Source organism: Giraffa tippelskirchi, chromosome 12 (assembly GCF_054371585.1).
Source record: "Giraffa tippelskirchi isolate mGirTip1 chromosome 12, T2T-mGirTip1v1.2.pri, whole genome shotgun sequence".
Taxonomy (NCBI): Eukaryota; Metazoa; Chordata; class Mammalia; order Artiodactyla; family Giraffidae; genus Giraffa; species Giraffa tippelskirchi.
The window spans coordinates 148,356,814-148,498,442 of record NC_137286.1 but is presented as its reverse complement, the minus strand read 5'-3'; the positions used below and the strand labels follow the sequence as shown (position 1 = coordinate 148,498,442).

Here is a 141,629-nt window from a genome sequence, read left to right as displayed (position 1 = left end):
ATGGGGTGAAGGTTGTTGGGGAGCTGGATGTTCACACAGCTTCAGTGTCTCATCCCACAGATTTCTTACCATTTTCAGAAAGAGCCATGAGGTTTACACTGGGCAAGCCTGGTAGTCATCTCAGCCGAATGATGAGAGCTAGCCAATGCAATGAGACAGGAGGGACACAGATCACCTGTGCGGCCCTCCTGCTGAAACGGTCGACCTGAACTGAATCCCGAGGAATCCAGCACACAGTCCAGGCCGTGGACGCTGCACGAGACAGCTTGGCTGGACCCTCTGGTGTCCACGTCATGAGGGGAGGGAAAAGCGGCTCGAGACCAAAGGAAGAAGAGATATGCTCGAACAGCCATGACATGTGATCCTTGAGATTCCTGGATTGAACGGGTGCGTGAAAGGCATTTGGGGGCCGACTGGGCAGATTGAAGTACAGAGTGTTTCTGATGTGCGGGGGCCAGAACAGCACTGGCTAGTCAGGCAGCCTCGTTCCTGGGAAGTTCACGCTGAAACACCCCCGGGTGAGCCAGGATGGTGAGAGAGGGGCAGAGGGCACAGGAGATCACGGGCATCAGTGATGCAGACGGGGCGCTGGGAGGAGGGGGGCAGAGGCTACGTGTGGGGAAGCCTGAGTCTCCCGTGTGCAGGGGACAAAGTGGGCGCTCCAGCCACAGGGCACTGCCGCTTCCGCGCTGGGTGTCAGCACCAATGCCTTAACCCCTCTGGGTCTGTTTTTTCACCAGTCAACAGATAGTACCTGCCTCCTTGGGTTATTGAGAAAATTAGGAGTTAAAAGGCAAAAAGCGCCCTTCCAAGAGCTCCTGGTCCATAGTAAGTGCAGGCGAAACAGCTCCTCAAGGAGACTGTTTAGAAACAGTCAGGAAAGCCCCCCAGTCGGCGCTGAAACAGTGAGCTGTGGCCTCCCCGAGGAGAGGGTCTGGGGGTGGGCAGGACGCTGATGCCCTTCCGAGGCACATAGAATCACGTGCGTGTTACACGTGGCTCTGCGTGAATCTGATGGAGGGTCGTCACTGAGAAGGGAGCAGAGCGGGACTCAAGGTCACCTGAACGGCACGTGGCTAGAGACGCGCTCTGATACACACCTCTGCACGCTTGTCTCCCTCCTGGAAAAGGAAAAGGCAGAGGAGCCCAGCAGCCAGAAGCTGGTCCAAATGGTTCTTACGGAAAAAAAAAAACAACCTACTGCCCAAGAACGCTTACATAAAACTCCCGAGGGTCAATGGGAAACAGCAACAATGCGTGTTCCGTCGTGTGACCCGCCGCGGGCCCTCGCAGGACGCCCACTTAGCGGGACGGCCCGCCCTCTGTGGGCGCAGCACACGGGCTTTGGGGATCCAGGGCCCCTCTGCCCGCAGGGCCGTCTTTCCCTGTAGCTCCAGGCTCCCTCCAGGCCCGCCAGGAGCAGGGCACCCGCCTTCATCTCAACCTGCGCCCAGGACCGGGAACCGGCAATCGGTCACTCCCAAGAACCACTAAGGTACACGCTGCAACCACAGACCCAAATAAACATACTTTCTCAAATTTGCAAACACATATCAGAGTGTGAGAACTCCTTCTCCTCTCCACACGTAGTCCTGTTCTGAGTTTCCTGAAATTGCAAGCCTGAAAACACGCAGGCACGGGGAACGCGTTCTTCCCATCGCTGACTTCGCTAGGTTTACTCGGAAAACATTAATAGCGAATGACCTTTCTCTGAAGGGTATTTTAAGGAGACAAAGCAATTTTCCATAATATGGTTACCATAGTGATTGGCCCTTGAAAAGGCCGGGGGAGAAATGATGTACGTCTGCAATCAACAGTCACTGCGGCAACAAATGGTTCGATAGAGCAACACGGGGGATTAATTTGAACCAGAAGAGATAAGCAGGGTTTTTAAGTCACCAGAGAAAAAGCAGCAGCCGTGCGGAGAGGCAGAAGGGAGACCTTGGCAACGGGCAGGCCCTCTGCTCAGGCAGAGAGGAGGCCCCGGGTGGGTCCCCTGACCTCCTGGGGGCTCAGGTGGCCCATGGGGGATGGAGGGGGGACCCTGCGGCAGCCTCCTCCTAGGGGCTGGGGAGGAGCCCCCTGCCCCCCCCAACAGCCGCGTGTGACCGCAGCTGGACACTCAAGTTGAAGCATAAAGGAGGAACCACTAAAGGAACCCAGGGTCCTGGGAGAGACGGCCGATCCCGGGTCTGGACCTGGACACTGTACTGTGTCGGGACCAGGAAGGTTCTCACGGAGCCATGGACACAGGCCAGGGGTGAGAGCGGCCTGCAGGGCTGCTTCTGGCTGGACAGGGAATGTACATATCAAAGTAAACGATGGTGGAAACAGAGCTGTTGTTCAGTCACCAGGCATGCTCAACTCTCTGCGACCCCACGGACTGCAGCACACCAGGCTTCCCTGTCCTTCGCCATCTCCCGGAGTTTGCTCAGACTCACGTCTACCGAGTCAGTGATGCCATCCAACCATCTCATCCTGTGCCTCCCCCTTCTCCTCCCGCCTTCAATCTTTCTGAGATTCAAGGTGTTTTCCAGTGAGTCAGCTCTTCACATCAGGTGTCCAAAGTATTGGAGCTTCAGCTTCAGCATCAGTCCTAGTGAATATTCAGGACTGATTTCCTTTAGGATGGACTGGGTGGATCTCCTTGCAGTCCAAGGGACTCTGTAGAGTCTTCTGCAACACCACAGTTCAACAGCATCAGTTCTTCGGCGCTCAGCCTTCTTTATGGTCCGGCTCTCACATCCGTACGTGACCACTGGAGAAACCACAGCTCTAACTATGGACTGTACGGTAACAGGGCACAGCCCTCTAAACAACTGCACCGTGAGTTCACGTGGGTAAGAGGGAATGAATGGATACGTAAATGGGACGTTTACTGAGGACACTCACCTAGATTCACAGCACTCATATACAAAACACTAAGGAGGAGAAGATACGAACGTAAAGCGGGCACGCCTGGGAGGCATCATCCTAAGTGGTTAATAACAGACAGCAGTCACAGGGCTGTTCACAGGTGACTCCTGGGGGAATGGTGTGATGAGACCCGGCCCCGCTCCACGGGGCTGCTCACAGGTGACTCCTGGGGGGGATAGTGTGATGAGACCCAGCCCCGCTCCACGGGGCTGCTCACAGGTGACTCCTGAGGGGCAGTGATGAGACCCGGCCCCGCTCCACGGGGCTGCTCACAGGTGACTCCTGGGGGGCAGTGATGAGACCCGGCCCCGCTCCACGGGGCTGCTCACAGGTGACTCCTGGGGGGCAGTGATGAGACCCGGCCCCGCTCCACGGGGCTGCTCACAGGTGACTCCTGGGGGGCAGTGATGAGACCCAGCCCTGCTCCACGGGGCTGCTCACAGGTGACTCCTGGGGGGGATGGCGTGATGAGACCCGGCCCCACTCCACAGGGCTGCTCACAGGTGACTCCTGAGGGGCAGTGATGAGACCCGGCCCCGCTCCACGGGGCTGCTCACAGGTGACTCCTGGGGGGCAGTGATGAGACCCGGCCCCGCTCCACGGGGCTGCTCACAGGTGACTCCTGGGGGGGATGGCGTGATGAGACCCGGCCCCGCTCCACGGGGCTGCTCACAGGTGACTCCTGGGGGGCAGTGATGAGACCCGGCCCCGCTCCATGGGGCTGCTCACAGGTGACTCCTGGGGGGCAGTGATGAGACCCGGCCCCGCTCCACGGGGCTGCTCACAGGTGACTCCTGGGGGGCAGTGGTGAAACCCGGCCCCGCTCCACGGGGCTGCTCACAGGTGACTCCTGGGGGGGATGGCGTGATGAGACCCGGCCCCGCTCCACGGGGCTGCTCACAGGTGACTCCTGGGGGGCAGTGATGAGACCCGGCCCCGCTCCATGGGGCTGCTCACAGGTGACTCCTGGGGGGCAGTGATGAGACCCAGCCCCGCTCCACGGGGCTGCTCACAGGTGACTCCTGGGGGGCAGTGATGAGACCCGGCCCTGCTCCACGGGGCTGCTCACAGGTGACTCCTGAGGGGAAGTGATGAGACCCGGCCCCGCTCCACGGGGCTGCTCACAGGTGACTCCTGGGGGGCAGTGATGAGACCCGGCCCCGCTCCACGGGGCTGCTCACAGGTGACTCCTGGGGGGGATGGCGTGATGAGACCCGGCCCCGCTCCACGGGGCTGCTCACAGGTGACTCCTGGGGGGCAGTGGTGAAACCCGGCCCCGCTCCACGGGGCTGCTCACAGGTGACTCCTGGGGGGGATGGCGTGATGAGACCCGGCCCCGCTCCACGGGGCTGCTCACAGGTGACTCCTGGGGGGGATGGCGTGATGAGACCCGGCCCCGCTCCACGGGGCTGCTCACAGGTGACTCCTGGGGGGCAGTGATGAGACCCGGCCCCGCTCCACGGGGCTGCTCACAGGTGACTCCTGGGGGGCAGTGATGAGACCCGGCCCCGCTCCACGGGGCTGCTCACAGGTGACTCCTGGGGGGCAGTGATGAGACCCGGCCCCGCTCCACGGGGCTGCTCACAGGTGACTCCTGAGGGGAAGTGATGAGACCCGGCCCCGCTCCACGGGGCTGCTCACAGGTGACTCCTGAGGGGAAGTGATGAGACCCGGCCCCGCTCCACGGGGCTGCTCACAGGTGACTCCTGGGGGGCAGTGATGAGACCTGGCCCCGCTCCACGGGGCTGCTCACAGGTGACTCCTGGGGGGATGGTGTGAAGAGATCCGGCCCCGCTCCACGCAGCCTGAATGTGGTCGTGAGGACTCACCAGGCACACGGAGGCGGCACACTTAGCAGCTGGCTGCCATCTTTGAGAGAGCCTCTCTCGTGGTCCCTGGGGAAGTCCGAGGAGGCTCCAGGCTGAAGGAACCTCACGGCTCGGGGGGAGACGAGCCGAGCCGGATCCTCCTGCCTCTGCCCGTCCATGCCTGGCTCGCCTGGTCCCGGGCGGGCAAGGCCAGCTCTGCTCCTGAACGCACGCCCTGCCTCGACCTGGCTGGCGCCGACACAGGGGCCTGCGTCTCTAATGGGCTCCCTGGCAGAGCACACGGGGTACCCAGGGTCTGAGACGGCGAATCTGCAGTGGCCCCGTCTCCTCACAGGTTCTCTGACGGCCCTGAGGCCAGGAGTCCAGCACAAGCCTCATCAAGCCAAAGCACGGGCATCTCGGGGCTGCTCCCGGGGCACCAGGAGACCTGGGTTTGATCCTTGGGTCGGGAAGATCCCCTGGAGGAGGAAATGGCAACCCACTGTAGTATTCTTTCTTGGAGAATCCCATGGACAGAGAGGCCTAGGGAGCTACAGTCCATGGGGCTGCAAAGAGTCAGACACAACCAAGTGGCTAACACCTTCACGTTCACACTTTCACCACGTGGACGGGGCACAAAGCCTTCTGCACTCAGAGTGACCTTTATCCTAAGTGTGCGCGTGTGTGCTAAGTCGCTTCAGTTATGCCTGACTCTGTGACCCCATGGACTGTAGCCCACCAGGCTCCTGTCCATGAGATTCTCTAGGCAAGAATCCTGGAGTGGGTTGCCATGCCCTCCTCCAGGGCATCTTCCCAACCCAGGGATCGAACCCGCATCTCTTGTGTCTCCTGCATCGGGAGGCAGGTTCTTTACCTCAAGCAACAGACCCCCCACTTAATTCCTAAAACCATGCTATGTAGACGAGAGATGAGAATTCGTTTTTAAAACCCACTTGCTTGCAACCTGGAAATAAGCACAAGAAAAGCCAGACAAAATCATCACGGGAGGGAAGAGAGAGTTTTGAGCCAAAGAGAACACTCTCACTTGAGTTCTCTTCTTTCTGGAGAACCAACAGCAGCCTCTGTGTGGATCGGATCCAGAAAGCTGCCACGTGCCGGCGGGTGGCATGGCCACGCCCGTGTGCCCGCAGAGAAGACGGCACAGGCTGAGTGCGTCGGGCACTGGAGCCAAATTAGGACTTATCAGCACGTTCATTATCCAAAAATAAACCAGCTTTTCTTTTCTTCATCAAAAGATCAGATTATAGAGTACGCCGCCTTACTTGCAGAATAAAGTGTTTTTATTCTTAGACAAGTGAGGACAATGAGAACAGTTACATAACCTGTCAGCGCGTGTTTGGGCCAGTGATGGAAGCGGATTGTTCCCTGTGATGAGGGTTATCTGGTTTCCCCGCTGCAGAGGGGCAGTCCCGAGATCAGGATGCAAAACAGGGCGCGTCTCTTGCCAGCCTTCTAGACCCGTGGCTCTCTGCAGGATGGCTGCTTCCCCTCAGACACCCCGAGTCCACGGCTGGTATCCCCTCCGGCCAATCCGCAGCCAAGGCCCCGCATTCTGTGTGTTCAGAGCGGGCCTGGGCACACCCCCCACCCCGGGGCGGGCATCGTCCTGACCCCAGCGGGGAGCAGAGCTGAACCCACCTCCCACCTAGGGAGGTCGCTGCGGTGAGGAAGGGGTGGCACACCGCACGACCGGAGGGACCAGCCGTCTCCTCCAGCACCGGCCACCAGCCCGGGGTCCCCGGAGCAGCCGCGCTCCAGGCCGGCTGGCTGCACACTCGGGGGGCTTCACGACCACCCTCGTGGTCCACAATCTGCTAGAACAAGTCACAGAGCTCAGGGAAGCACGGTTCCCACGATCACAGGTTCATGAAAACAAACGGACGCATCTCTTCCTTTCTAGCCAAGGAAGGCACATGTGATGGGGTGGGAGCATCCACAGGCGGCGCTGCCCCGTCCTCAGGACACGTCACCTCCCGCCATGTCGATGGGGTCCCCGCCCAGGGTGCTTGGTTCAGACTCAACCTCCGAGTGTGTGCGGAGGCTTCACCACACAGGCGTGACTGAGTCACCGCCCGATCTCCAGCCCTCTGTCCTCCCAGAGGTCAGGCTGGTCTCTCTGCTGTGGCCAGTTCCCCACCCAACCCCAGGCTGAGTCCATCAGGCCTGAGACCAGGGGCGGACCGTCTCAGCTCAACTCCAAAGCAGGAGAAAGACAAAGTCTCGGTTCAAAGGCAGTCAGGGCGGGCATGAGGAATTCCCTCGACGGAAGGGTCAGCCTGTTCCTTCTTCCTTCTGTTCAGGACGGATTGCAGAGGCCCACCCAGGGAAAAAATCTGCCCACCATGCGGGAGACCCGGGTTCCACCCCTGAATCGGGAAGATCCCCTGGAGAAGCAAATGGCACCCACTCCAGTGTTCTGGCCTGGAGAATCCCACGGACAGAGGAGCAGTCTGCGGGGTTGCAAAGAGTCGGACACGACTGAGAGACACTCTCACCCTCACTGGGGGGGGCTGTGCTCCCCTCGGTCCGGCCCCCGCCCAGCAACCTCACTCAGAAACACCCAGAGTATTATGACTGCGTTCGGACACCCAGCGGCCCCTCAAGTTGACACGTAAAATGGGCCAGGCCTGACCTCCCCGCGGGTCTGTGTGACCACCGGTCCCGAGCCTGCAGCCCACCTGGCTGGGGGTGAGTCGGCAGCGCGGGCTGCCTAGTCCAGGCTGGAACAAGCCGAGCGTCGAGAACGCACGCTCCCGGGGCACGGCCTCAACTCAGGGGCTGCTCCCTCCTGAGGCAAAAACACAAGCTTCGGGGACCCAACACGGAGCACAAGGATTTCAAAACACCTTTATTTTCTCTCATCGAGGGGTCAGTCCACAACACATTTCGGCGCCGTCCCTGGCCGCCGCGCCACGGGCAGCGTCTCCCTCCGGTTGTCACTCAGCCTCCGCCTCGCGCCTCAGTCCTCAGTGTCCTCATCCTCTGTCACTAACAGACTCACTGGATCCACATAAGACAGAGAGAGGGGGTTTGAGTGGGACTCTCGGCCACCCCAGGGGAGCCCCTCCAGGGCCTGTGGACGCGGCTGCAGGGATGCGATTCACTCAGAAGCGCGCTTGGCGGCTGGGTCTCTGCCCCCCTGGCATCTCTCCGCTGAGTCCTGGGGCCGGAGCCGCTGCAGCCCCCGGGGAGCACCCGCGGGAAGCGGGCGCCAGGCCTACAGGCTCCCCGGGGCCGCATCCGGTCCCAAAGGACAGCCGGGCAGGCTGCTCTCTGCCCCTTGGGACGATGAGAGCCCTAGGCTGACTCCCACCGACCACGGCCTGGGACAGCTGGTCACTGTGGCCGTGTCTCCTTGAACCTGCGGGGGGCTCCGGCCAAAGCCGCCCGCCTGCGAGGCCAAGGGGATTCCTGGGCACCAGCGCGGCGGGATGCGTCCCGGGCAGCGGGTGCTGCAGGAGGCGGCAACCCTCTGACTCGCCAGCTTCCAGTCAGCGCCCGAGGGAGCTCAGCCCGCCACCTGCCCGGCCCGCTGTGGATGGAAGCTGTGCCGCAGGCAAAGCCCACCTCGCAAGCCCAGCCTCTGGGTCACAGAAGGCAGATCATGCTTCTGTCGAGACCAGCAGGCGAGCAGCACGCGTGGGGGCCGGGGCGGAGGCCGAGGGTCTTCAGCAGAGAAACTCTCGGCAGCAGTACAGCCGGCCGCCCCGCCGCCTTACCGTCCTCCGCACCGCTCTCTGGGGACTGCGGCGCCTCTGGGCTCGGGGCCTGCAAGCCCGCCCGCAAGCCGCTGGGGGGCTCCGGCTCCACCTGGACGCTGGGCTTGGCCGACAGAGGCGCCTCCGTGGGGACCTCCTTTTCTCTCCTGCTCTCCTGGATGACTCTACGGGCAGAGCGAGAAGGATGGGAACCCCAGCGGCCGCCCAGCCTTCCGCCGGGACACACCCGCAGCATCACAGGGGTCGCGACCCTGCCCACGGGTTTGAAGGAGAAACGCTCAGCTCTGTTTCCACATGTGCTCCAGACTCACTGGGCGCGTGGCACCCAGGCTCCCACGGGCACTCCAGGGAGGGGGCCGGGTGTGCATGGCCAGGCCACAGAGGCGCCAGCCGGCTCCACTCAGAGGAGGAACACGCTTTTTCCTCGCTGTCGGACAGAGTGGTTCAACCAGCCTCACCGGCTTCCGTTCGAGGGAAAAGAGCCAGGGCCCCGAGTGCAGGCTGCAGTCCTGACCACTCACACATGCCCGGACTCGGGCCTGAGCACACGCCTGCCACACGACCGCCGCAGGCCGAGGGACGAGCCACAGGATGGGGCCTGGCAGCCTGCAGACCGGTGCCCACTGGCCGTGAGGCTAAGACGCGAGGAGCCAGGCTGGCGCAGGCAGGCGTCCTTCCGAGCAGCTGGCATCAGCCCCGAGGGTGCTGGGCAGGAAAGCGCGCACCCTGGCTGGCTCATGCCCACACCGCAGCAAGGCTGGGAGCTGCCTGCCCACAGCACCCTGCTCCTGTCCCCTCAGGCCCGCAGGTGAGGTCAGAGAAAGAAGGCGCTGACCTGTAAATGATGGTGATGACGAAGGCCCCGGCGATGATCACGATCAAGGCAGAAAACAAGTGGATGTAAGCTGGAAAACAGTTCCCGGACGTCACTGCGAGCCAGCGTCTCCCCAAAGCCACCTGCCCCCCAGCATCGGCCACGCCCCCCGCCTGCCTGCCCTCCACACCCACCCACTCACCCAGCTCAGCCCTGGGCTCCGGCCTCTGCACCTTCCTCCCCCAGAAACACATCCAGGGATCCGAGGGGGCCCTCGCGGGGGCCCCCAAGGACCGTCCCGAGGACAGTGATGGGGAGGGCCATCCATCTGTCTGGATGTCTGTCCAGACATTCTGTCCATCTGTCCTCCAGAATCAGCAGTACCCAGCCTCCTGGGACCTGGGCCGCCCCCTGCCCCAGCCTCCCTGGAAATGGTCCCTCAATACGCAGGTCAGTTGCCCCAAGACATTAGAAGGCGCTTTCAGGTGACAAATTCCACAGGTCTGACTACAAATTTCATGGACCGAGCGCTCCTTTACCCCTGAGGGGCGGGAGCTGCCCCCAACGGCTCCCACCTTCTCCAGACTAGCCCCCAAAGGAAGACCCGGCGCCTTTCAAGGTGACTCAGGGCAACCACGCCCCCCATTTCCCTGTGCGGGAGCATCCCTCATGGGTGTGAACTCTCAGCCCCTCTCCACTCCCGGGAAGGAGAGTGACGGGGGAGCTGGGCAACCCCCAGGCCTTCAGGGGGCTGGTCTTCCACCCCGGGGGCCCCGCCTGTGAGCAGGTCCAGGGGGCCAGCCTTCCCTAAGGACGGACGCCGGGCCTCCGTCCGCCAGCCGGCTCGGGACTCGGGCAGCTGAAGGGCAGGACCCACGTCCGCAGGCCCAGGAGCTCCGCGAGGAGGCACTCAGACCATCTTCCCCTGGTTCTGTCCCCGCGTTCTCCTCGTGAGGCTCAGGCCAGGATTTTAAGCAGTGAGGCGGGCAGGCGGGCCTGCACGGTGCCCCACGCGAGGAACTCGAGCCCTGGCCCCGGCTGGCCCATCCGTGTGCTCAGCTGGGCTCCTCGCCAGGCATCTTTCCCCCTTTCTCCAAGCAAGGGGGTGGCCGGCTGGCTAATGCCAACCCGACTTGTGACGTGACCTCTTCAGTCCCCTCGCTTCCTCCTCCCTCTGAGCTGTCTGCCCTGACCCAATAACAGCATCGTCAGACCTCGCTGGTGATTCCCGGGGCCGCAGCGGGCAGGCGGCACCACACAGCCTGAGCCAGAGATGGACGGTCTCAGTCTGGAGGCCAAGATGCAGGCAGGGCGGCACTCTGGGTGCAGGGCCACCCTCCCTGCTTCTTCCTGCCGCTCCCAGAGGCCCGCACGCCCGCTCCGTCATCCCGGGGCCACCAGCCTCCCGTCCGCCTCCACGGGGCCTTCCCCGCGTCTGTCTCGGCCGCTCCTCCTTCAAGGACACCAGTCACGCTGGAACAAGGGCCTGCCCTCTCTGGGATGGCCTCAGCGTGACACGCCACGTGCACACACAGCCCCGCTCACGGGCTCCAGAGGCTGGGGCTCCAGCGTCTCCCTCTGCGGACGCAGCTCCACCAGAGCGGGAGGGAAGGATGGGTGGGGACCAAGCTGCCTGCCAGCGTGTGGGGACGGTCCTAGGGGACCTGCGCTCGCTCAGCCACAGGGTCCCAGATGTGGGGCTCAAGTCAGGAAACGGAAGAGGGTGAAGCCACACAGCTCGGTGAGCAGAGGCTGAATCCGGCAGGCACTCACGAGCAAGGCCACAGGCAGAGGGCCGGATGGGGGCCTCGGGGGCAGCCGCCGCCCCTTGAACGTGACCGGCTGGGAGCTTCTCGCTGGAGGCGCCTCCTGGCAGTTGGCTTCTTGCTGTCCTCGATGCCTTGGCCGTGGAGAGGTGTTCACCTGGGCTCACCTCCTCGCCTCCAGGACTGTGACAACCCACCTCCAGTGTTTCTCGCCCCCTGGTATGAATGCAGTGGTGTAGACGCTCCCGCGGTGACATCTGAACCGGGCACTGCAGGGGGACGCGACCTCCAAGGTCAGGGTCACTGTGGCTATGGCCCGGCTCATGCTCCGGCCGCTGGCCCCGGGGAAGTACAGCATCTCACAGCATCTCACAGCTGTGAGCCGACACGGAGCAGGCTTCTATGAGCATCCAGTGCTGACCCGCAGCAAAGTGAGAGCCTCGAAGCAGCTCATCCAGCCTCGGGCTGGCCTCAGACGACCGCCGCCTCCCGAAATCTTGACTGTGGTCTCAAAAGCCACCTGAGCCCAAACCACCCAGCCAAGCCTCTGAGTTGCTGCTTAAAGCCATTAAGCTTGGGTAATTTATCACCTAGTGATAGATAACTAATATTGGGCAGTTCCTAGACCTTGGCGCAGTCAATGTGCTTTAAACAATGTGGAATGAATGGAACTGAAACCAAGTCTAAGAGTGAATTAGGAGCTTCTAAGTGACAAGAGGAAGCCCCTGGTGGCTCAGACAGCACAGAATCCGCCTGCAGCGCAGGAGACCCAGGTTCAATCCCTGGATCAGAAAGATCCCCTAGAGAAGGAAATGGCAACACACTCCAGTGTTCATGCCTGGGAAATCCCATGGACAGAGGAGCCTGGTGGGCTACAGTGCATGGGGTCACAAAAGAGTCAGACACGACTTAGTGACTGAACCACCATCACCAAGGGAGGAGAAGGCAGCCCACACATTCTTGCATTCCAAGGAGCAGCTATTCCTTAGTGTGATTTGCATCCCATTTCACGGAGGAAATTCAGAATCTATTTGTGTCCTGGTTTATGAAAGAAATTCAGAACCTAAATGTAAGTGGATCCCCGTTAGAGAGACACAGATTTAGTCCGTGATTTAGTTTTTAATTGTTGGTTGTATCTTCTGTATCTTTACGTGTGCACTCTCCTTTCTTGAGGTTGAGCTCCTGAAGGCAGAGACTGAATCTCAGTGACTCTCTCTGCACAATCTCTAGCCAGCATCTATTAGCGGCAAGCAATATGTACGATTTGTCATATAACACGTATTATGATTGATCACTCAGAAACAGCAGCAATTGAAAGAATATCTTGGCAAAGCCTCCCCCAGATAGTTAAACAAAAGTTTTGAAATTGTCTCAGCAAGTCCCTCGAAGAAATTGAAGTCAAACACTTAGGGGAAAAAATGACAGGTTAAATAGTGTACCCTGAACTCAAGACTGAAGAATGAAGGCAAGTCATTCTCTTTGAATTCCCAGTTCTTTCTCGAAGATCTAATGCTAATTTCCCAAGTTCACGTTCTTAATAATACAGATGATGCCAGAACACGAAGTGCACTTCAAACCAGCCAATTTAAGAAGCTGGTGAAAGGTTTTCATAACATGGAATTATGTGCACAAAGAACTCATAATATGCTGTCACGGAATACTACAACTTCCAGCACAAAGGTTTGCATGCCGTCTCGAATGAGAAAGATGTCGGAGGAACGAAAACCACTTGGGGACACAGTGAGAGCCCAGTGCAGGGCTCACCGCCCAGACTCTGTCCCAGATGGGCCACGCTCGCACACGCGAGAGAGGTTGGAAGAAAAGGCCCAGCCCACACGACTCATGTATTATAACTGAAAGGATGGAAAGAGGCTCAATCCTCGCCTCCGTGCAAAAACTGACATACCCACTTGTAGAACAATGAGCCCTTTTCAAGAACAGAAAATTCCTGGGTTTGTGTTCTTTTCTAGGTTCCTTAGGGACACTAATAATTTAGGAGCTAAAAAGAATAAGGCTTATTTTTCAAATAAGTGATAGGCATAAGGTGATGGTACTAATTTACATGATGTCTGAAATACTAACATTTACAAATGGCCAGCTCCCACCATGAAACTCTGATGAGAAGATGCTCAGGGATGGAACAGATGAAAGAAGAAAAAGCATCAGCCTGAGTTTCTGTTCGCTCACTGGCTGCATTCTTCCTTGAATGATCCATGCCACTGCTTTATGCTGTTAGGGCTCCATGTCATTAGGATGTGAGCAAACAGGGATAATTCATGGCCAAAACTATGACCTGATGCTGGGAAAGATTGAAGGCGGGAGGAGAAGGGGACGACAGAGGATGAGATGGTTGGATGGCATCACCGACTCAACGGACATGGGTTTGAGCAAGCTCTGGGAGTTGGTGAAGGACAGGGAGGCCTGGCGTGGTGCGGTCTATGGAGTCCCAAAGAGTCGGACACGACTGAGTGACTGAACAGCAGCAGCAGTGACCTGTCCTGTGACTTCACCTGGGAATTTAACGTCTTTTGCATCTTTATATATAGAAGATTGAAGAGCAAACCCACTACCCTTTGGATGTTAAAGTTTCCTGCTTTTAGAAGCTTCCCACAGAACATGTCTCAGAAAAACTAAGCTGCATATATGCTTAGGACACCCAAGTCCTCTAGGAAGAAAAACTCCATGATGGAGATGAAGTGAGCTAGACGGCTGCTCTCCAGATAGTGAGATGTGTCCAACCACTAAAACAGCAAAACAACCACTAAAGGATGAAAAGTGCAAAAAGCAGCAAATTACGGTCGGCTGGAAACAATCAGAGGTGATTATTGAAATCACAACGGCTAAAGTGGCCGAGAGCAGCTTGGGGCAAACAACAGGCTGATAAGAAAGCTTCGAGGGAAAGCCTGGGGAGTGATCCGTCTCCAGGGAGACCTGGAGAGCTGTGACGTAGCCCTTGGAAGGCAGGGAGCAAAGGCGGTCTCAGGCTCATGCTGCTGGCTGATGTTCAGGTTCCGTGCAAGCAGGAAGCAGAGACTAAGGCAGAGCTGGGCCCACCTGGCTGACACTGGGTCCCAGCCCACACACAGGGCCCTTGGCGGAGACTAGGAGATGATTATTTCCAAGCATCTACGGAGGTGTCTGTCCAGACACTAGCTGACTGCTAGGCTGACCAAGCAGAGCCTTCAGTGAGCACATACTGCAAAGAAGACAGACACTACAGAATCCACTCAGAAAAGTCACTGGTGAACAATAAGCCAGCCACAGTGAGAGGTTTAGGAGGCAGGAGAACCTGGTTCCCAGAGTTGCCACATTGTATAATTTAAATGGCTGGCTTTCAACAACAAAAAAAGATATGATGCATGCAAAGTAACAAGAAAATATGGCCATGTATATGATACGAAAAAGACCATCAATAGAAATGGTCCCTCAGGAAGCCCAGATGTTAGACTTACTAGGCAGAGACTTTATTTTAAACAGGTTCAGAGAACTAAAGGAAGCCATATCTGAAGAACAGAGTATGAGAACAACATCTCACCAATAAAAAGATAGAAATTATTTAATTAAAAAAAGAACCAAATAGAAGTTCTGAAGTTGAAAGTATAATCCTGGAAACAAAAGTCTCACCGAGGAGCAAACTGGTCGATTTGAGCCACAAAAGAAAACAATCGGCAAACCCAGCGGTGAGCCCGAGCGCGCAGTCTGAGCATCAGAGGGGCAGAGTCAGGAGAAATGAGCAGAACCGCAGGGATCTGCGGGGCACCACTGCTGCGCTGCAGTCGCCCAGTCGCGTCCGACTCTGCGACCCCATGGACCGCAGCACGCCAGGCCTCCCTATCCATCACCAACTCCCGGCATTTACTCAAACTCGTGTCCATCGAGTCAGTGATGCCATCCAACCATCTCATCCTCTGTCGTCCCCTTCTCCTCCTGCCTTCAATCTTTCCCAGCATCAGGGTCTTTTCAAATGGAGTGTCCCAAATATACAGCCTCTTTTTGGCCTCTTTTTAAGCCAAACTGACTCTTCTTTTGCGCTAAATACCAAATCTTCACCCCACAGGAAGGCACTGCTCCCCGTTTGGCTGAACCCAGATCTCGTCGATGCTTTAGCTTCTGTTTTGCCCAGAACATCACTTTCTTGAAGGCACTAGAGTGACGTTTTGAGTGGGATCGCCTGCCCCCCGGGGCAGTGTGTCTGATTTCCTGGCTCCAGGAACGAGAAAGCAGGTCTTGGGGGAGGGAGGTTGAGCCCCGCTGGGACCACAGAGGAGACCTGGCCGGCCGCAGTGCGCCCCCACCCAGGGGCAAGGGTGGGGTGGGGGCAGGGACAGGGGGCCCGGGACACATTTTCCAAAGCGTCTGAGCTGTTGAGTGTCCACGGCCAGCGCCAGGGGCTCTTTCCTGCTTCCGGTGAGGCCTCCTGCAGACTGCCCCGTTCCTGAGACCGTGTGCCCCTCCCCAAAGTCCTCAAGCCCTCACCCCTGCTTCTAAAAGGGAGGCATACGGGCCAGGAAATGCATCTACCACCAAGGAGAGCTTGAGGGCTTGGAGACACTAATCCCGACGAGCCCAGAGGTGGAAAATCCAGGAAGCACCGTTGCAGCGTCGCTTGTGGGCCAGGGGTCCAGGCTCACCTCCTCCTCCCCAGCCCCCACCCCACTTCAGGCAGCCCCTCGAGCCCTGCTTCCCGGGGCGCCCCCATGCTGCCTGACCCGGGGGGTGCGGCCACTTCCTGGCTTGGGGCCCCACCCTCCCGGGCGTCCCTGCCAGTCCTACCCCGACCCCGAGGTTCGGCTCCGGGCTCAGCACGGGGAGCAGAGCTCAGCGCCGGTCGACGTCATATTCTGACCCCTGACGGCGGCTGCCCTGGGCCCTCATGGCCGCGGCCCCCGCTGCATCAGGCGTGTCCCTGCGCATGGTGCAAGAGGCCCCAGCCCGAGCTGGCTCTTTCTGTGGACCCAGCGGCTCCAGCTCAGCCTTCTATGCCCCCAGGATGAAGGGAGCTCAAAGAAGCCTCTCCAATAGCACATCAGGCCCACCGGGCAGTGAACGTTCCCCGGTGGCTGAAGGCCCACAGCCAGCCCCTCAAAGCCCTCTTTTCCAGGCCGCCCCGAGCAGGGCCACGTGGCAGGGGACGTGGAAGGAAGCCTGTCCAGCAAGGGGGACCCGGGTGAGGGGGCAGGCCGTCCCAGGCCCACGGGGCTCTGCCGGCCAAGCCGGCCTGGCCGCATACTCACTGGGCACGGCCTTCTCGTAGCAGATGCCTTTATAGAAGCAGCAGCCGAGCTCCTTGCAGCGATCCCTGCTGACGTTGTAGTCGCATATGTCGTACAGCGGGATGTCGCACACTGCAAAGCAGACACATGGAGGGCACCACCCCGCGGCTGCAGCCCCCGCGGACTCGGAGGAGGGCGGGGCAGGGACGCGCGGTGCGTTTTCTTACGGTCTTCACTTCGCGTCACACAAACCTCACTCTGAGAGTCCGATCTGGAAAGAATGCGATTTCTGAACAAATCAACATCAAGTTAATTACACAGGATAACGCAGGGTCCTCCAATGACTAAGGAAGTAACGCATCTCAGCAAGAGCTCACCAGACTCTGCACTCCACAGACAGACCGGGAAACGAAGGTCTGACACCGTGGGCGCCCGGGAGCTCGGGCAGGAAGTGTTAGCAAGTCAGGTTTAAGCACAGGGTGTGTAAAAACGATGATGCTGTGGGTCATTTCAGAATTTAGAAGTCCGCTGAGAAGGACAGAGCTCAGGGCCCAGGTCAGCGTGGGCTGTATGGATGGGCAGGACCCTCAAGGGCCGCGGCCGCCCCGCTGGTACCCTGCCCACCCTCCCCCGGTCTGGCTCCTGCAGGTGGGAGGCCTGCATCCTGGTTCCCAGAGGTGAAACCCGGGCTTAGAACGAGTCCAGAACACGTGTGCCACGGATGTGAGAGCCATTCACGTCCTGCATGCCTGCATCAGGGGTCCCCAGACAGATGGGGAGGGTGCGGGTGGGGGCAGGCTCCCCAGACAGATGGGAGGGGGCAGGCTCCCCAGACAGACCGGTGCGGGGAGGGCAGGCTCCCCAGAAAGATGGGGGGATCAGGCTCCCCTGGACAGACCCAGGGGAGGGGCAGGCTCCCCAGAAAGATGGGGGATCAGGCTCCCCAGACAGACCTTGGGAGGCTGGGAAGGCTCCCCAGACAGACCCAGTGGGTGGGCAGGCTCCCCAGACAGATGGGGGGTCAGGCTCCCCCGGACAGCCCAGGTGCAGGAGGGTATCAGGGTACCCGGGTCCCAGGCAGAGAGCCTTCCTGTGGGGGGAAGCCCCCTTGGGACATCCCTGGGAAACCACGTGTAGACCATCTTAGGGGTCTCCTTTATGTCCTCTCCAGGGCGGTGAAGCGAGGGCGCGGGGACGGGCCCGGGCCCACCTGCGCTGCGGCGCCCGCTCCGACCGGCCTTCCTTCCTTGGGAGCCTCTCCGACCCCACCTCGGCCCGCGGCCCCGCCCTCCCGGCGCAGAGTCCGGGTCCCGGGTGGTCCCTGGTCACGCTGGGGCGAGTCCTCCGAGGGGCCCCTGGACTGGTCATCGATGGAGAGGGGGGGCGGTGCGAGAGGGGTTGCCAACGCCCGGCCCTCAGGGCCCCAGGCCATCCGCGGGGCCCCGTCGTCGGGGACGCGCAGCCCCCGCCCACCCCGGGCCCGGCCGCCCGCCGCCCCTGGAGTCTGGCCGGTCACCTGCAAATTTCTTCAGGAGGTGCGAGGGGGACTTCTTGATCTCGGGCGCATATCTCATCGTAGCAGCTGAAGGAGGGCCGAGGGGTCATGGGAACCTGGGGAGAGAGCGGGTCAGTGCGGGGCCTCGGCGTGGCCGGCGCGGGCGCGGGGGCGGCCGGCGGGGGCGCAGCCCCACCTGGCAGGCATGTCCCGGCCGAGCCCCGGCCACGCGCCTCACGACACGCTCCACGTGCACAGCAGCGCTCGGACCAAGCGAGGGACTGGCCGGCGCCCCACCGCCCCCGGCTCCCGGCCAGGCCCGGGCCCGCCCGCCGGCTGTGACGTCACACAGGCCCCATGACGTCACACAGAGGCCGCGCGGGGCGGGAGCGGCCTGCGGACCCCGCCCCGAGCCCCTGCCAGGGCGACGCTCGCCCCGCTGCCCAGCCAGTCTCGTCTGCAGAACCGGGTCCCGCAAGGCTGAGGCCCCGAGGCCCTGGGGTGAGGCAGGCTTGGTGAACCTGAGAGCCCTGGAGGACCCGGCGTGGCTTGTGGACGGCAGGCAGCTCAGTTCAGTTGCTTAGTTGTGTCCGGCTCTGCGACCCCATGGACTGCAGCACGCCAGGCCTCCCTGTCCATCACCATCTCCCGGAGTCCACCCAAACCCATGTCCCTGGAGTCGGTGATGCCATCCAACCATCTCATCCTCTGTCGTCCCCTTCTCCCCCTGCCCCCAATCCTTCCCAGCATTAGGGTCTTTTCCAATGAGTCAGCTCTTCGCATCAGGTGGCCAAAGTATTGGAGTTTCAGCTTCAGCATCAGTCCTTCCAATGAACACCCAGGACTGATCTCCTTTAGGATGGACTGGTTGGATCTCCTCGCAGTCCAAGGACGGCAGGCGAGGAGAGGCCAGAGAGCAAGTGGGAGCACGCTAGCGGGTCACGGCGGGGGCCTCGGCCTTCACACTGCGTGAAGTCAGGGGAAGAACAGGGTCTGTGTGGAGCAGAGTGAGCTCTCTCTTCACAGCGTCGTCCTGAGGGACTGTCGGGAGGCGAGAGTCAGCCTGGGATAGCACGATCACCAGAGGGAAAATGAAAGGAGGGCTGTGACCGAACGCGTTTCGTGTTGTTTTAATTATAGTCAGTAGCTGGCAACCTGACTGGACTTGGCAGGAGGGAAACCAGGCTGGAGGGGTGGACACTGGGCTCTGAGTGGACAGGAAGGCCAGCACAGGTGCCGTCCGGCCGGGGCTGCGGTCCCCGCGAGGCTGCAGGGCGGGCCCTGGATGGAGCGGCCTCTGTGCGTGGGGAGAGGGGGGGCTGAGGGGGAGAGGGGGTGTCAGTGTCCAGGGGAGGAGGGGACGGTCGGAGGGGACAGAGTAGCTCCCGCCCCGCAGGGGAGGAGAGGAGGGAGCAGGAAGGCAGGCCGCGGGTGGACGGGGGGCCCACGCTGGGAGCTGTGGCCCGCGGGGAGCAGGTGCCGAGTCCAAGGAAGCTGAGGTCACTGGAAGTCATGGCCGGATGTGATGACTAGCAGGGAGCCCTGGGGAGGGGAGCAGGCAGACGGGTCGTCCAGGGCCGCTCGGGGCCTCGGGGGCGGGGCCGCCTTGACCTGTGCCTGGCGGAGCCCCAGGCTCGCCGGGCGCCCCCGCTCCTGCGAGATGAAGCGGCTTTGCTCCCCCGACCCCCCAACCACATGACCCAGCCTCTCTCATCCCGGTTTCCTCACCTGAAACCAAGGTGATGACACACACCCGGGCACGTGACTGTCCCATGCTGGGTGCCCAGTAACGAGCCCACGTCCAGGGACTCGGAGGGTCAGGCTGGGCGTCCGGCAGCGCCTGGGGCTGCACTGCCATCCACTGTGTGTAGCTCAGCCGTCTGGAGTGTACGGTCCAGGGTCCACAGCATAGCCATCAGCCCAGGAAGACCCCCGGCACCGTGAGCAGACACCCCCACCCCTCCCAGAGGGATCTCTAAGCCACCCCAAGTCCGAATTCGCCTCTGGACACGTCCTGTCCATGGAATCTCACAACACGTGGACTTCAGGCCAGGTGTCTCCCACCTGCCGCATTCAGGATGCATCCGGGGGGCATGGGTGCCAGACCTCCCCCCTTCATGGCTCCAGGACAGCCGTCCACATGGCAGACGTTCTGTCTGTCCGCTGATGGACATCTGGGCTGTCCCACTTCTTTGGCCGCTACATGTAACACCGCTGTGGATGTCCACATACGGTTCTGTGTACACGTGGGTTCCCACCTCCCTCAGACACAGCCTGGCCACGGCCTCCCTGGGTCAGGCAGTGGCTCCCGGCTCAGCTTCAGAGGAGCGGCCAGACTGTCCGCAGAGTGGCCGCCCCAGTTCACATTGCCACCAGGAGTGTTGGCAGCCAGGTCCCCTCCTGGGAACTGACTCCACACCACCGTGCAGCGGCTTCGGGTTCATCGATGGACCAGCTTCCCGGGAAGCAGTGGGGAAGGGGACATGCGGCCGTGCGAGGGCTGGGTCAGCACAGGGAAGCCAGGGAGGTGAGGGCGCTCAGGACAGACCCCCCAGGGCAGGGCCAAAGTGTCGGCTCAGGCGGGTGGGGCGGGGGGCCCAGGTCACAGCAGTGCTGGCAGGACCCAAAAAGAGCAGATGGTCTATCTCCCCCTCTGCCCGGGGACCCCAGGACAGTGGGACCCTCTCCCCTACCAGGCAGCTACAACCAGCCAGCCAAGCATGCTGTCTGGGGAGACCCTGGGGGCCCCCCAGGGTGGTGGCCGATGCCTGGGCCCCCCAGGGTCTGCTGCCCCCTTTTCTGACTGGCCAGGCCCGGCCTGCAGGGGACCACAGGGAGCTCACGGGGGCCTGGGCCGGCATCTCCTGTTATTAGCCGAGCCCTTTCCCTTGTGACATGATTTTAGCTGAGAAGATAACGCTGTCTGTCCTGGGCCGAGAGGTCTTCCCGTGGCAACCGTGGGAGCCGCCCTGGCTTCTCTCAAACAGAACACCTTCCTCTGAGACCCTCCCATGACCCCCTCCATGGTCAGTACCAGGGAGGGGAAGGCGGTTAGCTGAGAACCTGCAGCCACACGCAGGTGGCATCTGGGAGGGCAGGTGCCCCAGGCCAACAGGGGGACGGGCCAGTGCTGGAGCTGAGTCCACATCCCCCCGGGACAGGTTGAATGGTATCTCCCGGAAAGCCCGTTCCAGTCCTGACGCTGAGTACCCGTAGATGTGCCCTGATTGAAGCCAGGCCTTTGCAGACACCATCGGTTTGAGGTCTAACCCAGGGTGACAGGTGTCCCTCCAGGGAGAGGAGACAGCCAGGGGAGGAGGGCGCGAGGCGGACAGACGGACACGCGCCAGCAGAGGCTGAGCCCGAGACCCTGGAACCTGCCACCATGGGGGCTGGAAGGGGACCCCCACCAGGGCCTCCAGAGGGACAGGCCGCCGACACGTGGGCTCCAGCCTTCGGGCCTCAGGACCCTGAGATGAGGCTCTGCCGGCAAAACCCACCCAGCTCACCGCCCCTGCTACAGTGGCCTCAGGAAACCAGCGCCCTGTCACCCGTTTTGCTGGACAGTAACCAGGGAAGGGAGCCTCAAACCCTGACAGACTCTAACCCGGCTCTTACGGGAGAAAACAAACCCAAGGGCAGTGGGTTAGACGTGGGGGGCCTGGGTCCCACTGTGCACGCCCCCTTCCCAGCCCAGGACAGCAGCCAGGCACAGCTGACTGCAGGGACCCCCAGCGTCCACTCCTGCAGAGGCGCCAACGCAGGGGTGTCCCAACTTCACCCCCTTCCACTTCGGTGCCAACCATGTTTGTTCACAAGTAAAATCGATTTATACTGCATCTATGAGAGAAACTAAAACGGGGTGACTGCAGCCCAGGAGACCAGTGCCCAGCAGTGTGAGAGGAAAAGGCGTCTCAGTCGTCCCTGGAGGTCCAGCAGCCAAGACTCCAAGCTCCCAAAACGCAGGGGGATGGGTTCAATCCCTGGTCAGGGAACTAAGTGCCCACACATAGTATGCGTGGCCAAATAAAAGAAAAATTAAAAAATTGAGCCAGAGGCATGTGGGCATCACCCGCACTCGAGGAAGCCTTTGGAAGGGCAGAGGTGCCGCCACGCGTCTCCCTGAGGTCTGACCCAGAGACAGCGACAGTGGTGCCCGGTCGTCTGACCGCGCCGTCAGCTCTGGCCTCTGGGGGCGGGCGGAAGCTCTGGGGGGAGAGGGGCGGACGTCCTGGGAACTCTGCCCCCTCACCTGGCCTGGCTTCTCCCCAGACACCTGCCTCCTCCAGCTGGATGGAGCGGAGGGAAGGGCGTGGCCACTTCCTCCTGCCATGTGACGCTGAAGGGCCCGCGGAACGCAGGGAAAGGCGTCTGCCCTCCACCAAGCCCCACACGGGCCGACCTGGACCTCCTGGGGTAAGAGCCTTCGGCCCCCAGCCGGCGGTCTCTCCTTCCTGTCTCCTTCCCCCAGACTTGTTCTCCTTTTTCATGCGTGCTAAATCGCTTCAGTCATGTCCGACTCTCTGTGACCCCATGGACCGTAGCCCGCCAGGCTCCTCTGTCCACGGGATTCTCCAGGCGAGAATACTGGGGTGGGTTGCCATTTCCTTCTCTAGGGGATCTTCCCGACCCGCGGATGGAACCCGCATCTCTTACATCGGCAGGCGGGTTTTTTACCCAGGGCCACCTGGGAAGCCCTTCTCCCAGACTTTGTTCTCTAACTTATCTTCAAATATTCCCCAACTCTAGATTTTAAAGATAAATGTGATATTTTCCGGCATCAAAAATTCTCACCAGAATTTTAAAATACAAAAAAAAAAAAAATTCAGAAGAAAGGGTAAAGGTAACACATGCAAAAAAAAATCCAGACGATAAAGTGACATGTTTGTAACATAAGAAAAATAGTCAGTTTAATAATTACAACAACAGAGCGTGAGTAGTCAAGACCAGGACACGGGGGGGGCATTCGTGGAGCACCCCACGGCTGCGAACGGGGGCCCTGCACGTCCCACAGAAACACGGGCGTGGGCACCAGGGGCCCGTGAGGAGTTCTCAGCGCCGGCTCAACCTGCTGCAGAGCATGCCTCCCGGCCGCAGACGGCTCCGGCACGTCCCCTCCTGCCCAGGCGAGGACATGGCTCTGTCTCCTCGTCCGTGGAAGGTGGGGCAGAGGTGACTCCAGCAGGCAGACGGCCCCTTCCTGACATCCCTGGGACCCCGCGGTCCCGCGGAGACATGGGGCAGTCCACTGTCAACAGGGCAGGTTTGTAGGAAGAACCGCTCAGATGCATCGTCTCTGCTCCCTAGAAAGCTCAGTAAAACCCTGGGACCCGGGAAGGATGCGTCACACAAGCATGTCAACGGCCACCCCTCGGGAGGGGCGGCGAGAACGCAAGTGCCCCCGCGATGCTCAAGTCAACAGTTAAGGCAGGTTCTGCGGGTGCCCCGTCGGGGTGTGGGCGGCACCGCCTGCCACCAAGTGCTGGAGAGTCAGGTGGTGACGTGGTTCCTGAGTTAGAATTTGCTGGAGACAGCAAACTTCAGTACACTCGATTGGATTGTTTCCCACCGCGAGGTCTCACGCATCACCAAAGGGCCTACTGTGAAAACAGGGCTCACCAAACACGCCAGGGCCATCTTTCCCAGCCCTTCCACTAACGAGCAAAATAAAACGCTAAGCACAAGAAGTTGGCAGTTCTCCAAGGTCAGGTGTCGGCAAGGCCGTGAGGCCCTGGACACATCGCCGGAGCAGGGGCGCCTGAGGGCGGGGCCGCAGGCGGGACCCAGGGCGCCCAGAAGCTGCTCCAGCTCAGGGGCGTCCGCACCAATGCAGAGAGGCGCACGGCTCAGAGTTGCGTCTGATGCCATGCGGGTGTTTCTGAGACGCCCCTGATCCAGGGGGTGGGGTTTGGGCTTTTAAGGACACGACACTTGTCCTCTACAAGTTCATCTCACTTTACAAACGACCTCTTCAGAAGAGTGGGGCAGAGGAGCAGGTCCCGTGAGCCAGCTGGACCCCGGGCAGGGCTCCAGGCCCGAGGACAGGCCCCCTACTCCAGGCCCTGGCCATCTGGACTCGGTGTGGGGTGGGGTGAGGTGGGGTGGCAGAGGGAGCCCTGTCTCCACCCCGACTCCTTGGGGAATCTCAGGCGTCTTCTATTGCTTTATTCTTGCAGAAACAGTGCAGTCACTGCCTCCTCAGCGAGCATGGAAGGCCTGCCCGCGCGCCCAACGGGACAGCAAGTTTTGGGGTCAGAGCGGCCTCAAGCAGAGAGCCCACCTGCACCCAGCAGCGTGTCCTCACAGGCTGCAGCGACGTGCAATAAATAACACACTTTATTTACAGGCTTCCGTGAGCTTCCTCCTTCCGGGAGGACGGGACAGTGCACCTGGCCAAGTTACCAGACCAGCCCCAGCCAGACACCCTCCGCCACACACGTGCTCACACGAGGCGGGCGTGCGCACACCTGTCACGGGGCCTGGTGGCAACAGACGTGGTTCCTCGGGTCTGGGGCTGAGGCCCAGAGCCCCGGGTTCAGCCCGAGTGCTGCACATGGCACCTGCGATCCTGCTCGACCAGGAGCCTGGGGGGGGAGATGGGGCCTCTGCAGGTCTAAGCAGGTGAGCTGCAGGCAGACACCGCGGGAGGCGTTTCTGAAACGCCGCAGCAGAGCAGGCACCCCAGAAACATCTGTGCGTCTCCAGCCTCGGGTCCCCATGAGCGGTGAGTGCAAGGAGACTACGCCCCAGCGGTCAGCCCAGACAGAACCACCGCGTGCGTTCAGAACAGGGCATTTACAGGGAACGTACACGCAACATTTACACGTGTTCACTCGGAGCCCGCGAGTCCAGACGCCGTCACTGCGCTTATTGCGAAACGAGGTCCTGGGCGTGGAGGGGGACGCGGTCTGGGCTCAGCCCGGAGCTCACGGCTGCCCGGCTGCAGTCTCCACGCACAGCCCCTCCGGCAGCCTGAGCGTCAGGGGCGGGGATCGCGGGGTTCCGGCTCAGTCTCGGAGCCGGTCTTGACGGAGCACCAGGACGCCCCTCAGAGGTTCGTCTCATCCCAAGCAGGGTCGTTCATGTTCTTGAGAACCTTCCTCACCAGCTTCTCCAGGTCTTTGCGGGCTCTCTGCTCCTCCTCCAGAGACTTCTTCATCTTCTTGTTGTCCTGCGGGTGAAGCGGATCGCGGGGGGTTAACCGCCATTGGTACCAAAGGGGACCCCTCCCCAAGGAGACTTGGGGCCTTGCTGAAGGAGCCCGCCCTGCACTGCGGCCAGGGGCGTAGATGACGGGACCCCCGAGGGTCTCACAGACACAGGGTGGCTCCTGGAGCCGGGACAACCCACAGATGAGCAGGCCTGGTGCTCCTCTTACGACTGTGAACCAGAGAATCTACAAAACACGGCGTGAGAGGGCGCCGAGAGGAACAAGGCGGGGCTCAAGTCCCTCCTGCTCTCGCACGCCAGCAACAGTCTCCACAGCACTCTCTAAGAAGGGGGCACAGAGATGCAGTGAGTCGGGGGCCCTGTCACTCCCCACCGCGGTCCACGCCAGGAAGGCCCCTGGGCGGGCAGAGACGCAGTGAGTCAGGGGCCCCGTCACTCCCCACTGCACTCGATGCCAGCGCGGCCCCTGGACGGGCAGAGCGCAGGCAGCCGGCCGGGGGCAGCTCTGGGTGCATGGCGGGGCCCCTGCCGTCCGTCCAGCCCAGGCCAGGCCGGCTGTGAGCTGCGTCCCAAACACGGAAGCCAATGACACAAACGATGTAGCACACACAAGTCTGCTCGGCGAGGCAGCCCAGTCTAACTGGCTTTTTGATGGTCTTCTCAAGAACCAGGACCTTGCGCTACACCGGAGTGACAGGGAACAGTCCCTGTTGGCACCTAACAAGATGTCTGACCAGATGCAACTTCAGGTGTTTTCACAACCATTCCGGGAGAATCTGAGATGGCTGATGACGTCTAGACAGGGCACTGGAAAGAACGCTTAAACAAGTCGCCTTAACAACTCACTTCCTGTCTCTCACGTTCACAGACCCACTGCTGATCTGCTGCTGAGACCCAGACCCCGAGAGGAGGCTCCTGTTCCTGCCTTGTGGTGCTCATGGACAGCTGGCTTCAGGTCTAACACCGTGGTTTCCTCGTTGGCCCCGTTAAAACGTTACAGACAGATGACAACTCACCTGTCGTAACTCCTGGACTTCATCTTTTAGCGCGTACACGGTGTCGACGAGACTCCTAGACAGAGGAGGGGGCACCCTGAACGAGGATCACGAGCACCCCACGTCCCCCGCATCTGCTGCCCGCCCTGCCGGCCCCGCATGCCTGAGCCCACGCTCCGGGAAAGCCCGACTCCACGCACAGGGTGTGGACCTCAGCCAGGAAGCCCTCCCCGCCACAGGCCCTCTAAACACTGAGACGCAGCTTACTTTTCTTCTATCACTGTCTGACCGTTACTTTTAGTCTCTTCAACTATAATTTTCTCTTCTTCCGGAAGCAAAACTTGTGGAGCAGATTCTTTGCGTGAACCTGTCATCATTTAAAAAAAAAAAAAAAAGAAACCCACAGGTAAATACCACGGCAGAACTAAAAGGACTCGACTATACAACACTACTTAGTTATTAATATTAAATTCCAAGTGTTAATACCAGTATGTTAAGAAATACATTCTCTAGATAAAAGGGGGATGGATAACCTTTATCAACTTCCTCTCCCTCTGTATACTGAAGCCAAGCCTTCTTCAAGCCCATAGCATGACAGGGCAAACACAACATTAGCCTTTTTTTTTTTGCAATTTATTGAGCTTCAGTTTCTGAATCTGGATTATGAATCTTTTAAAAATCTTCAACACAGAGTAAGTTGAAGATTCTGACCATATTGACTTGGGTATTTTGGAGGAAATAATCACACTTCTGGGGGATATTCAAATCAACCAAATTTTGTGCCATTTTATTCCAGGAATTTTAGGAAGACCCATCAGATCATGTAGAAGACATATTCCAGTATTTATCAAGTCAGTGAACTGATCCTTAAAACATTTAACTCCAGAGCAACAGCTAAAAGTGTTACAGCACATGGTTAAGAAAAAGTTTATTACTGATCCTCTTATGAAAATTGTATTTACATTCCCTGGAATATAAACATTTTTCCAAAAGGAGGAACACTGTTTACAATATTAGAGGAATTTTATGTCATTTAACCAAGACCCAGCACAAAAGCTTACCCAGGACAGTGGCCAGAGAAACCGTTACTGCAAAACAGGGTCTTCAGAAATTAACGAGAATCAAATCTCATTTGAGGGTGCAAGGAAGAAAATCACCTTTTTAAACAGTTACACAGCACTAATGTGTATCATTCCTAGTTCTGAAAACTGACATCAGATGCACATCTGAGGAAGGACATGACCCGCCGCAGACCCCCCTGCTAGTGGTTACTGTGATAAACGCAGCGTTTTCTCCAACACAATCCACCTGGCTGTTTGGTGCACACGCTTTAACCACAGAGACGGTGCTTCGGCTCGCCCGACCTCGTTTTCTCTGCTTTACCCTCGGTTTGCCTTCCCAAAGGTCCGTCACACTGGACGAGGGCCCTGAGCATCCTCACGTGGCGGGAGCATTCGGTACAACACACGCTTTCAGGACAGGACTTAACGGTTCCACCAGCATCTCCCCACACGCTCACCCTCCTCTGAACACAACAGGGCCGGTGGCGGCTGTCGATGCTGCCGACACGGGGCTCCCACGACGCTCCTGATGTGGGGACCGAGCACCCCCTTCACTCCCAGGGCAGCTGGCGACAGGGAGGAGGGTCTGGTTCACCGGGCCGGGTCCCCCTGCTGGCCGCCGTGCGGGCGCCTGAAGCCTTGCTTCAGCCCTCTCCCGCAGATGGGGAGGCAGAGCTACACGCGGCGTACAGAGTGGCAGCGTCTGGACAGACAGTTTCCTACAGCAGCCAAGGCGTGGCACCTCCGTGTCCTAGGACGCCGGTGTTATAGCCACGGGGACTGCTCGGAGCCCTGCCGCAGCCGGAAGGAGCTGTGCCGGAGCACGTCTGTACTTGAACCTGTCAGCTGCTGTTTCACAGACGACCCTCCACTCGTGACTTCGGCTCACACCAAGACGGGGGTCCTGGGGTGACAGCTCCAAGGCTGGGGGGGAGGGGGCGGGCAGCACCCAGCTCGCACCCCGCCCAGCACAGCGACCGACCTGCAGGCTTTTCAGACAGAAGGCGATGTCCTTCAGGCCCTAGGCCCGGGGAGGGACACATCCTCAAAGGCTTCGTCCTGCCGACGCTGATGACCAGCTCCAGGTGCCTTGTGTGGGGCTGCAGCCACACTGTCTTCCGGGCGTTTCTCAGCAAACACTTCTGGGATATCTGGGCCATGTGGGGAAGTGCCGCTCAGGGAGGAAACGCACACGGGAAACACGACTGGGAGGCACTGGGGCCACCGGGTTAAGAATCTGAAGGTCCAGGAAGCGCCCGTGCTTCCAACACCAATGCCAGCATTGGCCATATTCCTACTGGGAGGAGGGAGCACGTGCTATTCCCCTGAAAACACACAGGCGTTCCTAAGGACTCTGCTGTGTGGACCACACGTCAGGGAGCGAAGGGCTCCGCTTGGTTTCCCTGTAAAGAGAAGCAGGTGGGTGACTTGGGACCGTGGTGCCCCCAGGGTCCCCACTGTTACCTGCTCGACCCTGGAAGCTGTGTGCCACGGTCGGGCCAAGGGCCACCGGGGTGGGCCGGTCACGGGCAGCCTGTAACACGACGCTTCTTCACCCCAACTAATGAGCTAATGAGACCACAGGTTGAACGTGTTTTTTCATGTAAGTGCTTTAGGAAGATTAAATTCTATGTTTATTTCTCCTCAATTATTTTTGCATCTTCTAACCACCCAGGCATCGGAGAAGGCAATGGCAACCAACTCCAGTACTCTTGCCTGGAAAATCCCATGGACAGAGGAGCCTGGTAGGCTGCGGTCCATGGGGTCGCAAAGAGTGGGACATGACTAAAGTGACTTAGCAGCAGCAGCTTCCTAGGCAACCTATTTATATTATGCGTTTGCAGCAACGAATTCTTCAAATAATACACAAAACAGAATCGCAGTGGGCGGGGGTGGTGGTGTCCACTCCGAGGAGCAGGGGCTGGGGCTGTGGGTCTTGGTAAACTCAGGCCTGACACTTGAGGCTTGGAGCCTCAAGTCCATCAGCCGTAAAAAGAGAAAAGACCAACCGCCTCTGCAGAGCTGTTATGGGGGTTAACTCAGAGGTCACTTTGGTAGGTATCTTCTGCCAGATGAATTCGTAATTATACACTCCACGATGTGAGGTGACTGTGCGACCCGATCCAAGAGCTGCATGTGCAAGAAGGACATCATTCTTATTTCAGCAAACACACTGAAAGCTCACAAGAGCAGAAGGCTACATGATGGACAGGAAGTGTCAACTGCTGGATTCCCGAAACGTGCCGACATAAAAAATGCCCCTGAGTATGTGCTGGTGAGCCAGAAGACTTATAAGCGAAGATGATTCATCGGCCTGCACAGAACTCCACAGGCTGCCTAGTTTCAACGTACTTTTGTGAAACAACTGAAAAAAAAACTGCAAGTCTTTCAGCAAAACAACAAAGGAATATTCTCCAGCTAGGTTTATAAGTAAGTCGGCTATTTCTACAAGAACAAAGTTCTAGAAAATAGGTAGATTTAACAAGCTCTCTCCAAGATCAGTTTAGTATTTTTAAAGGCATCACAGCAAATCTTTGACTTAGTTAGGCTGGAAAAAGAATTCAATAGCAGAAGCTCCGTAGACCGCTGTCCCTTTGAAATCCTCCACTGAGAGGGGCTGAGACACACGTGCGCGTGTTCACGAAGGCACCAGCTCGCAGAGGGTCTGTGTCTCCCCAACTCTGTGCTCAACACAAAGCTCTAGAGACCACGGGGATTCTGCGGCACGTCATTTTGGAAAACGCTGAAAGCTGCAGCCACTTCCTGGAGGTTCACAGTGCTTAAAATTTCCAGCAAAAACACCCATTTAACCTGAATTCAGCATTCCCTAAATCTGAGTGCTGAACACTTTCTCCATCATCAAGAGGAACACTTTGCAGCTTTCCGGCTGACGTTCTGAGGAGTGTGAGCCAGCATGTGACCCTGCGTGTGTCCGAACACACACACAAGCACTGCGTGGCTGTGCTGCGGCTCAATACAGACAGCGGTCCTTCCTCGGTGCGACTCCAGCCCACGCCGGCCGAGAAGCACTGCCGCCAGCAGGGGTCGCTCTGCGCCCTCAGCTGGAGATGGAGCAGGTGCTGGGGACCTGTGAACTCACTGGGACGTGTGACCTGGAAGCTGGAGACCCACTGAGAAGGCTGTCCCCTAAGTCTGTCACAGGGCCCCAGGGAGCCGTGGACCTCAGTGTGAGAACACGGATAGGTGCGGCCTCGCCCCCTCGTGGACAGAGGGCTTGCCTGGCCAGCAAAGGAGAGGGCCTCGACCCAGGGCGCTGTCACAGTTGGCAGGCCACCCCCTGGCGGCACCCCCGTGGCCTGCAGCTCCCAAACCCAGGAGATGCGCGGTGTGTGTGGGCCCGGGGTGGGGGTCGGCCTGCCTGGAGACCCTGAAGACCGTGAAGGGTCTTTCAGAAGGGAACGTCCGCTTATCTGGCCAGCGGTGGAGGACCTTTACAGTACAATTCACATGACTTCTTATCACTCACAAAAATGGAAGTAACTTTCAGCATGAAACAAAATGTTAACATTAAAAAAAATCTACTTAGTGAGATCTCTCCATTAGGCCACTCTGTTATTTATGGCTGAGATTCCAATTCATTTTTCTTAGGGAAAAACAAAACCAAACCACGAGGACCCTCTTCAGAGACGGACGTACACCTGGTCATCGTCGGCACCCTGTCCTGGCCCCACACCTCCATAGGCACTTCTTTTCCTTCCATTCTGCCTTTTCTAGTCAGCTAGACATGCACTCTACAAATAAAAACTAAACCCTGAGACCTTAGGCTACGGAAAAAAACACTGAAGGGTGGGCTTTTTTCCATTTATGCACATCCCTGACTCCACCAAAAGAGAGGAAAGAGAATTCTTCTTTCTGAAGCAAACCTCCCAGTGAGCAAAAACTTGAATTAGAGGGAAACAGGTGAAACAAACATGTGCAGAGTCGTCTTGCATCATCTAGAACATATTTAACCTAAGAAAGTGCAGGCTGGGCCATCGAGGCAGGTACAGGGTGCTCCACTGCCCCGCCGCCCTGCGGAAGATGCTAGTTCCAAGGAGCCACATCAGAGAAAACTGCAAATTCTGCTCCCCCGACCCCAACCCCCCCATGTAACAAATATTAAAAGCCAGAGGCTAGCAAATGCAAAATTTATTTCAACTGTACATAACAGATGTCTTTTTTTGAATATAAAACAAACACTTCGTTGCCATATGCAGCCACAAACAGGAATATGCATACTGTACAGTACAATGCAACATTCAGGTACACATCCAACTGAGTCCAGAACGGCAGGCGCCCACGGAAAATGGCTTTCCTGTTCACAGATTAAAAGCACAATACGCACTTTTTTCAAGGTCTTCACCACTATATACACATCCCTGTGTTTTGGCAGTTTTATGCAAAACACATAATATAGCTTATAGACTTGTGGCAAGTATCAATTCAATGGGAACACCATTTGAGCCGTTGGCAAAGGGCCTGGTAATGGCTTAAGCCTACCGTCTAGCTCAGAGTCTTCCCCCTTTCATTATAATACTAACTGTACACAGAGATATTACAGAATGGCATAAACACAGGTCCTATCTCAGCACGACTGAAGTTCCGCCAAAGTGGAAACACTGGCCATGGTGCTCCTTCACCTCGGCCCCAGGAGAATGGCTGTTAAGCCAGTGGTACGAATACTTCCAACTAGGTCACAAGGGCAAATGGTGCCAGACTTCAGAACAAACCCAGACAGACAGACAGCCAGGTGGTCATTCTGTAGTGATCTTAGTTAGAATCAACAGAAGATCATTGTCAAAATGGCTTTAATTGGCACAAAGAGGAATTACGGGAAAATGGGAAAACTTTGGTGTTTGGAATATCAGTGTCAGGACAACCCAGATGACATCTGGCGTTCAAGAGAAACGCAGGTGCACCCAGCACATGGCCCGAAAACCCACGTGCACCAAGGCCTGGTCCGACAGAGAGAAGACCCTCCATGGTGAGCATCGGAAAAGCTGTCACGTCACCTGATGTGACATGAAGTAAAACAGACGCTTCTGAGTTCACTGCATGACATGAAGCATATGAGCCTCGCAGTGACCGTATTTCTCCCATAACTCCATTTGCTACTTGGCTGAATGTATATAAACCCCTCTCTCCCACGGGTGAACACTGGGCTCTGACTAATTCTAAAAGACTGCTCCTCAACTTTCTTACTTACACTAACTGATACAAAAATATGAACTCTCTAGGTGGCATAGGCAGCTCAATAGACGCTCGGGGACAGATGGACATGTGCGACCCCTGGTTTTCCTAATGAGCCCCTGCCTGAGGCGCTGGCCTTCCAGCACAGCTCCTGCTGGGACCCTGGAGGGCCACGGGGACCGGCGCCGTGCACAGCGGGACCAGCTCCCCGGGCACGGGGCGCCAAGACACCGGCACACGACCGCCCTGTGCAAACAGGGTCAGAACCCGGCACGGCTGGTGCTGGAGGGTGCGGGGCGCTGAGGGCACAGCCGAGCCACCCTCAGGGAGGGAAAACGCCACCCCCAATTGTTATGGCATCTTGCTTTCAGAGGCTGGCTTCAGGGCGTCCCCAACGCACAGCTGAGTGTGAGGGGGCGGCGCCCCGCCCAGTGTGGACCGGGTGTGGACCGGTGCTACGGGTGCGTGCCGTGGGGCACAGTCAGTTCTTTGTGAAGCAGGAACCCGTCTGAGGGACGGCAGTGAGAAGCTCCCACAACAAACCCCAGGGAAGTTGGGGGCACTCCTAGATCTGAGATGTTCTCATTAAGCGTGTTACATGCCAACTTGGTAAACTTTTGGGGACTCGCATGGCCATGATGACCAATAGTGAGGGCAATGTTCCACCGGGGCTATGAAGGGAGTCTCCCTGCAGCTGAAACAAGCACATGTGCCCACAGGCAGCGAGCTCGGACCTGGGAGTCGGGGTGGCCGGGTTTCCTGGGAATGTACACAGCCTGACCTACGCCCTCGGAGGCCGGACTCCCGCCCTGCACTGCAGGGGCACCGGCTCGCCAAGTGTCTTCTAAGAGAAACTCCTCCAACTAACGGAAGTCTGGGGGATGACGTGCAGGTGTCCGGCCTGCGGGAAAGCGGGGCCCGGAGCTGGCCGTCTGCGGGGTGTGGACGTGCCCCTCATGCACCTGCCTGGCCCGGAGCCCATACCCGCCACAGTGACAGAGGCTGCTCCCGGGCACCCGGGCAGCCGAGCACTCGGCCTTCCGGTCTGGACTCAGCTCTGGAGGCACGGTTCTTCTCATCTCTGCACAACTACTGGACTGCCGCATCCCGCACACACACACAATTACGTCCCTGTACGGAAGGCCAGGGTCTCCTCCATGTTGCTGGCACTTAGATCACAAACCTGTGTGGTTTCAGTATAAAATACAAAAGTGTTCATACAGCTGTATCTAAAAAGAAACAAGACAGTCTCTACACTGAGAATAAAAAACCTAACCGTGTCACATGGAGCTGTAAGACCACCACTGCCCGTGGACAAAGGACCCTTGGTGTAGCTGTGCGGACACGCCACTGCTTTCAACAGTCAGTTGCTTGAGTGGACACTCCACGTGGCCAGTAAGCCCCACAAAGTACAATGGGAAATATCAGAAACACTCCCAAAAGTTGTTAAAATATCACATAAAAGAGACAAGAAACAGCGAGAAAACATCTAAGAAAAGCAGGCTGCAGTACAACAAGCATTGTTAAGAAAAGCTGAGAAGTGCGTTAGTTCTGGTGAGAGATATATGAGCAACAGCTCTTACGAGATGTAGAACCCATCCTGTAACTATGGGCTGTCCATATACTGTCATAGTCAGAGTCTTCCGAGAAGTCTGAAGGCTCCACACGGGAGAGGCTGCTGCGACGACCCAAGGAGTCTAGACTTGACTGGTCGTCGTCAGCCAAGACGTGATTATGCATCAGGTCAGTGCCTTGCCATGCTAAGACGGGTGGGGGGGAAGGGGCAGGCGGAGGAGGGGTGAGCAGGAAGACGGCAGGAAGAGCCACAACCAAACATGAAACAAACGCAGAAGGTGACGGGAAGAGAAGGGAGAGAGAAAAGAGTGTTAAACACGGCAGCAACGTTCATTTCACCTTATTCACGGCTGGGCTTCATTTACTGACTTATTAATTAGCACAACCCTTAGAACAAAACTAGATCGATGATTACTTAAATAAACCTGCATCACGATACTGTTTCCAAACCGCTCCTTTTTAAGGTTACTGCTATTAGGCCCTCACTTACGAAATCTTTTACGAATTAAAGCCCACGATCACAAGAAAATTCTAAAGACATAATGACAAATAACCAATTCTGCTACACATTCGATTAACAAATAGTCTCATTTAGGACATTATTTGTAAAAGGAACCATTAATGTGGTTAACGTGGATATACTGAATGCAAAATACTTCCCAAGGATTTCTGACTTACTTCTTCAGCTACCTCTCTGCCAGACTAGAAGCCACCTTAACGATGGGGGTCTAAACTTACCTTGTCCAACTGTAACGACTGTGAGAACTTCCGACGGAGACGGGGTGACACGGGCCCCGCCCTTGCCCCCGCCCCCCTGCCCTGCAGAGCAAGCAGGCCTCCAGCCCGGAGCGCCCACCCACAGGAGCCAGGGGAGTGGGCACGCGAGGCGAGCAGACACGTCTGGCTGGACGCATCAACCCTCGTGCAGACCCTCCCCCTGATGCGAGGGGAGATGTGAACGGCGCCCCCGTCTCGGGGCGGGCATGGACGGGAGGACAGACGTCGACACTGAGGCCGTGTGGGTGATGTGGGTGTCCTGGGGCCAGGTGCGCTGCACACAACTGAGCCAGGGCGGGACGCGCTCTCTGTGAAGACAGAGCCGCCCCACCTGGCCGTCTCCAGACACCCCAGCACACCACCCAGCCAGCATCAAGGACACAACTCCCGAGCTACCTTTCCTGACAACCTTGCATTAAGGCCAGTCCCAGGCCCTAGAGGGGGGTTAGGCTGTAACATGGATTAAAAACAGAAACCACTGTGCTGGCCAACGTCCAGTGCTCGTCGCACACAGGCAACGTGGCGAGACCGACACGCGCCGGGGCCCTGTGCCCCGGGGAAGGAACGAGGCCCCCACAAAAACACAAGCTCACGTCACTTGGTCTGGTCACCTGAGACAGCCACGCCAAAGTTTCACTGCATACAGCTGAAGTGGTGGAGATGAGTAATTTTTTAAACATCTCAAACTCAAAACCCAAAAAACTACAGGCACATATAGCCTATTACCCAAAATGCAGTCTCAAATAGGAGACTGTCCTGTCCTCATGGACGACGGTCTGCGTTTGCAGACTACAGCCACGTCACCTGCAGACTCTCCACACACACACCCTGCTCTTCCTCACCTGCTCAGAGCACGGGTCACTACGGATAGGCGTTCTCACCAGACGGGGTGCAGACCAGACGTCCCAACATCATGGGCAGGACGTGTAAAGCACTAGCCAGAAAGAAGGCTCCGGATCATCTGCAGCTGTCCCCGGGGCTTGTTGGCCCTGGCCTCACACCTGCAGTCACCTTGAACAAAAGCTAAATCAAAGCACTTGACAGTTCCTTCTTCCACCTTTTCTTTTCTTTCCAGCATTTTTTTTTTACAACAGACATGACAGTGATTGGAACCGCCACGTTACACTGCAGGTGCTACAACTGAGGTGACAAGCAATTCACCAAAGTCAAGATGGGAAAGGGAACCAAAAACACAGCATCCAATAAAAGCCGGTTTTCATGCCGGAATCAACGTCACGCAGGCCGAGGCAGGGGAAGCTCAGCCCCTTTTCCTCCTGAACAGACCACATCCTGCCTGTATCTACCCTGCATTCTACTCTAACATGCTCGGCAAGTTGGGAGAAAAAAAGAATCCACCTTTTTCCTGTTCACACAACAGATTAAGATTTTTTCATAGAAGACATTATAAGTGAGCTGCAGGTACACTGAAAGGTACTGAAATCTACCCAGTAACCTCACTGGTGTCCACAGCAAAAATTCTAAATACAATCATTTAAGGAGGGGCGGGGGGGGGGGGTGCTATATAAAAAAACACTCTTACTCTAGGCTTACGTTTTTGACAATAATTCTAAGAAACTCTTCCCTCAAAAAAACAAAAAAATGCCACTTCCACACCAGTGGTTTCAACAGCCTGACCAACTGAACTGAGAGCGCACTCTGGTGTCTTATCACAAGCCGTCCTCTCTAGGCCTCAGAGCTTCCCACACCCTGGCAGCCCCCTCCACTCCAAGGTTTCCCAGCGGGGCCGTGTCACTGACCGCTCAGACCCCTTCTCACGACTGAGGGACGTGGGCCAGGCCGCAGAAGCACCCTCACCAGGGGTCACGCCGAAAGCCTGCACAGGGCCACAGCAGTGCCCTTCGGGGCGTGATTCTAGGCAAAGGAGCCAGCAGAGTGCTAGCGGGCTCCGGTGACACTTACTGGAGTTGAGCGTCTGCCGGGTCTTGGCGCTGGTGCAGTAAGCCTCGATGACCTTCAAGATCTGGGCATCCTCCTCCAGCGCAGCCGTGCCTGTGAAGGACACACGGCCGTCACCCGCCGAGTCACCAGCACAGCCAGGCCAGCGACTCAGCCAGCGGCGCTGACAACTGACAGCCCCTCCTCTGGCCTTCGTGCTGGACAAATATTTCCCGATATTCACAGAATCGTTATATTCCAAAGGACGTTTACTTCTATGTATTTTTTATCTACAACATATCTGGCAAAAAGGTAATACCTAAATATATATATATACACATATACATATGTGTGTGTGTATATATATTTATATATATATTGTCTTACTAATCCATAGGAAAAAGTGTCCCCCATCCTGAACATGAAAAAAGATAAGAAACAGAAACAATTCACAACAGAACACAGAAAGAAAAATGTTCATTGTCACCAAGAAAAGAAGTGAATATTAAAACTAGGGATGGTGTTTTCACATATCGCCTGAGAAAATCAGGAACCACAATTCTCTGTGTGGATGCAAATATCAGAAAGAACCTCCTGTACCCACACACGGGAGGGAGTGAAGACAGGAACAGCCCCTGGAAAGGCCATTTGACCCTATTTACCAAAGGCTTGAGAACAAGCGTTTCCCTGATCCACAGATTCCCACCAGAGAGTTAATCTGGGAAATTTACAGAGCGTGGCCCAGAGCGTGCAGGCAGCGCTCCAGAGCTTGGCCTGAGCCGGGGTCCCTCCAGACAAGCCTCACCTGTACCCAGAGGCCACCTGGTGGAAGACAGAGCCTGTGGACCAGCAGGGTCTGATGGTGCTGGTGCTGGGCAGCCCTCACACCCCGCGCGTTTCATGCTGTTGTACTGTTAAATTCTGCTGTTTTTCTAAATTTTTCTATATTTTCTAGAATGTTAGATACATATTTTTAAAGGCTCAACTAATTTTTAAAAAATGGGAGGAATGGAAGACTGAGCCACTTGTAAGCTGAACCAAAAATGGTGGGACAGCATCTCATGATATTAAGATAGACACACGCAAGGCAGACGAGGCGCTCCCTCCTAAGGGTCAGTGTCACACGGAGAGCTTAGGAGCCATCGAGAAACTGACTTACATGTCATCAACTGGACCAGTCGTTTAACAGGTTTCTGTGAGAACAATGTTTAACTCCCTGCAGGATCCACTGGGAGTCACGTCCCCGGGGGTGGGGGGGGGCATGGGGATGCTGACAGTGCGGCTGACGCGGCCGGCACTGAGGCAGTCTGTGCTGCCCCGCTCGGACAACGTCCTCAAGAGGGGACCCGGGGCTGGGCACTGGCTCCCCTCTGTGGTTCTGGAAAGCCCCACCTCCGCACCCAAGGCCCCGCCCCAACCTCGAGGCCCCGCCTCCCCATCCCCAGAGCTGCGTGTGTCCTGGCGTGTGTCCTCGCAGGCGCTCACTTTTCCTCAGCGCGAACTCCTCGTCCGAGGGCTTCCGCTCCGGCTTGCGCTTGGGAAGCAGCTTCTTCATGGTCTTGGGACTCTTGCTCAAGTCCTGGGGAAGGAGAGGGAAAGGCTGGCAGACCCCGCATCCGGTGGGCGGACACGGCCGCGGCGGAGGGGGAAGCCAGGAACACTCCAGCGCCCGCCCTGCACACGCTGACCAGCTGCGCTCTGCCAGCTGGGGAGCGCTGACATCCTCAGGCACAGGCTCTGACGGCCCTCCTCCACCGGCGCCGGGACCACCCCCAAGGAAGCCGCGGCGGCCGGAGGTGTGGGGAAGAGAGGGCAGCAAGGAGCCAGATGCGCCGCCCACTCTGTGGCAGACTCCCCTGCTGCAGCCAACCAGAAAGACAGGAGGAAACTATTTCTAAAAGAAAGGTGAGTGAAAACAATTTCTTTAGAAACGTATTCGAAGCCTCAAGGGAGAAGAAAACGGAACAGAATCAGCCCACGGGCAGGCCACTGGAGCCCCCTCCGCTGGCAGACAGCTTTGTTCACAGCCCCAGAGTCCTGTCCCTCCGTCCACAACACATCTGGATCCTCCGAGGGGAAGGCGAGGAACAGCATGAACAAGCCCATGCGGCCGAGAAGGTTTTGACTGTCAAGCACATACTGAACACCAATGTCAGAAAGGCTAACTTCTGCATCGTTGAGTCACACACACCGCTGGTGAACCTCAAGAAGCCAATCGGAGGCTGAGAACGTGACTCAGGCTGTGGGAGGGATCAGGCTGAAAAGCACCGAGAGAAGAGAGCCTGCGTTCCAAAGCTACCTCTCCAAAATCTGTGAAACTGAAAACTCTCAAAGCTCCTGAAAATGCAGCAGAAATCATCAGTCCCCAAAGAAGTGAATGCAGTACGTGTCCTGAGGCCCAGGGGACGGAGGGGAAGCCCATGCAGAGTGCCTGCTCGGCGGTGCTCAGCGCCGGCCCTGCTCTAGGACCACTTGCTCTATGACCAGGCGGTCTGTGTGCTCAGCACACTGGACATGTTCACGGTCACACCCTCCAAGCCTTTCTCTCCCCTCTACCCTACTCCACCTCGCCTGTAATGAACCTGCAGCAGGGCTTCACTGCCCCCTGGAACAGAGCTAGGCAATAAGAATGCAAAATGCCCCTCTGACCTGGCACAGGGCCACCAGGAAGATATATGTCCTAAGAACCAAAGGGTTTCATTAATGAAACCCATAAAGGATTAAATGTAATTTATGTTGTACTCTTCTATGTACCTTAAAATTCCTCCAGCAAGGATGGAGGCAGGGTCTGCCCCAGGTCCTTCAGCAAATGTGGCCTTGTAGAGATGCAACCCCGCGCAAAGGTGCTCCACCAGGCTCACAAACAGGCCCCGCCCACCAAGCTCATAGTCCCACCCACCATGCTCACAGCCACACCCACATCCCCGCCCCGCCCACCGCACGAGCCACATCCCCACACTCATAGCCACATCCATACCAGACACAGTAACTGAACTCGGCTCTCACTCAAGCTCATGCGTGTGATCACACTTGTCACTTCAGTCACCGGCTTCCTCCAAGCACAAACACTGCTCTGAACCTGTCCCTCTCCCTGAGGTGGGCACAGAGGGGACCGCAGTGGGGGTCTCCAGAGGACTCCCAGGAAGGGCAATGAGGGAGTGAGGGCAGAGCCTTCCATTCTGAAGCAGCTCATCAGCTCCACGTCACAGACGCAAACACGGGGCTGTCACACTTCCAAACTCACTAGGGCTCACCTCCTTGTAGCAGAGGGCGGCCGAGGGCCGCAGGGGGGGTGCGGGTCGGAGGCAGCTCAGGCTCCAGGGCTTGGGGGTCTTCGGAGGCTCCAGGGGCCCCCAGTTGATGGTGGTGTGTGGAGTGCCGTGGTGGGAGGGGTGGGGTAGCGTGTGGTAGGCGGGCGTCAGCGGCGCCGGCTTGCTGTCCGCGTGCTTGCTGGACGGGGTGACAGAGTGGGAGGGGAGCTGCCCGGGAACAGAGGGGAGAGAGCAGAGAGCGTCACCGCCAGAGGACCGGGGCCAGCCCAGCCCTCCCAGCACAGCAGCGTCCACTTGCTAGCGTGCATCCGGGACCTCCAGACACTCAGGTTACTGGCCGCCAGGCCAAGCATCCCTCACACGCTGCGTGGGGCCCACTGAGCTCAGGGCAGGAAGCAGCAGGCTGCTGGGTCCAGACCCGGAAATCCATCCACCACCGTTAACCGCCATGCAGTCACATTTGCAAAGAAGGCATTTCATTTAACACCGATATCAGGATTCTATAAAAGAATGGGCATTCCCCACACTGGGAATGTGATTGGGGGAGGGTGATTATTACCCCCCCAGCAAAAGTAGGGCCTGATCCCTGCTTTTCTTTAAAAAAAAGTTTTCCTGGGACAGTCAGGCCCACTCGTGTCAATGGCTGCTTTTATATTATAAAAGCAAAATACAATTGTAAGAGACCATATTGCCTAAAAACCAAAAATATATCTACTGTCTTTCTGAAGAAAAATTTTACCAATCCTTTGTGTAGAACCTTTTCTCAGAAAAATCAGCTTTAATCAAGATAAAGTTATATAAATCTAATTTCTCAGAAGGACCTAATTAATGGGGTTTATACTCCTAGAAACCCCAAAAGTATTCCATCATACTGACAAATAAGAAAATGTTAAACAAAATAAGTAACAATTCAAAATTAGCCAGTGACCATGAATTAACCCAAAACAATATGGTATGCTTAGCAGGAGGAAAAGTTGAGTTGTTCTGTGAGCTGGAAACCAGAGTAAGCTCATTATTCAGAAGAAATGAGTAATATGTGAAACACAGGCTTAAAGGGGAGCCTGGGCTCGAGCTGAGGCCTGGGGTTCAAGGACAGAAGCAGTGGACTCGCTGCCGTGACCACACCACTGTCCTGGGACCAGAGAGGCCAGAGTCCCAGCACAGGGTTACCTGAGGTGGGACTTTATAGAGGTTAGTTTCAGGCTGTTACCACCTGAGTGAGAAGGCACTCCCTTCTGATGTACACACACGTACACACCTATGCCCTTGGGATAAATTTAGTCCCATGAAAGCTAAGCATCTCTAGTATATTTTTACAATATGGAAAAGGTGTAATGGCAGAGCCATTCAAAATGATAGCTGAAGCAAATGAGTACTTTTTACCCCCAAACTGTTCAGAAATGGAGTAAGAAGCTGCACCTGTGACCAGTACACTATGCGATGGCCACCATCCCTGAGAAAAACCTTCAAGCCCGAGGACAGCGACCACAGGGTGAACCACGTGGTAGAAGTCCCAGGAGAGACCCTCACAAGCCAGCCGTGCCATAAGGTCCTAGGTCATCGTGAGGAGGGCACCTCGTTCGTCAGTGCTCGCTGGGAAAGGCGACAGGTGTTCAGATGAGTCAATACCAGTATCTTAAGCATGCAACACCAGTAAAGACAAGCTTTAAGCACTGACACTTTGGTACAGATATATTTTGAAATGGCTAAGTTTCTAACAACTTGCAGAGCTGCTGAGCTTTTCTAAAGGTAGAAAATTCAGATTTCTTAAAATGATGAGTCAAAAATTGCACTTTAATGCCTTCAGCATGAATCTGGTCCTTTTTCTCATCATAAGTATTGTTTGGTTTTCGTTTTTGTTTTTGATAAAACATAATAAATACAATTAAAATGCTCAGAAAAGCCGTCTATGGACTGACGGTTCTCAGGGTTTTGACTGAAACCCCCTAGGTTAGTGTTCCCGGCCCGCCTCGGGCAAGGCAGCCCCCTAACCAGGTGCCGTGAGCTGTGTGCGCGCACGTGTGTGAACTCTCGAGAGGCAGTGCAAGCAGGCCTGGCCCACATGTGGGTCCCTGCGAAGCGGTCACGGTCCACGGGGATGAGGACACATCTGCAGAGAGAGCCAGGGCCCGGGCTATGCGCTCCCGAGCCGGGGTCTGCAGGCGGGGGCGGGGCGGGGGCCCTTACGGTGTGGGACGGCACGGAGTGAGGCTTGATGGTGGGGTTTCCCGCCGCGGTGACCTTTGTCTGTTTCTGCAGGTGGTCCACCCACTCGTGGAGGTCCTGCTGGTTGTTGCAGGACACCAAGATCCGCTCGATCATGCTCCCTGGAAAGGACAGACACAGGCTGGGGGGGCGGAGCGTGCACACACGCGCACCCCAAGGAGGGCTGCCAGCGCCTCCATGCAGCCCTCGGGGTCTCCGCGGGGCCGGCGCATGAGGGCCGCTGCCTCGGCGCCGGAACAGAGAGCACCCAGAGTCTGCGCCTATCACCTGATATTTCAAACGCGTTTCTATGATTTTCACTGTCCTCAAGTTTTGTGATTGTCATTCCTGTCGTTGGTAGCTTTCCCTAAAAAAGACCCCCCCCCCACAAAAAGAAACAATTAGTGCTTTTCTAGTAAAGAAGGTACCGTTATTAAAGTAAATATTAAATGATTTTAGAAAAGGCAGAGGAACTGTCTTCGAAAAGCAAAAACTCTTGTTTGTACCAAAAGCATGTATAATACAAAAACCGCTACCTTGAATAAGAAATCGTAATACTATAACCAAGAATGAGCCAGCAAAAAGGTACAGGGCTGCACACCAGAACAAAAACATTTTATCTGATGAGTTACTCTAAATATAAACAGCAAGACACAAAAACATTATGCACTATGATTAAAAAAAAACTAGGATCCACGGTAGCTATTTTAAATGACGTTGTTTACAGAAAGGAAGCACAGATATGCGTTAAAGCAACACAGAGGAAGTTCCATGCCTGAGGGCAAAATAAAGGAAACTGGAGCCAGAGGAACCGTGTGAAGGCTGTGCCCGGTCGTCCGTCAGCAGACAGTCCATCGACAGCTGTGCCGAGCGCTGCACAAAACCCAGAGAAGAGCACCAGCCTGCCGCCCTGGAACACAGGGCGTGAGGCAGGGAGCGGAAGCAGAACTGGGCCGCGGACGGACCACCTTGACTAACAGACACCAGAGCTGTGGAGGCCAAGCTAGTCCTCAGGGAGGACTCTCGGGGTCAGGGCCAGAGGCCCCTGACAAGCAGGACTCTGAGCAGAGGGGTGGCAGTGAGGCCGCAAGGGCACAGGACTCCTGACACCTGGGGCAGAGGCCGCGGGGCTGAGAGCACCCCACGGGGCCCCGGCCATCTCTGCAACCCCCCACAGGCCTCATCCAGTCCACGGGCACCGGGGCCCGCGCTCAGGAGCCTGGCCCAAGGCAGCCGGGCAGGCACTGTGTGGTCAGGTGTGGACATTGCAGATGCCCTGCCGAGGGGCCGAAGGCACCAGGGTGACCGAGAGCTCGGAGAAGCCCAACAGGAAACACAGCTGTGTGTCCCCGACTAACCCGCAGCAACACCCACGGAGGACGGGACGAGCTCGCTGTGGCCGGATGTGGTGCAAAGCCAGAAGTGAACACTGACAGTGCGTGGACTGGGGGTCACGGCACTCGGAGAGAAGCCCCCAGGACGGCGCACCCAGGTGGGAACCAGGGCCCTGCAGCAGTACGCTGATGCCAGCACCCTGCGGCCTGAGGCCGCCCCGGACGCCACCGCAGCTCCACAGGGCACCACAGGGCCCTCAGCCTCTGGGGGGCCTTCAAAGCCAGGGAACGTGGCTGGAAAGGACCGAGGTCGCTTAAAGCGGCGGCGACCGGCTTGTGGAACCCCCGCAGGTGCTCCCTCGGCCAGGCGTTGGCTCAACCGCAGGCTTACAAATTAGGAGGCGGTCCTTTCCTAGGCTGGCCCATGTCTTATCTGCTTTTTTGCGCCTAAAGTGCTCCTTTCAATGTCAACTCCTCTCTGGGCTGCAAAGCTTTCAGAGCAGGTACAAGCCAGCCGTGAACGCTCCAGACTCAGGACCCACCAGAGCTCTCGTTGGGGACAAGACAGACAACGTGCCACGTGTGCGGAAATGCAATGCAGAGCAAACCCAGGGGGACTCCTGTGGGAACGGCGCCTGCTGACCAGTCAGGCCTTGAAAAACGGATGCAAGGGCCGCAGCTTCAATAACCACAAAGGACAAAGCAGCCAGCTTCACCAGAAGCCCCTAGTAGACACAGATAAAACCTATGGCACTTAACGGGCTTCCCTGTGGCTCAGAAGGTAAAGAAGCCGCCTGCAGTGCAGGGGACCCGGGCTCCCTCCCTGGGTTGGGAAGATCCCTGGAGGAGGGCGAGGCAACCCCACGCTTTGAATTAACATCCAGAAACAGAAGAGCTCTGCCCTTGCACTTTCTTCTTAAATCAGTCTCATATCCTCTTGAAGAAAATCAGAAAAACAATTAGCAATAAAAAAGTGGAATACTCCCTGGCATGTGCCCGTGACTGCTGAGTCGACTGGGGGCCCACAGACCACTGCAGCCACACGTGGCCCCCAGCCGGCCCGCGGTGCGGCCACCTGCCCCGGTGGCAGGAAAGCGGCAGAACGACCTGGAGGTGACCGGCTGGCCTGCACCCCGGCGGTCTGTGTCCTCGGGGCCAGCTGTACAAATACCAGTTTCCTTCTCTTTTTGCTTTGGATTAACACAAAGATCCTAATTTGCACAGTCACGTCGAAACACATAGACAGGAGTTGTGTGTATGGATGTGAGTACGTACAACACTATACACAGCACACGAACAGACACACGTAGTACTTAACACAAAAACTCAAAATGAACCTTAAAACAGTTCCCAGGCCCACAATAAACAAATATAAATTTAAAATGTGTTTTACCTGATATATAAAACCACTCATCCTAGGACTGGCAGACAACATTAGCAAAATATTTGGAAAGAGTAGAAGATATCTTTCATTCTTTTCCTGATGTAAAAGAACAAATTTAAATAACTGTATTAAAAACACATATTTACAATGGTGAGAACAAATACTTACATGAGGCCTTATGAAACAGTATGTCACACTTCATGTTTAGGTGTTTCTTTCTACCAAATTTAAATAAATTAAATGGAAACAAAATTATGATAAATTCGTAAGACTCACAAGTATCACATGCAACATCTTTTTTAAAAATCTGAGTTTAGCTCTGCCATTAACTTATCAATAGGCAGGAGTAAGAAAAACAAATTTTTTCTGTGGTTGAGAGAAAATGGAAGAAAAGAACTTGTGAACTTTTAGTGGCACTGGGAGACCAGGTGGAACCTTCAGGCTGAAGGTGGGGAGGATATAAAGCAGGGAGATCGCCTCTGGCCCACTGACAGATCCTGGCACGAACCTAGAGCCCAACATGTCCACTGTTGCCATCTCGCCAATTTACACAAAAGGCCAACGAGCACTGTTTACGTATTAAATCTCATTTGCTGCAATAGGTAACAAAAGCCCCAGAAAGACCACAAGTGAAGCAAAGATGGCTAAGAATCTAAAAGGAGACTCAAGAGAGAAACACCGCCCACAGCAGTGAAGGAACTCAGGGAAGTCGTGTCCCTGGCAGGTGCCCCGAAGCCAGCCAGGCGCAGGGGCCTTGGAGCGAGGTTCCCCCCATTAAAAGAAACGCGGGGAACGCTGAAGCAGAGCTGGGCAGAGGGCCGCGCAGTACCTCGCTGCCCGCACACTGGATCAGGACCTGGGACATGTAGACGACGCTGCCCAGGGTCTTGATGTCGTCGCCCTCCCAGCTGCGGATGGCCTCCGTCAGGATCTGCAGCTCCAGCTCCTTCCTCTTCCGCACCTCCTGACACTGCGCCTGGGGGCACATGAGGCCGTGTCAGGGGAGATGGGCTCCCAGACCAAGCTTCTGGCTCTACCGCTCCGCCCCTGACTTCTTCAGACAGACCAGCTAGCGAACAACTCGCTCACTTCACGAGGACGGAATCAAGTCAAGAGAGACCCACAACAACACAACAGCTCTAGAATGAGAAACACTATGTTAGAAAAATACAGCAAATCCTGTTGCTTTTTGAAGAAATGTGGACTGGACAAGAAAAATATTCTCTGATTTTACTAGTGAGCGCCAGAGGAGAAGACCTAGAGGAGGGGAAGAGAGTGAGCTCCACCTGCGCCATAAATAAGACACGGATTCCAGAAACCCGGTCAGTAAGACAGCTTGACGGCACGTAAGCAGGAAGCCCAGCATTCCGCTTCACGCGCTGTCACTAGAGGTGCAGGGATGAGGCTGAAAGCATGTTCTAAACCATCTAAGGGTACTATAGCCCAATGTGGTGCCGTGTAAGAATGTAAACAGCGACCCTCCCATTTCTCTGGTGTCCACAGCGCCATAGAGCATGGAAGTTTACCAGCCGTGGAATCACTATGTTATTTATTTTTTATTTCTCCAGAATAAATCCAAATTATAGTTCACAACTAATTTCCTGCATTCATTTGCCATAATGATATCTGATGGAAAAAAACCATAACACACTCTATGACTTACTGAAAGGTTTTTGAAGGCGGTCATGGATTTCTGAATATCTTGTCTGTCTGGGTGATAATCCTTTGAATAAAAGAGGCACACTGTGAGCGTTCATAATGAAAAGTCTGCTCTTCAGAAGGCTCTCTCTGGAGACCGGCTCGAACTGTCCCTGTAGCTTCAACCTGTAACCTGTCCCTTTGTCTCGGCACTGAAGTGGCTCTGCTTAGTCTCTGAGGGGATCATGGAGCGGTGGACAGTCTCCTGGACTCTGCCCTGGAGGAGGCCGGCCCACAGCCTCGCCCACCCCCCCGCCCTGCTGCTCGGGCACCAAAGGGCAGAGGGGAGAGGGGAGCAGAAGAGCAGACTGCCTGCTCTTTGGGGAATGACTCAGCACACCCTAACCAAGCCAGCAGCCTGAACCCCAACTTATGCCGGGCCCACAGCCTGTGTTCTGAAATAGGTATACATCAGTAGCTAATTCTTTTCCTATCATCTCTCCATAACTTATACGCTTAACACTGTAGGCACATGTTCCCGATGTAACCCCTCAACACCACGGACGTTTTCTAGCTACTGGAAATCTCCCCACCAGCAGTGGTTGGAGCAGACGCTTCTCTACAGAGCTGAGATACGGGAAAACAACTTCACAATCAACAAAGTCCCTGTGAAACTATCCCGAGTTACAGGCCAGCGGTACAGCCCTCTCCAGGTCTGGCTCCTGACCGCTCCTCGGGGCGTGGCCAGCGGGCAGACGTACCTCCATGTGTCTCTCCAGCTCCTTGAGCAGTGCAGGGTACTTGTCCAGGCGCATGAACGGCTTGCTGAGGCCGGTGGTCAGCACGAGAATCCCCGGGCTGCTGGCGCCCTTCAGCTCCATGAACTCTCCCAGCTCTTCACTGAGCGTGAGCAGAGAGAGCAGAGGCCACCGTCAGAGCTCAGGAGGGCTGCGCGCCTGCCCCAGCCCCCAGGACAACGATGGACACACGGGGCCCTTGACCACTCAAAGGCCACAGGTTTTACAGCCAAACGTGTGCCGCTTATTTCTAAACACCAAAGGGAAGACCCCCACATGGGTCACGTCATGGCCCTCAGCCTGAGCAAAGTCATGTGTGCATGACACAAACAGCCATGGTTTCCCAGCAAACCATTCAGGAAAGTCCCCCTCAGCGAGCCGACTGTATACAGAAAAGTCTGGACGTGGGCGGTCCTTGTAGGGCGAGGACAGAGCCTGGTTCGCTGGTCCTTCAAGATGGTAAAATGTGTGAGGAGACGCGTCACAGCTACAACCACCCGACTCACGGTGCTCAGCCTCCAGGCACCGCAGCCCCTGAACAGCAGCAGCACGCAGCGGCGCCACTGCCCGACACGCACGCAGGCTCCCAACTTCCAAAAGCATTTCCGCATCATCGTTTCCCTTAACCCTCCCAACACGCATGAATAAAGTTGTCTGCATTTGTGGACGAGAACCCGAGGGCACACTCAGAAACGAAGATGCTGCAAAGCCAGCCTTTCCTGCCCACTCCTCCTCTCCCACCCTGCCATCAGCAAGCCCCACCGAGTGCCTTCCCGGACCACAGCCTCGTGCACGGGGCCGTCCTGGCTCCAGCTCACAGGAGGACCCAGGAAGGCCAGCGGGAGGCCCAGCTCCGTCACCCACACATCTGTGGCTCATGCCTGTGATCGAAACTCTGCGTTTCTGTCTCTGCACCACAGGGCAGATGACTCCAGTCTGTGGCCTTCACTGCTGCCAAGAGGTGTCCCTGCAGACAAGGAGTGGAGGACACCTGGGCTGTGGGCAGAAGAGGCCGCACCCCCTCTGGGGCCCCACATCTCCCACTGGGAAGAGCACTGTAAACGAGGTCATAAAGTAAACACGAAAATCCTGAAGCCCCGACCCATGGGTGCGGGTTGCCTAGATCCGCCTCACGTCACCCCTCCCCCTACCCCTTAACGGCACTAAGAGTAAAGTTCGACTCCTTTAAATATAATCTAATTGGGGCCTTTTCTACCACAAGAAAAATAACAAAAAAAGTCTCTTTGGGCCATTCTTGATATTTTAGTATTATATGAAACTTCATAACTATAGTTATGGCAGACAACAATTAATAAAACCAAGCAAATTATTCTTATCACACACCCACCTACTCCCAAAATTCCCTACAACTAAAAACTTATGTGGAATTTTTGCAAGCAAAAGTAACTTCTTTTAATATCCATGAGTGAGTGAAGTCACTCAGTCGTGTCCGACTCTTTGCGACCCCATGGACTGTCGCCCACCAGGCTTCTCCATCCATGGAATTTTCTAGGCAAGAGTATTGGAGTGGGTTTCCATTTCCTTCTCCAGGGGATCTTCCCGATCCAGGGATCAAACCCGGGTGTCCCACATTGCGGGCAGATGCTTTACCATCTGAGCCACCAGAGAATCCCTTTAATATCCACATGACAGTCTTAAAATGCCAGACACGTACACAGTTAAGAAATGAAACAAAAACTTTTATAAATCTTTACAGATCACTGTATGGGCTTCCCAGGAGATGCTAGTGATAAAGAACCCCCTGAGTCGGGAAGATCCCCTCGAAGAGGGCATGATAACCCACTCCAGAATTCTTGCCTGGAGAATCCCATGGACAGAGGAGCCTGGTGCGCTACAGTCCACAGGGTCAGCAAAGAGTCAGACATGACTGAAGCAAGTTAGCACATATTTGCTTCATTTTTTAGTTTTTAAAAAATTTAGTACCATAATAAAACAAAACAGCAGGTTATAGCTTTTCTGACAAAACAAAGGCCCTTTCAGCTTAATTTCTACGGATGCTAGCAACCCTTACACAGTATTTTATCCTCTGTATTTACTCAAACGACACTGTGGGCTGCAAGATGGTGACCAGAGGAGCGCAGAGAGAACCTCAGGTCATCCCAGCAAAAAGTAACCACCACTGTGAGGGAAAAAAGGAGACATTCTACACACTAAATCATGAAACCCGGAATTCACTGCTAACAGGCAGCCACGAGCCTATGATGTCGACTATCAAACGACTATGCAAAAGGCAGATATCCATTATAATTCAACAGGACCAGTGGTTCCATACATACGTTTTCCAGATTCACACTCAAAATTTAAACTAACACAACATAAGGATCATAAGACTAAAAATAAGACTTAAAAACTGCAAAACACTATGTTTAAATCAATCCCTAAGAAAGTATATTCAAGCAGAAAAACAGACTGATCCACCCCTGAGTGGTGGTTTCAGGGCCTTAACCAAGGAGCAGGACAGAGGCCACAAGTAGGGCCCAGGGCAGAAGGGAGAGGGAGGGAGGGCTGGCGGAGGCCCCTCCGGGCGGCGGCTCCTAACCCCGACTCACGCTCCGGACGCTAGGTCTGCGCTGCGGGCAGGGCGGGCGCCGCCTCCCAGGGACCCCAGGAGGGCACGCAGGCAGCGCATCCTGCCAGCCGCCTCGCTCGCCCATCCTCGGCACACACTCCCAGGACCTGACCGTCCCCGCTCCCGCCTCCCGCCCGGGACACACCATGTGGAGGCGGGCAGAGGGTCCCTGAGCACAGCCCCGTCTGGACGACCTCCTGTTCTTCTGGGAAAAGCTGCCCTGAGGTTGCAGCCACGACACAAGCACTCATTCAAGTAATAACGCAGAGGGGAACACAGCACATGCTCACAAGTTGCCCCTGAATGTCTAAACATTTCAGGAAACTTCAACAGTCTGAATGGTTTTAAATGTCACCTTCGGGACACAGCTTCACCTCCAGGGGGCCAATCCCTGACCAAAACGGCGGAAGGAAAGAACGACATTTAAAATGCCCTGTAATTTACCCCAATGTTCTATCTGCTGTTGATCGTTCCCAGGACTGCGTCAGCAATTCCTGAGGAATTTTCAGAAATCTCACATTTCAGTCCCTGCATTTCACTCGGGAGGAAACTCATCTTAGTCATCGTTCCCAGGAGGAGACGCTCAGCTACTCTAGGGCTCCGCTTCCCGCCGACAGGACCCTATGCCCGGACACTTCCGGAGAAGAGGGGTGCCCTCCGAGGCTTCCCGCTGACAGGACCCTATGCCCAGACACTTTCGGAGAAGAGGGGTGCCCTCCGAGGCTTCCCGCCAACAGGACCCTATGCCTGGACACTACCGGAGAAGGGGGTGACCTCCGAGGCTTCCCGCCGACAGGACTCTAACCCGGACACTTCTGGAGAAGAGGGGTGCCCTCCGAGGCTTCCCGCCGACAGGACCCTATGACCAGACACTTCCGGAGAAGAGGGGTGATCTCTGAGGCCCCCCGGCTTCCAAGTGGTGCTTAGGGCTCCAAGCAGGTCACAGGCCCTCCCTAAGGGCCACACGACCCGGCCACACTCGGAGGGACACAGGACTCCTCGCCGGAGCCTCATTCAGTTTACAAAGAGCCCAACAATGCCCGCTTCCCAGCACAGCTTCTAAGCTTTAAATTGAAATATTAAGTTAGGAGTAACTTGAAGTTAAATATTTAAATCGGAAGCACAGTGGCATTTACCTTGATGCGACTCACACAATTTCTTCATTTATAATTTAAAGGAAAAAAAAAAAAAGAATGACTGAACTGCTATTTATGGCTGAACTGCTGTTTTCAGAAGAAACCGTAAAGTTTTTTTGCATCCTTAACACAGACATGTGCGTTCTGGGAGCAGAAGCAGAGCCTCGCGACCACCCTGTGTGCAGGCCAAGCCCTGCGGTCCTCCCTGCCGCCCAGGAGGCCGGGCTCCGGACTGCCCAGGACACACTGGCCGTGCCTGATTCGACGAGCAGAGAGCATCCTGCTGCTGCTTCCCTGCACTCCTGGCTGCCTCCGGCTGCAGAGCGGAAGCGCACGGCCTGTGGCTCGGCGTGCCCCAGCAAAGCCAGCCCTCATGTAGACGGACACAGTCTCCTACAGCAAAGTCAGTTCCGTCACACATGCTCCAGTCTCACGCACTGAGAGAATGCGACTCCGGCAACCTGGACCAGCCCATGGCCACCTTCCAGAGTTCCCACCAGCTCCCCTGACCTCCATCCAAAGGGTCCAGTCTGAAGGGGAGACTTCAAAACACACCCGTTTCTATTATAAGCACTAATTAGGATTTTAAAGCCTGCTATCAGTCCTCCCCAGGCACTCACTTGGAGAAGAATTAAACTTACCATTCTTGAATAAACACATGGATGCTTGTACTGCGTGTCAAGTAATATTTGACAGAAACGAGCTGCCCAGAGGGAACCCCAGGACACGGCTGCCCGCCACCCTCACCCCAGGAAGAAGTCCACGAGACGCACCTGTGCTCCGTGAGGACGCTGACCGCGGATGGGTGGTTGGCACAGTACGCCAGGTACAGGGTCTTCATCTGCGGCATCAGGCTGAGGAAGCAGCCCCCGACCCTCTGCTGGGCCTCCGGCGTCCTGCGGACAGCGACACGGAGCTGCACTTAGTGAGCGCCTCCCAGAGCCCCAGCCGCGGGGCAGCCCTGGATGGCGCGCCCGGCCCCCGGCCCCCGGCCCCTGACCCCCGGGGGAGCGGCTCGGCGGAAAGCAGGCCATCCCCTCCTGCAGCGTCCAGATGCCGGGACCTGCAGGCCAGCCCCTTCCTCAGACAGTGAGAAAAACAGATGTCAAGGAGCATTATGTTGCGTGTAAATAAGGAGAAACAGAACGTGTGGTTACTGGTCGGTACGGTTTCCTGCGGAAGTAGCCGCAAGACGGGCGCACGAGAAACCCCACAGCCGGCTTCCTGGGTGGAGGCTGTGCCATCGGTGGCAGGAGAGACGAGTGGCCCGCAGAGCAGGGCGGTCACCCCGCCAGGCGAGGGAGACGGTCCCGAGCGTCGGGGGCCGACAGCCCTCCCGGGCCGCGGGGGCCGCAGACCCAACAGCTTGCCCCTGAGCAGGCACTGCGTGTGTGAGGGCCAGCACTCCGCTCATTCACTGGGATCTGACGTCAAAGCAAGCGGGTGCCCGCACTGCTGGCAGACTGTTTCCCAAGTGTGAACCCCCAAGTGAGTTTTAACAGCCTTCAGGGATTCGTGACAATTTCCTGTACCTGCAGGATCAATAGTCACTGACTCAATAAATTAACTTCAACTATTTAGTCAGGCACTGGGAACACGTTAAAAACAGAGAAAGAAAGGGTCTCTACCTTAAGGGTGACTGCAATCTTTGGGGGGATACGAAACCAGTTCAAAACGAAGCTGAATATAACAGAGAGCGAGCCGATGCCTAAATCGTACAGCCACACACTGCAGGTGGCCCCAGAGGGGGACACGGCGTACCCCGGAGGGGGGGATGGCGCACCCCAGGAGGGGCGGAGGGCACACCCCAGAGGGGGGAGGGCGCACCCCGGAGTGGCGGAGGGTGCACCCCGGAGGGGGACAACGTGCATCCCAGAGGGGGAGTGGCACCCCTAGTCACCAGGGAGCAGGCATCACACGCTGCCAAGGGCGCCGTCTCCAAAGGCACTGAGACCACTTTTCTACCAGGACCCGGAACCCAAGACACACCTGCTCTGAGACGCTAAACACCGACATCTCAACAGCGATGGTCACGCTCGGATGCAAGAAAACAGGCAGAGGCTGCCTTCTCCAGCGAGAGACCCGCAGGGAACCCCGCCTGCCTGGCTGAGGGGACAGAAGGCGACAGCAGAGACGGGACGTCACGGTTTGATCAGCAAGAGCAAACCACTGCCGGAGACGGGGCACAGGCAGCCTGCAGACGCACCGTCTAGGTGACAAGACGACGGGGCTGGACGCCCTGCTCAGCGCCGGGCGAGGGGCTGCTGGGACGTCCTTGCCCACCTGGGCCAGACCACAGCCCAACGCACTCAGAGGGAAACACACTGCGATCTAGGTCAAGGGGCTTTAATTCGCTACATGTCCGCGGATTACACACGGACAATGACCTCAGTATACGAGACCTTCCTCCTTTCTTCCCATCGAGCTTGGCTCTAGAGTTTTACTACCTCTCTCAACCCAATCTGCAAGAAATCACTACACTTGCCACCATCAGCTTATGAAACCTTCACAGTCCATCAACTCGCCAACCTGAACTAGCAGCCGGAGCTCAGAAAGGTCACGTGAGTGGTCTTAATTGGAGCCTAGGTATTATGCCAACACATCTCACACGTACCACCGTGTACATCACCGAAATAATGGAACACACAACACTCACAAAGACCATCCAGGCAGAACATGACTTAAGGACAGAGAGAGGGGATTTTCTTCTTGGCTTTCTCTCGTGCTTCCAGAGGCGGCTTTGAGAGCGTGAAAACGTGTAGGAGAGCGCACGGCTGTCACCACGTCCCCTGCAGCCTCCTGGGAGCCCCACAGCAACCTGTGACAATTACAGCCGGGTCAGCAAGGCCTGCGACTGTGGTTCCATCATTGATCTGATGATAGGAGGGGGTGGTCTGATAGAAGGTGTCATCAATCAAGGACCTGCTAACAGGCAAAGAGTTATCAATGATCAGATACCAGGTGAGGAGTTATCAATGGTCTGGTAACAGGTGAAAGAAACAGGTAAAACGACTAGACCATTCAGGTATGACTTAAATCAAATCCCTTATGATTATATGCGCCACGGCAGCTCAGACTGCAAAGCGTCTGCCTGAAATGCGGGAGACCCGGGTTCGATCCCTGGGTTAGGAAGATCCCTGGAGAAGGAAATGGCAATCCACTCCAGTATTCTTGCCTGGAAAATCCCATGGATAGAGGAGCCTGGTAGGCGACAGTCCATGGGGTTGCAAAGAGTCGGACACGACTAAGCGACTTCACTTACTTACTTATGATTATACAGTGGAAGTGACAAATTCAAGGGATCAGATCTGATACACAGAGTGCCTGAAGAACTGTGAACGAAGGCTCGTGACATTATACAGGAGGCGGTGATCAAAACCATCCCCGAGAAAAAGAAATGCAAAAGGGGAAAAGGGTTGTCTGAGGAGGCCTTACAAATAGCTGAGAAAAGAAGAGAAGCTCAAGGCAAAGGAGAAAAGGAAAGATATATCCATCTGAATACAGAGTTCCAACGAATAGCAAGGAGAGATAAAAAAGCCTTCCTCAGTGATCGATGCAGCAAAGAAACAAAGGCAAACAACAGAATGGGAAAGACTAGAGATCTCTTCAAGAAAATCAGAGATAGCAAGGGAACATGTCATGCAAAGATGGGCACAATAAAGGACAGAAACGGTATGCATCTAACAGATGCAGAAGATATTAAGAGGTGGCAAGAATACACAGAAGAACTGTACAAAAAAGATCTTCACAACCCAGATAATCACGATGGTGTGATCACTCACCTAGAGCCAGACATCCTGGAATGCGAAGTCAAGTGGGCCTTAGGAAGCATCACTACGAATAAACCTAGTGGAGGTGGTGGAATTCCAGCTGAGCTATTTCAAATCCTCAAAGGTGATGCTATGAAAGTGCTGCACTCAATGTGCCAGCAAATCTGGAAAACTCAGCAGTGGCCACAGGACTGAAAAAGGTCAATTTTCATTCCAATCCCAAAGACAGGCAATGCCAGAGAATGCTCAAACTACCGCACAACTGTACTCGTCTCACATGCTAGCAAAGTAATGCTCAAAATTCTCCAAGCCAAGCTTCAACAGTATGTGAACCAAAAACTCCCAAATGTTCAAGCTGGATTTAGAAAAGGCAGAGGAACTGGAGATCAAATTGCCAACATCCACTGGATCACTGAAAAAGCAAGAGTTCCAGAAAGACACCTACTTCTGCTTTATCGACTACGCCAAAGCCTTTGACTGTGTGGATCACAACAAACTGGAAAATTCTTAAAGAGATGGGAATACCAGACCACCTTACCTGCCTCCTGAGAAATCTGTATGCAGGTCAAGAAGCAGCAATTAGAACCAGACATGGAACGACGGACTGGTTCCAAACTGGGAAGGGAGTACGTCAAGGCTGTATATTGTCACCCTGCTTATTTAACTAGCATGCAGAGCACATCATGTGAAATGCCAGGCTGGATGAAGCACAAGCTGGAATCAAGATTGCCAGGAGAAGTATCATTAACCTCAGATACGCAGATGACACCACCCTTATGGCAGAAAGTGAAGAAGAACTCAAGAGCCTCTTGATGAAAGTGAAAGAGGAGAGTGAAAAAGCTGGCTTAAAACTCAACATTCAGAAAACTAAGATCATGGCATCTGGTCCCATCACCTCACGGCAAATAGATGGGGAAACAATGGAAACAGTGAGAGACTTTTATTTTCTTGGGCTCCAAAATCACTGCAAATGGTGGCTGCAGTCATGAAACTAAAAGACACTTGTTCCTTGGAAGAAAAGTTATGACCAACCTAGACAGCATATTAAAAAACAGAGACGTTACTTTGCCAACAAAGGTCCATCTAGCCAAAGCTGTGGCTTTTCCAGTAGTCATGTATGGATGTGAGAGTTGGACCATAAAGAAAGCTGAGCGCTGAAAAAGTCAAGCTTTTGAACTGTGGTGTTGAAGAAGACTCTTGAGAGTCCCTTGAACAGCAAGGAGATCAAACCAGTCAATCCTAAAGGAAATCAGTCCTGAATATTCATTGGAAGGACGGATGCTGAAGCTGAAGCTCCAATACTCTGGCCACCTGATGTGAAGAACCGACTCACTGGAAAAGACCCTGATGCTGGGAAAGATCGAAGGCAAGAGGAGAAGGGGACGACAGAGAATGAGATGGTTGGATGGCATCACCGACTCGATAGACATGAGTTTGAGCAAGCTCCAGGAGATGGTGATGGACAGGGAGGCCTGGTATGCTGCAGTCCATGGGTCACAGAGTCAGACACGACTGAGTGACTGAACTAAACTGAACAGGTGAAGAGTTACCAATGGTCTGATACAGGTGAGTAGTCAGGGCTCTGGTACAGGTGAGCAGTCAGGGCTCTGGTAACAGGTGAGCAGTCAGGGGTCTGGTAGCAGGTGAGCAGTCAGGGGTCTTGGTACAGGTGAGCAGTCAGGGGTCTGGTAGCAGGTGAGCAGTCAGGGGTCTGGTACAGGTGAGCAGTCAGGGGTCTGGTACAGGTCAGCAGTCAGTGCTCTGGTAGCAGGTGAGCAGTCAGGGGTCTGGTACAGGTGAGCAGTCAGGGGTCTGGTAACAGGTGAGCAGTCAGGGCTCTGGTAACAGGTGAGTAGTCAGCGCTCCGGGACAGGTGAGTAGTCAGGGGTCTGATACAGGTGAGTAGTCAGGGGTCTGGTAACAGGTGAGTAGTCAGGGGTCTGGTAACAGGTAAGCAGTCAGGGGTCTGGTAACAGGTGAACAGTCAGGGGTCTCATACAGGTGAGCAGTCAGGGCTCTGGGACAGGTGAGCAGTCAGGGCTCTGGTAACAGTCGCTGACACAGCCGTGCATCGCAGTCTCTCCAGGGAGAACACTACTCAGGCGTGTGGGGACACCCCGGGGCCGCTCTCCTTCCCCAGAGCAGAGAGGGATGAGCTCCAGGAGAAACCTGAGAAGGCAGAGCTGCGACACGACTTCCCCTCATAACATGTTTACTCCCGCGGGCGCTGCTAACTGCACAGAGGAAGGGTTCAGGGTCCGGTAACCACCAACTCCCGGGGAGACCAAGAGCAGCACAAGGGTGTGCCACGGCCTGAGTGAGCTCTGTCTGCGTCCCCCGAGTGTGCCCGCTGCCGACCGGACACGAGGGACTCCACAATGGAGCCTCAGGGCGCTGGCAGCCCCTGGCAAGCCCCTCCTGCTGGACCCCAAACCCTGAACGCGGACGACTTCCTCAAGGATGCCAGAGGCCGGGAAGGCGGCAGCACCCGAGGCTCCCCCAGAGGAGGCCCTCATCACCAGCCAGCAGCTCCAGCCCCCGCCTCGAGCCCCCAGCTCACGGCCCCACATGCCACTGGAGTGCCTTCCCTTCCGAACTTCCTAGGAGCTCAAGGTTGTAGAGCTGGAAACGTTTCCACGGAATCACGTGGTCTCATTCAACAAGTCAGGAGGTTACACCAAGAGCTACTCGGGGCCTCCCAGGCGACACACGGGGGGCCGACTGTGATGCGGAGTCCACTTGCAGAGAGCCCACTGGGGCCGAGGGTGATGACCGCGATCCCCTGGGTCGGTGCATCATCAACCCCAATCGCCTCCTCATCAGCTCAAGTCCTGTGCTCTGCGCTTCAGCAGGGACAGCCCAGCAGAACCAGAGGGCGCTCTGCGTCTCTGCCGTACGTTCTACAAGGTCAAATGGCATCTCTGGATCCCCGTGTTTCTATTGTTTGGATGGTTCAAAATACAACTTTCAGACAAAATACACTCTGTTCTCTAGTTCAAATTTGTATTTTGATAATAATCTAAAACAGATACTATTTTAGTGTGAAAACGTTACAGTAATGGTCCAGTGTCTACAAGATGAATCTATATCTTAAGATGCGCCTTATAATTAAGTTTTGAACTAAATACACAATGTTTATTTAACCAGTAGCAATTATGTCAAATGTTTATTTCAGTATTTTCTTCAATAAGCTGAAACCCTACAAAATATAAGACAACTAATGGGAACTCAGCCTACAATACACGGAGGAGTCTGCAACTAAACTAAGGACAAGCAAGCGTACAGCGCGCACAACACACGACAGCCGCACGGGGAGGGGGTGGCGGCTGTGACAGGAGGGGCCGGCGGGGCCGCAGCGCCAGCAGCAGCAGAAAGCGGCCCGAGCTGGGTGGGGGGGCTGGCACACGCCGCTTCCCAGGCCCACCCGACGGAGCCGAGGCCTGTGCAGCAGAGCGGGCGGGAGCTGGGCGCAGGCAGGGCTCCCCCAGACAGCCGCCACGCGGGGACGACCTCCGACCTCAGCTCCCCACCACCCTCAGGCCAGAATAACCAGGCACCACCCAGCTTCTGAGCAGAGCTGGAGGGGAGATGGGCGGGCAGAGGGCCACCCAGAAGGCCAGGACTCGTCAGGAGGTCCATGCAGGACACAGGGAGGAGAGGCCGGCCTGAGCCAGGGCAGCGGCTGCCACAGGAAGGAGAACCCTTCCAGGACAGAAGAGTACGTGGGCAAGTGTGCCAGGTTAAGAATGCTGGGCACAGGGTGACCGGCGAGGGTGGGGGGATGGGAGAACGAGTGAGCGAGTGGATACTGACCTCACGGTGAGGGATGGAGCAGGGCTCAAGCGGCTTGGGCTCTGGGGCGGGGCAGCCGCTGTGGCCTCTGCCTGCCTTACTCCTGTCACCGCAGCGCTTGGCCGACCTCCCCTGAAATCCAACTTCAGCTTTCCTCGCAGCGTTTCCACACTGTCATCTGTAATTACCTCTACCATCTTAACCAGCTGTCTCCCTGCCCAGACTACCAGCTCCTCTGGACAGGGGTCACTTCTGTCCAGGTAACATGCGTCTGGCCCGCTCTGGTGCTGCATAAGCAGAGGGTGAGTGAGAAAAGGCCCGGAGCAAGCTGGCCATGCGTCCAGCTCTGAATGGACCTTAAACCCACGTAAGAAAAGCCGGCGCGGAGGAAGCAGAGACGTGTCTCTGTGAGCAGCACGCCGCGCTCCCGACATGCGGCAGGGGTCCGGCACCAAGCCGCGGGCATCCAGGCCCGGCCACCGCCACCCCGCCTTCCTTCCACAGCCGCCACCCCAAAGAACCACTGCTCACAGGAAACCTCTCTCCCTGCTCCGAGCAGTCAGCAGATCCCACCGAGGAAGAGTCTAAAACACACTTTCACTATAAAAGTTGATACATCCCAAACATTCGAAATAAGCCCGTATCCACCTTTAGAAATGTGAAATCTAAAGTTCCGTTATTCCCGGCCCTTCACACGCCAGTCACACCAACCTGAATTTTACAGTCATCCGCCTCTCACTTACTTGGTGCATTCTTCTAAAGACTGCACAAGCATCTGCTGGAAAGAACATATTTCTTCTAGATTTCCCAGTAAATGTGCCGTGTTTGCTGAACTTAACCTAGAGCCGAGAGAAACAGCAGGAGAAACGAGTGAGGGTCTTACTCACACTCCCCGCCCCGCCCCGCCCCGCGGCCTAATACACAAGGAGCTTTCTTGAGTCTCAGCTGCATTTTGTCCCAGCGTTTCAGCTGCTGTTCGCTGAACACACGAGGCAACAGCCAAGGGCCCCCTGTTCCAGCACTTGACACAATCACCATCTAACTTACTTCTCGCTGGTCTGCAGGGGCCGTAGGTAGGTTGAAAGCACAGTCTGAAGTTCTTTAGAATATTCATTTTCTGTTTCCAAAATATTCTGTAGCACCTACAATAAATGACAAGTATTATTTGACATGAAGATGTATAACTTTGTGAAGTTCATCACTACTGTTCAATTCGCACTGTTGCTTCTATGTAACGCTGGTTTGTTTAATGTCAATCTTAAAATTAACGTTTCCTGACAGCCTGCAGTAAACATAGACAAAAGCAGTTAACAACTACTAAAAACAGAAAGAAATCTAAGTGTAAAACAGCTGAGCTCAAACATGAGCCCCTTTCCACCGCAATCAATCACAGAGCACTGGCCCCTGGGGGGGGGGGCAGCTCAGGTCTGCAGGGGAGCCTGACGATGGAGCCTGGACGGCTGAGCGAGTGCCCGACCCACAGCGTCTCCAATCCCTGAGAAAGCCCTCCTCTACAGAGGAGGAATGCAGCGGGGAGAGGTGAACCCGCGCCTAACCAGCACCCCCTCTCCAGCCTCGCGCTAAGGGCTGCGTGGGAGCAAGGAGCCCTGCTCACCGTCTGCTCCACCCCACGGTCAGAGCCAGCACCTTCTCCAGTCATGAAGTCACGCCACATGCATTTCCTGAGGAGCTACTACCTGCACCAATGTGCTGTCTCCCTAAACTAACCCTGCAGGAGAAATCAGACAGAATAAAGACGCCAAACATGCTCGGGTTCCTCCCCTGCTTTTCGATAATCAAAAGGTATGTTTAAACATTCAAGAAAAAAGCAATCGTTACTAAATGCAGATTTCAGCATTAACACAAGCAGCAGGAATCACTGTGTGCTCACTAGGGTCTTCCGCACCCCGGGGGGAGCAGGGCCACTCGGGAGTGCAGGGGGCCCGAGGCGGTGCTGAGGCCCCTCCACGCTGCCGCCGCCGCAGCTCTGGGCTCCGCTCAGTTTCGCCCCTGAGTGGACAGGGAGGGGCCGCTCCCGGAGATCCTGCCTTGTGGGGAAATGTGGGTGCTGCCCTCACAGTTATGACACCTCCCCTCCAAGAAACCCTCAGTGGAGCCGACTGTCAAGGGACTGGAGGACGGGGCACCGTGTGCCAGGGGACGCACTGCATCCACATCACCCACATCTTCTCCTCACAAAATGACCGGAAGCGAACTGAGCACCGTGAAGGAGTCCCTGAACTAAAAACAGTTTACATCTGTCACAGACGAGTAAGACAAAAAGCCCCTATTTAATGTGAAAACAAAGGCTCAACTCAGACTCCACGTCTAAGAACCAATACCAGGAACTATTAGCAATGCTGTTAAGAACACGCTTGGAACCTGATACACCCACTTTATAAACACAAACAGCTCCCATGCAACAGCGGCGTCGGGAGCGTGAGCGCGAGGCAGTCGGATGACCCTCCTCAGCCGCGGCAATGCGCGGGGCGAGCAGACACGGATCATCCGGAGAAGGCACCAGGACCCACGCAGAGCGCTGCCCCGACAGCCTCTCCTGCGATGGCTCAGCTAGTAACCTCGTCTCCTGGTTGCAAACATGACCTTCAATTAAGTGCTCAGGACAGGCTCTAGAGCAACCCCACCCAAACCACCCAGGCTAGACTCCTTGGCTTCCGCAGACTCGCTGAGGGAGCCACACCAGCACTGCGGGCTGCCTCATGGAGGCCACAGGCCCCTCCCCAAGCTCGCGGTGCACTGGGGGCTCCAGCCATCACCTGCCTCCCCTTCCTGGACGTCTGCACGCTCTGGCTGCTGCAGGACCCCATGGGACGTCTCGGCCCAGCCGCCACGGCTCCATCGCACACAGGTGGGTCCAGAGAGGGCCGGGAAGAGCAGCCGTCACCGGGCACCAGGAGGAGGGCGGGCCAAGAGCCTGGCCGCGAGCTGCCCCCGGGGTTGGGAGGCGTGGGGCGGCCCAGCCAACAATGGTGCCCACAGGGGGACTGCATCGGGCAGCTCACGGACAATCCCTGGCTGTCAGCCGCAGCGGCAGAGCCAAACAAAGGGCCAACTCATGCCCTGCAGCCCACAGAAACCCACTTCATCGCTGCCAGGAAAGGAGCGCTGAGTGCCGCTCTCCTTACAAGTGAGTCACAACCGCCACTGCAAATTCCAGTGGGCGTCATATGTTCCATGTGTCATTGACAGTCCTTTGAAAATAAATAACTAACGTACATGTAACAGAACATGTAACATTAAGGAAACTTTTCAAGATTTGATCCAGACACAATAAAATATTACCCTCACGAACTACAGCCAGGGACTTCCCTGGTGGCCCAGTGGCTAAGACCCTGTGCTCCCGATGCAGGGGGCCTGAATTCGATCCCCGGTTGAACTCAAGACTAGCAGAGCTGTTCTTACCCCTCTCTGCCCACCTAACTATAACCCCCACACCACAAGGAGAAATCACCATCACACATTTTCTTCCAGCCCACTCTATTTAAACTGTTAGTACTTCAAATTTCAAAAAGTAAATTACTAGAGAGGACCCCCTCCGTTAATGGCCTAGAGCCTGGAGGGAGAGGAGAGGAGGAAGGGCAGGCAGTGCTCCTGGAGGAAGCCATTCCTGCAGCCCTCCCACTCCCGGAGCAGAGGCCTCAGGCACCCCCACTGGCCATCACTGACCACGGGTGGCATCTAATTTCCGTGTGTCCTCAACACTTCATGACGTTAAGTCTCAAGCAGAGTCAGGGGGGTGGATATAAAATGTTTATATTATTATGCCATTTAAAAGGAGCTACATTATTACAGTATTTCTAAATTTAGGGATTCACAAGCTTGTGGGATGCTAAAGATTTACCACCAAGAGCTCTAGCAGAAGCTGTGGGCCCATTCTGCTCTGCGTCGCCCCAGAGCTGGCCTCAGAGCCAGCAGACCCTGGCCTGAACGACAGCTCTGTGTGTCCTCCCTGGATGGCACATATCTGTGGGCCTGCCTGCGTTCTTCACAAAAGGGGCTCTTCCCGGTCTGGGGCAGAGGCGCAGAGAGTCGGCTCCCCGACTAGAGGCAGGAAGGAACCTCACAGACACCCCGCCCGGCCATCCCCACATGAGACAGCTCACTCTCCCTCCACTCCCAGGCCCAGCCCTGGCCACCACCAGAAAAGCGTCACCTTGGTCTTCATCCGCCGGAAGCGAGGACACTGCACAGGAACCGTGGGAGCACAGCCTGTCAGGGCAGCAGGTGGTCAGTGTGGACGAGGGGCCAGGAGAGGAGGGGCAGAGGCAGCAGGTGGTCAGTGTGGACGAGGGGCCAGGCGAGGAGGGGCAGCCCCGAGTGCACAGAGTGGGCGGTGTGCCAGCAGCCTGACCCCGTACGGGCTGCGGGGAGACACTGACCAGTCCTGGCCAAGGTGGAAGAGGCAGGGGCCGTGAGGGATGAGAGCAGCCAAGGCTGGGCTGGCTCAGCGTGGCTCCAGGTGAACCTCCGGCCACCAGGCCTGGGTTCTCCCAGACTAGCAGGCAGAGGCTCTGGGCAACCCTAGGAGCCAAGGGGACGCGTGGGGGTAGGTCCGTCTGGAGCACAGGAAGGGTCTGTGGAAAGCTGCTACAGCATTTGACGGACGACGGATGTCTACTCTAACAAGTAATGCACCGGTGATTGCTACCTACTGGGTCATGTTTGCAATCTTTCAAAGACAGAGCTCCCGTGCCTGTCGTGACACCAGGCGAGCGCGGACGCAGACAACGCGCACCTTCTGTCCGCTGCGTGAGGAGTGCCGACACGTCCCTGAAGACAAGGCCGCTGTGCGGCACGGCACGGAGGGTCCTGACAGCCTGCTCTCGTCCCAGACGGACACAGTTAGGAAGGCTGGTTCTCTGATGGTGACGGGGAGACTCCTGTCCCCTAGAAGAGGTGCCGGGAGACTGTCTACCCCCTAAGGAGTGGGCATGCGGCTTCTCCAAGAGAAGGGCTTCCCCTGACCTCCCCTGGCCCTAGGGGTCTGTCTCCAGGCCGGAGGCACAGCCGATCCCTTTCACTGTCACACCCACCAAGCCCAGAGAGGTCACACACTCGCCCCCTTTAATTACACGATCCCATCGCCCTTGACTACCACCCTCCTAGGTAATTAATCCTCAAATGGGATGCCCGTCTGCAAACAGAATGGTATGGTGGTCTCAAATGCTTCTGAACACTCCTAATAACCATGAGTCCTTGGGACTGCAAGGAGATCAAACCAGTCCGTCCTAAAGGAAATCAACCCTGAATATTCACTGGGAAGATTGATGCTGAAGCTGAAGCTCCAATACTTTGGCCACCTGATGGGAAGAACTGACTCACTAGAAAAGACCCTGATGCTAGGAAAGACTGAAGGTGGGAGGAGAAGGGTCGACAGAGGATGACATGGTTGGATGGCATCACTGACTCAATGGACAAGACTTTGAGCAAACTTCGGGAGACAGTGAAGGGTAGGGAAACCTGGCGTGCTGCAGTCCATGGAGTCGCAAAGAGATGGACACGACTGAGCAGCGTGAACAACAAACTAACCGTGAAACCTCTGAAGGGCCAACACTTATGAGGCGCCTTAAGGCCAGCTGCTAACCCCCTTAACGCTGCAAGGCCAAGGCCAGTGCTACCAATGTTCAGTTACCCAGACATGACTGTGCAGGCAGCTGGGGGGCTTCCCCCAGGCCAGGCCACAACAGGGCGTCAAATACTACACACAAGGCCTGACCGCCCCCCACTAGTCCCCTAAGAAGGGCGCTCCTGACCATTCCCTGACCGGAGACTGAGACACGCTCACCTTCAACAGTAAACAGTGCTGCCGGGCTCTGGACTAAAAACGGATCAACTCTTCCCTTACAGCAAAGTCGTGAGGCTGCTTCTTCCCCTGTGACCCTCCGTATCTGAGCCCCGACTCCGCCACCCGAGGTCTCGACTTCCCATGACGTTCCAACCCAGCCTGAGCTCTAGGGCCAAAGCAACCCTCCGAGCCTCCATTACCAGCATTATCGAGGAGTACAATTCCGCCACATTCCCTGGCACATTGCCTTCTACTTTCAGTGATAACACTTTACACACCCCAATCACATTACTTGCATAATTTTATATTCTGTTCATTGTACTTAAAGTGAGAACGTGATCTGGCGTTTCTTAAAGCCCCCTGTGCACCTGTAAGAATTAGAAATGGACCCACCACTGGTGTCTGAGGCATTGGTGCACGGCTACACACACAGGCTGCTGGCAGCTTATTGCTGAACAAAGCATCCTATGAAAATATCCTTGCACAAACATCTCTAAAATCATCTCAGGTAATTTTTCTGGGGTGGATTTCAAGAAGCAAAAATACTACATTAAAGGCTTGAGTGTTTTCAGAATTCTACAAACGGATTCTCCTGTGAGAAGCACTTTCTGGTTGTGCAGGTGAGGAGCATGAGAGTGGTCATCCTCCTCAACAACAGGTAAAAACCAGAGAGACCGAAAATCGACAGCTCCTCTCAGATCCACAAGGGGAGGGACGCGAGGTCAGTACCTGCAGCAGACGCTGCAACTGGACCTGCCTGAGCATTAAAATCCCTGGGGGGACAGAGTTAGGTGGGAATCCCCCCAAGTCTGGGGCAACTGACCTCTAGGAGCTCAGCCAGGCACCTCAAGTGAGTATCAGAGAAAAGTCGACAATCTGGATGATTCCAACTATGAGACACTAGAAAGATCGGGGTTCCCAGGGGTTGGGGGTAGGACTGAGGGTAGCAAGGAATGAACAGGCACAGAGGACTTCCGGGCCGTGAAACCGCTGACGCTGTAATGACGGATCCACAGCGTGTGCGGTGAAGGCTGTGGTGAACCCTGGACCCCGGATGGCTGTCAGTGCGGGCTCGCCTGGTAAACTGCGTCCCACGTGCTGAATGCTGCTGAGGAGCAGGGGTTCGCACCTGTGTGGGGCAGGGGCTACAAGGGGCTAGCTCCCTCTCAAGGGCATGGTCAACTTAAGCTGTGCTGAATAATGAAGTCCAGTTTGACAAAGTGTCCAAAGAACTAAAGAAAACTATGCTTAATGAACTTTTTTAAAGTATGAGAACAATGACTCAAATACAGAAATGTACTGACCCATAAAACAAATCAAATGGAAATTATCAAATGAAAGGTACAATAAATAAAATGAAAACCTCACTAGAGGGGCTCAAGGTCAGAAAACTGAGCAAACACAAAAAGACCCACAGAGATTTTACACTCCCTAGAACAGAAAAAAAAGAAAAAGAAAAATGAACAGCCCGTCGGAGCCCTGCGTGACACCCAGCGCTTGCCAACACATGCTCCGTGGGTGTCCTGGAAGCGGGGGCGGGAGCGGCGTGGCCAGCCAGAGGCCGGCCGTGAGCCATGGAGGTGAGCCACAGAGACCCGCGTCCTCTCCCCGCGCTGTCGTGGCCAGCCTCGACCACCGCATAGCGGCAGAGACACTCCCCCTCCACTCACGCCTTACCTCCACCTACAGCACTCCCCCACCCACAACCCTCTCCCGGCACTGACCCCAAGTCTCTCCCGTGACATCAGCCCGCGCTGGCCTCACCCCCTGCGGTGTGCTCAGCGCTCGGCGTCCATGAAGACACAACAACACGAGGCAGAGTGAGAAGTCTCACACTCGGTCTCTTCTATTCGGCCTGCATGTGCCCCACCTTTTACTTTTCTGTGTAATTTATAAGCATGGAATTCAGGCAAGCTGAAACTGAGTCCTGGCTTAGTCACTAACTGGATTTGACACCGAAAGATGGTTCCCACCAACTCTACATGCTGATGTCCTAACGACCACAGTTTAACACGTGTGTTTACGCTCACAGCTCTACATAAACAACAGTTTGGATGGGAGACTGAAGTCAAGGCGTCCCCCTCACCCAATTCAGAGCCAGCAGGCCCTGTGCACGGGGCTCCTCTCCCTGTGTGAGCACAGTTAGAGACGGATGGACCTCTGGAAGGGCACTAGTCATGCTTGAATCCGAAGAGGACTACATGCTACCGACCGGGCCTCCAGAAAGCACGGCTACCTGGTTCCACATGACACCCAGCGGAAGCGGGGCTCCCGGAGACGAGAACGGTGCTGTGGACCCCAGCGCGAGTCCTCCGACGCAACCCCCAGGCGGACACAGACGGGAGTCCTCCGACGCAGCCCCCGGCGGACACAGCAGCAAGGAGTTCCTGTTCCAGGATGTCACCGGGAATCAGGATGGCATCCTTGCCCCCTGGAGCCTCCCCAGGAAAGAAAGCAGCGTCTCACCCAAGAAAGGGGAAGAGAAGGTGGCCCCATGAGTCTGCAGCAGACGCAGCAGCTAGGAACACAGGGTGGCTGGGTCAGATGTGAGACTCACTATCACGGGTATTTCTCAAGCTCACAAACTGCTCAGGTTTCAAAAGGCAGCAAGTTTCAGGATTCTGAAACACTTGTCTTCACTATGTACAATGACCAGATGCTCTCCTCTAACTTCATGCTATTTACATATACACACACATCAATTCCAGGAAAGATTATGGTAACACACAGGATAAAGTAAAAACTGTACTGACCTAGAGAACTGACAACCTAATCTGAATATGCACTTAAATCTGTAAATCACTTTATGCACCTTTTTAAAATCCCATGTTGAAGACTGGAAACCGCATGGGGAAATAATCCCAACACCAGGTTATGCAACAAAAACAGGTACAGTTGCACACACAAAGACCAACACGCAGGAATGCCACAGAACGACCCCGGGAGCAGGCGTCTGTGTGGCAGGTGGCCCCCTTCTCCAGGCCACTCCCATTGTCCACGTCGAGTTTCAGAGACATGGAAACCGAGTCACGCTTCACGAGCGCCTCTCAGTGACTCACCACGCTGTAGTAGCCTCTGTTAATGGCGGGCGCGTCGAATCCTTTGGGCGGGCTCTTCAAGGCTCCGGACTTGGGTGACACGGGCTTTTCTGAAATGAAGACAGGGCGCAGGTTCACTCATGGCTCCAGCCAAGACCGCCAAGCGCAGCAGCCCCCACGGCCCGGCTTCTGGTTCCGACTGAGCCCCAGGCCAAAGGGAGGTGGAACACGGGTGCATACGGCCAGGAGGCCCCAGCCCCCACCTCCTGGGGTCAGAGATCCCCACAGCCGGGCCTCCCCACCCAGCCCACCCTCCCAGCTCAGCTGAACACCTCACAGATTACGCACTGCTGCTGTCAACACACAAAAGAACCCGTGAGCCACGTGTCAGCTCAGGGTGCAGTACAGGTGAAGTCCGACCCCCAGAATCATAGGAAACGCGGGCAGACACGTAGCAGTATTAAGACCTCAAGACCCAGAGCCTGGAGCGTATCTGGAGGGACCCAGGCCACTGAGAGTGCAGAAGTCCTGCTAACACAGGCGACAGGTTCACCATCCCGGGCAGGGAGGTGAGAAAAGCCACACTGTCCTCAGAACCTCCAAACCAGAACCAAAGGAAAGTGGTCACAGTTACTGCAAGGATTCAAGAATAGCACAGGACTTGCACCCAACTCCACTCAAGGACGACAGCGCAGGTCCTGAAGCGGTGCTAGCCAGCTGATTCTACGGCTCTGGGTGTGTGCGCCTGTGCGTCCGTCAGTCCCTGGTTCTGCAGGGTGGGCGTGTCTGTCACTGAGCTTCTGCGGGGAGGAGTCTATCCCGGGATCTCCGAGGCTACAGAGGCTGGTAGCGGCCCACGGCTGGCAGGAGGAGAGGGGAAATTCTGACGCGTGCGGCCTGGGGGCTCGGTTTCCGTGCCCCGCATCCTCCCGTACCTCCTCCACAGGGGCCTGCCGCAGATGGCTGGCGGTGCCCCAGAGCACACCTGTCCAGAACCTCTGTCTCTGGCAGCACTGCCCTCCAATCCCAAACACCCTCGAGCTCCAGGTCCCAGATCCCAGCTGCTCAGTATTTCCATTAGCTTCTAAGCACCAGAAACCCGTAAAAAGCCCAAAGCAAAATGCCTATCTTTAGCTGCGGGTCCCCCTCCTCCTGTGGAGCTGCTGACCTGAATCTTCCTTCAGTGCCTCCCTATAAGGGTTTCCAACTGGGTGAAAATACAGAACAAAACAGAAGGTGCTATTCCCAGCTGAAAGAATTCTCTCTGTCCACAGGATGGAAAAGAGAACTTCATGGGAAATAAGTGACTTTTAAGCCAAGACAGGTACAAGGAGGAAAACTTCCCTCCCAATTCTTATATCTGTATCTTAGCATTTAACTGTGGAAGAAAAACTGATGTTTCCATCTGAAGAAAAAAAATGCCTTTTCCTCCTTAAAATCTGCCATCTGGAGGAAGCATATGCAACGACAGTAAAGGGGAGACGGCTGAGCCTAAACTACAGCCCTGGGATCAGAAAGAAGTCACAGAAGGTGCATGGCAACACAGGTCAAGCGAGGTTAATTCATGAGTGACTTGAATCTGCTTTCAATTTTTTAAAAGCAAATCATTTGCCAACTGCCTCATTTTATCAATACTTAAGTTTAAGACATACCTCACAACATCACGGTTAATAAAATTTAATCAGCTTACTATGAGAACTATAAGGAAGACGTTTTTCAAAAGCAAGCTACAAGCTACCATTCTATAAAAACAAGAGACAGGCAGAAGAGACCCAGACAAATCAAGTTTAGGTCCAAAGAGATTGTCTTTTCTCACTCAAAAAAAAAAAGAAAAGGCGAGCATACAATGTGCTGGTCGCTAGACAGACTCCTCTGGGCTGTCACGAACACGCCGTGTGCAGGCGCTCCCTGAGCTGTCCCACGGAGAGGCCACTGCAGGCCCTCTGCAGAAGGCACGGTGCCCCCCGCAGGAAAACCGCGAGGGCAGGGGCGAGCGCTCCAGGGACAGGCGGCCGTGGAGGCGCGGGCAGCAGAACCGCAGACCTGCGGGCCTCCAGCACCTCTACAGAGAGCCTGGACGTGTTAACGCAACACAACAGGGGCCAGTCAGGGCCACTCTTAACAGAGGAAAATGGACAGGAAACAGATCTTAAAACACGCAGCCTTCCTAACATCCTAAGGAAAACAAAACATTCTGCGGCCCACCCAAGAGCTAAAGATAGACTCCACGCCCAGTGAGGAGGGCAGGGTAACCTGAGGATGGGACAGTGCACCTTCCAGGGCAACTCAGGCAGCCTGTCTCCGCTTTCCTGCAATGAACGCTACAAAGCGCCGGTAGCAGAATGCAGACACAGACGTGCTGAGAAAAGGGGGCTGGGGACCCTCCCACCACGTGCGGAAAGTAACGAAGGCTGCAGAGCACGGCAGCATGGGGCTGCCCCGGGCCGGGCTGCAGGCAGGGCTGGCGCAGGGCAGCCCGACCCAGAGCCCCGTACGCCTCCGGAAAGGAGGCCAGCCAGAGAGGCCGCTCTGGGACGGGGGACACAGCCTGGGAGAGATCAAATGGAGCCTGACCCGCCCGGCGGGCAATCCAAAGCCACACCTCCTCCTGAGGACCCTGGGGATTTTCCAAGGGCGAGAAAGCTCTCTGGGGCCCAGAAGCCAAGGTCAGCCGTCTCTGCAGAAGTACTTCCGCGGCCCAGGGAAAGAAGGTACCCACAGAACAGCCATCAGAGAACAGCCAAACAGAAAACAAGCTCATCAAGAACTGGGCACCAAGAGAGTGTGAACAGGAGACATACAAGGGGACCCATCTCGAGATGCAGAAATAACATGGCCATCCAAGGGGCTTACAGCGTGTGTGCAAAAAACGCCTCGAAAGAGACTGGGGCCGGAATGAGCAAACAGGCACCAAGAAAATGAAGGACATCTGGAGAAGGAAACAGCCTCTAGAAATGAGCCCTGTGGTCCAAGATGAAACCTCGGTGGACAGGCCGACAGGGCAGGGCGGAGGGAAGCGGGAAGGGAGAGATCTGAGGAGCGGGCTGCAGGTGAGTGCGGTCCGTACACCATGAGAAACGGCAGGACATCAGCTCAACGTGTCAGAGACGAAACCCGGCGCCGGGGCCCACGTGGCCCTGGACTTGGGGCTCCCGAGCCCCGGGGCGCCCACATTCCAATCACTGGACCCAGCGCCCCGCACCCCTGAGGGCAGCGCCAGTGCTCCACGACAGGCTTCCTGGTGGCCTGCCTTCTATCCCACAAATTCAACAAGCCATCACACGTGTGTCTGTGTGTGTAAAATACACATTAACTGTGTGAATAAAATGAGTTTTACATACCAAAAGAGTGTGCACAGAAAATGTTCAGGGACACTGACATACACCTTCCGTAGGACAGCACATACTCAGGAAGGACATCCAACGCGTCCGCAGCGAACTCTGAAATATCCTCACGCAGACCCCTGGAAGAGGTCTGAGGAACTGGATCTCTGAGGGAGTCTTCCTGTCTTCAGAGGGACTGTTTCAAGCCGGAAACCACACTGGGGCCCCAGGCATCCACGGAGCACTGCCGTCTGCAGCCACAAGGGGGCAGGCAAGCACGGCCACGCGATCGCCCCAAGAAGCGGCCAGAGCTCACCCGGAGACACACAACCCCAGGGCCATCACAGAGGAGGAGACCTCAGCTTTGTGTATTCAACAAAAACATCTGTGAACCAAATCAAAGCTTAACACAGAAAAGCTCCTGCCATGATGGCCACTTACAGGAAGGAGTCTGTATGCTGGGACCTGGCATTACAGGAAGGAGTCTGTATGCTGGGACCTGGCATGTTGTTTACAGAAAATGAAGGATATATTATACTGCAAATCACAATGTTTATGTTAAACTTGCTCTTTAAGAAGAGGAAATCTATTCCAAAATCAGAAAGTCATACAAATTACTAAAAAAAAAAAAAAAAAATGCAATTACACAACTGTTACCATGATCCTGGATTTTCACCCTCAACTGTTACAAAGTGATATGGTAAAAACATGGTTTCACGTCTTTCCTTCTCAAATGCCCACGTTTAAAATCAGACAGGCACAGCTTTCCACTTGAAGAGATTCAAGTAACCCGAGAACACTAGGAATGGAAACATACTCCTCAAAGTAGTTATTCCTTTAGCTAGACAATCAAATAAACAACAGCCAGCCTACCAGATGACTCATTTGAGCAAATATGCCATTCTCTATATTTTAAAACTAAACAGGAAAACAAGGAAAGTTTTCAATTACTTGAGTCTCAGTGTGGCATGAAAACTAGGGATCCCAGGTGAGCCCTGCAAGGAGCTGTTTGACAGCAAGACAGTTACACACATACAACTAAAGGGGCCTCAAACACAAACACAGAACCACAGGACTAGGTCAGAGAAATGGGGATTACAGGCCGGACAGAGGGACGCGGTCACTCCTGATGCGGGTAACGCGTAAAAACACAATGGCTGGTTCTCAGAGCGGTGTCTGCCCCTCCCCGTGGTGCCCAGTGAACCCCCAGAAGCGGAGTAAGAGCAGAACAGGCCTGCCAGGCTGCGGGCACCCAGAGGCCACCACAGCCAACGCTGACCACTCACGTCCACCTGAAAACAACCCTACTTTTGCAGTATCATTTTCAAAGGTTAACTCCGGAAACTTCAGGAGGAGAAACACCTGGAAAGGAAAAGTTTATTTGTACTCATTCACACTTTTACTATCATGCCTCAAAATCAGACCAGAATTTCCATTTAAAAGAAATGCTCACAGTAGAATTCAAGAAGCCCAGATTCAACAGATGTCTACACCATCAGCAGAACCCACTCTTTACGGCTTGCTCCTCCACCAGCTACGAGACCCTCTCGGGACACGCCCCTCTGCCAGCTCTGTGACTCTTGAGGGCGTGCCCATCACCAGCTCTGTGACCCCTGGACCTTCTTGGTAAAGGCAAAGACCACCATACCCTCAACCTCCTCCCAAGGGCCCAGCGCGCTCTCAGCCCCAGAAGGACTTCTCGGTCTCGCAAGCATTCAGGCTCAGGGGCCAGAGCCAGGGCTGGCTGGCTGTCCCTGGCGGCTACTGGCAAGTCCAGCCAAGCTGCAGACTAAGGCACATTTCCCAGCAGGCGTGTCTGTAATGCAGGCAGCTGTACGCCAGCGCTGTGCTCTCGGCTGGTTCCGCCCGGGGACAGATTAAGAGAAGGGTGTTCAGGGGAGGGTATTATTTGCACCCTATGCCCTGAATATCCCGACAACACTGTCTTCTCGGGCTGTGGTGAGGACTGAAAGTCACAGATAGAAAGAACTTTATATAGGAAGCAGAACACAAAAACTTGGCTATTACTGTTAACTGTGTTCTAATGGGGCAGGGAGTGGACGGCGGAGCCCGGTGAGCTGCCACCTATGGGAGAAGGAAACGGCACCCACCCCAGTGTTCTTGCCTGGAGAATCCCAGGGACGGCGGAGCCTGGTGAGCTGCCATCTATGGGGTAAGGAAACGGCGCCCCACCCCAGTGTTCTTGCCTGGAGAATCCCAGGGACGGCGGAGCCTGGTGAGCTGCCATCTATGGGGTCGCACAGAGTCGGACACGACTAAAGTGACTTAGCAGCAGTTTTCTAATGATAATGAACGAATACTGTTTTTATGATCAACTACAGAAAAAAGAGCGCCAATGAGATACCACTTTACACCCACCAGGATGGCTATTATCAAAAAAAAAGAAACAGGAAACAAGCAGTGCTGGCAGAGACATGGAGAAACAGGAACCCTTGTGCCCTGCTATGGGGATGGGACAGCGACTGTGGACGAAGCACAGCAGGTCCTCAAAACCTGAACTGAGTCCCCGGGTGAGCCGCAGTTCCGCTCCGAGCTACGCATCCACGAGGCCTGAAAGGCCTCAGACGCACACCTGCGGCTGCCTGTGCACAGTGACGTCAGGCACCAGAGCCCAAAGCTAGAAACAACACGAGGTCCAGCAACGACGGAACAGCCCGATCTGGCTGGGACATGATGCGCACACATACTGGTCTCTGCCCCCAGGTCCTGGCAAAAAGCTCCTGACCCTTTGGAGCATCCTGACGAGAGCACCAGGAGTGCCCGCAGCGCCACGAGGCGCTCACACCTGAGCGGAAACGCAAGTGATGCCGGGACCACCACTGCTTTTCGAAATGAGACAGGCCGTGGAATGATTACTTAAATTCAACAGACAGTGTTAAACAACTACAGAAAACATACGGAAGGGGATGCATTTTAAATATTAGTGCAAAGAAAGGGACAGAAATCACTCAACACCACATGACTGGCAAAAGCATCCACGATAAGAAACTAACGCAGCCAACACAATGCAGGAAGCTTCAAGCCCTGAAGGGGACAATGAGCCGTGCCTGATATAAATGTGCTGCCACAAAACAAAAACTCACACGCGCCAGGCTTCCCCTCACAGACAGTAAAGAGCAGAGCAAGTCTGCTTTCTAGGGCTGGTGTCACAGCAGCCGGAGACGCCTGCCCGAGTGTGGGGAACACCAGGCCCTCTGGGCAGGACGCACGGGGGCCTTGACCCCCCCACCAGGGCCGGACCCGCGCCCAGCAGGGCGCCCCGCCCCGCCCGCCCCCACTCACCGCTGGGCTTGGCCTCGCGCACGTAGTTGCTGGGGAACCAGCCGGTCCTGCCGTTGTGTGTGCCCTCCCACCAGCCTCCCTCTTCCACCCGCGTCACGTGGATGACGTCGCCTTTCGTGAAGGACAGCTCGTCTTCATTCGTCTGCTGGAAGTTATACTTGGCTCTGACGACCAGCTGATTGTTGCTGTTATCGGTCATGTCCTACAGGGGAGAAGGGAGGGAAACGTCATGAAGACAACGGCGTCTCTGTCGCTACGATCAGACCAGGTGTGACTTAGCATCCCAGCAGAGCCGCCCCGGGCACACGCGGGGGACGGCCGGAGACACTGGAGTCCCTGCCCCGCGGCGCACCCCGACCGCCGCCCAGGCCCCGGCCAGTTAACCACCAGCAAGGTCTTACTCGGGCCACGTTAGCCTACAGGAACACTCCACACACATCCACGGGCCCCTGCGCCCCACAGCCTCGGCGCAGGAGCCGGGCCCAGAGTCTCACCAACCCCCGTCAACAGTCAGGGTCCAGCAGGAACCCCGCAGACGCCCGGTCAATGAGCCTGTCCCCAGAAGCACAGCCTACGACCCTCAGCCAGGACCGCTGCACGAAAGCCCGTCAGATGCAAGCAGGAGCCACGTCCTCCAACACACTCTCAACGTGTCTAAGGAAGAATCAAGGATGCCCCTCGTTCCACGAATGAAGAAACTTGACTGAGAAGACATAGATACCAACACCGAGGCAAAGGTCTCTCAAAACGAATGAATAAAATAGAAAACCTCAGAAATGGAACAGAACTTACAAAACTCACTCAAACTGACACAGTGAAACCAACGACAACGATGAGCGCCCGGGGCCTGTGAGGGACGACAGACCGGACGGGGGGACCAGAGACGAGAGCCCGGGGCCTGTGAGGGACGACAGACCAGACGGGGGGACCGGAGACGAGAGCCCGGGGCCTGTGAGGGACGGCAGACCCGACGGGGGACCTGAGACGTGAGCCCGGGGCCTGTGAGGGACGGCAGGCCCGACGGGGGACCTGAGACGAGAGCCCAGGGCCTGTGAGGGACAACAGACCCGACGGGGGGACCGGAGATGAGAGCCCGGGGCCTGTGAGGGACGGCAGACCCAACGGGGGACCTGAGATGAGAGCCCGGGGCCTGTGAGGGACGGCAGACCCGACGGGGGACCTGAGATGTGAGCCCGGGGCCTGCGAGGGGCGGCAGACCTGACGGGGGGACCGGAGATGAGAGCCCGGGGCCTGTGAGGGACGGCAGAGGCCTGATGGTGGGGCCAGAGATGAGAGCCCAGGGCCTGTGAGGGACGGCAGACCTGACGGGGGGACCGGAGATGAGAGCCCGGGGCCTGTGAGGGACGGCAGACCTGACGGGGGGACCGGAGATGAGAGCCCCAGGGCCTGTGAGGGATGGCAGAGGCCTGACGGTGGGGCCAGAGTCTCGGAGGAGAGAGGACCGCGCTGAAAGGAGTCTGAGAAGCGCGGCTCGACGTGTCCCAAACATGACAAGACACAGGCGAACGTCTCGAAGCTGAGTGAACCCCAAAGAGGTACGCCTCAAGATATCTGGACCGATTCACGTCACAGCTAAACTTCAGAAAACTACAGACAAGAAGACTCTAGTGTCTCGATAAAGACCTCTGCAGAGACACAAGCACAGCACCCTCACTCAGGACGTTAGTGTGGGAGGCACCCCACCAAAACAGGACTAACCGGGAGACGGGGAGGGAGGCGGCGGGGGGCGGGGCGGGGGTGGACTCGGGTTGCAGTGAGTCCACAGACGGTGGTGACAGAGGCCTCACACATTCCCTGGGAAAAGGAAATGGAGATACCCTGACTTGTCTGAATGCCCAAGTCTTTCGAAAAAGGCAAAAGAGCAGAATGCCCTCTGCCAAAGGCACACAGAACACCGTCAGGGAAGGACAGGCCCCACCGAGCCTGAGCTTTGATGACGGTGCACTAACCACCGCCGGCAGAGAGGACCCGGGGAGGGCCGGGCAGCGGGGAGCTCGATGCCCTTTCACTGAAGGGTGTCCACGGCCACAACACTGTGCTGTTAAAAAAAACACAGGCTTTGTATAGGGCATTTATTAGAGCCACAGCCAAATACCTAAAGAACCTATAGAGAAATTGGAAAGTGGTGTCTCTACTGATTTTTTCTCAGCAGCAAGTCTCCGAGAAGCACCCGACTCTACACGGGGTGTGCGTACCACTAAACGGATGTAAAGACAGAGAGCACAGCCAGTGCTCAGGCAGAGCTCCAGGAGGAGGAGCCGACACGATGCCTACGAGAGTCCACGTGTATTTACCTATTTAAACACACATCAGCTATTAAAAACCATGTTTACTTAATAATTCAAATCAATACATCAATCTTTATCTACTGAATTAAACGTTTAATGCAAACTTAATATTTACTACCTAAAACACTGAATACAGTAACCTCTTGTGAGCTTTTGGAGGAACCCTGCACTGAGCACTGTCCCCTCAGGCTCAGGCTGAGGAGCACCTGAGAGCTGCGGGCTGGACGGGTCACGCCCCCGCAGGGACGCCACCCTCGCCCCGGTCAGAGACGCAGCCACCCGCACGTGCCTCAAGCTGCCAAGCAATGCCGTCACTCGTCTGCCACCCACTCAGACCCACGACACCCTCCTTTCTGAGACGTATCCTGGCTTTGCAGAGCCCGTCAGGGTGCCGAGTTCCAACAGTGGCATGTGACAAGCAACAAGCTAAGGCCCAGGGCAGGCCCCTGAGGATGTCAAACTGCCCCGGGAGCCCCCTGCCAGCCCATCCCCAACAGCTAGGCACGCACAGGCGGCACCAGGGGGGACGGGGCACTGCCGTCAGGAGGCAGCAGGAGGCGTGACCCACAGCTCCCACCAGGCCGGACTGGCCAGCGCCGCGACGCCCCCGCTTCAGACAGGGACGCTCCGCGAAGGCCCCGACAGGGCAGCATCAGCGGAGGGCAGGGCACTCTGGACCCTTCGCTTCTGACGGCAGACTCTCAGCCATCAAGCACCCCCCACCCTGAAGAACGGGCGTGGGCCCAAGGCACGGAGAGGACCGGGGGCCACGCCGCACCAGCCCGGCCCTCCCCGGGGGTGGCCCGGGACTGCCACTGCTGCCCAGACGCGGCAAAGGGAGTCTTTGGTCACGAGCTTTTCATCTCAGCTTTCATCCTCCCCTTCAGGTCAGGAGGAGCCTCACCATGCCCACCACACAGCTGAGGTGGCCGTGGGCTTTCCATTTATGGCGTGACAAAATTTCTCTAATGAAACACCAGTCCCATAGTTACTATGATCTCAGCAACATTCATCATAAAAGGATATTTAACTTAGTAAAATTATTCAATTGCAATCCAGTCCTCATTTATGCAAAAACAAAACAAAACAAAAAAGATGAAATTGTCACAAGTGAATGGGTCAGACAGCAAAGATTTCTCTGCCCAAAGCTTGCTGACTTTTCTTGCATCTTTCGTGTGTATTTCATGAAGCAGCTATTTTCAAGGGATCTGGACACCTTCCTTCCTTTGGACCATGATGCTCCCAACAGGGCCCCCTAAGTCCCTCCAGCCCCAGGGCGGGGGTGACAAGCGTCAGTCCCCATAAAGCGCTGACCAGCCGGCACCGAGAAACCCCACCCGGGGGGCTGTGCTGTTCACAAGGTCAGAGACGGGGCTCCAGGGGTCCTCTGAGGGGAAGACGTCAGGCACACACAGCAGGGAGAGTCGCCAGAGCGCGAACAGTTCAGGAAGAGGCACAAGTTACGCCCCCTGTAAAGCTGTCCATTTTTAACAGCACTGCGTGACCTAACTCAAACGCATCTCTCTGCAAGGCACAGCTCCAACCAGGCCAGCTTTATTTCTCCAGGATCCCCAAGCGCTGAGCGACACTGCCCTATGGGGTAAGCAGAAAGCAGTGGCCTCTGAAGACAGAAGAGTCGGTTCTCTTCAGACTCACATGACAAGATCGCTGAGTTTCCAACATAAAATGATTACTAGGATGTCGCATGAAGCAGAGTCACAGCAGCAGCTGATGAAGCCGGCGTCCGCCCTGGGGGGCTTGGTGGGCCTCACGCGGACACTCAGCCTGATCAGCCAGCGTGGGGGCCGCCCCCACAGGCTCCACTCGGCCCTGTACGTCATGGCCCCAAGGCCTCATTCCCAGGGTCTGTGCTCACAGCCTGTCTCCTGGAGTCTGTCCACCTCAGGGGCCCCCACCTCACTAGCACTCACGAGGGAGCCCCTCTCACACACCGCAGCCTGACCCCGCAGTGTGCCGTCACACTCTCACAAAGAGAAAAACCACCTCGAGGCTCTTCCACGTTTAGCCCTGTCTTCATCATCTAAGTACGAGACATGGATTCTTGCGCCCAAACTTCTAATCGTGTGTAGAGCAGGAAAGAAAATACCATGCAAGTGATGAGGAAAACATTTCAAAGCCCACATCCCTCCAGATAAACAGAGGTATGTCTTGAAATAAGCCGACGTGAAGTGAGATAATCTGGAGGTGGGCAAGGCAGCACAGGCACCCGCGCCGTGCCGAGCGCCTCTCGAGCCCCAGCCCCCCGTCCCACCGCCGGGACCCACGTGCACACTTACCAAACTGCGGTACTGGCCCTGGAGTAGCTGTGAAGTCCGACTGTGTGCAGACTGCGGTCCCAGGGAGTCAAAGGACTTGATCCGGTGGGAGGAGGGCCGGGCACACACGGAGTCGCTCCCCAGGCCAATGTCTGCAAGGTCGTCAGGGAGGCGGGCTGAGTGCCCTGCTGCCCACCTGCCCCTTGCCGAGAGCAGAGTCCCGGCAGCCAGAGTCCTGGCCGCGGAACCCACCCACACGCACCCCCATTGTCCTTCCCAGAAACGAGCTGCACAGGAACGTGTATCGGTTCTGTCATCAGGCCGTCTGTTCCGATCCTTTCCTCTCACCTGGGAAAAAACAGGCCTCCCGGGGAATTGGGAGCACCGCCCAGGCCTCCCTGCACCATGCCTGCCCTCAGGGCCAGCGAGCCCCAGTGTGACTATGCGAACAAGGAAAGACTCTGACTTGCAACAAAAGCCCCTGGCCCCTTCTGGCCTTAGTGGCCCCTCAGAGGGCGAGTCCCTCTGCACAACGGCAGCCACACCTTCCTCACCTCCCAAGGCTGTGAAGGATCAGGGTCAAGGGCACCAAAGGCTCGGTTCCTGTTGGGAGTCCAGTCAGGACCACATGCCCCACCACCACCCAGCACGTCTAGGTCAGCAGCCCGTTTCACAGATGCAGCGTGATCGTGAAAGCGAGGCCACAAGAAGGTTTTCCAGGGAATCATTGCCCTGAGATGCAGGTCCTGGCAACGTCCTGAAGCTGCGTGGGGACCTTCCGTGAAAACATCCTGAAACTGGGGGCCTCCAGGCCCGCTCTTTCTGGCAGGACTGTTCGGACTGGCTGGCAGAGTGTCTGAGGAAATGCTGAATTAGTCATCAACAGCTGAGAGCCAGAGGACTTCCCAGGGACACGGAGCTTCCCAGCTGCTCTCAGAGCGCCCAGGCTGGCACCACGGAGTGTGCACTCCCCGAGTGCCCAGAGCCAGCAGGGCCCGGGCATCTAGGACTCCCGCCCTAAAACCCCCTGGACACTCTGTCCAGAAACCCTCCAATTCTCAGGCCCAGATGAGCGCTGCCAGCACTCACTTCCACCATGGGATGGGGGCCTGGGCAACCGCCAGCGCAGACCGGACCAGCGCCCAGAGGACATGCATGAGGAAGCTGCCCAGCAGCTGCCCCTGTGCCCAGAGCACGCCCAGGACCTTTCCTTCCCCACCACCAATCTTTCCTCTGTCCAAGAGAAAGGCAAGGACTCGCCCACACGCCCGAGAATACTTCCCTCAAGTGCCAGGAGCAGAGGGAAGACAAAGGCGGACTTCTCTCAACCGGGCCGACAGCAGCCCTGAAGGGCAGTGCGCCTGCCTTACACCTGCTGCTGTTCAGTCGCTCAGTCACGTCCGACTCTCTGCGACCCCATGGGCTGCAGCCTGCCAGGCTCCTCTGTCCGTGGGATTTTCCCGGCAAGAATACCGGAGTGGGGTGCCATTTTCTCCTCTAGGGGATCTTCCCGACCCAGGGATCGCATCCATGTCTCCTGCTTGGCAGGTGGGTTCCCTACCACTGAGCCCCCAGAGAAGCCCGTCTTACACCGGAGCTGGCCCCTTATGGCTGACAGCTGCAAAGGCGCGGCCGCCTGTCACACCGCCTTCAACCAAACACGAACAGCAGCAGCCAACAAACCAAAGGCAGAGAGTCCTCGCCCGTGACGAGGCTCTGGCCTCGTGTTTAAGGGCTGAAGAGAGAAGCTCCGAGTTCACTCCAGAACGTCCAAGCAGGTCTCCATAAGGAACAGCGCTCTGCATTCTGCACCCAGTGACGTCAAGAACACACGAGAAACACTTCTTCACCAGATGGGGTGAGAGCGATGGCACCGTGTCTACCCTGGACACGTGGAGCCCAGCACGCCTGCCTCGATGACCGAGCATCACCACCTGGCAGACGGAGCAGAAGCATCCTCCGGCCCCCTCTTCTCACCTTCCGACCCCTGGAAACGGACGCCTCCAGGGCGAGAGCCGACCTGCCGTCTCTCCCCCAGCCTCGCGTGGGGTCTGTATCTACTGAAGCTGCTCCTGCCTGCGGCCCGAGCGCATGTCCAGCACTAGGACAGAACGTCGGCCGTGGCCCTGGCGGCTGGGGGTGACCGCAGGTGGGCCGGGGCGTGGAGTCGCGGGCAGAAGCCTTGCTATCACGAGCCAGCCTGGCCGCTGCCCCCCTACTGGGCACTCACATCAAGTCCATCCGTTCACCGTGGGGGCCCGGGAGGCAGCATGCTGCCTGACAGATGGCCTTCACGGAATGCCACAGATCTCCCCCTGCAAGGCCTCCTCCGGGTGAACTGCTGACATCTGTCTAGGAGCCCAATGCTCTGTCCTTCTCCTCCGGGATCCAGATCTTCACCCTCATCTACACTCACTCACCTGGGTCCTAATTCAGCATGACCCGAGGTGCTGTCACTGCAACAGCCAAGAGTCTCCACTGAAAGCCAAGGTCAAGCACGGACAGCGGAAGCCGGGCCTGGAACTGTGGGCGCGCGGGATGCTCTGGGAGGCGGCGCAGCCCCCTCAGCAAACAGGAGATGTGAGGGTCCTGGGGGTGGTCCCTGGGGCCTGTTCCTCTCCGCACAGTGAGGGGAGAGTGCCCCCATCTGAAGGGCCTGAGGACGAGGCCCCTTTGCTGCTCACTCAAGCAGAGGAGGGAAAGCACTGAGATACACAAGGACCTGAAGAGAAAGAGCTGCTCTAACAAGGAATGATAATAATATCGCAGCCAAGTCACAGCCAAGAACTTGGTGAGATCCTTTCTAAATTCAGTAACGTTCACCCCGCCTGGCTGACAGAAGGGCGAGGCCTCTGCCCCTGGCTCCCCCCCTTACCTCAAGTTCAGCAGAAAGACACTTACCTGCTGTTACTTTATTCAGAGTCACTAAGGAGCTGAGGACCTTGTTGAAATTCTGCCCCTGATACAAATCGTTTGCATCAAACGTCTGCAAGGGAAAGAGAACAAGCAGGATTAGCTGAGCCCAGCACCGGGGTGGGACGGGGTGGTTCTGTGCAGCAGGCTTTGCAGGTGAGACCCGGGCAAGGGCACCCAAGGAGCTCAGCTTCCAGGAGGCCGGGCCAGACCCCCTCCCCGGCCACTCTGCTCCTGGGCTGTGTCCATTTCTGAACCACCCTGCCCCACCCTCCCAGTGCCCTGGGGCACTCCTGGCACTCCAAGAGGGCTCTTCTCCTTAGACCGAGGCCAAGGCTGCCAGGCACGCCTACGACAGACTTCCTCTCCTAGTCACAGCCGAGGCCAAAGTCAAGAGCAGCCAAAGGGAAGCCCAGACGTCAGAGGGGACACAAGAGTCAAGGGAGAGGAAACAGGGAGGAAGATTCCAGAAAGAGGGACGCCTCCATCCCAGAGACCAGGGACACCGCGTCAGCCCCGTCCCCGCCCGCCCAGCAGCTGAAAGAGAATGCGCGTCAGGCTGCCCAGACACAGCACGCGGTCTAGGACGCATGCACAAACATCATGGGTGGAACACACACACCTCATCCCGAATGCTGTCGGAAGGTCACAGACAGCTTTGGGTCACTAAATGACTCCTCCCCCCACCAGAAAATTTAACCATCAGATTACCCACAACTCGGTGCCAGAAAAAGCAGGGGAAAAAATTCTTTCAGAGGTGCAATTAACAGAAAGATGTGTTCATATGCCAAAATGAAAACTATGTTAACATATTTCAAAGGTTCTCTCACTGGGGCAAAAAAGAACTCCGGTGACCAGTCATCCCAGGAATGACTTCCTCTGCAGGTTGCCTGCCACCTCTGCCCCGGTTCACAGTTCCTCCGTCTCACATCCTGCCAGGAACCCCGGCTCCTCTTCCTGCCTCCCGCCCCCTGCGCAGCTAACTCTTACCCGCCCGGCTCCCGCAGCCTCACCTCCCCAGCGGACTCAGCACAGCCAGCGAGGCCCTGGCACACTGTTCAGTCCATGCGCATGGGCCGCCCTAGAAGCTGAAACCCGCACAAGCAGACCTCACCATACCCAATATGCAGAAAACAGCGGCAGGCAGCAAAAAGGCACTGACCCACCCGGCTCCCACCACACCCCCCACCATGCCCCCACAGCTCTGAATGTCACTGTGAGGACAGACCCGTGACACAGGGCTACTCCAAATCTCGAAAATCACGGCTGTCTACAGTTCAGCCTCCTGTCTTAACTTCTGAGATGAGGAAACATCCTCATGAGGTGCGCTTATTTAAACATGAACCAAAGAAAGAAAATCCAAGAGATGAACAACCAGCTCTAGAAAGCAGGCCATTAAACCCAAGTTGAGAGAGGAACGCAAACAGAGCTGGGAGAGGGGAAGACAGTTGTGAACTCAGACACCCAAGCACTCGGCGACACTGCTCACGCCTTTCTCGCGGATGGAGCAGGAGACAAAACATTCGTGATGCCAGATTCTGCCCGCCTGTGAAAACGAGTACCCCTTAGGACAGTCTTTGGGATCCCCGTATGACACAGACTATTACAGTTCAAGTCAGAGGAGACCGTGATCCGGGAGGACGTGCGCAGCTACACCTGCAATGGGCTGGCTGAGTTCTTTATTAAAAGGGGGACCCTGAACAGGCCTCCCACCCCTTCTGTCAGAACACAACAGCTCCTTCTCCCGGAAAAGGTGGGAGGAGGCAGTCTCAGTTCTCAAGTCCTAATTCCAGAGCTTGGAAAATTCAAATTGTGGTATTCTGCAAGAAGAAATATACATAAAAGTATCTACTCACCTTCATCGTGGTGAGGCAGAGAATCACAAAACCCAGAAAAACAGGATGCTGAAAGCTGGAGTTTCCTGTTACTCCAGAACTATGTGTCTTACTTGGACACCAGGAAGCGTCTGGTTGGCTGAAGCAGCCCAGCAATGGGCTCTCAAGTGACGTCAGAACTTGAGTGAATTCACACTCACCCCACACTTCTCAACAGGAAGCCACACAGTGAGACTAGACGAGCGCCTGCCACCAAGAGGGGAAGACGCACATTCTGAGCCAACAGATGTTTTGACTAAAGGGCTTCTCTACAGAAAGATAACCGACTACTTCCTGAAACAGGAATCTATTCAACAAAAAGCAAAAACAGAAAAAATCTTAGGGTTCAGAGAAAGTGGGAGTAAGGGTGCACACAGTTACCCCGGGGCACCCACGCTTCGGAGACAAGCCTGCCCACCCGTGGACCCTCTGCCAGCGGTCACCTCAGTCCATCAGGGCACTGAGGCTCCCAGACAGAAGTCCATCCGCCCAGCGTCCCACCCCGCCTCTGAGCAGCAGAGAAGGCAGGTTCTTGAGGCCCCAGCAGCTGGAGCCCCCGAGAGCACTGGCCGTAAGCCTGCCCATCACTTAGCCGAGCCAAACTCGACCTCCCAGCCTTCACCCTCGTTCCCCTACACCACCCTCTGACACGCTCTTTCCTTACACTTGGCATCACATGTGGTATCAGGCCTGGTCCCTGAACTAACCCCTGACATACGAGGGCTCACCTGTCCCCCAGGAAGAGATGAGGCGGCCACACGCCAGCCATTACCAGCACCCACCAGCGGGGCAATGTGGTCAGCGGGCCCGCCCACGAGAGCAGGAGCTCTGAGACCCCCGGCCAGAGGATGACTGTGCTTCAGCAGGAGCAGCCCCGTGACTCTCGGAAGGTGTCACCAATCACACGGTAAAATAGGCTTCAGAGGCCCAAGGCCAGAGCCAGCGCAGACCAACCCAGAACCCAGGTGCATCCCGCTGCCCTCTGGCTTCCCCGTCTGACTCCAGGTCTCTCAGCCTGCACTGGGCCCTCCCCAGACACAGGGTGGGCGTCCCCCACCCACCGCCCCACCGCCGGCAGCGCCGGCCAACGAGAGTGAGCACGAGCACCCGCTCTGAGCAGGACGATGTCTTCACGTCCCAACAGAAGCTTCAGGAACCTTCCGGCGTAAGGAGGGCACGGCGCTCGGGAGCTGCTCCCCCAGCCTGGACCCCAGGACAGAGGCCACTCAGCACAGCCACATCGTCTCCGCAGCCAGCACAACAGGCAGGACACACCTTCCGAGTGCTCAGCCACAGGGTCGTGGGAGCTGCTGGTGAACACAGCCTCCTCTGGTAAGAGCTGGACATAAACCCATGTCTTCCCCAACAGAGCTGGCTCCTGAAGAGCGAGCACGGCTCCAGAACACAAAGGGGAAGAAAGGTATTAAGTGCAGCGGTCAGGTCACGTAGAGCTGGACCATCGTCACACTAGATGGTAAAAGTTAAAACCTCTTAGGCTGGCTGAGTCACAGAATTCCCTGTTATTCAATGTCCTCTCCCAAAACAGCACCTACCACTCTAGAGCAAACAAAGGTCTTCCTTCCTTCCAAACCCTAAAGACAAGCCTCACAGGCCTGCTCAAGGGTCTTTCTTGGGTCCCAGAAAGACCCCAGGTCTCGGCTCTCTCAGGAGACGTCCCCTCTCCCCGTGCGTCAGCACCTCCGGCAGGGGCCACGTGAGCCGGGAAGGAAGGTGGGGCCCGGAAATGAAGGGAGACAAATCGCAGGGCACCTGCCACCTCCGTGCACCTGTCAACATAACAAGTGACCCCAACACCCAGACACCCAACCACAAGCTGTGGGTCAGGAGCCCGCAGCCTGGTGGGCATGTGGCTCTGTCTCCCACAGGCAGGCCCCAGTCGCCAGACCCTCCTGGTCCACGGAAGGGCCACAGCCCCGCCTTCAGGAGGGGAGATCCCTGCAGGAAGCCAGCCCCAGGCCCTCCACGGGGTCCGAGCTCCTGTGCCACCCCTCTTCTCCTCAAATCCAGCTGCCGCTCCTGCTAACTGGGCCTGTCAGAGGTCAGAGGCGCTCTGTGGAGCGCTGGCACGCCTAACAGAGGACTGGGGCACCCCCACCCGCAGGGTGCCCGGCTCATCCATCTGAAAGGCTCTCCCCACCCCAACACCCAGGAGCGGCTTTGCTTTAGCTTCCAGGGTCACAAATGGTATGAAAGTCAGGAGAATCTTCCATATAATAAACAGAAACGCAAACTTCACATAATGTTATACCTCACGTAACAAAGATCTCATCAGTCAAGAACCTTCCAACTGTAAGCAAGTAAAACCCAATTCAAACTGGCGTAAACAAAACAAAAAATTATTGGTTTGCATAACTAAAGAGTCAAGAACGCCAAGAACCACGGGCACGAAATCAGAAGCTTCGGGCCTGACTCGGCTTGTCTCCACATGGGCTGCAGTTCAGGAAGGTCCTTCCTCACGAGGCCACAAGGCCACCAGGAGCCCCCGGCCACAGCCAGCAAGTCCGCCACCTCGGCCACACCAGTGGGCCCTGCCAGAGTCACAGCCGAGTGGCCAGAGAGGCAGGGCAGTGCAGAGAGCCGGGCAAGGCCAGGTGATGACACGCAAAAGCCTCCTGGAGACCTGGCCGCAGCTGTGACTCAGAGCAGGCAGGGAAGGTCGCCCCGGGACTGACCACCAGACCCAGTGACGACATAACAGTAGTGAGCTGCTACCACCAACGCTTCACACACACCCTCCCGATCTCATCAGACGTCACAACCACAACAGACGGCCCCACCTGGTCACAGCGCTGCAAAAGCAGACGACTCGCACCTCAACGACGCCACCACCAGCTCATGTACCAGAGAGAGAGCACCAGGCAACGCAGAGAAGCTCCCCTTGCACCCTCCCAACAGAGAGGAGCCCCCCCAGGCCCCCGTGGAAGGCCAACACAGCTCCGTCTCAACTCGGGTGGCTGCAAAATTCCAAATGCACCCAGCCAGGTCAGCTCCACTGATGGATTTAGGAGCAAGTTTTATTTTTGACACAAGAAATTGTTACTTTTGGCACAGCTCTGGAGTGTGGCTCTCAAAGTGTAAAAATATAATCTTGCCCCATCACAGTGTCAAGTGGAATCTGTGATTTTAGAACAAGATGAGTAAAAGTGAATCTTAAATGAGTTGTGCTATTTAAGTTTAATGCAAATGCTCCATATTGCTGGGGATATGCGAAAAACAGAAATCCAGAAGGGAATGTTCTCTTTCTTGGCTTCTGCAGATTCTGCACTTAATTCCACCTACTCCTAAACCCTAGGGATAAAATTAAAGTTCAATTATGGATTCTATCGATACACACCACTTTCACCCAATGTGCCCCCATTTCTTTTCCCTTAAAATGACAAATTAGATCATATTCAATTTTGTGGATTCCACTGTATCAACACCTAAAACACGAGGACAGGGACCACTTACTCAAGAAAAGAGACACTGAATATTTTAGGCATTTCCAGGAAGGGCTGGGGCAGAAAGGAGCAAAGAGTCCTGAGGAGCGAGGCAGCAGGACTGACGCATGAAAGGGCTGCAACGTCTCCGCCCTCCATAGGAGCCTTCATCCCAGACAGATGCCGCCAGGTGTGAAGACGAGCACGGGCAGCCTCTGAGGCCCCAGGCACTACGCTGCAGACTTCACACCAACCTTACCTCATAAAGGGAAATCGAGGCTCCAAAAGGCCTTCTAATAGAGGTTCCAGAGGGGAGCAGAGTGCTGAACCACATCAGTCGCTGGGCCCCCTGACACACACACACACACAGGTCAGCGGGGCAGCGCCCGCAGAGGAGGGTGGCTCAGCACCAGCCCATCTGCCCGCCGAGGGCTCCTCATCCAGAGGACAGTCGCATGGTCACCAGACAGAGGGTCTGAGCAGGTGCACGACAACTACTCAGGCTGACGGCTGGTTTAGGCGCGGACACTTGGAGCCAAAAGGGCAAGGAGCACGTCATGTTAGTCAGAGCAGTGACAGGACACAGGCTGGGAGGGACGCGTCACGACAGCAAACTGCGAGGACACATTAACTCCCATCCCTCCCAAGGCTTTCACTGAGATGACAGAAAAAGCAGAGCTTACTAATAAAAAACAGCAATCAAGAATCCATTGCAGGGCTAAAGGCCGGAGCAGAGGGGCCACAAGCTGTCACGATGAGGCTCAGGGAACTCCTATGAGGGCTTCACGGGTAACAACCCAAGTCTTCAAAACCAAGGGGTCACAGAGGACAACGGTGGAGAAACTAGAGACCAACGGCACAGGTCACAGTGAGCGCAGCACACGACCCCCGGGTGGCGCGTGCCCGGAAAGAGACGCCACAGAAGTCACAGGAGACCCCGGGGACCGCAGCTGGGATGGCGTCGTCAGAACAGCAGAAACCTTCCGGGTGGTGCCAGCAGGACGCGGCTACGCAACAGGAGGGCCTCGTTCTAAACATGTGCGTGCTGAGCGTGTCCCCAAGTGCACATGGGGGTGCTGTGCTCAGTCGCGTCCGACTCTTTGTGACCCCAGGGACTGCAGTCCGCCAGGCTCCTCTGTCCATGGGATTCTCCAGGCTAGAATACTGGAGTGGGTTGCCATGTCCTCCTCCAGGGGATATTCCCCACCCAGGGATCAAACCCAGGCCTCCTGCACTGCAGGCGGATTCTTTACCAGCTGAGCTACCAGGGAAGCCCACACGAGGGTTAACTAGTTAGCAAAGGAACCATGGGCTTGCATACAACTTAGCGACTGAACAATAAGGCAATGTCTACAGGGTGTTCACCCTAGTCTCCCGGCTGTTCTGCTGATTGTAAACTTTTCAAACTAAAGGAGGGCTAATCACGAGGTTCTCTCTTGCATCCCCTCAGCAGCCCTCCCGCTTCACACTTGAGCAGACGGGGAAGCACTTCACTTGTCAAGCACGGAGCTTTCCCCTGAAGGCCGCAGGGAACAGGACTCAAACCAGCCATCCCAACGGGCCCCCTGTCCTTTCACGGGGCCATGCCAACACGCCTCCAGTCCCAGCGCAGCTGGGCCGGCCCGGTCCTGCACCGAGAAGAGTGGCAGCTTCCCTCTGTGCCTCCTCTGCCGGGCAGGCTTCCTGGCTCTTCTGCAGGCTTGGGGGAAACATGCGGCCCTCTCTCCCGGCCAGACCGCTCCCAACGTCACCAACCCCTCATGCCAAGCACACACCAGGACTTCCCTGGTGTCCAGGGGATAAGAATCCGCCTGCCAACGCAGGAGACACTGGTTCGACCCCTGGTCTGGGAAGAGCCCAAATAACACCGAGCAACTCATCTCGCGCGCCTCGAGCCCATGCCCTGCACCTAGAGACAGGTCGCCCGCTCACCGCAGCTAGAGGAAGCCTGGACACAGCAACAAGACCCAGCACAGCCAAAAGCAAACAAACAAAACTTACAACTAAAAATAAAGGGCCCACAGGGGAACTAGTTAAAGCAGACTGTCTCCACAGGGGACGCTGGAACCACAGTCCTATACAGAAGCTCCGCAGCCTGGTGGATGCCACCCGGCCTGCCTGCTACTCTCCCCTAGAGTCACCCTGGAGCGCGGGGGGAAAGACAAGCGGCCGTGGACAGGAGACCCCGTCACCGCTCAGCTCGAGGACCAGGCGGTCTCTCTCAGCTGCCAGGGAAAACACCCAACACACACCAACCTAAATCGGGTCCAAAATTTGGATCAAATTAGGTCAGAAATGCATATTCTGGCTAGAAAGTTATTTTTTTAACATAATGAATGCAGATTTCACATCTAAATATGGTCTGAGAGGCCTCGGGATTCGTTTCGCTTTGCAGTTACTCACTGGGAACCTGTCCTCTCACTAGTTCCCAGGACTCCGAGGAGCTCCTCAGGGACACAACCCGCCTCGGGGCAAGGAAGGGGGGCACTTCGCCTTCCCCAAGACCAGCGGGGAGAAGCTTGTCAGGAGGTGGGGGTCCCTTCCTCAAGATCAACAAGATCTCTTGATTGGTTTTTAAATGAAAATAGAAAAGTGATGACTAGAAGATATTCAAAGCAGTCTGTTTGACTGGACTTGGGAAAGGAGGGAAACGGAGTAAAAGAGGGGAGTGAGATCAAAAGACAGGCCCCTGAGTGGCTAGAATTCCTGTGGCCAGAGAAGCAGGCAGCCAAGAGTGTCAGGACTCTCCTCGCGAGCACGCAGAACCAGCACCCGACAGCAGCGGTGCCCCCTGCCCTGTGGCCCCCCCCAGGCCATGCCCCCTGCCCCGCGGGCCCCCCTAGGCCGTCCCCCCTGGCCCGCGGGCCCCCCTAGGCCGTCCCCCCTGCCCTGCGGTCCCCCCCAGGCCGTCCCCCCTGCCCCGCGGCCCCCCTGCCCCGTGGTCCCCCCAGACCATCCCCCCTGCTCCGCGGTCCCCCCTAGGCCGTCCCCCCTGCCCCGCGGTCCCCCTAGGCCGTCCCCCCTGCCCCGCGGTCCCCCCAGACCATCCCCCCTGCTCCGCGGTCCCCCCTAGATCGTCCCTCCTGCTCCGCGGTCCCCCTAGACTGTCCCCCCGCTCCTCGGTCCCACAGGCCATTCCCCCTGTTCCACGGTCCCCTACAAGACCCGGATTCTGCCCACCACCTCGGCAGCCATGGAAAGCCATGCTCCCCCGGAGCTCCCACCAACAGCCCAGCCAGCTGCCATGCCGTCAGGATCTGCGAGGGACCAGGGGCCTCCCTGCAGGGCCGAGAGGCAGGAAGCAGCAGTGACTCCACTATGTCTGTGGTGGTCTGTCAGGCAGCTACAGAAACCAGCGGAAGCTGCGATTCCGGCTCAGCTGGCCCAGTCCAGGAGCAGCGGGCCCAGGAGGACGCAGCTGGTGGAGCCACACGACCCAAGTTCAAATCCCGGCGCTCCCACACTGGGCTGTGACCTGAGACCTCATCATCCCCTCATCTGCAAAGTGGGAAAAGTGCCACCCTCTCTGCAGGGCATCTGGTAAGACTTAACTAAACCGCACACGTGGAACAGCTCGGCACACACTCTACTCAACACGCCATTCCTGTTTAACTTCAACTTGATGTGTTTCTCCAGCCTCTTCAATGATGGAGACTTCAAGGGTCCGATGTGGGTGCCACCTGCCTCATGAAGTGTTAAGCACTTCCAGTGCAGCCAATTCAGAGCCAGAGACGCTTTCAGTCAGAGAAATACACTTCAGATTTTAAAGATTGAGTGTGAAAAAACAAAGTAACATCAACAATATTTTCACGTCAACCACACCTTGAAATAAGAACATTATGGGTACAGTAGGTTGAAGACAATGTACTATTAAAAATGAACTTCATGTTTCTTTTGCCTTTTTTTACATGTAGTTACTAGGAGATTTAAAATAACAGGTGTGGCTCAGTTATATTTCTATCGAATGGCGCTGATCCTGACAGGAGACCCCAAAGACCTGAGGGGAAGGGAAGTCCAGGTCTCCACGTGGGAAGCAGCCTGCATGCCGAGGGGACCAGCCGCTCACTGGCAGGACAGCTGGCCAGGCTCTGCAGTGTAACACAGAGGGTGCGGGAAAAACTAAACAGAATCATAATCAGAGGAGAATTTACCGTCTCTGCTTATAAGCACCTACAAGATGGTCAGAGAACAGTTATTCATTTCACCTCCCAAATGACTTTTTAATTACTCACTGTCTCTCAACTTCTTTAAAAGGCAAGTTCTGGCAAAAACATGAATAACTTGACTTCAAGAGTTTATTCGGTAAGTCAGTCAATAAACACTACATCATTCCCTACCACTTCCAGCTCACCATGAAGTCAGGGGAACAGACTAGCTAAGACAACAGCCTGTGTGACCCCAAACACACCTGCAGTGCAAAGCAACAGCATGCAGCGTAGCGATCCATCCCTCTGAGTCCAGGGCAGAGGTGGTGATGGCACCTGGGGGGCATCGCATTCCCAGGGAAAGGACTGTGCACTTTTGTCTTTGTTTCAATTAAATCTGAAGCCTACATCAACAAGTTTCAAGTTTTCACACGAGCATGTTTTAGTTCTTTCAACAGTATTTTTAAATAGTTTTGGGCAAAATCTCAATCATAACCTTGCTAAAAATCTAGATGAGAACTGAGCATGAGGACAAAGAAGTTTAATGAAAGAATCTGCCCTTCAGAAATGCACAAGGAAGATGCGAATTTCAGAAAGACGTAAGGCGCTTTCTTTCCCACCTCAGCAGCCCATCAGCCCGGCGGATGACAACCCTGGGGGGCCCTAAGGACGCCCTTCCCTTCTCTCTGTAGGGAGAAACTCAAAGCTCCGTCACTCACACCGCAGGAAACGGGCACCGTGGTACACAGTCGCCAAACTCACTTCCAGCCAGAGCGCCCCCTTTACAGAGTGGCCCTGGAACACCCCTGGCCGGCGCCAGGCCAGAGGCCACTTGTGAGAGAGATGGAAGACAGTACTGCAAACGTCTGAGGCGTTCAACTTCTACTTCCTAGTCCAGCAGCTTTTCTTTCACATCCTCCTTCCCGAGTCCAATGCAGGAAATCTCGAGTGCATCACGTCGGCTTCAGTTTACCATTTACCCAGAGAGGCGGGCACAGCAGATGATATAAGAAAGAAAAGCTAGACTGTCCAACCCAGGAGGGTTCCATTAGCCTGAAGGCAAGAGAAACAACAGGTAGCAGGAAGGAGCCACTGGGCTGCAGAGGCGCGCGCTCTCTCACGCACTGCTGATGGCGAGGCAAAGGGACAAGACGTCTAGGAGACACTCTGGCAGAGGTGCTCAAGACCTGCGAAACCCCCACCTCCGACCTAACACACTGCCACATCAGGCAGCGTCTCCTTCGAAGACAATCAAGGACAAGGGATCCTGTACAGCGACAGCCGTCACAGGTCACTGCTGACAACAAGGAAGACTCAGAAACAACCCCCACACCCAGAACTGGGGAGGAGCCCCACCGACTGTGAGGACATCACTAAAAACAAGAAGACAAACGTTTCACACAACAGTCACTATGGCAAGCTACAGCACATTATAAAACATCATGTATACTATGATGTCATGGATATTTTAAAACCATATTTATATGCAAAGGGGGAAATGGCTGAAAAATATACACTAATTTTCACACTGGTTATCTCTAGATGGCATCACTATATAATTATTTTCCTCTTACATTTCTCCATTTCTTGAATTTTATATAACTGAATATGGATTATGGGGTAGAGATTTTTTTTTAAAAATACCTACCAGAGTTGTTCAAACTACAAGCAAACGATAATAACAACAACCACTGTCTATCTACTTAGCACCTAAAATATACGAGGTGCTGTTCTAAGTGCTAAACACTAATTCATTCAATCCCACGACAAGGACAAAGGACCTGGGTCCTGGTGACATGAGATACACTCGGTTTTCTGTAAAAAAATCACTCCTTGAAGCAGCCAACTGCCGCTGAGGGTGACACAGGCGGAGAGGCTAAGAAAGTAATGCCTTGGTTTTCAGATACAAATCTGTTAACAGGTAAGAAACAAGACAACAAAGTCAGCACGGACCCACAGCTGCGATGTGAACACGTCCACCGTTCACCCCGTGAAACCAACACCAGAGTCCACGTGCCACCAGAACAGTCACACAGAGCGAAGCCAGAACACGCCCTCCGGACACGCCCACCACCAGGGACCAGTCTCCTTTCGGTTTCGGGCACTTGTGAGTATCCAGGGCATTACTCCCCGACCTCCACCTGCCCCCTCCGGCTCGGCGGTGGTCACTCCAGACAAGCGATGGTCTGCAGCTGCGGACATTTCACTCACCACGCAGATGAGTGCACAGCAAGCAGCGCTGCGTCCCTAACGTTCACTACCTGCTCCTCCAGGAGGCTCAGGAAGCAATGCTGCTTGCAGCGGCGAGGAAGCACCTTGAGGAGGGCCAGCGCCAGCTCCGCACCCCAGCTCCCCACCGCCGGTCCCCCGAGAGGCCCGCACAGCTCTGCCAGCCTTTCTGTTTATTTCCAGCACCCAGACCCTCATACCCACCCCTGCTGCCCAGGACCTGCTGAGCCACCACCCCTGCAGTGTTCCTCAACAAGCCCAACAGCAGCCCTGCGGGTCACAGGGTTAATAGTGAGAGCTGATGTCAGACTGTGGCTCCTTCCTATAAAACGAGGACTGGGCTGACTCAACAGACTAAGGAGTAAACTAAGGCAACACGTGCAAGTCCTTAAGGAATACAAACAACAGGAAGCAGCACGCTACTGAGAGCTGCAATCAGGGGCCACGTGGAGACAGGAAAACGACACACAAGAGTTGGTCAGCATGAGCAACATTCTCACAACGACCAGGACAAGTTCTGTCCTCCCACATGTACCAGGTGAATGAGGGCTTCCAGACCCAACGTTCTCGAGCTGGAGACACTCACACTGCCTGGCTCCTTTCATTAGCAAACTCGACTTTTCCAGGAAAGTTCCAACTTTATTATCAAGGCATACATAATTCTAAATAGTGTTACTTTACATCCTTATTACACTATTAGAAACATGAGAAAAAAATATAAATTCTTATCAAATTCCATACTACTGAAGGAAACAAAAAAAGTCAAATAAGATGCTTACTGGGTAGCAAAAAAAAAATCATAAGCAAAATGAAAAGATCAAAGTCACATAAGCTGTTTTGCTAAACATGGTTTTCCAATAAGTTTTTACATTTTCCAAATTTCAAAATGTTTTCTAACCTAAAACCTAAATTGTTTTTCAAAGCTTAACCATAAATTCAAACTGTATAATACTGCTTTAAAATTAAAACTCCTTTCATAATCAGAACCACTCACTGGGGGATAGTACTTGATTTCCACACTGTGGAACGCATGTGTACACATGAAAATAATTGATAAGTGATTACTGTATTCCATTCCTCTTTTCCTTTAAGAAATCTATAGATAATTTATAATGGTGGTAAACAAGAAAATACATATACCAAAAATAAGCAGTCTGTTACAAATACAGTTCAGTCTAAACCTCTGGAAAAAAGCACCTTGACACTTTACATAAAAAAAAGCTAATCTAGAATTCAAGCTATCAATTTTGGGTTTCACATTTGTAATTTCAAAAGCTTTTTTGTCAATCTCTCGTCTCCAGGATTTTGTGAAAACAAAGCATATAGAGCTACAAGGTATTTCACAAGAACAAAGCCTCTCTCTGCTCACTCCCTTCCACATGTTTTTCTTTAAAAACCCTGGGAAATGGCCACACTTGTGTTGCATGTGTGAGGCTGTCTTTCAGAGAGCAGGCCTGTCCCTTCACATCACGGATGAGAACAAGTCTGGAAGCCCACCTTGAGTCCATACCACACAGAGCTCCTTTTTCAGAGTGCTTAAACAGTGTATGGGCTTTCTGATCTGCTGTATTATTATCATTACCTCTCATTTAATTGAAAATTTTAAGTATAACTTATAATTAAGCTTGAAAGAATATTAACTAAACTTGTCTCTATTTTAAATTTACTAGAAAAGATATTCTTAAAAACTTGCACAAAACAGGTCAAAGTTGATTTTTCTATATAAAGTGAAACATCTGATACAAACTACAACTTCAAGGTCAGTCTGCTGCTGCTGCTGCTGCTGCTAAGTCGCTTCAGTCGTGTCCGACTCTGTGCGACCCCATAGACGGCAGCCCACCAGGCTCCGCCGTCCCTGGGATTCTCCAGGCAAGAATACTGGAGTGGGTTGCCATTTCCTTCTCCACAAGGTCAGTCAATCACAAGCATTTATGGAAGGCCTACTAAATGCCAAGCACTGTTCTAGATGCTTAGGATGTGTTAGTGAACAGTCTCTTCCAGAACATCTTTAAATAAGCTCTTAATTTTAAAAAACAGTAGCTACAAAAAATTTCAACAGTAACCTTTGGAAAACTAAGGATGGGTTTTTTTAAATTCAACTTTCTTTAAAACAATTCTTTCCTCAAAACCTTACATCAAAATGTCACATTATAATCAAAGTACAAACTGAGTTTCAAATTTAATGATTTAAAAAAAAACCTCAACAGTTTGGAAAAGATAATAAAATCCCACAACAACCAAGAAAAAGCAAAAACTGCCACAAACATTCATTATCACAGCCTGACAGGGGACCTCAATGAAAAATGGCCAAGCTCACCCAGCAGAGAAAAGGACCCTCCTGAACCAATGTCTCTCCCGCTCCTGAACGGCCGCATCTCTGCTTTGGAATCGCCTCTGAGTCTGATTTCCTCACAGATATCAAACACTATCAACTTAGTGTTGATAAAAACAGTACCAACAGATAAGCTTTCCATAGAATCTTCCTCAGATTTGACGGCTTCCAGATTTACTTCCCGAGAAACCGAAGAGGCTGCCCTTTTAGGATGAGAACCTGCCACGGTCCCTTTGAAGATGCTTTCACACACTGCTGCCTAGGAGCTTGGTAGAATTCACCTCAGCACTCAGATCAGGAAACAGAGGCCGACAGTGCTAAAGCCACAGGGAGAAGAGGCAAGATGTAAACCCCCGACAGACACAAAGCAGCCGCATTTCTGATCTAAAGCACTACCCCAGGATTTGGGGGGGTGGGGACCACACATGGGAACATGAGATGAAAAAGGAATTTCCAGAGAGACGCCGCTGAAAGACGGCACTCAGCGTAGAGACAATAAGCAACGCAGAAACGACACCCCCGCCCAGAAGGCTCCCCGAGACGCAGGTTAACGTCTCTAACCTAAAGGTCCAGTCAGAATGAAAGCCAGCTGACCTACAGCCTCAGGGAGACCACGAGCGCGTCGAGGAGGAGGAGGGGCCCGTCAAAGAAGACGGCTCCAGGCTCGGCCTGACACCTACCTGGGCTTCGCCAGCCTGGATGCGGGTCCTCCGAGCATCCCCAGGGCAGAGAGGAGGCTGAGGCAGGTACCAAGGAACCCGAGAGCGCCCGACGAACGAGCGCTTGTCAGCGGCACCGCGAGCCACCCAGAGCCCCTCTCCCCACCGCGGAGGGCGAGCCGCGGGGCTCGTCCCCGCCCCGACACCGCGCTCGCCCCTGGGCGCCGCCCGCCCGCGCCCCGCGCCCCGGCCTCACCTCCAGCCGCAGGGACGCCCCGCAGCCTCGCAGGAACTCGCGGATGTTGCTCAGGCACTCGCCCTCGCTCCGGGGCTCCGGATAGACCTGCAACACAGAGGACAGGCGCTGAGCGCCACGCGCAGGCCGCGGGCGCGCTCGGAGGCGAGCCCGCCGCGGTCTCCCGCGGGCGCGCCCGCCCCTCACGCGACCAGCCCGGGCGGCCCCGGCAGCCCGGCGCGACCCTGGCCGCCCCCCGGCGCCCGCGCGCCCGGCCGCCGCCTCTCCTCACCCTTTTTCCTTCCTCCCGGCTGCACCAATCTCCTCAGGCCCCTTCCCTCACCAGGAAGTGGAGCGACGGCGGAAGTGACGTCTTCAGACCGCGCCCCGGCCAGCCCCCCGCACGCGACCTTTTCCGGTCTCTGCCTCGCTGGCGCGGCCTCCTCGCCTGGCTCCTGGCCCTCAGCCTCGGATGCAGCCCACCTGACGCAGGCCACGCGCGGACTCCTCCCTCCCCGAAAGCTGGCGCTTTTCCCCGACCCGGCCCCGTGGACGCGGCCTGCCCCCCGGCCCAGCGGGGACCCGTGAAAGCTTGGCCTCCGCCGCTTCAAGCAACAACGAAGGGGCTGGCGAGAACCTGTTTTTTCTTCGGTTCTTCCCTGCCCCCGGCTCGAGGGGGGAGGGGGGTAGAATTCTAATAGATGATTTAAACTAATTAGCAACGTAAAATATGCATGCTGGGATTAAAGCGCAATGTTTTCTTCTCCTAAATATGGACCATGTGCTTCATCAATGATTAACCAAAATAGCCGGTTACTCGTCAGCGCAAAGGCTGGGGAGATAAATGGTGGCAACTGCAGCCTCCATCACCGGAGAGGAGCGGCGAGGGCTCCTGCAGACAGACCTTCGGTGCTTGGTCCAAGGCAGAGCTGTAAAGGCCACCGCCACGCATGTAAGGAGTTACTAACCCTCCCACGGCAAGAAACGAAGGAAACCAAGAACAGCACCAATTACACAGAAAAATCAAGGGAGACGCCTGAGACCTCAGAAGAGCTTTTTGTTGTTCTGAACGACACATGCAGGCTTTTTACACTGAAGTGTCATCGGGAATTCTAGCATTCAGACGTTCAAGACACTTTTATCCTTCTGTCCTCTAGGGTGAAATCTCGACATTCCATCAGGCCTCTCTCAGGAATACTGTGGTTTCATGTCAAAGTGCTCAGGGCTTCTAAAATTACAAAAGAAAACCAGGGTGTTAAGCAGTGCAAAGATGGAGGAAATTAGACTTTTTTTTTTCCCCTCAAGTTTAAAAATTCCTAGAGCAGTGAACAGGTTTTTTCCCAGCGGAACAGCAAGACCAAAGCTGCCTTCTAGTCCCATCTACTTCCTCACTCCCTCAGTCAGTCCTCATTCATGGATTCCGTATTTGCAAATTGGCCTACTCAGTAAAATTTATGTGTAACCACAAAATCCGTATTTGCAGCACCTTCTCAGCTATTTATAAATGTGCAAAGCAGCAAGAAATTTGAATTTCCTTATGCACACGTTCCCAGCTGAATTTGAACAAGGTCATGCTGTGCCATCTTACATTAGGTCATAATGGAAGCAAATGTCCTTTCCGCTATTGGTGCCATGTTTTTCACTTTTTTTTTTTTTGCTTTTTCTTGGTGATTTCACTATTTTAAATGCCCCCCAAGCATAGTGCTAAAGCACTGTCCAATGTTCCTAAGCACAAGAAGGTTGTGATGTGCCTTACAGAGAAAATATGTGTGATAGATAAACTTCATTCAGGCCTGAGTTATAGCGCTGCTGCTGCTAAGTCATTTCAGTTGTGTCCAACTCTGTGCAACCCCATAGACAGCAGCCCACCAGGCTCTGCCGTCCCTGGGATTTTCCAGGCAAGAATACTGGAGTGGGTTGCCATTCCCTTCTCCAGTGCAGGAAAGGGAAAAGTGAAAGTGAAGTCACTCTGTCGTGTCCGACTCTTAGCGACCCCATGGACTGTAGCCTACCAGGCTCCTCCATCCATGGAATTTTCCAGGTAAGAGTACTGGAGTGGGGTGCCGTTGCCTTCTCCAGTTACAGCGCTACAGGCCCCAAATTCAACGTTAATGAGTCAACAATACAGTACATGCAGAAAAAGGAAGAAGATATTCGGAGATTACATGAAGCTGCTCTGGAAAGTGCTAAAGTAACCTTTATAGTGCATGATGCAGCTGTGGGAAAGATGGAAAAGCAACTAAATTTGTGGATTCATGAGATGACAAGCAATAAAAAGAGCGCAGTATACAGCATTGTTGTGAGGCTGAAAGCCAAAGAAATGCACAACCATCTTACCCAGGGCCAGGACAACGTTAAACCCTTTTCAGCTAGTGCAGGTTCAGTTCAGTCATTCAGTCGTGTCCGACTCTTTGCAACCCCATGAACCACAGCACGCCAGGCCTCCCTGTCCATCACCAACTCCCAGAGTCCACCCAAACCCATGTCCATTGAGTCAGTGATGCCATCCAACCATCTCATCCTCTGTCATCCCCTTCTCCTGCCCTCAATCTTTTCCAGCATCAGGGTCTTTTCCAATGAGTCAGCTCTTCACATCAGGTGGCCAGAGTATTGGAGTTTCAGCTTCAGCATCAGTCCTTCCAGTGAATATTCAGGGTTGATTTCCTTTAGGATGGACTGGTTGGATCTCCTTGCAGTCCAAGGGACTCTCAAGAGTCTTCTCCAACACCACAGTTGAAAAGCATCAATTCTTCCGCGCTCAGCTTTCTTCACTGTCCAACTCTCACATCCATACGTGACCACTGGAAAAAACAGCCTTGACTAGATGGACCTTTGTTGACAAAGTAATGTCTCTGCTTTTTAATATGCTAAGTTGGTCATAACTTTCCTTCCAAGTAGTAAGCGTCTTTTAATTTCATGGCTGCAGTCACCATCTGCACTGATTCTGGAGCCCAGAAAAATAAAGTCAGCCACTGTTTCCCCATCTATTTGCCATGAAGTGATGGGATCGGATGCCATGATCTTAGTTTTCTGAATGTTGCAGGTTGGCTTGCACAGTTCAAAAGGTGATGCCACATGAAACATGTTAGACTTGCAGGCAAGCCAGGTTCTACGGATCAGGAGGCAGCAGAAGAGTTTAGAAAATACCTGCTAAGTGTTATATATGAAAAGGGTTATATGGAAGAGCAGGTTTTCAGTGCTGATGAAAGTGGCTTACTTACAAGAACGCTGGCAAGTGAACCTGTGCAATGCAAATGGCCTCCAAAGCTCCTGGATTTAAATCATTCAAAGACTGGGTAACCTTGCTATTATGTGCAGTCGCCAAGGGTGAATTTAAGAGAAAACCCCTCATGGTACACAGAGCACAAAACCCACGAGCATTCAGAGGGAAAACACTGAACCATATACCAGTCCACTGGAGATGGAACAAAAAAGCATGGATGGCATCTGAAATATTTCTGGGAAGGTTCCACAACTGCTTCCCAGAAGCTGAACGCTATCTCCATAGCAAAAAACTTGCCTTCACGGTTTTATTAACTTTGGATAATGCCCCAGTTCATTGACGTTAAGAGTTCAAAAATGCCCACCCTGACATAGAAGTTGTCCTCATGCCCCCAAACATGGCATCTCTCATCCAAGCCCTCAGTCAGGGCATGATAAAAGCTTTCAAGCACATTATGCCAGGGAGCTTTAAGCAAGGCAATGGCAGCCCACTCCAGTACTCTTGCCTGGAAAATCCCATGGACAGAGGAGCCTGGTAGGCTGCGGTCCATGGGGTCGCTAGGAGTCAGACACGACTGAGCGACTTCCCTTTCACTTTTCTCTTTCATGCATTGGAGAAGGAAATGGCAACCCACTCCAGTGTTCTTGCCTGGAGAATCCCAGGGATGGGGGAGCCTGGTGGGCTGCCGTCTATGGGGTCGCATGGAGTCGGACACGACTGAAGTGACTAAGCAGTAAGCAGTTCGAGGCTCTCAGCACCAACAAGGAGACCACCATACTGGAGTACTGGAAGTCAGTCACCATATGCAACATTATTGATCATATCAGCACAGCCTGGGACAGCATCAAGCAGGCTACCATCAGCAATTGTTGGGGAAACATTTGGCCAGACTGTAAATTTTTGAAGGTTTTGAAGATGTCACAGAAAATATGAAGAATAGTGTCAAAAACATAATGCATATTGTACAACAAATGAGTGGAGAGGGTTTCCATAACATGAAGGCAGGCGACAGAGAGGAAATTTGGAGAGAAACAACAGCAGAACCCACCAACCAAGACTCAGATGAGACGGCAGAGTGAGGTGTCGAAGTCAGTGATGATGAGGATGGCAGTGCAAGTCAGCCTGAGACCGCAAGAACTGTCCCTCTTACAGCAGCCAAGATGGCGGAATGGCCTTCAGCCTTGGAAGAAATTTTCAATAACATGGAAAACAGGGGCCCTGTGCCCAAACGCAGCCTCACATTTAAGCACCTTGCCTCAACTGCATTCATCTCTTATGCCAAAACACGTAAAGATGTGAGGCAAAAAGCCAAGCGGACAAAGCTGAAGCAATTATTTCAAGTCAGATTGGGAGGGAAAGTTGTTGACACCATCACCAAGCTGTGAAGGCCAAACTCCTGGGGCAGGGCTGCCAGGCCACCCTCCTTGACATCTATCCTCTCCTGCCCAGTGAGCTTCACCACTTTCCCTCAGTTTCCAGTGAAGTAAAAAGAAGTCATGTCCGACTCTTTGCGACCCCATAGTCCATGGAATTCTCTAGGCCAGAATACTGGAGTGGGTAGCTGTTCCCTTCTCCAAGGGATCTTCCCAACCCAGGGGTCGAACCCAGGTCTCCCGCATTGCAGGCGGAGTCTTTACCAGCTGAGCCACAAGGGACAAGTTTCCAAGGGGCAAGCCAACGTGGAGGGGCTTAACCACACTGCGCACTGCCCTGCCACATGCCGCACAGCTGCATCGACAGTGAGGTGGTTTGTACATTTTTAAATGTTTAATCTCCACTTAACACTGTTTTGGAGGTTTTCTTTCTTGTGTTACACTGTACTGTCCAGTATACAGCATGCATGTGTGTGTGTCAGCAGTGGACATGTGTAATTTTTAGAACAGTCACCCTATGGTGACTACATTACATAATGCTATCACTGAAACAGTGTTTTCTTATGAAGATACACGGCATGTAATTATTTGTAAATACACACACACATATATATATATGTTAAATAAGCCATCTTTAAACAGAAACACACCCAAAACAACATTATGTATTGATTAGTTGACCAAATGTCGTGACCATAGTCTCAAAGGAAACTAACCCTGTATTTCTCCAGGAACGGTGGTTCAGTTGTTGCTAATTCATTGGTCATGGTGCCCTTGTAGAATGTAGTTACCACAAATAACAAGAACTGCCGCAACATTTAAAACTATGAATCCATAAGGGTCTGTTATGAATTCTCTATGAGTTCACAAATGATGGAAACATATTAGTTTTTCATAAAAATTATTAATTACAGAATGCAATTATTTGAAAATGTATATCTTAAGGCAATGTTTTTTAAATGTTTAATCTTCAGTTAATGCTGTTTTGGAGGTTTTCTTTCTTGTGTTACACTGTACTGTCCAGTATACAGTATGCATATGTGTGTGTGAGCAGTGGACATGTGTACTTTTAAAACAGTCACTCTATGTTGATTACATTACATAATGCTGTCATTGAAATAGTGTTTTCTTATGAAGAAGGTTTTTTTAAATGAGTTCATTTACCCATGGATGATCACTTGCTGCTGGAAAAGGATATGGACCAGCACCAGTTCTATTCCTATCTTGGGGTTTTTTATGCAAACACTGAGAAACCTTGTTCATAAATTAAGTGAATGGAAATGGATGGAGTTTTGTTAGGATGTAACTTGATTCTGTGAAACCTTCTGAGTTACACAGCCAAAGTCCTGATACAATCTGTCATAAATAAAAACTTTACATCATCAGCTAACAGCTTGATAGGGTCTGCTTCAATTTCTGTGAAAGCTAAGAAGTACAACCCTGAGCTGCAGCCTGCAGTCATCAGTCACACCCCTCCCAGCACCAGGGCCCTCTGTGACCCAGCCAGGAAGCCCTCCTCCCAGCAGCGTGCACCCTGGGGACAAAAGGGTGAGGTGGGAGAGGGTCGTCGTCGTGAAAGGGGAGGGGACAGCTGGGCCAGTGCCAGGGTCTCCCCGCGCACAGGCGGCTTCGCGGCTCATCAGAGTTGAGCACAGGTGCAAGCTGAGGACCTAGAAATGGAAATGTGATGGTGGCGGTTTAGTTGTCAAGTCGTGTCTGACCTTTGTAACCCCATGGACAGTAGCCCACAGGCTCCTCTGTCCATGGAATTCTCCAGGCAAGAATACCGGAGTGGGTTGCCATTTCCTTCATGATGATACAAAAGGCAATACTTAACCGCCCCCCATATTTTGCTGAAGAAGCTGTGAGCACATGAAAAAGTGTGGTGCATCATTAGTCATGGGGGAAATGCAATTAAAATCACAGATAACACTCTCCACCTGGCAGACTGGTGAGATGGAAAAGGCTGGTGGTCTCATGCACTGAAGACGGGGAGCAGGGAGAGCCCCACGCCTGACGGTGGGGTGTTCAGGGAACCGCAGAGTCTCTCAGAGTCAGACATGCCTGAGCCCCAGCAGTTCCTCCCCGAGGCATTTACCCAAGCAGGATGGAAACACGTCCTCCAAAACCACATTCGAGAATGTTCACGGCAGCTTTATTTGCAGCCACCTGAAGGCGGGCTCCCCTGAGTGCATCTCCCGAGGTGTCCAGAGAGGAGCTCCAAGGACTGCCCCACGCACTTTCCAGCAATCCTCTCCCGAACCTCCCACCACGACAAACTCCAGGCTTTTCCGTCAAAAGTTGTAATCCGGCAGAGGCATAGACAGTCCCAAAAGCATTGTGATTTCCCTTTGAAATACTGCTTTTGTAGTCCATATATGATAAGGGGCGTGTCTGATGGTCTGAGAATCTGCTACAAACTAAATTCCAAGGCAGCATTGAGGTCAGAGGTCAGACCTCAGCAGCAGCTGCTGGGCTCCCGCTTCCCCAACTTCTTCCCACCACCCACCTCACACCCAGCACAGCCAGCTCCACTCGCAGTCAGGATGAAGGCACCCTCAGTGCCTTCTCTCCAACTCTGAAGGTGTCCAGAGTCTTAGACTCCAAAACTGCCACCAGGAAGAACAGGCCGTCCTATCAGCAAGGAATTGCACGGGTTTCAGCTAAGATGGAGAGTACAGGAAACTAACAGCTGGGAGACACCCAGCTGCCTGGGACCCTGGTCCCCAGGAGGGGTGGCTTCCTGGGACGCCTCCACAGTCTTCTCTCTGCCCCCACTTTGTAAACAGTCTCTTCATTAAATACTCTTCAACCGTCGGTTTAGCGTCATCTGTTTTTCGCTGGGACCCTAACCCCAGTGAGCCTCCTGGTGGCACAGTGAAAAACAGAACACAGTGTCACAGCAAAAGACGAGAAACAATTTAGGGAAAAGATTAAGTCAACCACAGACCTGCCGTAGGACAGCCCACCGGCCCACCACACTACTTGCAGAAAGAGGCAGCTTTACATCCCGACATGTCACAGCCTCCTGGTTACAGCAGAGGGGACAGGGAGCACGCGCAACAGGAGCAGGGGGACATGCTGCCTCTGTGTTCAAAGGAAAAAGCAGGAGGAACGTGTGTGGGTGTTCAGAAACGCGTGGCCTGTCATGGAGGCACACGGCAGGTAACAGTGTCTGCTGCCCGGGAGGGGAGCTTGGGCCCAGAGGACCGAGGCGGGGACCTGCTTGTCACACTGTACCTTTCCGTATCCTTTCAATTCTGCCCCACATGTAAGTATTATTAAATAAACACATTTTTTAAAAGAAGAACACTCCAGGCTCATGTCCTCCACAGGTAAATAGCCCTCCCATTAGAAAACAGCCCTCAGAGAGCCCAGCTATCAGTGTGTTGGGGTCCTTATACAGCAGATCTTGACCTGCCCTGCCAAAATGCAAGGTGATGCTTAAAACCCTTGATTCCCCGCCCAGAAGTCAAATCGGCACTGAAGGGCTCTTCTAACTTGTAACGACCCGGTAGCCATTGCTTCATCCTGACTAGAGTGTGGCTGTCTCTTGCTCAGGGGCCATGCTCATTCTGCACCCAGAGAGGCTGAGGGGAGGGAGAACAGGTCAACAGAGCCCAGCAGAAGGCCACAGGGCCCTTCCCCCAGTCCCATGGAGGACAGTGAGGCCCCTGCAGCGCCTGGGGCCCGGCAGTGAGTTCCAGAGAGTAAACAGCTCCCAGGGCACACAGCCTGGGGTCACAGGCCGTTTACTGGGAACCATCGAAGCCTTTGATAAAGCCTGCTTTACTCTGCTTCCCTTCTTTAGCACAAGCCCTACCCCGGGGTGGATGCCACGGTCATCTGAGGAGCTGGCTGAGCCCTAGGGGCGGTCAGACATGTGAATGCATCAAGTGCGGCCTTCCCAGACACGAGGGGTGCCGGGTGGGGACCGGCAAGACGGCACAGCCTAAATTAGCTCCGGTGTCCCCCGAGGCTCGCTTCCCACAGACTCCAAAAGCACATTTCAAGTCCCTGAGAGATGGTGGCGACCATCCCAAATTCATACCAATGCCAAAAATGGATTTTTTAAAATGTGAGCACAAACATTCCCCAGATAACCCAGGCTAAACTTCTCCACCACAGTTGTATTCTACCCTCACAGGAACGTCAGATCAACCGGCAGGTGTACAGTTACTGCCAAATGAGAGCAATCTGAAAGCCAGCACGCCGCCCGCCCCGTGTGGCTGTGATCCACACACAGGGTGGCAGAGGTGCACAGCTAGGCCACTGTACCGCCTCATTCCCTCTGACACAGGAAAACAGGAGCCCAAGTTCACAAGCGCTTCCCAGGTGGCTCAGTGGTCAAGGACCCGCCTGTGATGCAAGAGACTGGGTTCAATCCCTGGATCAGAAAGATACCCTGGAGAAGGAAATGGCAAGCCACTCCAGTAGTCTTGCCTGGGAGCTCCCATGGACAGAGAAGCCTGGTGGGTTATATAGTCCATGGGGGTCACAGAGAGTCGGACACGACTGAGCACGCCAAGCTCACAAGACAACTTAGACTAGGCCTGTACTCAGAGATCTGTTTAACTCTCAAGTCTCACCCGTTCATGTGGATTAGCGTCCTTTTTCTTCCCCTCTCCCTCTCCTGCTTTCAACCCAACGGAAACACGCATTTTGGACTATAAAGAAAGCTGAGCACTGAAGAATTGATGCTTTTGAACTGTGGTGTTGGAGAAGACTCTTGAGAGTCCCTTGGACTGCAAGGAGATCCAACCAGTCCATCCTAAAGGAAATCAGTCCTGAATATTCGTTGGAAGGATTGATGCTGAAGCTGAAACTCCAATCCTTTGGCCACCTGATGCGAAGAGCTGACTCAATGGAAAAGACCCTGATGATGGGAAAGATTGAAGGTGGGAGAAGAAGGGACGACAGAGGATGAGATGGTTGGATGGCATCACCGACTCAATGGACAGGAGCTTGAGTAGGCTCCCGGAGTTGGTGATGGACAGGGAGGCCTGGTGTGCTGCAGTCTATGGGGTCAAAAAGAGTTGGACACGACTGACCGACTGAACTGAACTGAAACCACAGCCACTACCAACTTTCTTCATCTCCATCTCTGCACTGTTTCTGGTCCTTCCTATCGGTTTCCTCTACCCACCGCACACACTGCAGAACAGCTGGCCACGCCTGCGCCTGTGGCCACTGGTGGAAGAGCCCGTGCAGAGGCTGTGGTCCACGAGGGGCAGGTGCCGTGTACCTGCGCAGTGTCCATGCAGCTGCTGGGGCGGAGAGTCCGTCTCACTGTTCACTGAACCCAGGGTACGCAGGGTGTGAGCGGAGAAACTGGAAGAAAACTCGAGGAGCCGCAGGAACTGCAGACAGGCTCGTTCTCCCCTGACGGGCACCGCAGCCGTAGCAGCAGACACGCTGTGTTCTCCTGTAGTTGACCCAGCAGCCACCGCCACAGCACGGCCACGACACAGGCCACGACGTGGACCATAACGCAGCCCCCAGGGCGCTTCAGGTGGCGCTTACATGAGCTTACAGACCACACGTGGCCCGAGCCAAGCGGGCACATGGTGACGCGCACGCGCAGTGCTGTAAGGGAGCCCGGCTGCTACGTAACCGCGTATCGACAACACGTGGGGCGGGCGGGCCCGACCGCCGCCATCTTGGCTGACTTGCTCTCTCCCACAGAGTCCCAGGGCGGGAGCTGGCCCCCAGCAGCAGAGCTGTCCGCTGTCTGAACCGGGAGCTGGTGGCGGCAGGTCTCACAGGTCTGCTCTTTGCCTCATGGACAACCCGACCTCCTTCCTTCGACTGAGATGCCTGAGGTTAAGATGTCCGGCGTCCGGGCCGCCTGCCGTGGCCCTGGTTTACTGCTGTGCCCCTCCACCTCTCCCCACACAGCGAACCAGGGGCAGCCTCCTGCTCAACCAGCCCTCCCGGCTCGAGACCCCGTCTGTCACTTTTAAACAGCCTGAGAAGCTGCACTGAAGCCTCTGGGCCAGAAGACGGGACACTGTGGAGACCGCCTTGGAGACGCTTTGTTTTCACCCACAGGTTAGCACGGGGGAGGTTCGAAGGCACGCAGAGGGCGCTGGCTGATTTTGCGGAGGCTGAGAAGCCGAATGGAGCCTTCACCCGGGGAAGAAACCCGAATACAGGGATAGGAAACAGCTGAAGACACCCGCTGGCAAGGGCGCCTCCATAAATAGCAGCTGAGCCCCTCCCTGGAGGGCAGGCCAGGGGTGGGGCGGCCCCAGCCTAACGCTCCTGCAGTAAAAGCCTCTCCCGTGCAAGAAGCCAGCTGAGACTTCGAATTAATAAAAAGGTGATAGAAGATCGTTATCGCCAAGAGGCTGGAGTATCTGCAGAGCACCGGCTGAGTCATGTAGGGCCGTAGCTGTCAGACGTGTAGCTGGGAGACACGTTTTCAAACGGTCACTTAGAAAAACGGACCTTCCTAGGTTAAAGACGAGGCTGCCAATGCAGACTCCGGAGTTCTGGATCTTCTGTACCACTATAGCTGGAGTATGTCCCTGTACATGTATAATTTGCCGGTCACCTCACCCCTCGCCCCAAAACGCTCAGCAGCTCTCCATTTCACTCAAGGGTAAAAGCCAGAGTACTTTCAGAGAAAGAAAAGATAAGACATGGACCAGAATGAAGAGCTCATTTGCAGAACACATGTCCAGTCAAGGGCTTGTACCCAAAACATACAAAGGTACTAAAACTCAACAATAAGAAAACAGACGATCCAGTGAAAAAATGGGCAAAAGATGTGAACAGTTTCCTCACCAAAGAAGGCACAAGATGGTGTCTCGCTGTACCCAGGGTAGGCAAGGCAAAGCTGGAGGAAGACACCAGGAACTGCAGACACACTTTATTGGCAGCAGCAAGGCAGACATCCTTTCCTCTCTTAGCAGCTGACACAGCAGCAGCGACAACTACACGACTCAGCTCAACGCGATTCTCTCCTTAACTTGACTCAACTGCAGGAGCTTTTCAGGTGGTGCTTATATTATAGGTCATTGTGCATGCACCGTGCTATAAATGATCTCAGCTGTTACATAACCATGTATTTACAAAACGTGGGGCCAGAGTGTGAGGACGTGGGGCGAGAGAGCCTGACCACCGCCATCTTGGCTAATTTACTCTTTCCCTACAGATGGCAACGCAACTGACAGATGAAAAGATGCCCCACGTCAGCTGTCATCAGGGAAGTGCAGATCAACACTGCAGCGAGACGCCCCTGCACACCCGTGAGACTGTGCCCCAGGCTGGCCAGGACGTGGGGTGACAGCAGCCCCATCCCCGGCCAGCAGGAACACGAGCCACAGCGACACTGCAGAAGACGGCTCCTGACAAAACTGGACATCCTCCCACCCAAGGCCCAGCAGTCCTGCTCCTTGGGTAAATTCGCTATACCCAGATGTGTTGAAACCATGTCCATGCAAAGACCTGAATATGAATGCTTATAGCACCTTTATCCATAACTGCCGAAAGCTGGACGTAATCAAGATGCCCTTCTGTAGGTGAGTGAGTAAACGGACTGTGGTCCATGCCAACGACGGAGATCACTCAGTCATAAGAAGAAACGAGCAGTCAAGTCACAAGAAGGCACATCAAAGACTTAAATGCACACGACCGAGTGAAGGAAGCCAATCTGAAAAGGCTACATACCGTGTGACCCTACACTATGACATCCTGGAAGAGGCAAAACTGCCAGGGACGGGGGGGAGGGGTGGACAGGCAGAGCACAGAGAAGTCTTAGGGCAGTGAACCGTGCCGTGTGACGGTGATGATGGACACGTGTGGCGTCCAAGCCCACGACTGCACAGCGCAGAGCGAAGCCTCACGTCCACTAGGGACGTCACTCAGTGTATCAGCACCGCGCCATCCACTGCAACACCTGACACACACTGATGCAATACGTTAACAGCAGGGGAAAGGGCGTGGGGCTGGATGGAGATTCTCTGTGCTCTCTGCTCAGTTTTTCTGGAAACCTAAGACTGCAAATAAAGTCTACTGAGTTTTTAAGTCAATGACCTTATGATGGCTGAGCAGGCCTGCACAGGCAGCTCTCCCATGCCCTCCCTGACCTCACCGGCCAGCCACTACTCTCCCTCAACCCACAGTGGCCTCGCTGTTTCCAGAATTTGCCAGCCAGGCTCCTACCTCAGGGCCTTCGCACAGGCTCTTCCCCTCACCTGAAATTCCCTTCTCCCCAATATCCAGGTCTCGCCTTTGCTCATATACATTGTCTTTGTTTAAATGTCACTTCCTGGTACACCTCCCTACCTACCAGATGTAAAACTGCAGCATCACCCTAGCTGCTGGCACCCCGTGCCCTCTGGTTATCTCCATAGCTGTCACACAAACATGCTATGCAATCTACTTGCATGCCACGTGCACGTCCAGAGAGCCTCCTTGCACGTGGAACACACATTTCACATGCAGAGTCTGTGTGATGCACATTAGGTCTCAACACCTGGCATATAAGCATATATACAAGCACTGAATATATTATCTGTTAGGTGGGTTAATGGTTTACTTAAGAGCCAGTGCCTGTGACTCGAACTGGTACCAGAACCACTTGGGTATAGCTTCCAGAAGTGAAGGTGAGTGATGCTGACAGCACCTAGAACCAAAAAGTAAGGCAACTGGTCTAACATGAGAACTGAATATTTGACACAGGAACCACGCTTAAAAAAAAAAAACACGGAAATATAATCACCATAGACAAAACGACACAGAGACGTAAAAGACGCTCACGGTTTTAGCATAAACCCGTAAGCCCTTCCTGTCGAGGCTGACGGACGCGTCCTGTTGCCACCAGCTCCGCCTGAGGCCGGCTGCCGCCCAGCGCTCCGACGACGGCCAGCCCGGGGTCGGGCTCCGCTCCACTCCGCGCGCTCCACCAGGCTCCGCTTCCCTCCGTGTGGCTCACGAGCGCCAGCGCTCTGGTTTCAGGGCCGGCTCCCCATCACTAAGGACGATCGCTGGCTCCAGGCAGGGCTCGTAACCAGCTGGCCAGCTCCCGCAGGCCTCGCCTCCTGCCCGTGGCCGGCACCGGGACGGCCGCCCAAGAGACCCGTGTGGGGACAGGCTGCCCTGTACTCGGGTCCTAAGCCTCAGCGGGGAGCCGGAACACGCTGATGCGGCCCTCGGTCAGCTATCTCGTCTTGCCGCGGCCGCTGCAGGCGGCCCTCACCGCGTCCCCTTCCTTCGGTCCCTTCCTCCCTGTCCCTCAGTCCGAGTAGACAAAGTCCCCGGGCCCATGGATTCGGTCTCCTCCCCTCAAGTTTTGAGCCCTTGCAGTGAGCTGGACTTCAGTTATTCTACATATCAGCTCTGTAACTTCCACATTTCCTTTGTTACAACTCCTCCTTCTTTGCTAAGATTTCCTAGTTCTCTTTGTTTCAAAAGAATCTATACTTGTTTTCTGAAGCCTTTTTATGAGGGCAGCTTGAAAACCCTTGTCAGGTGATTGCAGCCCCCTTCACCTGAAGGCGCTAGCCCCTGAAGGTCACCTCGGCAGTACAGGACCACCTGGGAAAGCAGCGTGCTGGGACCGGACTTGTCTGTTTTCTCCGGTCTTCAGAGACAAGGTGCACTTTAAATTGGTCCTTGTTGCTCAGTCCCTAAGCTGTGTTGGGACTCTTTTGAGACCCCGTGGACTGGGCCTGACAGGCTCCTCTGTCCATGCGATTTTCCAGGCAAGAACACTGGAGTGGGTTGCCATTTCCTTGTTCAGGGCATCTTCCTGACCCAAGGGTCAAACTCACATCTCCTGCATTGGCAAGTAGATTCTTTACCACTGAGCCACCAGGGAAGCCCTCTAAATTGGCTACTGAACTGAAAGGCACAGATTGAAATGAAATCAAGATGCATGTCCTCAGTAGTGGTGAAAAGCCAGCACAAGCCACAGACCCCTACAGACCTTCAGAGAGAAGGGGTCTCCGGCCTAAGAACCCAGGCCCACCACCCGTGGGAGGCAGCAGGAGTCACGGCTCAGCTGACCCCCACACTGAAGAGTGTTTTCACCTGGACCCCGGACGCCGCCCAGCCCCAAGCCCACAGCATGGCTGATCTACCTCTCCCCTTAAAAGCCTCAGTTTTAGACAGAACCGTTACCTACAAGGGTCTCCATATCTTTTGGCAGCTTTTAGCGCCTTGTCCTCTTACTGAGCTACAGTTCCTCCCAACCCTAATATGAATACTTCAAGGATCTTGCCTTAAGTGCCCTGACTTAAATAAAACAGTCATCAAATCGCAAGCAAGCCTCCTGAGCTTGGTCTCTTGATGGAGATCGTGTTTCTCTTCTGTTTTATACAAGAATTTCTAGAAGTAAATAGATAGGTGAAGAATCCCATTTTGCAGGTAAATTCTAAGTGCCCCTTCCAATCCAAGGCAGGATTTCTTTCCAAGCTCTCTACCTCCATGTTTCAAGGCTCCAAAAGCCCACCGTGAAGCAGCCAGGGGGTGGGCTCTGTCCTGAACTAAAAGGCACTAGGTTAGGGCGTTTCCGGAGCACGGGGGTGGGGCGCTCACCTGTGGGGAAGCCCCCAGGGGCTCACACCTTGGTCTCCTGTGAGGAGCCGCCGCTGAAACACAGGTACTGCCAACTGCGATGTCAGTAGCTTCACTCATAACTTTGATGTAAAACTGAAAACATTTTTATACAAAAATCCATGGTTGGGCAGCTATGCCACTTCCAGCTGTAAGAAAAAGGAGGCCATCCCAAGCCAGAAATTTCCAGTCATAGGCTCCTCAGTGGAAGTGAGATGCGGGGGAGAGAGGGGAGAGACGTCCTCCTCCAACGTCCTTATCAACGACACTGTCCCCACCACGCATGTGCGCGCTCGGCCGTGCCTGACTCTGTGCGGCCCCATGGGCCGCAGCCCACCAGGCTCCTCCGTCCATGGGATTTTCCAGACGAGAACACTGGAGTGAGTGACCACTTCCTCCTCCAGGGGCTCTTCCCGACCCAGGGATCAAACCCACGTCTCCTGAGTCTCCTGCACTGGCAGGTGGGTTCTTGACTGCTGAGCCACTTCATGCTCTCAAAGGAAAATGACTAAGGAGGAAAAAGAACCAGTGAGCCTCCATTCCCCACACAAGGAGACAGACTGACGAGTGTGGGTTTTATTGCTTTGAATGGGAAAGTGAAGTGAAGTGAAAGTCACTCAGTCATGTCCAACTCTTTGTGACCCCATGGACTACAGTCTATGGGATTCTCTAGGCAAGAATACTAGAGTGGGTAGCCATTCCCTTCTCGAGGGGATCTTCCCAACGCAGGGATCGAACTCTGGTCTCCTGCATTGCAGGTGGGTTCTTTACCAACTGAGCCACAAAGGAAGCCCAAGAATAGTAGAGTGGGTAACCTATCCCTTCTCCAGCAGATTTTCCCAACCCAGGAATAGAACCAGGGTCTCCTGCAATGCAGGAGGATTCTTTATCAACTGAGCTATCAGGGAAGCCCTTGAATGGGAAAAATAACACCCAAAAGCTAAACATTGCTTACACTCAGTGAGGTTGTTTAGGGACAGTATTCCCAGTAAACACAACTTGATTTACTTTTATCTCCCTTCATTTATTATAATATGTAACTAATTGGGAGTGTTTTCTGCCTGAGAGAGAGAGCAAAGCCCAGGAGAGATGTGCGTCTATCCATAAAATTATAAAACAAATAGTCTTTGACTTGAACCTGAACTTCCTAAAAACTGTACACTGATATCCCTAAAAGGCCTTCCCTTCAATGGATCTGGACTCGCAAATGTCAGCAGCACATAGAGACGGCCTAGAGTAGCAGGTTCTCAACCATCCCTATCTTTACCTAAAAAGCCATTCACTGTAAAATGAATCAAAGCAGGGCGATTCAAAACTTGACGTTAAGTCATTTATGATAAGACAGGGGTTTCCCTGGCAGTTCAGTGGTAAAGAAGCCACCTACCAATGCAAGAGACAAGAGTTCAATCCCTGGTGGAGAAAGATCCCACATGCCGAGGAGCAACTAAGCCCGGGGGGCCACACTTCCTGAGTCCGCACCCAAGCCCTCGAGCCCGGGACCCACACCTCCTGAGCCCGCGCCCTGGAGCCCAGGACCCGCACCTCCTGAGCCAGCGCCCTGGAGCCCGGGGGCCACACCTCCTGAGCCCATGCCCTAGAGCCCAGGGGCCACACCTCCTGAGCCTGCGCCCTAGAGCCCGGGACCCACACCTCCTGAGCCTGCGCCCTAGAGCCCGGGACCCGCACCTCCTGAGCCCGCACCCTGGAGCCTGCGACCCGCAGCTCCTGAGCCAGCGTGTCACAACTCCTGAAACCACAGCAAGAGAAGCCCCAACAGTGAGAAGCCTGTGCACCAAAACCAGAGCAGCCACCGCTCGCGGAACTAGAGAAAGCCTGCCAGCAACGAAGGCCCGGCCCAGCCAAAAGTAAACAAATGTTAAATTTTTTTAAAAAGATTTTCAAAAAAAGATAAATCAATTAAAAGAAAATAAGTTGGAAATCTCAGAGGGGCTCAGACTGACCACTGCTCAGCCTCAACACCCTCGCCAGACTTGCACACGTGTTAAAACATGTAGGAAGTGAGGGAAAAACCACACAGACGTATTCCCCTAAAGACACTGAAAGGAACAGAGTTTGCTAAAGTCTCCTCTATCAAGAAAAAAAAAATTGCTGAAGGTCAACTTCCTCTTAACAAAATTTCCAAGTGTTGATGAGCATCAGGCTGTGAAAACCCACCCCGAGTTCACGCATCCTGGGGTCCCGCGGGCCCCTGCTCTCTCAACCCCACACTCTGCCCCCCAACCTCCAGGTCCACGGCCGCCCCGGTTCCGACAACACCCCCCAGCCCCTATGTGCAGCTCCTCCCCGAGCAGAGGTGCCCCTGTTAACGTCACCAACCACTAGGCTGACTGCTCTCTGTCTTCCCCCCATTTTTCCTCATCAGTCTAAGAGGGTCATCAGTTCTGTGGATTCTTCTCAGAGAATAAGCTTTAGGTTTTGCTGTCTCTCTCTAGTAACTTTCTACTTTCCACGTAACCGGTTGGTCATCGAGTTCTTCATTATTCTGTTTTGTCTGTTGCTTACTTTGGGTTTAACTTGCCTTTACTGTTCTAGCTTAAGATGGCAGCTCTATTCCACCCCACAGAAGGCTTAAATCCTGTGCAGAGTGAGTTCCCTCTCACTCCCGGAACATCGTTCTGACTATTTATAAACAGGATGCCTAAGACTCACACCCAGTTAAATAGTTACTGTGAGTTATCTGAAGACCCAGCCTTGGCAGTTACTCGGGTTCAGTCTGCAGGAACGTGCTTGGTCAGAGGTCAGAGGAAGGAGAAACAAAACTCTCCTCCTCGTTCCTCTTCCAAAGATGGAGTCTGGGAGACACTCCGTTCCAGGCTCTCACCACCCAGAGGCGTGGCTTCAAAGTCTGCTGCTCTCCAGAAGCTTAACCTTTGCCAAGAGGCTGCTGAGAATCTAACCCCATTCTATTTATGGGGCTTGTTTTCAAAGGAAACAAAAATGCCTCAACAAATAAGAGAACCGCAACCAGAGAACTTCACGTTTCCATGAGAAGAAACCTGCTACGCACGTCGCTGAACAAGGCAATTTCTCCAGCACCATAAGGGAGACGACGGCCCTGCGGTCCCCCGAGCAGTGGGGGCTGACGAGGCGTGCGTTCCCACGCCTCTCACACCTCCCGAAAGCCAGCAGCCCGGCCTAAGGGCCAGGACGAGGCCTCTGAAGCTCCCAGCTTTCTGTCAGAATTTCTACAACATTCTTTACAGAGTGAAGGACCAAGTCACAACCTTTTGGTATGCATTCCTGAATCAGGAAGATCCCCTGGAGTAGGGATGGCTACCCACTCCAGTATTCTTGCCTGGGAAATCCCGTGGACAGAGGAGCCTGGTGGGCTGCGTCCACGGGGTCACACAGAGTCGGACGCGACTGAGCGACGGACCGCACAGGCACACACAGAGAGCAACAGGCTTTTCCAGAAAGTCTATATTCCTGACAGAAGACTTCTGAGCAAAGTTACTAACTTCAGCTGGAGTTAAAAGTCTCCTGTGAACTTATAAACAATTACGTGTCAAACGTTTTAATCAGATCTTTTCAACAACTAAGATGTTTCTGTTACCCAAAGCGTATTTTCCTCTAAGACATCACTGAGCAAACACATTCTATTTCAAAAGTTAGAATATTAATTTGCTAGATTAAATTGAAATAATAAAAAAATTTTAAGTACCAAAAAAAAGTCTCTTATGAACTTAAGCCATCTCAAGCTCAGGGAGTCGGAGGAAAGTGTGTTCCCAGCAGAAACGTAGCACTGAGCCACTCAGCATGGAGGGGGAAGGGCCACCCCAGGCCAGAGGGTTTGCAGATAATCCAAAGCAGGCTGTGCTAAGGGTTTCTGCTTGACTGCTAAAAAAAATCATGCTGCCAGGACACGACTTCTGCCAGGAACTGCGACTTCAAAGCAAACCTGGACACGAGGGCTCCCGTTTTAAATAAAATCATTAGATGTAAGCTGGGAGAGGCTTCCAGTGCTACACTTTTTTTGGTTCTGAATCACGTGCACCTTCTTTAGAGGAAAGATAGGAGCCTTATGGGTTCCTTTTTAAAGGCTGCTCTCGGTGTAACAGCAATTACAGTCACTTGCGCTCTCAAGCCTTGCACCGCGTCCACCGCCAAGGGGAGGCTTCAGAACAAGCAGCCACGAAGCCGCAGTGGCCGCTGAAGTGAGCTTGTGCTTCTGTCCGTGGGGCCGCAGGCCCACCGGGCCATGCTCGGCTCGCCTGGGCTCATGCGGTAGCGGGGACCTCCGATCGAGGGGGCAGCTCTGCTGACCTCGGCTGGACTGGCCCATGAATGGGGTCGGAGGGCTGTGGGTGGGCCCAGGGGCCTCAGCAGGCACAGCCGAGCTCTTGGCCCTGTGGTCTTGCATCCCGCAGCATTTGGGGCCCGGGCTGGTCCCGGGGGCAGACAGGCTCTGAGAGAGCATGGAAACACACCAGGCCTCCTGGGAACTGGTGCCTGTCCCTTTCTGCCACATCTGTTGCCAGAACAAGTCAAGGTCAGCTCAGATGCAAGAAGTGAGGAAACAGGCCCCACCCCACCCCTCGATGGGAAGAGCTGCCGTGTGGCTCCACAAGGGGTGAGGGGCAATGGCTGCAGGGGGCAAGGGCATGGGGGCCTCCTCCATAACCTACCACGGCCCTTCTCTAATCTGTTGTGTACCCTACGAAGCTGACCTCCGTGGAGGCTGACCTCTATGCCCCATTGCCCCAGCATAGTCCTGGAGACCCATTCATTTAGACTACAGTGTGAATGACTCCCACAACTTACACAACCATATGGTGCTGCCTTCAGCAAACCCATCTGTAAAGTGATGAGTCTGGGCCACATGATGTCTTGAGAATGCCACTGAGAATTCACAAACGCTTTACACTTCAGACCCTACGGTTTCTCTTATGACTTGCCTGAAAAGGCAGTACAGAACACATGTATGTGTGTGTGTATGTGTGTTTGCACATGTATGATGGATACACTAGCATGCACACAGTAGGAACATAACAAATACATCGGTTAAATATGTTGACATTGGAATGAAGATTAAAATAATTTTGAACAAATGTGTTGGAAATGTACAAATATCCCACCCTTCTTCCTGGATTACAGGAGTATCCCACAAAAGCAAGGCTGAGAACTACCAGTCTGGTTCATAAAACAAGAAATTCAGAGCTAAAGTTAGACATAAAAACATAAGGAAACAAACGATCTGACCCTAACGTGGAGGAACTGAGGAGGAGAGGAAACGGCAGAAATCGTTCCCAGGACGCACAGGCCCAGGACGCCCTCCCGGTGCAGACACAGGGCGCTGGAGGCCCTCGCTGCCCATCTGTGACTCTGGGCCCTTCCCATGCACGAAACCCTAGACACACGAAACCCGAGCCCCCAGCCGGCCCTCTGGCCCCTCGAGCCAGCAGCTGCGTGCGCTCAGCAGCTGTGCGGGGATCTGCAGCTAACCAGAGGACCCGGGAAACACATTCCGCGGTCCCACCACCCCAGACGATGGTATCCATGAGGGTTTGAAGGCAGGGCCGCCAGCACCCTAAGATGGCAAGATTCTGTCCAGTTGTGGGAATAAGGAAATACTCCCGGATGCAGGTAGCCTCAAGGTTCAAATCCTGGCTTAGAGTTTTCCTGGGCACAGCACAAGTTTTAGGTGTTGACCTATAAAAGTATCATCTATGAGCACCTGGTTTGTGCCCCTCACTGCACACAACCTCTCACGTTCAATCACTTACCCTCGTCACAACCCTACTGGCCCATGAGGCTGTTTCCTCCAGACAGGAATGGTTAATCTTGATTTTCTCTCTCTGTCGCTCAGTCGTGTCCAACTCTTTGAGACCCCATGGACTGTAATGCACCAGGCTTCTCTGTCCACAGGATTCTCCAGGCAAGAATACTGGAGTGGGTGGCCGTTTCCTTCTCCAGGGGATCTTCCCGACCCAGGGATCGAACCCATGTCTCCTGTGTCTCCTGCATTGCAGGCAGATTCTTTACCTATTGAGCCATTGGGGAAGCCCTAATCTTGTTTTTAGGAGGAAGAAAGTGAGACTCAGAGAAGTCAGGCAGGTTGTCCAAAGTCACACAGCAAACGGTCAATTCTGGAGCACATCCTGGGACCACTGCCTGGTACAGATCCCGGGGGAATAGTGGGTCTTGGGAACCACTGGGCCTTTCAGCACCAGGTGCTGCCCTGGGCAGAGGTGAGCTCCCAGAGGGTGTGCTGGACCTTGCCCACCTTCTCCTGACCCCCGTGCAATGCCAGCCTGAAAGTCTAGAGGCAGTCTCACCAAATAAGTTTATCACACACACACACAGAGCATTGTTTTAAATCTCAGCTTAGACAGACCCTGAGTGAACTCAGGGTCCGAAGGCCCAGGAGCCCCAGTGGAGGTTATCAGAAGCTGAACACTCATCCGTGGGGGCATCTTCTGCAGGGCCGCCTTCACGGGAGACGCGTCCCAAGGGTTTCTCCAGCGCTCCCCTTCCCTGCCGTTGTCTCCCGGCTCCCATCCAGCCAGGCGGCCCGCCTGTGCCTGTGGACAGCATCACGCTGCCCCTTCCCTCCTGGGATGCCCACAGATGGCGGCCGACCTAACCCTGCACTCTCGTGTCCACTGCAGCCGCTCAGGTCAGCGGCCTTCCCGCCCTGGCTGGTGACCCCGAAGAGGATGGGGGCCCAGCCGGGGCTCACTAAGGCTGCCTGGAAGGTCCTGCCTGGGGCCGCGGGCACCCCGGGGACGCTCCCAGCTCCTGACAGCTGGGGGCCCGGGCTCGGCAAACTGCCAGGCCTCAGTGTCCTCCCAGTGAAGCGGGGGCCACGTGAGGCCACAGCAGTTTAGCCACTCAGGGCACTCAGAGCTTTCTAGAAAGGAGATGCATCTGAAGGTGGGCTATGCTTAGAGAAAGCGGGAAGAAGGGCACCGTGGTGTCACTTCTATTGATAGCACAAGGTCCCAGGAGAACACAGGCCGCGTCCTCCCGCCCCAGAGCCCTCGGGGAAAGCTCCCCCGACGAAAGGCCAGCCCGCAGCCCTTCCCCATCGCCCGCAAACCCAGGTCACTCTGCACGCGTGTGCCTGTGTGTGCGTGCACGCGTGTGTGTGTCTGCGCGCTCAGGAATGCCTGCATCGACACCCCAGCACTTCCAGCGTGGCTCTTGAGAGATGACGGGAGGCAGTTCCATTGAACTGAATTTAGTTGTGTCTGCTTTATTCTGAACGAAGCAGCAAGCGCAGTTATGGCTCCTCTCCTCTCTGGTGCTGGGTAGTATCTGAAAGTCACCGCTTCAAAGGCAGATGTTTCTTACGACAAAATGAACTATCCTGAAACCTCAAGCAGTTTCATTAGAAGCAACTCAATATAGCCAGCAATTCAGTCTGCAAACTTTAAAGATGTCTTCTCCTTACAAACCCAGGAAGTCATGCATTCTAGAACCTTTCTCTTGGAGAGCTTCACCGGCGATGAGCTGGTGTTTGTGGCAGCTACAGGGAGCGGGCTTTCGAACCAGCTGGTCCAGAGTAAGGCCCTCACACCACACCACACTGCTGACCACATCCTTCTCAGGGGGCCAGAAAAAAGACACACTTTTCCAGGTGGATGCTCAGAACCACTGTCCAATGGCCACTAGAACTACATTTTTCTTCTACCCCAGCCCGACCCAGAATCTCAAGAGTGAGCAGAAAGCAAGTCAGGAATCAATCAGGAAAGTGCAATTTCTTCCTGCCTTGCTGCATCAGAATTCATGGACTCTCTGCAAGCCTGCGGGAGATCAGGCGGGACTGCCCCATCAGTTTGCTGTTGCTGTTTAGTCGCTAAATTGTGTCCGACTCTTTCGCGACCCCACGGACTGAAGGCCGCCAGGCTCCTCTGTCCTTGTGATTCTCCAGGCAAGAATACTGGAGTGGGTTGCCATTTCCTTCTCCAGGCAATCTTCCCCACCCAGGGATCGAACCCAGGTCTCCTGCATTGGCAGGCGGGTTCTCTACTGCTGAGCCACCAGGAAAGCCCCAATCATAGTTTGGGAAAATAAACACCATACTCTAACCCACGCCTTGGAAAACTCAGCAGAGGCTGGACAGCCCAGAGCAAATCCCACCCAGCTCCTCATTCCTCAGCCCCTTTCCGTCTACACCTGACCTTCTTTCTGACTTTTCCTTCAGCCTCACACTCCTCTTGTTTTTAGAATAATGTCTTCTCTTGGACTAAAAGAATTAAGAACTTGTTATGCCGTCTTTTTTGTCTCCCATAGCTCCTTGCACCTGCAGGCAGGTAAATACTTAATGAGCTGATTTGGTCAAACTTACTGTGCAACCTGTTATGGGTTGGGTTATGACCCCGGAAATTCGTATGTTCAAGCCCTAAGTCCCAGGGCAGAATGGGAACTTATTTGGAAACAAGGTCATTGCCGATGTAAACAGTCAGTGTCATTCTGGGAAGGCGGCCCTCATCCACTGACCGGAGTCCTTATGAAAGGGGCATCCAGACACAGACGAGACCCCAGGGGACGCCGTGGGCAGACTGGACCTGTGCTGCCACCAGCCAGGAACCAGCAGAGACCCTGGGGGGAGGCAGACCCCCAACCCTTGCAGAGGGCGCGGCCCTGCCCACCACACCATCCCCAGGGCGTGAGAGCATGCAGTCCTGGTGCGTGAGGCCAGGTCTGTGGGTCTTTGCTGCAAGTCCCAGGAAGCTAACACACAGCCCAGCAGCTCCCACGAGTCTGGACGCACACCACACCCCGGGCCCCGGCAGGACCCCAGGGCAGTACGTGTGACTCCACAGACACGGGTGGGGAGAAGGTCTCCTAGCCACACTTAGTGGCTTACGCTGTGTGCTGTGTTCCTGGGCAGAGAGAGGGAGAACCGGGCCCCCGAGTGTTTGAATCGAGCAACGTCAGCTGCTGCAGTAACAAGCCACATTAAAGCGGCCCGGGGACGTCCCTGGTGGTGCAGTGGTTAGGACTCCACGCTCTCACCGCCCAGGGCCGGGGTTCACTTCCTGGTGGGGGAACTAAGACCCCACCAGCCGCGAGGGGCATCCGATAACCAGGTAAGTCAGTAAGTAAAGCGGCCTCTCACGACTCCCATTATCCGAACGTGTCTTCCTGGTTGTACAGGAGTTTCGGAGGTTGGGGCGTGACGGCCTCTCAATTTCAGCCCCTCTGACTACATGGTTCGGAGTCAGTTAAAGCGTCACCTAAGGAGCTGGGTGCCCAGAGGCCTCCATGTGTTCCTCATCACGGGAGGAATGAATGACGGAAGCAAACAGCGTGGGCAGGTCAGAAAAACATCCTGGCCGTTACCAGGCAGAATCAGCGCTGCAGTGGCTCACCCAGGGCGATCGAGGAACCCTCAGAACACCCACTGTTCGCTCCCCTTCGGCAGAGAGGACCCCCTAGACAGGAACAAACTTTATCTCTCGCCTGAACCGCTCCTGGAAAGTTTCTGGTCCCCTCCTGTCCCCGTCTGACCTTCCACCTAAAGAAAAGCAGGCCACATGAAGGGAACCTCCACAGAAAGCTCTGTAAAGCGAGCAGAACAATCTGAACTTCCCTTTCGTCCTCACCCTTTTGCCAGCCCTGAAACAGAACAAACCTACAAAAGGCACGAAACATCCTGGGACGTGCTTTCTTAATGAAAGGCACGTGGGAAACCCGAGCCACCCCACTCTCTTCCCGACTCTGTTCTACGCTCTCCTCCATCTGACGGTTCGTTCTACATTTTGTGAATTTGCAAAAAGCTAAGTTGCAGGCTGCTGACGCCCCGTTAACCAGTCTTCCATGTGTTCATGTGGCAAGCTAGGGTCAAGTCAAGAGCCTTTCGATTCCATATGAATACTCTGTGAAGTTTCCAAATGTTCCTTTTTAAGGAAAAACAACGTCCTCAGCCTGGCGTTCCCACATTCGGGTGAAGGGTGCTCAGCGTGTGTGCTTTCTGGCAAACAGGAAAGTTATCTGGTGTGCATGCAAACACAGGAAAGTTCAAGTAAATAACGCTTCTCAGGAAATGGAAAATGCTCATGAAACTTCTGAAACCCAGGGTTTCCAGGGGCGGAGAATGGCTAATATTTTACTCCTCAAATCTACCTTTGTACCACAGAGAAGTGGTCACTATGTCTATAATTTGAGACTTTGATGTTGAACTTGCCCTGTGGCTGGGTCCCTCTAAACAAACCAGTTGGAGCCTTGGGGCAGGGGGCGGTGATAAAAGGGTGGCGGCACTATAAGAAGTTCCAAAACGACCACGGTTTTAGAGCATGTTGGGTTGTTTCAGTTTGGCTTCTGCAAATTAAACATGTTAGTCATTCCTCTCTTTGTTCTTTCCGAGATGAAAGGAGTGCTACAGTTTTCTAAGAAAAGCTATCTACAATTTAAAAGAAAATGATTCTTGAAGTCCACCAGTCAATATGAATGCAGTTAATATGCCAAATAGTGTATGCATTGATAATGACATGTTTTTAATCAAACAGCCTGTGAAGTCTCTTAACGCTTTACTCTTAGAAATGGAACCGTCTTTTATATAAGCCTGTTTTGGTTCACTTAGCATGCATTTTCAATGCTTCTCAACATCTGTCTCTTATTACCAGAGGTCCTGATATCCAGATGACAACAAAGGATTCTGAGTGCCTTGGAAGTTAGTCTGCTCTTTATTCCTGTCTTGAATCATAATTTTATTGTGACACCAGGTTCACTGAGGAGCCACATTTTTATTCCCTGGACAGACAGGGGGACAGTCTTTCTAAAATGCAGATTCTGTTTTCATAAATATGTTCCATGTGGCAGGCTGGATGTGAAGAGAGTTTGGGGGAGAAAGGATACAAGTGTATGTATGACTGCGTCCCTTTGCTGTCCACCTGAAACTATCACCGCATTGTTAATCAGCTATACTCCAATATAATATAAAAAGTTAAAAAAAATACATTCCAACTAAGAAAATACCTGAAACTAGTATGTATACACAATTCAGATGAATATAATCTTTTCTGACCTTTAAAATGTAGTGCCAGAACATGCACAAACTTAAAAGATTAAACATTTTACTTTCTAAAGTCACCTAATTAACCTTTTATTGTTAGCAAATTGATACTGTACGTTGGGGCCAATACACCCTATTTAAAAAATTAAATAATTTTTCTAAATTATGGTGCACTTTAATTTCTACATTTAACATCATTTAAGTAACTGTTGATCTAAAGATTATGTATTGGGGGAAAAAAAACTGGGGTAAGATTGTAGTGTTTCTGAAACACGGGGATCCACCGTGTCTAAAAGCGTCCTATCGGCTCGGCCCTGCCTTGTCAGCTGAGCCAGGGGAAAGCAAAGTTGAATCACTCAGAGCTGCGGTCAAGGTTCACACTCCAGCCGCGAGGAAACCGCAAGTCACCGAGAAGGGAAGCCGGGTCTGTGGGACTCGGGATTCTGTTCCGAGCCAGGGATGAACCTGAAAATGCAACCTAGCACTTGCGGCCGGCCCTGAACAACGCCAGGGCTTTCCGACCCCGTGTGCGGTCCTCCGGGTTTGGAGACAGGAGAATTCTTCCCTGGGGAGGTCAGCACACCATCTCCCAGCCCAACTCTCCGAGACTGATAAACGCATCTTTTAAAAATGCAACTGGTCAGCGAACCAGAGGCCGAAAGTCTCACACGATACCAGCAACAAAAGCTGTTCAAACAAAGCCGGGGAGGACGCCCCGCGGGCGCCGCAGCCCGGGTTCGGCTCGGGTCGCCTGGAGCGGCGCCTCCTCCTGCGGGCGGGGCTCCCGCGACCCCCGGCCTCGCCGGCCGCCCCCCTCGAACGCGGCCCCCCGTGCCCGCCGGCCCCGCACACAATGGCGCCCCGAGCCCGGGCGGGATCCCGCCGCCGGCTCCCCGCGCCGCCCGCGCGCCCCCCGCCAGCCCGGGCCCGCGCACAAAGGAGGCGCGTGGGCTCCTCCGCGCGCGCGCGCGGCCACCAGGTGCGGGCGCCGGCGACCCCGCGCCCGCGCGTCTCGGCGCACCCCGGGCCGCGGCGGGGGCCAGGTGGGGCGCGGGGCCTCCGTCCGCGCGGGCCCTCCCGCCGCCCGGGCCTCCCTCCGCCCCGGGCCTGTCCGCCGGGGGTGCTTGCGCGGGCCGGGGCGGGGGGGCACTCACTTTCTCGATGGTGCCGGGCAGCAGGCGCTCCAGCAGCCTGCAGAGGACCACCCCATCCTTCAGAGACGCCTGCAGGAAGCCCTCCGGGTCCGAGATGGTTTTCTTGGGCGACTCCAGCACGCCCAAGGTAATGAGCCACGTAACGGTCTGCTCGGCGGAATTCATCGCGGCGGCGCGCCCGGCCTCCCCGCGCCGCGAGCGCGTCTCGGCGCCGTTCACCTCGGAGCGGCCGCGGCCCGGCCGGCTGCGCCCACCGCCCCCTCCTCCCGCTCGCCCATGGAGAGCGCGGCGACGGCGATTGGCTCGGGCGGCGCCGCGGTCCGGCCGGCTCGCGCTCCCTCGCGTGCGTCCTGGCCGACTGTCAAGCGCCTTTTCATTAGATGCTCATGAACCTGCGGCGGCCGCCCGGCGCCGCCCCCGCCGCCGCCTCCCGGCCCCCAGCCGCTGCCGCCGATGACATCACCGCGAGCAGAAGAAAGACGCCGCGCCGGAGCGGCCCCGCGCCCCGACCCGGGGCCGCCCGGACCCGAACCGAGCCCGGGCCGCGCCGGCCCCCGCGTTCGGGCCCGCCGCCGTGCGCCCCCCGTGCGCCCTCCGCCCCCCGCCGGCGGTGCGCGCGCGTCCCCACCTGCGCCGCCGGCTGGAGGCCCCCCCCCCCAAGGGCCCGGTGACCTCCAGGAGGCGACAGCCCGCCGGCCGCGAGGGCTCGCCGCGCCTCCCCGCCCGCGGGCCGCGCGCGCCCTTCACCGGGTGCGCCTGGCGGGGCCCCGGGCAGCCCCCTCCGAGGGGGAGACCCGGGCCGGGCTCCTCTCGCTGTCCTGGCCCTTCTGCCGCCTCCTTCGCTCCTCGGGAGACTCGGGACCTTTATTTGTATTTCTGATTCATGAATGTTTAAATGATTAAGTGCTTCCCAGAAAGCTCTTTTTATTTTTGCCAGTTTTACTTCAAGAGGTCGGAGGTGGAGGGAGCTGAAAACGAGACGTTTCCTTCTCTGGGCTACCTTGCAAGCCAATAATCACAGAACACAATGATAATTAAATCTGTAACCAGATGGGTCTCTTTCAGGGAGGAATTGATTTCCCTGCTGCTGCTGCTGTGCTCCTTGGGGACGTGACCGGCCGGAGCGCCGTGTGGCCGGTAGCAAGCGTGCTCCCAGCAGGGAGGCCCGTCTGCCCCGCTGGGGTGATCTCCCTGGCCTGGGTGCCGGCGGCCCCACCCTCCAGGACCAGAAACCCTGGAGCCATCGCACGTTAAATTGATGGTGGTGTTTCAGACACTGTAGGAGGAAGGTCAAGAAAACAGCAGAACCTGAGCTGGGTCTGCGCAGATGACTGGGAAGGAAGCACAGAGAACAGCTCAAGTCCAAACAGGCCACTTGCCCAGGTCACATGTGGTTGAGAGATGCTCAAAGGCCCAGCTGTGAACCGAGAGGGCCAGACCTAAGGAACTCAGCCATCTGACTGTTCTAAGGAAGAAGCTTCTTCAAACAAGGAATGACAGTGACTCTGTACATGCTGGGGAAGGGAGCGAGCCTCTCCTTAAAAGAAGGACCGCGAAGGTGTCCATGTGTCCATTTGCTCCATCTGGTCCCTGAGTGCTTTGCCTGTTTGCTTGCTGTGACTGCCCCTGGCAATTTAAAAGGGTCATCTACAGAGAGCTTGCACTTTCCCGGTGGCTCAGTGGTAAAAAAAAGTCTGCCTGCCGGATCAGGAGCCGCAGGAGATGTGGGTTCAATCCCTGGGTGGGGAAGATCCCCTGGAGGAGGAAATGCAACCCACCCCAGTATTATTGCCTGGAAGATTCCACCGACCGAGGAGCCTGGCGGGCTGCAGTTCATGGCGTCACAGTCAGACACGACTGAAGTGACTGAGCATGCGCGCACACACAAAGAGCTTACTCTGTGCCAGGCACATGTTGAATGTATTAATCCCATTAGTGACAAAAATTAGAAAACATGAAGATTTAAAAAAAAAAAAAGAGGCTTGACTCTCCTCTTCCTCCTTCTTCCAGAGCACTTCTTTTGCAACCGTGAATTGCATTTATTTCCAGCTTCGAGTTAAGTGGTTAAGTTTTCCTTCCAGATGTGAACACAGTGGTTCAGAGAGCAGCATGAATTCCGGATTTTAAGGGCTGTGTGTTTGGTGGTCACTTCCTGAGCTCCCGGTGTCTGCTCTGCGTGGCACAGTCACTGCGGCAGCCTTAGGAAGGTTATGTCCCACGTGTGGTGGGCCGGGCTCAAGCCTGGGTTCTGCAGCTCCAGGGTCGATGCTCGGCACCTGCTGTCCAGACCACTTCCGTCTACAGTTTCGAGGAAACAGGACAGCTCCCAGCTCCATCAAGTTTTGTGCCCGAGGACACTTTGTCAACAAAAGGGTCTTCACCCAAGAGGAGCTGTTCGCTGAGATTCCTGTTAACTCTCATTACTGCTCACTTGGACACATGATTTAGAGTAGAGTCATTACAATTCCAGATGCGTTAAATTACGTCTGGCGCTTATAATCTGGATAGCAGGTTTAAGGGGCAGCTTGACTCAATCAAATGGTCCTGCAGAAAGGTGGTTCCAGGGACTGGCCTTAGGCAGCCACTGAACCCCAGCAGGCAAGCGTTATCAGAAGGGGGACCCAGAGGCCACCTACTCTAACTGACCTCGGAAGTCTCTGAATGTTTAAATGCTCTATAGCAACCAGAGGCATTCTGTTACTTTGGATGTACGTTCATTTCAAAAAATATTATTTGCAAGGTATTCTAGAAAGTAACACTGCTCAGACCTAGGTGTTCTTAAGGGTATAATTGTGCTGACTACCCAAGGTGGACATCTGGTTAAGCTTAACATTTTTCCAAGCTTCTATGCAGGAGAACTCTTTGTTCTTCTGGGTTGGTGCCAGTTAAGAATATTGCTGGCTGAGGATTTTGGCCTTGTCTGTGAATGCCCTTTGATGCACCCCGAAAGATCGTGGAAGGGCTCTCCACACAGGCATGGGTCCCTCAGTTTCCTCATTTCTCATGAGGACTTGAGCTTCATTCCCAGCTTGGCTGCCTGTTCATCCGATGGCCACATGCAGCCCACTGTTAGGGTTTCACCCAGAAACAGCCCCAAACCTGGAGGTACCACAGCTCATCTGAACTGTGCTAACTCCATTTGTTAGCTTGGTGCTCAGAGGATGGTGTTACAGCAGTGTTAAAACCTACCCCAGCCCGAAGCCAGCCAGTCAGATAGCTGTTTACCTAGCCATCACTCCCTGTAGAGACACTTTTATTGAACTGGACAGTCATCTAGATTGAAAAATGCAGTGGGAAGCAGTTCTGTGGAGCTCACTGTAACGGAAACAGTATACTACTTATTTGACTTAAATGTGGTCAAATGCTAAAAATCAAAGATGCAAAGCAGGAAAATATAGTCTCTGGACAGATATAGCTGAGCAATTACTCAGGACAGGAAGACATTTACAATTACAGTCATCGTGATACCTGGTTTGGGTCCCCAGAGCAGATCCTGCGCCAACTTGGATTCAAGTAGTTCACTTGGGGAGTGACCCCGGGGAGGACGCGTGAGGAAGGGAGGAGATGACCCCCTCCTGCTTTCCGCGGTGGCTGCACCAGTTCACATCCCCACCAGCGGTGTAGGAGGGGTTCCTTCTCTCCTCTGTTTGTAGACTTTCTGATGATGGCCATTCTGACTGGCGTGAGGGCTAGCTCACTGCCGTTTTGATTTGCGCTTCTTCAAGAGTATTTTGGACCAAGCAGCCTTTTGAAAGTAGATGTGTGGTTGGTTCCCTCCAGAGCAGAGGACAAATTTTCTCACTGACCAGCAGATTATAAATAACGTTTCCTCCGGGATGAGGTTTGGGCGGGTTCACTTTTCAGTCCTTTTGAAGATCAGGGTTTGCCAACCTGGGGTTTGCAGTCGTGACACAAGCCCCCCGTGTGTGGCGCCCGGCTGAGCCCACCCGTCCTTGCCCTGGACTTGGGATCGGGGGTCCTGGTGAGAACCTGAGGCCGTGCTGAGTCACGCAGCCCTTCCTGTCTCTCTGACCTGGGAGTCTTATGTCTTCTCCTGGCAGCCACGAAGCTTTGGCTTAACTGTGTTAGCTTTCAAATGGCCAGAATCCCAGATCCATTATAATTCTTCATGGTCCTTTACTCATTTCCCAAGATTAGTGATCAATTACCCTTCTTTTTTTTCCCTCTGAATATGGCTTTCACTGTGTCCCATGAGTTTTATTAGATGGTACTTTCTTTTTCATTGCTCCCAAGGGGAATCGCAATTTCCCTTCTGATTTCCTCTTTGAGCAAATCTTTCCTAGGAATATGTTTCTTAATTATCAAGAAATTGAAAGTTTTTTGGCCACTGACTCTTAGTCAACTGAACCTATAAATCTCTACTTTTCAAAATTTGCTAAGATTTTAAATGTGCTGTGAACATAAAAGGATGCATATTCTCTGTTCGAGAGGTTATAAACTTCTATTTTCCAGGTAAGGTTTTTGTGCTCTTTTAAAAAGAACTTTTCATGCCAAAATAATTTTAGACCTACAGTAGGTTGCAAAAATAGTACAGAGGGCTCTCAGGTAGCCTTCCCCTGACTTCCTTCAAAGATAATGTATCACACAACCAGAGAACAGTTCAAAGCAAGGGAGTCGATGTTGGTTCGAGACCATTAGCTCAACTATAGGTTTATTGTACTTTGTGTGTGTACTTCATCAGCCCCACCTCGTGTGCAGGCAGTGTTGTCACCACACAGACGGGGCAGAACTGTCTGTCTGCAGGCAGACGGGAGAAAGGGGAGAAGGCAAAGCTCTCCAGTGGTCTTTCTGGAAGTGGGGGGCTGAAGCTGATAAGCAGTCACCGCAGCCAGAGTTCCCGCTGATGTTCCTGGGGAGTCACCCCTGCCGCACTGAGATTTTGAGTCTTGCCCCCACCCTTTCTGTGAGATATGTCCAATCCTGCAAGACATGGACGTTAAAATCACATTGTCCCTAAGTCTCAAATCATTGAAACATCTTATGTGAGATGCTCAAAGCACAGGTGAATTGAAATCGTATCTCCTTTTCACAAATTCTGCCTTCAATCAATTCATAATGTTCATCTTTGTCTTATTTCTTTTATGCTTATTTTCCGTGGATCTGATCATAGTTTTCCATTCCTGTTTCCTTCTTACTTACACTTACCTAATGACTCTTTCCCTTTCATTTTCAACCTTTCTTCCTCACTTTAAGTTAGATTGTGCCAAGAGCATAAATGGGTTTATTTTTTATGCCTCGTTGACAGGGTCTGTTTTTTTCATAATAAGTCCATTCACGTTTAGTGTACTGACTGATAGACTTCATTTTGTCCCTGTTATTGTAAATAAATTACTTTTTTACCTTACATTGCTGAGGTCTATTTTTCTCTTCTGAGTGTTTGCTGGTGTGTTCAAATGTTCCATTTTTTGTCCTTTTTTTAAATTCAAACGTTGCATCATAGTTTTCCGTTTAATAAATGGTTACCTTTCCTTGCTTGGCTTATAGTCAGACTCGTAAGGCTCTGCTTTTTAAAGTGAGACGCCATGACACATTGTTCCCCACCAATGTGCTGTTTTCTTCCTGCTCACCACCTGCCCCGAGAGACGAGACTTGCAGAAGCCTTGTACCTCCCCCTGCTTATCAGCTTCAACCCCACACTTCCAGAGAGACCACTGGAGAGCTTTGCCTTCTCCCCTTTCAATACCCTCAATGCCCACAGTCTGCAATCAGTTTGTCTATCATTAGGCTTCCCAGGTGGCCCTTACGATAAAAGACCCGCCTGCCAAGGCAGGAGACTCAAGAGATGCAGGTTCCATCCTGAGTCAGGAAGAGCCCCTGGAGGAGGAAATGGCAACCCTCTCCAGTATTCTTACCTGGAGAATCCCACGGACGGAGGAGCCTGGCGGGCGATGGTCCAAAAGACACTGGGTTGCGAAAGAGTCAGACACGACGTTCGAGTTTCATTGGTAGGTACACCTTGTTTTCCAGGAGTCTTTATCGAGCCCTTGTATCACACACACATGGGTGCGTGTGTCTCTGTGTCACTGCTCACCACCACCCGGCCCCCTCTTCATGCCTCCTGAGGTTTGTGCGTTGTTGGTGTCGTGTCTCAGATGTTCACCTCTAGTGGGGCACGTGAGTGATAGCCTATTTTATTGATCCGTGTTTGTGTAAGTGTCCATGTCCCGCAACAGAGCGCGGTATCTTGGCTGGGCGGAGAATTACACAGACGAGCCCTCTGCTCACCCGGCACCTGGCAGGAAGCTCTTCCATTCTCACAGCTTCTGCTGTTGCAGACGGGGGTCTGGGCGAGGCTGAGCCTCTTATGCTGTGTAGGTGACTTGATCTTTTGGTCTAGAGACTTGTCGGATTTTCCTCTTTATTGTTAAAGATCAGGATTTTCATCAGGACCTGATCTGTGTGTGTGTGTATGTGTGTGTGCACACGTGCACATGTGTTTACCCTCATTGCTGCCTGGAACTTGATGGCCTTTTCAAACTGGTGACTCCCATCTCTCTGCAGTTTAGGGGAATGTGCTTCAATCACTTATACTCAATACCTCTCCTTCTCCTTGTTTTTAACACCCTGGAACCCCTCGTATTTTCCTGTTAGCTCTTCTTTATGATTCTCAGTGTTGCTTTTTCCCTTGTGATTTCTATCTCTGTATTTTCACTCTGTGCTCTGAGGTATGGCCTCCATTTTTTATACCAGCCCAATATCGTGGGTGTTCTCCTCTCATTCAGCACTTATATTTTTCTTTCAGCTTCAGGAAGTCGTTTTTGTGTACTTGAAGCTCCTTAAGCTGGTTTTTGTCTCACGTTTTTAATTTTAGGAAAGAAAGTATATTTTGGTAGGAAACACACTCCCCTTCACAATTGAGGCGGTTGACGGCGGTTGAATGGAGGAGGAAATGGCAGCCCGCTCCAGTGTTCTTGCCTGGGAAGTCCCGTGGGCAGAGGAGCCTGGCGGCTGCAGTCCGTGGAGTCACAGAGTCAGACGCGACTGAGCACTGGATGGAGTAAAGGGCTCGCGCCATCGTTTTGTGGCCCAAGCAGAGAGGTCCACGGGCTTCAGGAGGTTTGAGGGCACTGGGCGGCCCTCTTGTCTCACTTGATCGCCACCCTCAGTGTCTCTGCCCTGTGCAAATGCCTCACCCCGAGTCCCCGTTCCCTTCTGTCCAGAACATCTGGACCCGCGGGTGGTGCCTGCCCGGATGTGCAGTCTGTTCTTCGTAGTGAGCCCGTGCCGGTCCTCTGGAGGGGGCTCTGCTGGCCTCCCCATCCTCTGCCCCTTCCACCTCCCCCGGCCCCCTCCTGTCCTTCGCTAACTCGTCCTCGGCCCTGCCCGCCCTTGCCACCCCCTCTCCCTCACCTACCCACCCCAGCCTGCAGTGACCCCTCCGCCACCCCGACCCCCTCCCCCGCCGTCCTGTGGGCTCCTTCCTGCCCCGGCCCCTGCCCCAGGCACCGCACTGAGGCTCCATCCCTGGCTTGTGGGAAGCCCGGTTTCTGTTAGGCAGAGTTAACCCCCAGCTGGTATCAGATCCTCGCTGGGGCTGAAAGCCTCCCACACTTTTCTTACCTCCACGACAAGCAAGAACCCAAGGCTCTTCGCGAGGCTCTTTAAGGTCTGGGGGTTAAGAAGCCCTTTGAGCTCCGATGGAGCATAGAGAGCAGATGCAAGCAGAGCACACAGCCTCAGGCCTTCTGTGGCTGAGCGGACCTCCCTCAACGAGAGATGAAAACGTCCCGATCCTTCGTCTGTGTGGTCCGTGATGAGGCTGCAGTAGACAAGCATTTTAGGAAGCAGAGTGTTTCACACGTGTGTCTCCTCCGCATGTGTTTACTCTGAGGACACCGCTGAGTGTCATTCTCAATGCCTCTGCCTGGAAGTCACAAAAAAGTAAAAAATGTGTACAAAACTCCAGGAAGAGGAGTGAACGACTGTGTGCCAGGGTCCTGTGCATCTGTCGTTGCTGTCATTGAGTTGCTCAGTCGTGTTTGACTCTTGCGACCCCATGGACTGCAGCACACCAGGCTCCTTTGTCCTTCTCTATCTCCCAGAGTTTGCTCAGATTCATGCCCATTGAATCGATGATGCCATCCAACCATCTCATCCTCTGTCATCCCCTTCTCCTCTTGCCCTCAATCTTTCCCAGCATCAGGGTCTTTTCTAATCAGTCGGCTCTTCACATCAGGTGGCCAAAGTATTGGAGCTTCAGCTTCAGCATCAGTCCTTCCAATGAATATTCAGGACTGATCTCCTTTAGGATGGACTGGTTGGATCTCCTTGCACTCCAAGGGACTCTCAAGAGTCTTCTCCAACACCACAGTTCAAAAGCATTAATTCGTTGGCACTCAACCTTCTTTATGGTCCAACCCTCACATCCATACATGACTGCTGGAAAAATCAGAGCTTTGACTATGTTGACTTTGTTGGCAAAGTGATGTCTCTGCTTTTTATTATGCTATCTAGGTTTGTAATAGCTTTTCTTCCAAGGAGCAAGTATCTTTTAAGTCCACAGATCTCTCGTAAAACCTGACATAAACATTGGCCCTAAACATAGGCAGTGCTTTGATTTTTATTTTAAAATACCCATTGATATTTTACCTGTATGTCCTGCAAAACCTAAAAATATCTCTCTGTTGGGGTACTTTTTGAAAAAGAACAGCAGCAGACGCTGACAAATAAATATTTGTTGACATAAGTTCATCTCAGTCGTGTCTGACTCTTTGTGACCCCATGGACTGCAGCACGCCAAGCTTCCCTGTCCATCGCCAACTCCCAGAGCTTGCTCAAACTCAATAAGTAGCCACTGTCATATTTTTATACAGAGTCAGCAAAATGCATCTCACGTGAAATGCTTTTGCTTTATAAATGGCTTCATGCATTTAGATGTAGAATTTGTTTCCAAAAGGAAGCATTTTTAATTGCCCCCATTTTGTGTTCTTTTGACTTACTCCAGAAAAAAGTAATTTGAACGGACCATGGGCTTGATTAATTGGAACCCAATTTTTAGAAGCCACAAATTATTGAAAATTGGAAATGGAGAAGTCCCTTAAGAAACAAGGCCTTTGTGCTTGTCCAGATACTAAATTTCACTTCGATGCTGTCTGGACCATGAGCAGATGAGCCTGGCATGAAACGTCTCAGTCCCCATAGAACCATTTCTGGTGGAGGAGGTCCTCTGGGCTCGAGGACCCTGAGCAGAGAGGAAGTTGGTGAAGCAGCATGTGCGTTCATAGAAGAGCTGAGAGAGCACGGCTGGAACTACGTCAGGTAGAAGAGGGATCAGTCACAGGATGAGGACGGACGGCAGGGACGCTGCAGTCACACATGGGTGTGGGGACCGGGTGGCTCTCCCGGAAGGTGGAGCTGCCCTCGGAGTAAAGGGCAGCTCGTCCAGTGAGGGGGAGTCACACACGTGAGTTCTCATAGGAGCAGCGTCTACCGAAGTGAGATCAGGAAGAGGTGCACGTGGCCTGGGATAGGGGACCAGGGGTCCAAAGGGAGAGGGGCGTCAGGAAGAGGTGCACGTGGCCTGGGATAGGGGCCAGGGGTCCAAAGGGAGAGGGGCGTCCTGGAGAGTATTCCTGCCGGCGAGAAGAACTGAGCACTGATCCGCACACTCACAAGCCGCCTTCTAACCTAGGGAACAAGCTGTCGTTCTGAGTGAGCAGAACCACCCTTCCTGCCCACGGCCGAGGTCTGCTCCTTGGTCCTGAACGTTCGGGCCCAGGCTTCAGTGTCTCCACAGCTAAGTGGCCGCCTGCTGGCGAGACAGCTCTGCCCCACGCAGGTCTGGGAACGTGCCTGTCCTCCTGTCTCTCCCGGGAAGAGTTCAGCCCTGGCCGGGGGTGTGGGCTTGAGGCCGTGGTGGTGAGGGGCATGCGCCCTGGGTCTGGCCTCTCCCGACTGTTTGTCACAAACCAGGGTCGGCACGCCTCTCCCGGGCAGCTCAGAACCTGTGTAGCCACTCTCTCCACGTCCCACCTCCAGGTGGGTGACGTCTGAGGGCAGGGTGGGTGGTGGGGAGCAGGGTCTCAGGGAAAGAAGCTGGGGGGCACATTTCAACACAGACCTAGGTGCAGGAAAAGCTGTTTGCAGTCATAGCAGCATCTAACCTTATTCCTTACGAGGCAGTGACCGCAGCTTCTGAACAAGCTGAAAGATGGGTAAGAGTATTGGACTGACCTACTGGTCAGCTCAGTGTGATGTAGGAAATCTCCAGTTATGTGGACAATTTTCATAATGAACATATACCAAAGCTAAGATGTGTCTACCTGTTTTTGCATAAAGAGTGTTTTAGTAATACAGATGTCGGAGAAGGAAATGACAACCCACTCCAGTATTCTTGCCTGGAGAATTTCATGGACAGAGGAACCTGGCGGGCTACAGTCCATGGGATCGCAGAGTCGGACACGACTGAACATCTAACACACACAGGTGTTCAAAACCCAGACTGACAGATAGTACTTGAAATTCATTCTCACAGACACCTTACAATTATTCCCCATGTGCCTGTCATACCACGTAACAATTTTTAATGTTCTGTCCTCAAGCTAATGTTTACTGTTATAAGATAATAGATGCGTCTGACACAGGTGCACGTACAGCCATCCAGGGCTGCGAGCTCCTCGGGTCAGCTGCTCGAGGAGAGACTGAGGACTCACGTCAGGACAGTAGCTGATGGCTGAAGTGCTTGGTATCAGCCCTGTCAGACTCAAAATCCAGCCACCAAACCAGGTATAAGCTGGGGTTTAGAGCAGTGGTTTTCATACATTTTTACTCATGAAATTTGCAAATTTTTAAGTTGATTTCTAAAAGTTTTATTTGCAAGTTAAAATAGTTAAGAATGTAATGTTCAGTGAATTATAAACATTGGCTTAAAAATAAAATCAGGTCCCTCCTTGGCATTCAATGGCATCTCTAACCATAGAAATTTCACACCCACCTTTATCCATTTTAAAATGCACTAAGTCCTTCTTCAAAGGTCTAAATTTACATTTTACTTCTTTCCCTTAAAATTGTATTTTCAATATACTCTCTCCACAGAAAGCGGAGTATATATTGACACAACGTCTGACAAATGTAATATGGCCATGTCTTTCACGATTACAAAAGGACTTACTCTTTAAATCCACTTCTAGGAATTTAAGTTTAACTTTCAAATGTGAGATAACGTATGTAATAGGTTAGTTATTATAGCATTATTTATAATAACAAAAGATTAGAAGCAATTAATTCTATGGAGTCCTAAAAACAAACAAACAAAAAAGAAGCGGCTCTAAATGCCTGGATAAAATATCCCAAAACAAGGGAAACAGGAAGGTTGTACAACAAAGTGTAACATTTGCTGGTATTACGCTTTGTCTAATGTAACTTACTTTTAAATTTAATGTGATATCCTTTGATATTAGAGAGACTTTTACTAATCACTCGAGCATACTTCTCTGCATACAAAATAGATATACAAATAGAAATACATATTTTTAATCTGATCAAAAAGCCATAGGTGTCAGAAACATTTATTCTAGGTTGTATCATTATAATTTTTTTCCGTTCACAATTGATAAAAACAGTGCAACACACCAGTTTTTATACCTGAATATCACGTACAAAAAGTAACTCTGGAAATGATGGCGCTGGAGGGAGCTATCTCCCTTTTCAATTCATCTGCGCATTTGTGTGTAAATATTTCCCATCGCCAGCCTGAGACGCAGGTCAGCATGGGCGTTCATGTCTCTCCCTGACTCTGGAAATGCGACCTCAGGTTCACCTCCCAGCTGCGCCCCCCGAAAGTGGTACCAGGTGTCACCTGTGTCCCCAGGTACCTTTGCTGGTGACGGGAATGACCACCCTGCATCTGGACAGGGGGGCCTGTGAGTGTCGGGCCCCAGGGTGGGGCCATCTCTAGCTGGGCACGTCAGCGCCCTGTGTGTGAGACTTGAAATTCCACGAGTTGCCTCAGCATCTCTGAGCTTCACGGGGCCCCAGAGGCCTGACTGTGCAACCCCCGCCCCTCACCCACAGGACAGGGCCCCGCCGGCTCGTCCCCGCTGCCTGGAGTAGCTGCCCCCTGCCCTCGACCTCCCGGCTGGGCCCGTCGGGCCCTGGGGCCCCCACCCTCCTGTTACTGCAGCGTCTGCCTCCCTCAGCCCCCGGTTCCTTCTGCCCCCTCCTGTGGCCCCCGTGTGGCCCTGAGGACTGCGTTCTGTCCCCCTCCACACCTCCCACCGCTGGGAGCATCGCTGACCATGGCTGCTGTCCGGCGTGCAGGGCAGGCGGCCTCTCCTCACCAAGCAGGAGCTCGTGAGAATGCCCCGGACCCCCCCGCCCAACACCTCCGCAAGGCTGCTCCCGCCCAGCAGTCCGATGCAGGATCTGTGTTGCTCCTTGTCCCGCCTTGGGCTGAGCCTTGGGGGCTGGGGAAGGGTCCCCCAGCCGCATTACAGACCCTGTGAGGACTCCTCCCGGCGGGACGGAGCCTGACTCTGCTCTTGGCGCCGGTGTCCGTGTGCACCTACCCTCGTCCTTCTGTGCGAGGCCCCTGGTGCTCTCGTGAGTCTGAATACCCGTGGGCCCAAGACGACCCCCTGGTGGGCGCTGCAAGCACCATGTTTATCCAAGCCGGTGCTGAGAGACCTTGTCCACAGAAAGAAACAGCAACGAGTTCTGCGCAGCAAGAATGTTCACTCGACGGGTGACTGGCGTGGAAGGCTGAAACCTCCAGAGCCTCTCCGAGAAGACATCATCCGAACAGCCTTATACCTGGTAAATAAACTGAACTTACCATTAAAAACCTTCAAACAAAGAAAAGAAAGGCCCTGGCAACACAATTAGAACTCAACGCTGGAATGTGAAATGGTACAGCCACTGTGGAAAAGTATGGTGCTACCTCAAAAATTTAAACAGAATTACCATAGCAGTCCCACTTTTTGGCATGCATGCCTAGTCGTTCAGTCGTGTCTGACTCTTTTGCGACCCTATGGACCATAGCCCGCCGGGCTCCTCTGTTCATGGGATTTTCCAGGCAAGAGTACTGGAGTGGGTTGCCATTTCCTCTTCCGGGGAATCTTCCTGACCCAGGATCAATCCTGCATCCCTTGAGTCTCCTGCACTGGTAGGCGGGTCTTTTATCACTAATGTCACCTGGGAAGCCTTCTTAATATAGATCCAAAAGAATTTAAAACAAGAACTCAGACAGATACTTGTCCACCCATATTCACAGCAGCACTATTCTCAACAGCTGAAAGATGGAAACAACTCAGGTGTCCATCAACAGCTGAATGAATAAGCAAAATGTAGCAAAATGAATAAGCAAAATCTTACAAGGGGATATTATTCAGCCTTAAAGAGGAAGAAGATTCTGACACAGGCCCTGACATGGATGAACCTGGAAGACATGATGCTGAGTGAAATAGGCCAGACAGGAAAGGACAAATACTGTCTGATCCACTAATATGAGGTCTCTAGAGGAGGGTGGTAGAGGATGAAGTGGTTGGATGGCATCACTGATTCAATAGACCTAAACCTGGGCAAACTCCAGGAGATAGTGAGAGACAGGGAGGCCTGGCGTGCTGCAGTCCATGGGGTCACAATGAATCAGACATGACTCAGCGACTGAACAGCAACAGGAGGAGTCACATTAGCAGAGAAGTCAGTAGACAGTGGCTGCCTGCTGGGGCAGGGGGCTGGGAGCTGGTGCTTAGCGGGGGCAGATTTTCAGGTTGGGAAGATGAAACAGTTCTGGAGCTGACGGTAGTGACAGCTACCCAGTAATGTGGATGCATTTAGTGCCATTGAACTGTACACCTAAAATGGTTAAAATGGCAAATTTCACGTTTTGTATATTTTACTGCGTGCCGTGGTCCATGGGGTCACAAAAAGTTGGACATGGCTTAGTGACTAAACAACAATGATATTTTACTATAATGAAAAAAAATTCATTACAACTGACTTTCTAAACACAGGGGAAAGCCCTTAATTTTGGTTCCAAAAAGCATGTTCTATGTCTGATCAGCTCATTTAGGTAGAACCTGGCACAACCTGGTCCCGCGGTGCTGGTTTAGTCACTAAGTCGTGGCCAACTCTTGCGACCCCACGGACTGTAGCCCACCAGGCTCCCCTGTCCACGGGATTCTCCAGGCAAGGATACTGGAGTGGGTTGCCATTCCCTTCTCTAGAGGATCTTCCTGACTCAGGGGTCGAACCTCGGTCTCCTGCATTGCAGGCAGATTCCTTACTGACTGAGCTAAGAGGGAAGCCCAACCTGGTCCTAAGGAACTGATTTGTGCACTGCCCCCGTGGAGAGAGGACCCCTCTGGACACCTGAGCCGGGAGTTCTGCAAACGCAGAAGGGTGCGGAAGCGCATCAGAGGAACCGCTTATCCTGGGAAACCCGCCCCAGCTGCGGATGAGTTGGCTGTGCCACTGGGCCCCTTCGTCAGGTTCCACTCTCCTGTCAGAAGGGCCAGGCAGGACAGCGGCAGGTGGGAGGTTGGGGGTGGCCGTGACCCAGAGGCGGTGGGCCAACTGGAAAGACTGGGCAGATGTGCTGACCTCTGCTCAGAGAACTGCAGAATTCTCCAGGAAAGATGGAACGTGGAAGAAACGTTGTCTGTTGAAGTCACTCGTTTGTGCTAAGAGGAGTGAATGTCATGATTCTAGAAGCTTCTCTAACTTGTCCACGCTCGTGGAGTGACCTGGCCCAGGCAGGACACCCAGCATCCACACTTGTGTTTTCCTCTGTGTGTCCACAGTGTAAAAGTCCAAAGAAAAGGCAAAACCAGCCCCAGTCGCTTACACACTGGACACACACGCCACCTGCAGCCCATCGCCTCCTGACCTCAGCTGCAGACAGCACTGAAAAGACGTTGGCATTGTAACCAAAGGTCACCTCTGGACTGGTAACAAGTGACGGGAATGAGGCTGAGCTTGTGACGCCCCCTTGTGCGAGGAAGGGCCAATTCTCCCACTGGTGTAGATGCTCTCTGCCCCCCACAACGCTGATGCCGTTAGGGCCTGGCGGTTAGCACGGCAGCGACTTACATGTAACATGTGCTTCAAATGAGCATGAATAAAGGACTATGTCCACAACACCCCCATCGCCCTAACTGGACCCTGAGAGTTCCATCAGAATAGTCTATGTGCTGCAAAAGAACTCTGAGAGCTCGTAACCATTATTGTTGTTGTTTAGTCACTAAGTCGTGTCTGACTCTTTGCGACCCCATGGGCTGTAGCCCACCAGGCTCCTCTGTCTGTGGGATTCTCCAGGCAAAATACTGGAGTGAGTTGCTATTCCTTCTCCAGGGGATCTTCCCGACCTAGGAATGGAACCTGTGTCTGCTGCGTTGGCAGGTGGATTCTTTACCACCGAGCCACCCAGGAAGCCCTCTGCTCATAATTACACAGCTCCTGATTGTCATTACTCTTTTCCTCATATCCAGCTAAAGTTATACTGTTTGGAAAACCGTGGAGAAGCTGTATATCGAGTAACAAAAAACGTCACATGATGAAAAATAGGTTGTGATATCAAACGTTGGTAAGGGTGTGGAGCAAGAAAAATTGCAGCCAGTGGGAGGGTAAATTCATATCACATCTCAGGAAATCTGTTCAGCAATTCTACTCCTAAATATACAGCTCTCAGAAATACCTACATGTGTGCACTGAAACACAAGTATGAAATGTTCACAACCACATCACTCGTAACAGCCAGCGCTGGGAGCGGCCCTGTTGCCGGCTCACAGTAGGAGGGATAAATGAATGCGGTATATTCAGGCCGTGGATGCTATACTGCAATGATCTGTGAACACACAACATGCTGCATACATGCTCTCTCTATACCACATATGTGCAGCATACACACTACATATATGTGCGGCATACTACATATATACCACATGTGTGTTGTTCATGTGCTACACATACAAGTGTGGTGCATACATAGTACATGTGTATTGCACACATACCACACATATATTGTGTGTTGCACACATACTACATATAGTACATGTGTCACATGCATGTCACATATATGTTGTGTGTACTACATGGGTAGTACACACATGTTGCACATATACTACATGTGTATTGCATGCATACTACCATGCAACACTGCTTCACTCAAAATATGGACAATCTCATGGACATAATATCGAGAAGAATTCAGACACACAATATAGCACAGTTTTTTCCATGTTTAAAAACAGCAAGACCCCTGCAATGAGGCCGACCAGAAAAGCGCTTACTCTTCAGCAGTGATGGCTGGCGGGGGTAGGAGGGAGTCGCCAGGATCTAGTCCCGCTGTCCCCACAGATGCAGCGCCTTTGTAAACAATTCTTCTAGTGGTACATTTAGGACTTCTGAGCTTTTCTGTACATAAGCTATTTCCATTTAGATGTTGACTTTAAAACGCATCCATATCCTTTAAAGTGTATTTGTAGACATTAAGGAGAATTATCTTTGAGACTAAAGACTACATAAGTGAAGTTAATGAGAATGATAAAAGTCCTATGAGATTCAAGAAGTTAAATATTTATGTTTTAATAAATGCGTTGAAATTTGACACATTGGTATGCTTTTTGATTGATATCACTGAGCAGAATAGTAATAAAGCTGTGGATTAACACCCCCTATTGGCCGACAGTGGTAAGTGCAGGTAGAATCAAAACAGGCGATCTTCAATGGTTGTGAGCTCTGACACCCCCTTTGCTCATAGCAGTTACAAATCAGCACTGAAGTTTAGTAGAAAAGGGGGAAAGAGGTTGGGGCTGTAAAAATGCTCTCCGGTGAGAGGACAGAGCTATAACGACTGCATCTTTGATTCAGAACATCTGGGTCTGTCATTTAACCGTCTGGGTGCTCATGGTCCAAACCCCTCGGTTCCCACACTGGACACGACAGGCGGGCAGCAGAGAGGGGAAGCCTCGTCCTTCTCGATCCTGCAGTCCGTGCCCGCATCAGCTGCTCAGTTTGATGAGCAGCTCATGGTCTCATAAACATGGAGTCACACATATTTGTCTTTTTGTGACTGGCTTATTGTTTTATGTTTATTTTTAACAAGAAAGGCTGGCCAGAATTTTTAATAAACTCTGCCTATTCCTGTATCATTTGTTTCATGGACCATCCCCCGTTCTGTCTCTCTGTGATGTCTTTGTCTTCCTCTCTGCTTAAATCCTTTATTCACTGTTCCTTCCCTCTTGTTCTCAGCGCCCTGCATTCCCCCTTTCCTGGTTTTCTGCCTTATTCCCATACTCCATGACCTCACAGGAAGGGACCTCTAAGGAGCCGTGTGTAGTGATGACTTTCGGAGAACCCGGATGGTCGTGTTGGGCTGCCCGGTGCTCAGTGCCAGGTCTCTCTGTGGGGTTCACTCACTGGTGCCCCCCTGAGCCCCAGGGAGTAGTTACCCCTCGTGTTTCCACAAAACAGGGTGAAGTGGGTGTAGATGCCTTAAGGAAAGTGAAGAGTCCTCACCGGGACCACTGCATCTTTTACCCTCCAAGGAGACAAGATGACTGACGAGACCCCGGGGACCCTCCCGGGCTTCTGAGGAGGAGAGGAGTTCCCAAGTCAACAGTTGGCAGGTGAGGAGGGGCAGCTTCCAGATGGCGGGGGTGGAGTGGGCCCTGAGTCCTGAGAGAGGGCAGGGCTGCTCTGGGCTGGGAGGCTCTGGGGTCCCTACACAACCAGAGGGAGGGGAAAGGGGCCCCAGGGGTGCGTGTGATGGACTGAACTGCACCCCCGAAAAGGCTTTCCAGGGGCCCGGTGGTAAAGAATCTGCCTGCCAATGCAGGGGACACAACAGATGTGGGTTCGATCCCTGGGTCGGGAAGATCCCCTGGAGGAGGGCATGGAAACCCTCTCCAGTATTTTCCCTGGAGGATCCCGTGGACAGGGGAGCCTGGTGGGCTACCGTCCATGGGGTCGCATACGGAAGAGTGACTAAACGACAGCAGTGTCCCTGAAAGAACGGGCTCACATCCCAACCCCCAAAACCTCTGCAGATGTCATGAGTGAAGATGAGCTCGTGTCCGAGCAGGGAGGGCCCTTCGTCAATGTGACTGGTCTGGAAGGCGAGCTTCCCCCACCTGGTATGTATCTTGAGGCCTGAATTC

General features: G+C 54.3%; 2 protein-coding genes and 3 long non-coding RNA genes across 32 annotated transcripts; 2 read left to right on the top strand and 3 right to left on the bottom strand.

Annotated features, from left to right (window-relative positions):
• Positions 1–7,574: 7,574 nt before the first annotated feature.
• Positions 7,575–18,092, bottom strand: TEX29 (testis expressed 29). The gene is made up of 6 exons (XM_081551969.1): positions 17,949–18,092; positions 17,774–17,868; positions 16,279–16,389; positions 9,300–9,369; positions 8,465–8,628; positions 7,575–7,745 (listed from the first exon to the last, which is right to left on the bottom strand). Exons 2-6 carry the CDS (start codon positions 17,829–17,831, stop codon positions 7,705–7,707), a joined length of 444 nt encoding a protein of 147 aa, XP_081408095.1. The 5' UTR covers positions 17,832–17,868; positions 17,949–18,092; the 3' UTR covers positions 7,575–7,704.
• Positions 18,093–18,867: 775 nt separating this feature from the next.
• Positions 18,868–20,553, bottom strand: LOC145530492 (uncharacterized). Its single transcript, XR_014071836.1, has 2 exons — positions 19,481–20,553; positions 18,868–19,294 (listed from the first exon to the last, which is right to left on the bottom strand). It is a non-coding gene; the product is annotated as an uncharacterized LOC145530492 (long non-coding RNA).
• Positions 20,554–22,636: 2,083 nt separating this feature from the next.
• ARHGEF7 (Rho guanine nucleotide exchange factor 7) lies at positions 22,637–125,481 on the bottom strand. Of its 28 annotated transcripts, none has more exons than XM_081551940.1 (22): positions 123,511–125,481; positions 96,238–96,324; positions 81,291–81,375; positions 78,411–78,541; positions 73,805–74,006; positions 67,200–67,288; positions 59,382–59,476; positions 59,078–59,173; positions 51,546–51,668; positions 47,011–47,149; positions 46,275–46,334; positions 45,441–45,587; positions 44,621–44,707; positions 42,182–42,260; positions 41,876–42,015; positions 39,671–39,895; positions 37,902–37,995; positions 36,441–36,530; positions 33,752–33,928; positions 26,185–26,284; positions 25,939–25,993; positions 22,637–24,923 (listed from the first exon to the last, which is right to left on the bottom strand). In XM_081551940.1, exons 1-22 carry the CDS (start codon positions 123,673–123,675, stop codon positions 24,801–24,803), a joined length of 2,589 nt encoding a protein of 862 aa, XP_081408066.1. In that variant the 5' UTR covers positions 123,676–125,481; the 3' UTR covers positions 22,637–24,800. The 28 variants fall into 28 exon arrangements, with proteins under 28 accessions (XP_081408066.1, XP_081408078.1, XP_081408084.1 ...); XM_081551952.1 differs by lacking the exon at positions 33,752–33,928 and adding an exon at positions 97,260–97,444 and having other exon boundaries at positions 123,511–123,778; XM_081551958.1 differs by lacking the exons at positions 33,752–33,928; positions 123,511–125,481 and adding exons at positions 97,260–97,444; positions 119,520–119,641.
• Positions 39,372–41,367, top strand: LOC145530486 (uncharacterized). Its single transcript, XR_014071829.1, has 2 exons — positions 39,372–39,512; positions 41,087–41,367. It is a non-coding gene; the product is annotated as an uncharacterized LOC145530486 (long non-coding RNA).
• On the top strand, positions 106,445–108,840 carry LOC145530485 (uncharacterized). Its single transcript, XR_014071828.1, has 2 exons — positions 106,445–107,812; positions 107,972–108,840. It is a non-coding gene; the product is annotated as an uncharacterized LOC145530485 (long non-coding RNA).
• Positions 125,482–141,629: the final 16,148 nt, after the last annotated feature.

Coding starts and splice junctions, on each gene's coding strand:
- TEX29 (XM_081551969.1), bottom strand. CDS start 17,831: ATGAGATATGCGCCCGAGATCAAGAAGTCCCCCTCGCACCTCCTGAAG. Junction 16,390..17,773: donor CCTCCTGAAGAAATTTGCAG/GTGACCGGCCAG, acceptor TCTGCTTTGCAG/TGTGCGACATCCCGCTGTAC. Junction 7,746..8,464: donor AGAGAGCGGTGCGGAGGACG/GTAAGGCGGCGG, acceptor ATGTGGATCCAG/TGAGTCTGTTAGTGACAGAG.
- ARHGEF7 (XM_081551940.1), bottom strand. CDS start 123,675: ATGAATTCCGCCGAGCAGACCGTTACGTGGCTCATTACCTTGGGCGTG. Junction 45,588..46,274: donor CCGCCTTCAAAAACCTTTCA/GTAAGTCATAGA, acceptor ATGTGCCCCCAG/GCGCAGTGTCAGGAGGTGCG. Junction 33,929..36,440: donor CCGGCAGACGCTCAACTCCA/GTAAGTGTCACC, acceptor CACCCGTCTTAG/CATGGCAAGGCACTGACCTG.